The following is a 118599-nucleotide window of genomic DNA, read 5'->3' as shown; positions in this document are numbered from 1 at the left end:
GAGGGATAAGCCTTCCCACCCGAGTCCGTCCGTCGTCGCGGGAAGACGCGTTCTTCTCCGCGGCCGCAATGGCAAAAGCGCAGACCATTTCCTCCCTTGGAGGGACGTGGAGAGCCGGAGCTCGGCTGGATAACCGCTCCTCGGTTTATGGCTTCAACCACGGCCTGTGATTCTACACCCCAAACGCGGTTTTCTCCACCGGTGTGCATCCCCTAGGAGGGAATCTGCACCTTCACCCCTGCATCGAGGGAACGAAGTCGTCCTAGGTAGCTTAGCACTTAGGTAAACACGTCCCTTTGGCTTTTGTTATGTGTTTGTTTGAAGCAGGGTCCTGGCTGCCTAGCCCGGGCTGGCCTTGGACTCACCCCCCGATCGCAGGTAGGCACGCCACACCAGGCGATGTCACTGGAGTTTTGTACTGTCCCTCTCCCCATATATTTGTGAGCAAGTTTTGCTTCTTCCTCTCTCCATTAGCTACTCATGACCAGCTCTCTCTTTTGATATGCCTGTTCTGTGTTCTGCGTTTAGGGCTGCCGAGTCCTTCCTTTTCATGCGTGCTGTCCTTGTTCCCATTTCTCTTCCTGGGGGCTCCACTATGCCCAGACAGCGTCTGGCTCTCGTGAATGTCTTGTGATCATCTCTGTACCCATCTTTATATAAACACCTTGATTCCACACTTTAAGTATTAGTGTCCTTCATTTACACTTCAGTCTCCTCAATCAGATTATGTGTGTCTGGTGGGCAGGAATTCTGCCTTATTCACCAGCCACGTTAGCATTGAGCACAAAATGCAACACGGTGTCCCAATAAATGTTTATGTAATTGAATCAAGCAAACACAAAGGTTTTCATTCTTTCTACTGTGTCACACTTCAGTCAACATTTTCCTTATTGCCTATTACTTTCCTTATTGCTATTACTATTATACTGCTTCCATACTCTTAGTTCTTGATCTTAATGCCAAAACTCTATTCACCTATTGATCAAAGCTCTAGAGTTCTCTGTGGCATGAATCCTGACTTCTTGATATCCTTCTTCCTAACTAGCCCAAGTATTTCCACAGAGGTAGATTTCCTGACTTCTGTCAACCTTTATATCATTGTATGCTCTCCATCTATTCCTGTTATATAGACTTATAACCTACCTCTGCACAAACACTTTAGCTAAATACCACTGGGTTCTGCTGGCTTGTTGGTATGCCAGAGATACTACATTCTCTTCTAGTGACTCAAAAGCATAGTCTAGCATTCTCCTCCAAATCTCCCGCTCTAGCTCCCACAGACTTCATGCTGGACTACTGATGTCAAAGCACCACAATGGAGTCTGTATTCTCAGGGGAAAAAGGAGAAAGCAGATTACAAATAGAATAAGAAAAGTAAGGGACAGGACACACACTGAACAAACACCCTTTTCTTCCATCTAAAACAACTCTTGGGAGAAGGTGGTTAACAATAATTCCCAAGACAAATCAATACATAGGAGAATGAAACCTATAGGTCACTGAGTGCTATAATGAGTCAATTTATTTTACTTCCTTTCCCTTTCTGAGGTTCCTGCTCAGTTCATGTTTGCAGGCATGGGACTGGTGTAGACTGCTCTGACCAATCCTGAGAAGAGACTTTAACCTTTGTATCTCCTCACTTTTATGACACAGAAGGATGAGGATTATTCTGTCATACATTCCGATATGCCCTTTACCCCAATTCTCTACCTGCTAACATTTTAAGTTATCTATTTCTACAGAAGGAATCCCTCCAGGTTAGTAGTGTAAAACAACTATTTCATATCTTCACATCTGTGGGATGGGCATTTAGGAGGAGCTCAGTTAGGCTGTGCTGGCTTAGGGTGCCATATCCTATTAGTTGAAAATTTTCACAAGGACCTACCAGTGTCAAGGGAAAGTACATAGACCCTCATCTCTTCAGGGAAGATGCATCAAGTCCACCTAAAAGGTATGCGAATGAGAATTATTATCAAAGTCAACATTTTGGAAAATAGAATTTGCCACACTCTGCCCTCTGATCACAATTTACAACTCACTCAGCGCAAAATACACTCAGATCCTCTAAGACCCTCAAGGCTCATTCCACGACAGCCTGAAGTGGGGAGACAAGACCTTGTCATCTGAATCAGGACCCCATGCATATATGGCTCCTCAGATCCAGCACCTTGGGGCAACTTCTTAGTAGCAATCCTCTGAGTTCAAGGACTTTGAAAATTCAAAGACATGTCACCTACCTCTCCTATATTGAACATACAACAGTGGTCCAGGCCTAGGATAATTGTTCTGGACATTTTCACTTCAAAAAAGGAGAGAAATAAGGGCTGGGAAGGTGGCTCAGTGGTAGAGTGCTTACCTTGTATGCATGAAGCCTGGGTTCAATTCCTCAGCAGAACATAAGCAGAAAAAGCCAGAAATGGTGGTGTGGTTGAAGTGGTAGAGTGCTAGCTTTGAGCTGAAAAGCTGAGGGACAGTGCCCAGGCCCGGAGTTCAGGCCACACAACCGACAAAAAAAAAGGGTAGGGGGAGGAAAATAGAAGGTACACACTGCAATACAGTTCGTAATGACTGAAATCTAGCCAGGCACATATTATTACCTGTACCATGATCAGGAACTGGTAGTCAATGAGAATAGTAAGTACTGTGACTGTTCTTATTAATCTATATCAATGTAGATACAGATTTTTTTTCTCAATAGACTATAGTTCTTACCTAGGATTGTTCTGAGGCTCAGTATGCTATAGATTTGGCCAGTGGAAGGAATATTGATCTGTTCCTGATGTCCTTTGGACTTGTCCCCATTATTTGAGCACTTCTCTTCTTGCTAATGCAAAATGCCCTGGGCTCATCGTGAGCCTTCCCTGCCTCCATCCTGGAGCCAGATACTGTCCCGAGGAGCCATGGATCCTCCTGACTTTATTTTTCCAGTTTATGGAGGTAAAATATCCACAACATAAAATTTGCCATGTTAACCATTGGAGAGCCTACAGTTCAGTGGTATTAAACAGAGTCATCCTGTTGTGCATTCATCACCCCCATACATTTCCAGGATTCTTTTCATCTTATATAACTGAAACTCTGTCTTAATGAAACAATAATTTCCCATTCCCTGCTCACTAGACTCTGGCAAACACCACTCTACCTGATTTTCACCACTTTAAGTATCTCATATATACAGTTACAAGTGTGACTGGCTTATTTCACTTCACATAATGTCCGCAAGCTTCATCCATGTTATAGCATATATCAGAATTTCCTTCCATAAGGCTGAATAATGTTCCACTGTGTTTGTACCACATTTCCCTTCTCCAGCCATTTCATCAGGGGTCTTTGAGGTGCTTCTACTGCTATTTGCTATATACTGCTATGTACCTAGGGATGCAAACATCTCTCTTTGATAGTTTTGAGTTCTTTAGAGGTATATAATCAGAAGTGAAATTGCTAGGTCATATGGTAATTCTATTGTGTGTGTGTGTGTGTGTGTGTGTGTAAAAGAGAAGAATACTGGGGGCAGGGGAGGGGGTGGTGGGAGATAGGAAGGGATGGGAAGGGGAAACAAAGGAGGAGGGAACAATGCTTGATAAGAAATGTACTCATTATCTTGCCCATGTCATTGTAACTCCTCTGTACGGTATTTTCACAATAAAAAATAAATAAAAGAGAGAATACTGAGCCTTGGTAGAATCTTACCCTCTCACTTGACTTTTTAGCTCACTGGTGCTATACCTCTTGAGCCATGCCTCCAGGCCTACATTGTACTGCTTGTTTTGGAGACAGGATCATGAGGACTTTTCTGCCTGCTCTGGCTTCAGACCATAATTCTCCAGGTTTCATCCTACAGCTAGGGTCACAGGTGTGAGCCACCAGCACTCAGGTTGATATTGTCTTTTGATGTATTTATGTTTTAAAAATCATGAAGTACAACTTGTCAATCTTGTTTTTCTTCTGTGGCCTGTGTCTGTGGTATCATATTCTTGATATATATATTTTTTGGGGGGGGGGTGGGGTCCGGTCGTGGGGCCTGAACTCTGGGCCTGGGCGCTGTCCCTCAGCTCTTCAGCTCAAGGCTAGCGCTCTACCACTTGAGCCACAGCGCCACTTCCGGCTTTTTTCTTTTTTCTTATGTGGTGCTGAGGAATCGAACCCAGGGCCTCATGCATGCAAGGCAAGCACTCTATCACTGAGCCACCTTCCCAGCCCATATTCCTGATATTTTGACATTTTAAGGAAACTTGTCTCCTAAATCTATCCTTGAATGTCACTATTTCCCAGTATTCTCTCTATCCATGTTCCCAGAGTGGCCTCATCAGTTCCCATTCCTTCTGAATCCTTATCTCCATCTAATCAGTTCTCTCAGGCCTGTATGTTATTGCCTTCTAAACAGCACTAACCCCATCTTCAGAGATACCACGGCCTGTGTATATCACAGGCTTATGTAACTTAAGTTCAGTATATTCACCCACCTTTCCCCTTCCTGAATCCTCTGTTGTTGTTAATGACATCACTCTGAAAAAGACAACCCAGTGGGGACCCTAGCCCACTTCTTCTCCTCAATTTCCTAGACAATTTTTTTTTTGTTTGTTATGGGGCCTGAACTCTGGGCCTGGGCGCTGTCCCTGAGCTCTTTAGCTCAAGGATAGCACTCTAGCACTTGAGCCACAGCACCACTTCTGGATTTTTCCGCTTATGTGGTGCTGAGGAATGGAACCCAGGGCCTCATGCATGCAAGGCAAGCACTCTACCACTGAGCCACCTTCCCAGCCCCCTAGACAATTTTCTATTGCTATCCATTCTACTTCTGAAATGTCTCTCAGGTCTCTTCCTTCCTTCATCTTCCCCTTCTTGAGCACAAAATTTAGTTCCATGGCCACTTATTCTCTGTTTTCTCCATTTCTTCTTCTCCTTCTCCACCTTCTTTTCCTTTCTTCTTTTCCTTTCTGTCTCTTTTCTCCATTTCTTCTTCTTGTTGTTGTCTAGCCCTCTACCACTTGAACCATAGTGCCAGTTCTGCTTTTTTCTGTTTTGTGGTGCTGAGAAATCGAACCCAGGGCTTCATGCATGCTAGGCAAGCACTCTACCACCAAGCCACATTCCTAGCCCTCTTTTCTCCACTTCTGATCCACCCTTAAGACTACTGGTTGAAGGTTCTTTCTAGAAGATAAAGTTTTCCATGCAACTCTTAGACTTTATATCCCCATAGCTGTTCCTAGTAAAGTGGTTTTTGCAACTGATTCAACAACATATGCAGGGTAGAAGAGCTAAAATAGGTAAATAGGTATATATTCTCCAAGTTTAAATTTTGTTTAGAGATTCAGTAAGTGAGATTGTGGGGTGTGTGTGTATGGTAGGTACGTGTGTTTTTCTGGTACTGGGGTGGTTTGAACTCAGGGCCTCGTGTTTGCTATAGGTGCTCCATGACAGAATCATGCCTCCAGTTCTTTTTTGCACTTTTTTGTCAGTCATGGGGCTTGAACTGTGGGCCCGAACACTGTCCCTTAGCTCTTCAGCTCAAGGCGAGCACTCTACCACTTGAGCCACAGTGCCACGTCCAGCTTTTTCTGTTTATGTGGTGCTGAGGAATTGAACCCAGGGCCTCATGCATGCAAGGCAAGCACTTTACCACTGAGCCACCTTCCCAGCCCTACTGGTTATTTTTGAGATAGGATCTCACTTCCTGCCAAGACTTGTGCGTGATATAATCTATTTATACTTCCTACTGTAAGTAGGCTGGCAGTTAGGCACCTCCAGGCCGTTTCTTCCATTGATGTGGAATCGAGTAGACTTTTCTGCCTCGACTGGCCTCAAACTGTGATTCTCCTGTTCTCAGCCTCTAAAATAGCTAGGATTATAAGAATAAGCCAGGCATTCAGCTAACATTTTTTATATTAAAAATAAATATACATATGAAGTAGAATACAAAACCACATTTTTTGTGTGATGGTACAAGGATTTGAACTCTGGGCTTTACAGTTCTAGGCAGGACTCTACCACTTGAGCCATGCCTCCTTTTTTATTGTAGTTATTGTTGAGATAGGGTCTCACTTTTTGCTCTGGTTGACCTAGACCACACTCTCCTTTTCATGCTTTCCATGTAGCTGGAATGACAGACATCCACTATGGCACTCAGATTTTTTCAATAGAGATAGGGTCTTCCAAACTTTGTGCATGTGTGCCAGTACCACTGCTTGAACTCAGGAATTTGCTTTTATTTTTTTGGTCGGTCATGGGGCTTGAACTCTGGGCTAGGGCACTATCCGTCAGCTCTTCAGCTCAAGGCAAGCACTCTACCACTTGAGCCACAGTGCCATTTCCAGATTTCTGAGTGGTCTATTGGAGACAAGAGTTTCATGGACTTTTCTGCCTGTATTGGCTTTGAACTACGATCCTCAGATTTCAGCGTCCTGAGTAGCTAGGCATGAGCCACCGATGCCTGGCTAGGACTTTGCATTCTTGCTGGGCTTGTTTGCTCACAGCTGGCACTCTATCACATCAACCATGGCTTCAATTGGCATTTTTTTTTGCTGGTGAATTGGAGAGGAAGTCTTGTGGACTTTTCTGCATGGGCTGGCTTCTGACTGCAATCCTCTGGGTTTCAGCCTCCTGTGTAACTAGGATTACAGGCATGAGCCACCAGCATATGGCTTCAACCACTTGATTTTAAAGATAAGATATTTGAGAAGAGCTGGGCCTGAAGCCAGAATGCTCTTAACCCTCTTGCCTACTGCCTTTGGGATACTTCAAGAAACAGGCTTTTCAGAATAAAGTTCAGTCTATCTCACATGGTGAGCACACAATCTGATTCCAGCCAAGCATGTTTGCTTCATCTTCCTCTTCTTCTACATCCTATCCCACCTCATTTCTTACTAGGTATCAGCCACGAAGGTGACTGTTTGCAATTGCCTAGGCAAGCAGTTCTGCTTGAGGCTGAGCCTGCCTTATGGGGTCATCCCTTCTTTCCTGCATCAGGCAAACTTACTTTGCCCATTGCCAATTTTACTGTGGGGTCGAGGCACAAAGGCACTGCCTTGCCCATCATGGTTACCAGCCCTGCTCACTATTCATAGGAAACTAGCTAAGAGTGGAACAGGGCACTAAAATAGGACAGATGCCCTCATAGAGGGAGCCCTCAACATGGTTTGCAGCATTTACATGTGGGCAGTATGTAATTTTGCTGAGGAGAGATTTTAATTACATGCCTGGAAGTGAATGAGTCTTTACTTAGAGACTTCATGAACCCTCTGCCTAGTTCCCTCCGTAGTTCCATAAGCAGCAGGCCTCATGCTTCCTGGGCATGTGACTTTGACATTAGTTTTCCTCATGTGGTTGTGATGGTTAAGTGAGATAATGTATGGGCGTGCCTGGCAGTGCCTGATGCACCATAATACTCCAAACATGGCAATGACTGGTAATATCCAAAATCTCCCATAGAGTTGAGAAGCTACTTGACTCTCCCTCCCCACGAATACCTTATTACATGGGAGCAAATATCCACATTGAGAATTTGAAACTCTCTTAAGACAAACCCCCTAGGGCATCCAGCCCAGTTGCTTCCATTAGAATGCTACTCAGATTTCTGTGGAAAACACCACCATGATTAAAGAGGTGGGTGATAAAGATGTGGATTAACCTGTGTGAGTTGGAGTTGGGGTGGGGGCAGGACTATTCGCTTTCCTCTTCTCAGCTGACTGCTGCTGCAGCTTAGCAGGCACCATCTGTGCCTCTCTCTTAGTGATCACACACTGAAAACTTCCAGGGCTAAGATGGAGGAACGGAGTATGAGTTGGGAGTTATACAAATCTGAGTGGAAATGCTAATGCTTCCACTTGCTGGTTCTATAGCAAACCACTTACCTAGTCTTCGCATTCGTCCAGTGGGGATGGTCAGAGTAAACACCTAAGAGTTCATAAAATGATGAAACGAGATGATGTTTATCCGGTGTTTAGGATGCAGGTTTAGGCAGGTTGTGAACATTAAAAAAAAAAAGTGGTAGTGGCTATTGCATTTTTATTGATATTTATTTATTTTTGTCGGTTGTAAGGCCTGAAGTCTGGGCCTGGGAGCTGTCCCTCAGCTCTTCAGCTCAAGGCTAGCTCTCTACACTTAAGCCACAGCACCACTTCCAGCTTTTTTCTTCTTATGTGGTGCTGAGGAATCGAAACCAGGGTCTCATGCATGCAAGGCAAGCACTCTACCACTGAGCCACCTTCCCAGCCCCTGCAGTTATTTTTAAATGAAGAATTACCTCTCTTGTAGAGATCTTCCCAAAGCCAGTAAAATTCACTGCTACTATGACATTTTTATCAGTCCTTCTCTGATCTAGCATTTCATATTTGTAAAGAGGAAGCTAACGTTAAGTACCTACTAAAGTCAAGCATAAGATACATTTCACTAGCCGGGTGCCGGTGCTCACGCCTGTAATCCTAGCTACTCAGGAGGCTGAGATCTTAGGATTGCAGTTCAAAGCCAGCCTGGGTAGGAAAGTCCATGAGACTCTTATCTCCAATTAATCACTAGAAAACTGGAAGTGGCTCTGTGGCTCAAGCTGTAGGGTGCTCGCCTTGAGGTGAAGAGCACAGGGACAGCGCCCAGGCCCAGAGTTCAAGCCCCACGACTGACCAAAAAATATATATATATATATATACATTTCACTTCTTCTAACCTCCTCAGCTACCCTGCGAAGGTGGTATTATTCCTACTTCCATCACAGAGGCCCAGAGAGGTTGACAACATGTGTAAGATCACAGTCAGCACTAGAAGTGGAATTTGAAGCTGGATACCGGGGCTCACTCCTATAATCCTAGCCACTCAGGACACTGAGACTAGGAGGACTGAATTTTGAAGCCAATCAGGGCAGACTGGTCGGTGAGACTCCATTTCCAAAACAACCAGCAAAATGCCTGGCTGGAGACAAAGCTCAAGTGTTAGAGTCCCTCTCATTAACAAGGAAACAATCAAGAGAATGATGCCCTGTGTTCAAGTCTTGGAACACACATACATATGTATACACACACACACACACACACACACACACACACACACACACACACACACACACACACACACACACACACACACACACACACACACACACAAAGCAGGATTTGAACTTAGAGCTAGCACCCAAATCCAACTCCTTCCAATCTTCCAATGTCCTATACTTCATATGCCTTCATAACTTCCATCCATCCTTTTCTTTTCCTTCTTTCTTTCTTTCTTTCTTTCTTTCTTTCTTTCTTTCTTTCTTTCTTTCTTTCTTTCTTTCTTTCTTTCTTTATTTCTTTCTGCTTTCTTTCTGCTGTTAGGGGGGGCTTGAACCTTTAAATGCAAGAGCTACACTTGATTTTTTTTAATTTTAATACTTTTTATTGTAAAAATACTGTACAGAGGGGTTACAGTTACAAGAGCAAGGTAATGAGTACATTTCCTATCAAGCATTGTTGCCTCTGCCTTTATTTTTCCCCTCCCATCCCTTCCCTCCCATCCCTTCCCTCCCACCTCCACAACTACGCTTCCCCCCCCCATTTTTTTTGGTAGTATCTAATACAAACCTATAGATGTTTGAAAATTCATGTAAGTTAACCCAAACTAAAATTATCATATAAACATATGACACCTTAACTATGAATTTCATCAGACAGCATTTTCAAAGTATTAGTATGCTACACACACTATTTGGGACTTACTTACCCAAACAAAATATTTTTATATAAATTCAAATGCAAGCGGATATTCTGTATTTTTTCTTTCTAAGTCTGGGAACTTTATCTTGTACTGGAGATTGGCTTGGAAAAACAGCTTAACCAAGGGAGTTCCAGGTAAGAGAAAGGCTGTCGTGGTCCTGCGTGCAAGGGCTGGCCTGAGGTCCTCAGAGCTATCCTGGGGTCCTCAGGCTGAGGATAGTGACCTGGTTGTCTCCCTTTTCTTGAATTTTCCGTATTTACCTAGGCCAGCCTTTGCATCCCAAAGCCAAAGCAGCAGCCATTGGTGAGCTTAAAGCGCCACCTGGAGGTCTTTCTGGGTAGTACTGTGGCCAAGGACATGGGCACAGAGGCCCTCCCAAGCAGGCGAAGACTAGGTGAAAGGAATCTTGAGTGGAATAGCAGCAGGTTTAAGTAGGCACACCTTCCTGGCCTTCTCCATTTGCGGCTGTGGGTCTAGATGCCTGGGAGCTGAAGACACTTTCCAGAGGAGGTCACTTCCAAGACCTCCCCTTTCCCAGACTCCCCAAGCTGTTCCCGGCTTCTTTTCCCTAGCCAAGAAGTGCTAACTGGAAGACAGGAATCATGACCTGGTTTGACTGGTCCTATTGGACATCAGGCATAAGAGTGGTTTAAATATTTTTATTCTGTCTTCTCAGAGGCTTGTCAGATATCATTACCTCCCAGGAGGACAAAGTCTTTGGTGATGGGAATGTGTTGTGTTCTCATAACTCAGTGCTGTTCCCATGGCTGGGCCCATTGACTACCCTCCCCAGCTAGGATCTTCCCGAAATTCTCCAGGCAGAATCTTTTTTGTTGGGGTGGGGGTCCGGTCGTGGGGCCTGAACTCTGGACCTGGGCGCTGTCCCTCAGCTCTTCAGCTCAAGGCTAGCACTCTATCACTTGAGTCACAGTGCCACTTCCAGCTTTTTTCTTTTTTCTTATGTGGTGCTGAGGAATCGAGCCCAGGGCCTCATGCATGCAAGGCAAGCGTTCTACCACTGAGCCACCTTCCCAGCCCTCCAGCCCAGAATCTTAATCTAAATGTGGGTTCCGGAACCAGGTCTGCACCATAAACTCTCAAAACTCTTTCGAAACTCTTTGAACCCTCCAGCTATCTGCATCCCTACCCTCACCCATGAACCTACTCAAAGTCCCTCTATCCCTGCCTCCATTATGGATCACCTCTCCTGACTCTCCTCAGGACACCATGACCATCCCTCTTCAACTTTCACTAAAGTTTGTTCTGGTCTGTTGAGGTTGATTTCTTTGTGTGCTTTCCCCCCAACCCCCACCCCGCCCAGTCATGGGGCTTGGACTCCTGGCCTAGGTGCTGTCCCTGAGCTCTTCAGCTCAAGGCTAGTACTTTACCACTTGAACCATAGCACCACTACCAGTTTTCTGATGGTTTATTGGAGATAAGAGTCTCACAGACTTTCCTGCCTGGGCTGGCTTTGAACTGCAATCCTCAGATCTCAGCCTCCTAAGTATCTAGGATTACAGGCGTGAGCCACCAGTGCCTGGCTTTCTTGTCTTTTAAAATCTGTTCCCCTCTCCCCAACATTTGAGACAGATGATAAATTCCAGCTTCATTTTAATCTTGAACTTAGAACTCAAATTTTTTTTTTTTTTTTTTGCCAGTCCTGGGGCCTGAACTCTGGGCCTTGGCACTATCCCTTAGCTCTTCAGCTCAAGACTAGTGCTCTACCACTTGAGCCACAGCGCCACTTCGGCTTTTTCTGCTTATGTGGTGCTGAGGAATTGAACCCAGGGCCTCATGCTTGCAAGGCAAGCACTCTACCACTGAGCCACCTTCCCAGCCCCTAGAACTCAAATGTTTTAGTGACGTTCTTACTTAAGAAGTGTAACCTCTCTTTTACCTGTGGGGGGCAAGACCCAGGTGCTAGTGGGATTCCCTATGGCTAGAAGACCACCTCCTGCCAACCTATCTTCAAGCAGGTGTGGCTGCTTTTCTCTAAAGAGGCCCCTTGGAGTTGTGGAAGGCCAGATTCCCATCATCTTTGTCAACTCAGGGTTCAAGATCCTGAGTTGGCCATGGAAATAAGTAGAAAGGCTGTGGTGAATAATTCAGAAAAACAAAAACATGCAAGAAATGCAAGAGAATCAGGAGGAAAGGTTAGAAAAAAAGATGGAAAGACTGCAAAGTAGACATCGTGGAGGAAAATAAGTCTAAAGATAGTTTGTTTGCAATGCTGCCACTCCCACTGAGTCCTGACAAGTTCACAGTGGAAGAGAACCCCAGCAAAGGGCAACATGCTATCAACTGCTCAGGGAGGGCCTGGCTGGGTCACTGAACAGGCAGCCTAGATGTTGCTAGAGGCTCTGTGGTGGCGGTGGAGGCGGGGTATTGGCTGTTCTGGGGGTGTCCATAGGCACTTTCTATACATACTCTAGGCTATCTCATGCTCTGGGGGTTAAGGGTTGTGGGCCTGCTGGTGCTACCCCTCATTAGTAGGAACATTCTCAGCACATCTTTGGTCATAAAACTGTATTCTGGAGGCTCCAATGCCACACTTTAAGGTGATAATAAGTAGCATGAAAACAATGCTATGGGCTGGCATTGGAGTTGTTTGCCTAGAGCAGGCTTTTCAAAGCATGGTTCTTGGCACACACTTGGTTCTTTAGCTCACTGAGTTGGAAACTGGAGGTTGGGCCCAGCAAACTGTGTTTACAGTCCATCAGGTTATTTTTTCTTCTTTTTTTTTTTTTTGCCAGTCCTGGGGCTTAAACTCAGGGCCTGGGCACTGTTCCTGAGCTACTATTGCTCAAGGCTAGCACTCTACCACTTGAGCCACAGCACCATTTCTGGCTTTAGCTGTTTATGTGGTGCTAGAAATCAAACCCAGGGCTTCATGCATGCTAGGCAAGCATTCAGCCACTAAGCCACATTCGCAGCCCTCCAGGTGATTCTTATGCATGCTTAAATTTGAGAGTTTAGGGAAACCTGAATGGGTAGGGAGTTGAAGCCCACGATTGCCATCACCAAGAATAGAGATCAGGTGATGGGAACGCACCAACTTTTTTTTTTCCTTCAAGATTTTGTTTACTCTTCTGAGTCCCTAGCAATTCCAAATGAATTTGAAGAGTAGGTTGTCAATTTTAACAAAGAAGCCATCTGGGAAAATAGGGATTATATTGAATCAAAAGGGAGAATTGTCATTTTAATGATATTATCTTAATGAACATGTAGATTTTTTTCATTTAAGTCTCTTAAAATTCAAGTTTTATAGTTGTATGTTTTTTCAAATTTATGGCCAACACTTTATTCTTTTGATGCTATTGTAAATGTTATTTTCTTAATTTTACTTTGAGTGGTTCATTGCTAGTTGGTAGGAATGCAACTGAGTGTGGTATGTCATAGTGTCCTACAACTTTGCTGAATCTTTTTTTTTTTTTTTGGTCATGGGGCTTGAACTCTGGACCTGGGCGCTGTCCCTCAGCTCTTCAGCTCAAGGTGAGCTCTCTATCACTTGAGTCACAGCACCACTTCTGGTTTTCTGGTGGTTCATTGGAGATAAGAATCTCATGGACTTTCCTGCCAGGACTGGCTTTGAACCGGGATCCTCAGATCTCAGCCTCCTGAGTAGCTAGGATTACAGGCATGAGCCACTGGCACCCAGTGAATCTGTTTAATTTGAATAGCTTTTTAGTGGATTCCTTTTGATTTTTCTATATAGCTCCGGTTCTGGTGGTTATATGTCATCAATAAATAGCATTTGTATGGGGGCTGGGAAGGTGGCTCAGTGGTAGAGTGCTTGCCTTGCATGCATGAGGCCCTGGGTTCGATTCCTCAGCACCACATAAGAAAAAAGAAAAAAGCCGGAAGTGGCACTGTGGCTTAAATTGTAGAGCGCTAGCCTTAAGCTGAAGAGTTGAGGGACAGCGCCCAGGCCCAGAGTTCAGGCCTTACGACCAGACCCAAAAAATAAAATAAAATAAAATAAAAAGAAATAAACAAATAGAATTTTGTGTGTGTGTGTGTGTGTGTGTGTGTGTGTGTGTGTGTGTGTGTGTGTGTGTGTGTGTGTGTGTGTGTGTGTGTGTGTGTGTGTGTGTGTGTGTGTGTGCTGATACTAGGGCTTGAACTCGGAGTCTGATGCTGTCCCTTAGGTTTTTTGTCCTCTACCACTTGAATCACAGCTCCACTTCCATGCCCCTTTTAGTGGCTAATTGGGGATAAGGGTTTTGTGGATTTTCCTGCACAGGGTGAACTGTATGTAACCTTTACATTTCAGCCTCCTGAGTAGCCAAGATTACAGGGGTGAGCCACCAGCACCTGGCAGCCCCTCCCCAGCTAGTTGCAACTAGAGGGAAACAATGGATAGCAAGTTCTATGTCCTTTACATTTTACAAACTTCACATTGAGCAAATAAAAAGCCAGAAGAGTATAAGTTGAAGAATTCCACTTAAGAGTTCAACACCAGGCAATGAGAATATCAGAAGTATTATTAGAAGTATTGGAAGTCAGAGCAGTTTGGTGTAAAGTGATGTTCATGGGAAAGCTTCCAAAGTGGCCTCTGCCTCCATCTGGCTGATCACTTTGTACATGTTTATCTAGCCACACACTTAGATTTTAAAGCTTTTTTTGTCTACCTGTTATATTCAAAGCAAACTATTTGAAATGAGAAAAAAGGTAAATCCTTAGTGTCTTAATGAACAGGTTTTTTTTTTTTTTCCTGCTGTATAGCATGCCAACCCTTCGAATAGCCTTCATAAGGCTGGTCGCCCAGTGTCTACCACCTTCCCCAGCTGGGAACCCTGCAGCTTCCCACATGTGACCCCACCTCCCCAGGCACCCTCCAGAGCTCACAGAGTCTATGGACACAGGGGTTGACAGCTGCGGGGAAAGGGAGACACTGAACTGAAATCTCTCTGCAGGGCTCAAGACACACGGTCCTCCCGAAGTCAACTCCAGCGGTTTCTGCGCCCTCAGCCATAAAGAAAAGAAAGAATATATTACTGAAACGAACCCTGCCAGGGCCTTGAAAGAAACGTGGCATTGTGGGGTTGCTGGTATTGCTGGGACCAATCAAGAGGCAGGAACTCCCATCCCGACTGCCAGACCTCCAAGGTCACCTCAGTGCAGAATTCCACAAAACACAACAGGCACTAAGGAGCTGACGAAATCGAAGGAAATTGAATAGTAAGCAACCATTTTCAATGTGAGGTAATCTTGGATTTATAGGGAAAGAATGGTTCCCCACAAAGGAATTTGGGAGGCTATGACTTATTCTACCAGGCTATTGGTTTGTCCAGTGAAAAGTATTCCTTCCAGTTCCCTATACCATACCTTAGCACTGGGGCTTGAACTCAGGACCCTGCACTTGTTAGATAAATTTTCTTAACTGGAGCCACATATCCACAGCCAGAAACCTGTCTTAAAATGGTTTGCTTTCTTTTAGGTACCATATGAAGAATGTGCATTTCAGGGAAAATACTCAAAGTATTTGTGTGATATAAGCTCTAAGTATTATTGGAAATATTGCCAAAAGTCCTATTTTTCCCCCTCCCTTCCTTCCTTCCTTCTTGCTTTATAGTCCTGACTAGCCTGCTCATTTCCTCTTGCATCCATTTCCTGCATGCTGAAATTATGGTACTACCATCCATGCCTGGCTCAAAAGACATTATATATATTAGGACTATAATATATACTGCTCCCTTTGTCACAGGGTTTCTTCTTTGTACCTTGGGTGCCTTTTTTCTTCACTCACAAGTTGGTCTCCACGGTACAAGGTACCTGCAATGTTAAGTCAACATATAACTCCAAGTCAAGGCTGCTTAGGTGCTGACCAGTTTTCACGTGTCCAAATGCAGATTCTTTTAAGTAACTAAGCCTGAACTGCATGTGGACTGAAATATCTAGTGTCTTCCTGGGTTCCTTGTCTCCGCAGACTGCCTGATGCATACCCATGGACCCTCAAATGTGTGGCCATGCTGTTTTTCCATCCAAACTTACTGTGGATTTTTGGTGTTGATCTAATTCTGGTCTCTTCCCCATCAACTCAAATTTTTACATTTGAGTTTTTGTCTTTGGAGCTTAAAAAATACAAGTGAACCAAAGAACTAAAACCAGCAGTTTCACTCCTTCTGCCCCGCCCCCCACTCATTCTGGGGCTTGAATTCTGGGCTTGGGCACTGTCCCCGAGTTCCTTTTGCTCAAGAATAGCACTATACCACTTGAGCCGCAGCACCACTTCTGGCTTTTTCTGTGATTAATTGGAGATAAAAGTCTCATGAACTTTCCTGCCCAGTCTGGCTTTAAACAGCAGTCCTCCGATCTCAGCCTCCTGAGTAGCTAGGATTACAGGCGTGAGGCACACTGCCCAGGCACCTTCTGCCTGTCTTTTCAGGCAAGATTTTGTTATGTAGCTCAGGCGGCTTCAAATTTGTGATCCTCCTGTTTTAGCCTCCCAAAGTGCTGAGACAATAGGTGTGAGCTATCACGTTCTTCATTTTTGTGTGAGCAATCAGATAATTCCTTCCAACATCCAGCAGAAATCTAAAGAGAAGGTAGAGCGTGGGCAGGATGGGTTTGAGCATGGAGAGGCCAACACCAAAGGTGGGGTTCTGGAAGGCCAGAAAGCAGCTAGATGATCTTTGAAAACTCACACTGACCTTGGGACAGCACTTTGCTAGACGACCTTTATAAGGCTGCAGTCCCAGCAGCCAAGGTTCTTCAGAATGGACAGAGGCAATGGGCTTCCAAAACGAGAGCCAAGAGCACAGGTGCCAAAGGATAGGTGGGAGAAGCCCAGTGTTTCCCCCTTTTTTCTTCTAATCCTTCCCATTTGCTTTTAATCATTTCCATTTCTGATAACTTGTCAACTATGTCTCAGGAAATCTGGCAACAAAAACTTTGGTTTTGTTCCCATTAGAAATTCTGGACTCCAATCATTAAAAAGGGCAGTTTTAGTTATTGGATTCAAGGCTGCTTCACTTGATACACACATTCCTAGTCCTTTTGCTAATTTCAGACAGGGTCTCATGCTTTTGCCCAGGCTGGCTAATGCCACGTAACTTGGATTACAAGTGAGTCACTTCCCAGCACACACACACACACACACACACACACACACACACACACACACACACACACACACACAAACACAGAGTTATACAGTTTTATATATGTATAGTTATATAGCTGTAACTATGTAACTATATACAAAACTATATATATTGACATTGTTTAAAATCTCCACATCTTGGACTGGGAATGTGGCTTAGTAGTAGAGTGCTTGCCTAGCAAGCATGAAGCCCTGGGTTCAATTCCTCAGTACCACATAAACAGAAAAGGCCAGAAGTGGCGCTGTGGCTCAAGTGATAGAGCACTAGCCTTGAGCACAGAGAGGCTCAGGGACAGTGCCCAGGCCCTGAGTTCAAGCTCCAGGACTGGCAAAAACAAACAAGCAAGCAGAAAACAAAACAAAACAAAACAAAAAACTCTAACACCTTGCTGAAGCCATCAAATAAGAAGCGATTGATCAAAACTGAGTTTTCTAAGCAACGAAGCCATATCCCAGCCATTGTATAAGAGGCTCCCTTTTTGAATAAACACAACAGAGACCAAGTGAGAAGTAGCTACAGTTTAATACAAACCTGCACCACAACACGTGTCGGGCTGTTTTGTTTTTGCCTCAAATGGTGGCCAAAGCACAGGACTGTGTGTCACCTTGGGAGTGACACAATCGTAGCACCATGACATTTACAGAGGAGTGAGAAAGTCACTTGGGTGCTGGGTGCTGGAGGCTGCATCCCGACCCCAGGCTGCCTCGGCAGCTGGAAGGGGAGCGGCTTCTGTGTGGTTCTGTGATTTCTGGGTCAATATGGGAAAAGCCCTCATCACGGCATCGGCTTGACAAGAGACCTACTGTGGACTCCTAGCACTACATACACGCACACACACATACACACACACATACGCGCACACACACGCACAGTAGCACAAATTTCTGGTAACTTAACCCCACAAACCTAGAGAGCAGCTAAGGCAAGAACAACAGTATTTATTCAGCAAGTACAAGACCAGTTTGAGAGCTGCATTCGTGGCAACCATAGCCCCTGTCCTTCCAGCCAGGAGCCACTGGGGCTGGTGATGGCGTGGGCTGGAGCTCTGCATGAGGCAAAGTGGGTGGTAGGGGATGAGGATGACTGGCTTCTTGGACCTCCTTCTGATTTCCATCTAGAAGCTCCTGGGCAAGCACAGGGTCTATGTAAGGGTTGGGGTGGATGAAGTGGAAGACCTACAATGGCCTCCCCAGCATGTGATCTCCCAGCACCCGGGGTCACCCATCGCTCAGGGAGAGGCACTCAGAGAAGGTAAAGCTTTCCTAGGTCAACCAGGTCACCTGCCTAGCTGGCCCTACCACCACTTGACTCTTTGGCATCTGCCCAAGGCCCATGACCCAGCTAGGCCTGAAAGGGATAAAGATGGTGTGCATTGTTCCAGGAGTTTCACCATTTCTGTGGCCCCTGGAGGCTTTTCCAGGATCCCTACCTATTATCTCCACAGCTGCCTCTGCTCCCTGCGTTACCGTCTCTGTCCTCTCAGCCCCCAGGTGAAGGGAAGGGGAGGGAATGGATGCTGCACAAACCACATGGTAAGTAAGCCTGCAACATTTGCTAGTCATGGTTCAAAGTGAAATAAGCAGTAGTTTTGTTTCTAATGAAGATGAGAAAAAAAATCTACCTACTTGTGTAAAACAAAGCAGAATATCTATGAGGGAATAAAGTCTTCTAGTTGGCTAAACGGATGCAATTAACCACAGACATCACCCCACACCTATTCTCCACAGCTAGGTTAGACAGTCAAGGTCATGAGAAGCGGGCATAGATAGTTATGGGGTAAAAGGGACTGAGCTTTCAGAGTCTCAGTTACCTCATCTGTGAACTGGGGAGAGAACATGTACTGTACTGTAGGGAGAGCTTCTATATGGAAGTGTGTAACTACACAAGCAGCACTATAAAAGTCTGTAGGCGATGGCCATTCTACAAGAGTCCAGACACCTCCTGCAAGGCTGGGGTGCTCAAGCCAAAGGTTCAAGCTCATTTCCCTTAGCAAGGGCAAGCAGTGGGCTCCTTCGCAGATCCAGCACCCACCCAGGACACTCTGCAGAGCTTCTGAGGCAGGGAGGGCCCCACTGGACATCGACATAGATGAAGCTACCAGCTCAGCCAGTGAAGGTGTGGTGCCTACTGCAGGATGCCACAGCACCTTGCAGTGAGGTGAGCTCCGCAGCCAGGCCCTGTGAGTGGTGGGCAGGAGTCATCTTCCCTCGCACCGGGCAGTCCCTCTCCCACTCCCCCTCTCTCAGCAGGCATGAGGCCTTCTGCCAGTCACACAGGAGGAGTGGCCAGGCCTCTGACCAGCAGGAAGAAGTGACAGGAAGCTGTGTGGGGCTGTGGGTTAGTGTTGGGACTGATGGGCAAAGATGGGAGGGCCACTCTGCCTGCTTGAAGGTCCCCAGGGCCAGCATCCAAGCTCCCTCTTAGAATGCAGGAAACCAGACTATGAGGGGAAGAGGGCCTGGCCCAGGGTGTCTTGGCAGCCTGAGGGCCCCAAGTAGGGGGGAGATGGGCCCTGTGTTGTCTGGTTGTAGCGAGTGCAGCGTCTCCTAAGGACCACGTCTATTCCTGTTTCTATGCTATGCTAGTGACACGAAGCACCGTTATTTTTCCACAGGATGCACAAACAAGTCAAACCAAACCACTGCGCAAACCAAACGTGCAAAACAAAACCATTTACACGCGCCTGGCACCAGGCACAGGGGGTCCCAACCACCCCACCCCCAGGGTGTCTGGCCTGCACCCACACGGGGCCAGAGGTGAGTCAGGAGAGATGAGACGTCCTGGGCATGGCTGGGAAGCTGACACCTGTCTGACTTGGGAAGTATCACCACGGGCTTAAGGGGTGGGGAGGGAGGCCTTTTCATTATAAAACACATCTGCTAAAGTGCTCTAGACACCCAGCTGGGCAGCTGGGGCAGGGCACTAAAGCCTGGGCCTTCCCAGGGCCAGCACTGGAGGCAGCGGTGAGAGGAGGGGCTGGGCCAGGCTATGCATGGGCTCTGTGCATAGTGAGTAGCCCCCACTGAGGCAGATAGCACCCAGCAGGAAGGGCAGCTCAAAGTGCCTGTTAGGGATGGCTCGAAGCCCTGGGAAACATGTTCAGACATGGGGTGGGATCCCCTGGGTCCTGGGACCCTCCCACTGGTGGCAAACTGCCCATCCCAGCCTCTCCTGCCCCCTGTAGCCGTGGGCTGAAGGTGCGTGGGCAGGTGGTGGTGCGATGCATCCTCACTTGGTGGGGGCTGGTCAGTGCCTTTACCAAATGCCGCTCGACCTGCCGCCAGGGGGCGCGAGGATCCGCGCCGAGGCCCGCTTTGGAACGTGGTCATCAATCTGAGAACCTGGGGGAAGAAAGCAGAGGGTTAAGCAGGCTGCCCTGCCTGGGTGGCCAGCTGCAGCTGCCAAAGACCAGAGGCTCAATACGTGCAGGGCTGGAGTGAAACTGTCTGTGGGTATAATCTCACTGAACCCACGTGACTCCATCCTTTTTTTCCTGTGGAGAAATTGAGGCTCAGGGGTGTGATATAACTTGCCCCAGTTACAAGTGTGTACGGGATAGAGACTAGATTTGAACTCAGGTCATTCTGATGTTGAGTCTACTTACTTAAAGGGACCAGCCCATTCTGCCCATCTCGCTGCATCTAGCTTCAGGGAGTATAGGGGGAGAGGGAAAAGGGAGGGAACGCCTCTGCTTTGGAGAAGGAAAGAACCATGCCCTCCCCTAAAGGCTCCATAGCTTGAAATCCCACCTAAACAGATGAGCCTGCAGGGACCGTGACAGGCTGCCTGAACGCTGCTGGGTCACGGAGATGCTCTGCTCATCATGGTAGTTGGAGATGAGGGGCACAAGAGGCCACTGGTCAGGGGGGTCCCTACCTCCTGGGGGTTCTTGTCACTTCTCACGTGGCTGGTTACACTGGCCCTACGATTGGATTGGCCAGGCAAGGCCTAAGTGTATCTGATGTCCTCCAAACACATGCCCCTTTCTGACTCCTGGCACTGATGTCCCTTCGTCAGTGAAAGTAGTAAGAGTCTGCAGGGTGGGGGTGAGGGCCCCTCCTTATGGGTCACCAGCACCCTCCATGGCAAGTATTTGCTTCTGCCACAGCGGCTCCGGCACAAGGCTGGGCATGGAAGGGTCTCAGCAGGCAGGGCCCTTTACTTCCCCAGTGCCTTTTGGTGTAGCCTCTGCCTCTCCTACTAAGATGGTTTGTGTTTGGGTCTTGCTCCTCAGTGATCTGGGTCTTGTTCCTCTTGTTTGTCCCCCCACTCCCCCACCCCAGCACAGCATAGCCCTTGCAGAGTAAGTTCTCTGATTAGTCCCGAGGGCTGCTCAGCTGTGGTCAGGGAGACTTGAGCCCTGGCCTTTCCAAGTGGTGACGAGAATTTCCACCAAAGTGTCTTGAAGGACCACGGCATCTCGCAGCCTCTTCCTCCTCTTCCTGAGGGTAGGGAGCAGCAGCCCCTCCCAAACTGCATAGCTCCTGACGTCTGTGGCTACACAGACAGCAGCGGCTACCTAGAGGAGCTGCAGGTGTCAGCGGGAGATTCTGACTGAGAATAAAAGGGGACATGTTCAAGAAACTCAGAGATTAAGTCAGACTGGGACCAGGACATGGCCCTAGGGGCAGAATGAGGAGGAAAGAAACTGGGAGTCAGAAACTAAATGAAGGGGCTGGGAAGGTGGCTCAGTGGTAGAGCACTTGCCTTGCATGCATGAGACCCTGGGTTCGATTCCTCAGCACCACATAAGCAGGAAAAAAAAAAGCCGGAAGTGGTGCTATGGCTCAAGTGGTAGAGTGCTAGCCTTGAGCTGAAGAGCTGAGGGACAGCGCCCAGGCCCAGAGTTCAGGCCCCACGACCGGACCCAAAAAAAAAAAAACCTAAATGAAGAAGTTAATGAAACATACACAATTCCTGATTGCGAAAACAAAACAAACAAACAAAAGCAGTGACAGCAAGGCCAGAGGGAGGAAAGAGCATCACAGAAGTGCCAGGCCAGCAGCCCTGGTACAGGAAGAGACAACTGGGTGCAGTTTCATGAACAGAGATGTTCTTATGTCCTTGAGAGTTTCAGGGGACAGAAATGTAAGAACTGAACACCTCAGGGAGAGCCCCTAATTGGGTCATGGCCTGTTAGAGGGGATGGTGAGCCCCCCTGTCCCTCTCCCTCATCCCCTAATACATGTGTGTCGCTAAGAGGACAACCAGCCCTCATCACACAGCACGGGGGAGGGAGGGAAGAGGACCCAGGACGCACAAGCCACAGCCACTGGCTGGCTCTCCACACCCTTTGCCCTTACCAGAGAGGCTGAAGCTGGACTCATGAAGATCCCGCATGCCCCCATGTCGTGTGACCGGCCGAGTGGGAGTATCCGCCAGCGGCGTTCCCATCTCCTTTTTCCCAGGATGCACCACCACGGCAACGTCCCCCAGGTAGGGAGTGCGGTCCACTGCCCTTACCTTCAAGGTCTGGAGAGGGGAAAAGATTAACATCAGTGGTTAGCAACATGGGCTACTTGTCACTCCACTAGAGACTCAAGTCATGCAGAGGACCAGGCTTCTTTTGAGCCTTTGGCATGGAAATTCTTCACATTGCTCCTAAATAGTGCGTGTGTGAGCATGTATCTACAAGTAGGCATATGTACAAGTGAGCACGTGTGCGCATGTGCAGAGGGGGCCTTGCTGGCTGCCCTCAACATATCTATACAGCATATCTATAGCAGGGTGGCTTCAAAGGTACTCAGCCTTAAGAGAGCACCCTGTTTCTGGGTAAAGGTATCTCCTCAATACCAGGCCCCAAGAGGCCAGCACTTTTCATTGTGGTCTGACATCTTTGTGGAGATTAAAGCTCGGTATAGCTGTTGTGGACACAAGAGACCCCAGGTAGCAATACTCTATTCACAAAGGCATTGAAATGAACCCCAAGATAAGTATTCAAATGTTTTTTTCTTTCTTGCGATTGTTTCTAACATATTTATAAGATGATTTCTTTTTTTGCTTTGTATGTCCCTCCCCCATGGTATAACCCCTGCTTTCATTGTATTTGTTGTTGGTATAATTTGTGGAGGGGAAGGGCAAAAACAAACCATTTAAACAGGGATACAGGAGGACCCATTGCAACAAGGAGATGTACAAGTCCTTATGTGGAAAAACGAACTTTACAACTTTGGCAGGGCCGGGGTGGGGGGTGGGGGGGAGATATGGGAAGGGATGGGAAGTGGAAACAAAGGAAGAGTCTACAATGCTTGATAAGAAATGTACTCATTACCTTGCTCATGTAATTGTAACCCCTCTGTATGGTATTTTCACAATAAAAAATTAAAAAAAAAAAAAAAGAACAACTGGTCATGAAGAGCACGTCACTGCTAGTGCTTCTGTGAGGAGCAGGAGGAGGAAGTGTAATCAGATGTATGTGTCTGGTCTAAGGGAGCAGCAATGACAAGCTACGCCTGGTACCACCCAGGAAAGTAACTTCACTGTGTTTATCAGCAATTGAATTAAGAAAAACAACAGACACAGGATTTCCTGAGGGTCATTCCTCTTCTGCCCATTCCTTCACGTTCTCTGATAATAAATCTGTAGTTAGGCTCTGCCTGGCTTCTTCCATTTGGAATAATGGTTTCAAGATTACCATGGTGTGTGTGTGTGTGTGTGTGTGTGTGTGTGTGTGTGTGTGTGTGTGTGTGTGTGTGTGTGTGTGTGTGTGTGTGTGTGTGTGTGTGTGTGTGTGTGTGTGTGTGTGTGTGTGTGTGTGTGTGTGTGTGTGTGTGTGTGTGTGTGTGTGTGTGTGTGTGTGTGTGTGTGTGTGTGTGTGTGTGTGTTGTTTAGTGTTTTTCAGTACTTTACTCCCTTTTACGACTGAATGATATTCCACTGGATGGATATACTGTGATGAATGTGTGTGTGTGTGTGTGTATGTGTGTGTGTGTGTTGTTTAGTGTTTTTCAGTACTTTACTCCCTTTTACGACTGAATGATATTCCACTGGATGGATATACTGTGATGAATGTGTGTGTGTGTGTGTGTGTGTGTGTGTGTGTTGTTTAGTGTTTTTCAGTACTTTACTCCCTTTTACGACTGAATGATATTCCACTGGATGGATATACTGTGATGAATTTATCCACTCAACAGTTGATGGACATGTGGGTTGTTTCTACTTTTTGGCCTTTATGGACAGAGGTACTATAAACAATCATATACTTGTTTTTGTGTAGGCCTGATTTCATTTCTTCTAGATATATCCCAGACTCTGGAACTTCTGGGTACGACTCTGGTATATAAGAAAAAACAGAGAAGTCACCTGCCAATTCACTGACTTCTGGAGAAGTTGCTCCATTTTCCCAACACCACATCTCTACCCCTATTTTCTTTTTTCTTTCTTTCTTTTTTTCTTTTTTGTTGGTTCTGGGCCTGGGCACTGTCCCTGAGTTCTTCAGCTCAAGGCGAGCATTCTACCACTTGAACCACAGCACCACTTCTGGTTTTCAGATGGTTAATTGGAGATGAGAGTGTCACCGACTTTCCTGCCCCAGCTAGCTTTGAACCATGATTCTCAGATTTCAGCCTCCTGAGTAGCTAGGATTACAGGTGTGAGCCACTGGCACCCCCTGCTTGTTTTCTATGAGTTTGATATCCCCCTTTTGTCAGATAATCTTGGTGTGAAAGGGTTGCTCTTCCGGCTCTTTTTGGAATCTTGTCCTGAGGGCCCTTGCCCACGCCCTATCCCCATCTGAGGAACATTTCAGAGATGGGGTCATTCACCTGTTTCAGTAAGTCACTTTGAGATTATGTTTGGCGTCATTGCTGTGGCAACCAAGTCCTGTTTTTTCCCTAGCACCCCAAGCCTGTTCCCATCAGCAGACTTAGCTTTGGATTTCTTGGCTGCTTGGCCTCAGGAAAGTAGGGCCTCAGTGGCTGTGAAAGTGTGGGGCCCTTACAGGTGCAATGACTTCATCTGTGGTCTCAATGCACCTGGCCTGTTCACAGGCTTGGCATGATGGCCTTCAGAACAGACCCCTCAAGCATGTGTATGAGGAGGAACTCATGGGTTACAGACATGATCAATTCTTGGGTCTTCAGGAACTCAGGGCTCTATTTGCTCTCTCGTTTAAAAGTCTATCTGCTAATCAAAGATGGAGAATGGAAAAGCATTTTCCACTCTAGCATTCACCTTCCCATACCACACACTTGGCCTTCAATTGTACAGGCGGCAGTAGGGTTCCCTGGGAAAAAGTGAGTATAGCCTTAAAAGAGGAAGGGAAAGAAGTCCCCCAATAGGAACTTCACATTCTTCCCACACCTCTTCTTGCCTCCCCACCTTACCTTCTCTCTCTGCACCAGCTTCTTGTAGACAGTGTCTGGGAAGGATCGCAAGGGACAGAACTTGCCAGTCCCCTCAGCACACATGAAGACACCATTCTCGTACACCACACGCCCCCGGCTGATAGTGACCAGAGGCACTCCATGGCAACGCATGTTTTCATAGAGATTGAAGTCTCCTCCTTGCACCTGGGTGCTGGCTGAGATGGTTCTGGTGGGAGGTGAGGGTGGGAGAGCAAGTTCTGAGCAGAGGTCAAGATGGCACCACTTTACAGAGAAGGGTGATGTCCAATGGGCAGGGATGGTCCCCAAGGGCTTATTATGGCTTGACTTTATCCCCCTCAAAATTCCTATGGCCTAACCCCTAGCACCTCAGAATACATCCACCTTTGGGCACAGGGCTTTTAGAGAGCTAATTAAGGTGAAATTAGATCACATGGATGTATCCTAGACCAATCTGACTGGTATCTTTATAAGAAGTGGTGACAGAAACACCAGCCGTGCTGTAGAGAGTAAGAACAGAGAAGATGGCTCTCAGCAAACCAGGATCACAAGTCCATGTTGCAAACAGTGCAAAGATTATATGCCTTTGGAATTCTGTAATACAAACTCTTAAAAATCTCAAGTCCTGCTGGGTGCTGGCGACACGCCTGTAAGCCTAGCAACGCAGGAGACTGATCTGAGGATCATGGTTTGAAGCCAGCCCAGGCAGGAAAGTCTTTTAAGAGTCTTACTTTCAATTAACCACCAAAAAGTCAGAAGTAGAGCTGTAGTAGACTGTTAGCCTTGAGTGCAAAACCTTAGGGACAGTGGCCTAGGCCCTGAGTTCAAGCCCCAGGACTGGCACAAAATAAACACACACACACACACACACACACACACACACACACACACACACACACACACACACACACACACACACACACACACACACACACACACACACACACACACACACACACACACACACACACACACACACACACACACCTCCAAGTTCTTGCTAGGTACCACTGGCTTATGCTTCTAAATCCTAGCTACTCAGGAGGCTGAGATCTGAGGATTGTAGTTTGAAGGCAGCCTGGACAGGAAAGAATCTGAGACTATTTCCAACTAACCATCAAAAAACCAGCAAAAAGCTCAAGTGGTAGAGCACCAGTATTGAGTGGACAAAGCTAAGGGACATCACCCAGGCCCTGAGTTCAAGTCCTAGTTTCAGCGAGCACGCATACACCAGACACACACACACACACACACACACACACACACACACACACACACACACACACACACACACACACACACACACACACACACACACACACACACACACACACACACACACACACACACACACACACACACACACACACACACACACACACACACACACACAATCCCAAGTCCCTCTAGCTCTGAAGACTTGAAACAAACTTTACTTTGTGGCCTCTGGGTCCCACACCACCACATCAGCATCCGCTCCAGGAATGATACGGCCCTTGCGGGGATACAGGTTGAGAATCTTGGCTGCATTGGAACTGGTAACAGCCACAAAACGGTTCTCATCCATCTTTCCTCCAACCTGAAACATTGCAAAAATGTCAAGTCAACGAGGCTGTGTGTGTGAGAGAGCCCTGGGAACCTTCAATCCTAGCTGTTAACCTTCTAGCTCAGGGTCAGAAATATGGTCCTAAGGAGAATGATTCTATGGGCTCTGTTTCAGGTAAGCCAACCTTCGAGGCTTGGTTCCATAACCCCCTTCCTCTTCTCCCCAGTTACATCATACTGAGGTCTTGTGTCAAAAGGCTTCCCATTGGTGTATATGTACCTCTAACCCTAGAGGATCTCTGAAACCAGATAGAAACTAAACCCCAGGTAGTACTGGACTGGGCATTTTCTTACACCTGGATAGCTACGGATAAATAAATTTCTAAATTAGGCTTAGTAGGAGAATAACAATAACTAATAGAATGAATTTAACAATATACTGTAATGAAAGTTACTTATTTTTGGTTGGTCATGGGGCTTGAACTAGGGCCTGGGCACTGTCCCTGAGCTCTTTTGCTAGTGCTCTACCACTTTCAGCCACAGCGCCACTTCTAGTTTTCTGGTGGTTAACTGAAGATAAAAGTCTCATGGACTTTCCTAACCCAGCTGGCATCAAACTGCAATCCTCAGATCTCAGCCTCCTGAGTAGCTAGGATTACAGGTGTGAAGCACCAGCACCTGGCCAGAATTGATGAATTATTTTTGAGGCTGTTACTTTCTATTTTTGGACTGGGAACTGAAATCATAGTAAATGAAATTGTGCGTTATGTGGAGGCAGCTTCCCTATGTGCTATGGGCTGGAAAAGCATCTTATCACCCCCACCCTTCCTAAGGGCCAAGCAGCCTCTCTTCAAGGGGCATTTCTTGAGCTTATTGTCCTACCCAGAGTAGCTGTCTTAGTCTGAAGGACTTCATATTTCTTTGGGCTCATAGTCTGTTGAATTTAAGCCATGACAGATCAAGACCAAAAATACGTACTCTTCATGGGGAGAACAGGTGGTATTCAAATGAAGTTCCAGACCCTATCTGTTTTGAAATGCAATCAGACAAAATATTCCAAGAGCCTTAGAAATGCTCATATCCCTTGGCCCAGAAATCTACTCCTAGGACTCTATCCCAATGAATTAATTAGAAATCCTGACATCTATTCACCACCAAAAGAAGGTATCTACAGACTAATTTGTTAAGTAAAAATTTGAGACAGACAAAAGTTCCAAGAAAAGGATTAATAAAGCGTAGTACTTCCGTTGGCAAGAATATTGTTCAGCTATCAAAAAAGATGTTTTGTGACTAGGGATGTAGCTTGGCAGGGGAGCACTTGCCTACCATATCTGAATAACAAGACTCAATCCTCAGCACCAACCAACCTAAGGGCACTCAACATTTATTATAATGAAGAAAAAGAAGACTAATCTAGTAATTAAAACAACATATAGTACATAACATTCAACAAGGAAAAACCCACACTCAAGGCAGGTGCACTACCACTTGAGCCACGCTCCACTTCCTTAACATTTTTATATAAGATTAACAAATATTAAGTTCCATAAATCCCTTTTCTTTGTAGTATCATAAGCTCATCAGGATCATAATTACTTCTCACATTTCTATAATATGTTGGGGTATGGATCAAGTACCTGCTTAGCACTGCAAAAAAACCATTTTTTTTTCTACAGTAGATCTTACCACTCTTCTCATAGGGTGAGGTGGTGGTAGTAGCAGTTTAGAGGAGGCCTTTTTTTATTTTGGAGGGGTTTTCTTGGTGCTTGGGATGGAACCCAGGGCCTTGTGTGTTACTCATGAGCTCTCCCACTGAGCTCTACCCTAGCCTCCTGCTTTTGAGTGAGCCAGGAGCTGTGTTTGAGCCAGACTCTAAGAATAGTCTGGCAGGATCCTTAGAGTAAAAACTTTCCCTGGGGCCCTAGCGCGCAGGGCTCCAGGACACCTACCACTCCTCTCTCCCAGATGACACTCATGCGGTCCTGCACACCGCTCACTCCATGTGGGATCTTGGTGAAGTCCTCCTTGCCCATAGCTTTCTGCTTCGTGGTGAATGGCCGGTGATCTGATGCCACAATGTTCAGAGTGTCACTGGGGAGAGAGAAAGAAATGAGCAGTGAGGGCCACGGGATGCACACGCTGCCTCCATTCCAATCCAGCTGGCCACAAGCTGGTGTTTGGTAAAGCATTTTCAAATAACTTGGAGCCATTGCTCCAGAAGGGATGGAAGGATAAGACAGAAGTCTGACTTAATAAACACATGGATTCTAAGTCTATAAGTTCATTACCAATGCCATCCATGACCAAGAATTCAGATGGCTATTAAGGCACCAACAGGTCCTCAGTGGGAGAGTACCTATGGTAACCTATCCTCTGCCAAAGACGGGGAGGGGGGGCGGGGGGCAGCATATGCAGAGATCTCTGTGGACTAAGGGCTCAGAGACAAAAGACAGAAGAGAGAATAGCCATGTGACCAGGACCAGAGCTACCTTAGGAGAAAATGCCCTGGGAAGGTAGCAAGGGACCTGGCTGGAGCAAGGGGATCATGAAGAACTAGGGACCCAGTAAGTTCCCTGAGGGTCAGCTGCAGGGGGGTCATATTACCCTGTAAGGGAGCACATGTGTGCCACTCTGCTGCTTACTCCAAAAGGGAACTAAGAGCAGAAGCTGTTGTCTCATGGGGTCAGGAGACACCCCCCCTCCCAGGCACATAGAGGGCCTGCTAGGCTCTTCAGTCACAGCTCTTGCCAAGTGACTAATGTCTTGGCCAAATCCACAGTATGATGACTTAGCTCTTCTTGTGGCATAGGCTGACATCATCGTGGACTGCAGAGACAGTGGAAGAGATTCTTCCATCGAGTAGGTTGTTCTAGAAACGCTGCAACCCCCACGTTCTCCATCCACACCACCCACCAGAGGCAACAGGATCTCCAGGATGGGAAAGGTGCCCGTTACTATATCGTGGACTACAGGTCAGGAACCTCACAGCTTGTATTCAACTCCCTTCCTTTAACTGAACACCCAGTTTCCTCAGAAGAACCCCACACAAGCAGAGGCTGCTAAACAGGTGTAAATGAATGTGATTCCTTTCTAGAAGGCTCTGAAACATTCAGGTGCTGCCCTGAATCTGGGAACTGAACAGATACTTTTCAAATGAGGCCAAGAAACACAGTAAAAATATGTTCAACATCCTTAGCCATTAGAGAAATGGAGATCAAACCACACTGAGATTCCATCTCACCCAGTTCAGAATCGCTATCATCAAGAAAATCAGTATTGACAACACAGGGAGAAAGGTACTCTTTCTCACTGCTAGAAGGAATACAAATTAGCCCAACATGGAGATTCCTCAAGAAATTAAAAATAGATCTTCCATATGATCAAGCCTTACCACTTCTGGGCACATATCCAAAAGAATCAAAGTCAGCTTACTAGAGAGATGCCATGTTTACCATGGCACTATTCACAAAAGCTGAATTATGGAATCAGCCTGCATGCCCATCAATGGATGAATGGATTAAGAAAATGTGGCATATATACACAATGGAGTTTTACTCAGCAATTAAGAAGAATGAATGATGTTATTAGCTGAGAACTAGAGATAATCATGTTAAGTGAAATAAGCTATTTACACAAAGACAAGAATTGCGTTTTTTTTCTCATGTATAGAACTTAGGAGGAAAAACAAAGAAAGAGGTCTTGAAAATAGAGGGGGGAACTTAACTAGGGAAGTAGAGAGGAAAGGGAAAGAAGGGAGGGAAGGGTAAGAGATTAGTGGAGGTGTGAATATGTTCAAAGTACCTTATATGCAGGTATGGAACTGTCATAATGAAATCCTTTACTGTGATTTTTAAAAATTTTGTGCTGGTACTGAGGCCTTGTGCTCTCTCCCTTGGCTTTTTCTGCTTTTTCTACTTGAGCTATACCTCAAGTCCAGCATTTTGATTGTTAATTTAAGAATAACAACTCCCAATTAGATCAAGTCTTGCAAACTTGCTACCTGGGCTGGTTTGAAACCATGGTCCTCAGATCTCAGCCTCCTTAGTAGCTAGGATTACAGGCAGGAGCCACTGGTACCTGGCAAAATCCCATACTACATATAATTAATAATACCATTAAAAAATTTAAAAGTACCTATAAAACCCTTTAAAATTCAAACTATAGCTGGCTTTGTCAAGCATGATACATTGTACAGATAAAATGAAAAAAAATTCTGGTCCCTTTAAAAAGTCAGGGCCTGCACTTTTGTGCTCAATGCTAACACTCCACCATTTCTGGCTTTTTGCTGGTTTATCAGAGATAAGTCTCACAGAGGGCTGGGAATGTGGCTTAGTGGTAGAGTGCTTGCCTAGCATGCATGAAGCCCTAGGTTCAATTCCTCAGTACCACATACACAGAACAAGCTAGAAGTGGTGATCAAGTTATAGAGTGCTAGCCTAGAGCAAAAGAAGGTCAGGTATCAATAAATTCTAGTTTAAAAAAAAAAAAAAAAAAAAAAAAAAAAAGAAGGTCAGGGACAGTGCCTAGGCCCTGAGTTCAAGGCGCAGGACTGGCAAAAACAAATAACAACAACAAAACAAAAACAAAAAAAAGTCTTGGACTGGGAAGTTGGCTCAGTGGTAGAGTGTTTGCCTCTCATGCATGAGGCCCTAGGTTCAAATCCTCAGCACCATATAAGCAGAAAAAAGCCAGAAGTGGTGCTGTGGCTCAAATGGTAGGGTGTTATCCTTGGGCTAAACAATTGAGGGACAAGCCGGGTGCTGGTGGCTCACGCCTGTAATCCTAGCTACCCAGGAGGCTGAGATCTGAGGATCATGGTTCAAAGCCAGCCCGGGCAGGAAAGTCTGTGAGACTCTTATCTCCAATTAAAACCACTAGAAAACCAGAAATGGCGCTGTGGCTACAGTGGTAAAGCTCTCATTTTGAGAGTTCAAGCCCCAAGACTGCCCCCCCCCCAAAAAAAGAGCTTAGTGACAATGCCCAGGCTCACAGTTCAGCCCCCATGACCTCAGATCTCAGACTCCTGAGTAGCTAGGATTACAGGTGTGAGCCACTGGTGCAACAAAAATCAGATTTTTTTTAAACAAAGGAGAAATGTAGAGATTGTATTTTTTTTATTGCAATTCAGACTAAGAATTCACATACTAATATAAATAATGATAGAGCAGTTCATATTCTCTTACAGGAATGATAATGGGTGTCTGGGTTTTCTATTAAGCACTTTATGTCATATAAATTATACAAACAAAATGTTATAAAAGTGAAGTTATAGTAATCATAAAATCCTTTAAATAATTAAAATTAAACTCCAAATTCTATAAAATAGTACATATTTATAATATGTTCTGATTAAAAAGGGATTCGAGCTATTGTTCTAATAACCCAAACCACAATTCTACTTAAATGAATTGAATTTAAGTAATTTTTAAAGTGGGACAAAATAGGCTGGATATAAAAACCTAAGTTAAAAGAAACATAAGGCCCCATGTTTTCCCTTATTTTCAATAACTAGTATATGTCTGAGACAAGCAGAAAAGGTCAGATAAGTTGCTGTTAGGTGAAATGAACTCCAAGATAAGTATTCAAATGTTTTATCTTTCATGTAACTGTTTCTAACATATTTATAAGATGATTTCTTTGTTGTTTTGTATGTCCCTCCCCCATGGTATAACCCCTGCTTTCACTGTATTTGATGTTGGTATAATTTGTGGAGGGGAAGGGAAAAAAAACAAATCATTTAAATAGGGATACAGGTGGACCCACTGCAACAATGAGATGTATAGGTCGTTATGTCAAAAAACGAACTTTACAGCTTTGGTGGGAGGGCGGGGATGGGAAGGGATAGGAAGGGGAAACAAAGGCGGAGGCAACAATGCTTGATAAGAAATGTACTCATTATCTTGCCCATGTAATTGAAACTCCTCTGTACAGTATTTTCATAATAAAAAAATAAAAAATAAACCTAAGGTATTCACTTAATAATACTTTCTTTCCCTGTCTATTTGAATTTGTATGGGTTTGAGCCCTGTAATTTGGGTGAGTTGATAACAATGAAAAAGGAGCTTGTTTTTTCTGAGAACATTAACAGCCACAAAGGAAGAGACAGCAATGTCTTCTCCCTAAAATGTCACGAGTGGGGAGAAAGATGCTGCAAACCCCTAGTGGGACAGAGCCAAATATGTTTATCATTATGCCACACTGATTTCAGACAGTTCCTTGAACTATTTTCTTTAGGCTGGGGTTGAATGGATAAAAGCAACATGGACAGAAAGGAGCTGGAGAAAAGGGGGTCTGGAGGGAGTGTATAAGAGGAAGAAAAAAAGAGAACCATACAGAAGGAGGGAGGGACACAGGAGAGAGAAGCCTGGGCGATGGGAGGCAATGAGAAGCCTCTCAGAGGTGGAGCAGAGAGAAGGACCACAGGACAAGAGGCTGCCAGGTCACATTCCTCCTGCTCCCCAGCGTTCTCTACAATGCTGATTAACCACTGCTTACTGCCTTGTGCACTTCTCCCATTCACTTCAAGTGTCAGAGGTGATGGTGGTGATGGTCTGATGGGCTGTGGAGAAAGAGGCACACGCAAAAGCATCCTATGGGCACAACCAAGTCAAATTTAAGTCATCTTTGCTCCTGGGACCTCTACGATGTCATTAAAGAACTATGAAGTCCCTTTGTGGCATGCACCATGTGCCAATGGCTATGTCGTTCCACTGAAATGCCTTACTTGGCCAGCAGGCTCATGAGGTAGGTGGAGGTGTTGGTGTCGAGTCTCAGGGGAGGCACCGTCACATAGGCTGCCGCGTGGGACCAGTCCTGGTGGTAGTAGTGTAAGCCTGTCAGTGTGGCATGTGCCGTGGTGGTCTCAGCCAACACCACCTTCCCTGGAAGGAGAAGGGTCAAGTCATAATTAGGAAGCCACTGGCTCTAAGGGCTCATTAGGTGAGTGAAGGAGTGAAGGTAGAGAGAGAAAGGAGCCTAACAGGCTTGCTAAGGCATCTGAGTAGGGTTCAAGCCCCTACTTGGCAGGGGGAGCAGAGGCTGTGTGGGCACTAAGTGGTGCTTCAGGGAGTCTGTTTTGACTGTGGGTGGGGTATGGGCAGTGTGCTGTGCTGGGGGAAGGAGACTAGTAGTATGCAGAGTGTGAGGCTAGAGGTTGTCTAGCTTGTTTTCTGAGTAGGCCGGTGCTATGAGGCTGCTTTAAGAGAACTAATGGAGTGGGATCTGGAATAGGAATGGAGGGGAGGGAGCTAGGAAGGAGTCTCTCCAGTAGGCTGGGGCTGCAGTCCAGCTGGGATCCCACAAGGAGCTTCAGTGAGGCCACACGCAGTACAAGTGGTCCATAGGGCAAAAGGCCTCGGGTTGGGGTGTCCTTGCTTCTGACTTACATACCCAGGAGAGTGACATTATGACTTTGTTTCTCCTGTTACCAGACCTTACCAGCACCCTATCCTGGGCAAGGCTATGGACGACTGTAACGCCTTTCAGGCATTGCCAGATGCTCAGCACTGGAGTCAGATAAGGTGCCCCTCAGGGCTCAGCTATGGTTCTAGGTGGCTAAAAAGGGAAGCGGGGCCCACACACACACTGTTCACTCTCCAGGGATTCTCACAGCTCTCCCTGAAATGCCCATGGGAACTGGTCCCAGGTTTTAAGTTAGTTGCTAAGGCAACGTTAGTAAAACCTAACAGGCCAAAAAGACACCAATTAGAGTCCATTTAAAACTTGGATAATTTTACCAGACCCAGGGTGAGGTGACAGACATTGCTTTAAACGCTGCTGAGCATACAAATGTGTGGAGGAAAGAATTCTGGTTTTCATGGACCAAGCTCAGCCTAAGAGGGAATGCCCTGAAGCAGAAAGTAGAAGGAAAGATGGTCTCAGCTGCTGCCCTCAGGAGTCTGGACCAGCGAGTGTGCTGAGCTGGGAGACTCCATCTTTGAACCTGAGGACTCACCTTGCATCTTAGCAGCTGCAATAACATCACCAGCTGAGATACTGGACACGTTGACCAGGTAGATGGGGCAGTGAGTCTAAGCACAAGATAGTAGGAAGTAAGAGCATCAATCCATAAACCTAACCGACACCCAAACAACCCTGGCATGGGCAGTTCTTGCATCAGCATCTCCCCCTGCATCACTCAACCCCCCAGGAGACAATCACTCTGGTAACATAGGGGTGGTGGCCTAAGCACAAGCCAGGCTTGCGCCTGGAAGAAGGCAGTGAAAAGTAGGAGCCAGCACCAGATCCTGCCAACCAAGGAGGCAACCTAAGGCAAGACTGTTGAGTCTGAATTTCAATGTTTTCTCCCACCTGATAACCATGACTGTTTTTCTTCTATTTTTAATTTCCTGTCCATAAACGTGACATCCTAGAGAGAGTGTGTATTATATCCTCTATCTAAAATTCTGATGCCTGCCATCTGAAAGTTGCCTTATTGATAGATGACCTATACCCTGGAAAATGGGCTTAATATCTAGGCCAATCAAGACTCATCTTGTGCCAGGCGCTGGTGGCTCACACCTGTAATCCTAGCTACTCAGGAGGCTGAGATCTGAGGATTGAGGTTCAAAGCCAGCCCGGGCAGGAAACTCCATGAGATTCTTATCTCCAAATAACTACCAGAAAACCGGAGGTGGCACTGTGGCTCAAGTGGTAGAGCGCTTGCCTTGAGCTGAAGAGCTGAGGGCAGCGCCCAAGCCCAGAGTTCAAGCCTCACGACTGACAAAAAAAAAAAAAAGACTCATCTGTGAACAGACATCTGGATTGTTGTATGATTAGCTCTTCTTCTACTAAGCTGTGCAAACAGTCATGCCTTAACTTCTCTGGGCATATGTTTGAGCTAAAAAACAAAGAATGCCTTTTGGTTGTTCAGCTATTTTCTTTTGTTGTTGTCTATGTTTTGAATATTTTTATTATCTATAAGTAGTTGTACAAAGGAGCTGCCATTCAACAAAGCAGTTTATGAACACAGTGCATCTTGATCAATGCACTCCTTTCAACACTCTCACTCTCAGCTCTTTTCTTATTGTGTGTTAACTTTTCATCTGGAAGTAACTGGTAAAGTAATTGTTGCTGTGACACAAAACAAGGGCCTTCCTGTCTGCCTATCAGATCTGTAAAAAACAAAGGGGAAATGGTTTCCTTTGATGTTGAGTCTGAACTTCATTCTGATGGCTTCTTTGGGAGGACATAACTAGTCTGAGGTTTTGATATGCTTGGCTTGAATGAAATGATGAATTCTGGCACTGGCTGAACCTCCTTCCTTGTCCCCTATTCCTAAAATAATACTTCTCTGCTTATATCTTTCTGCACAGAGCTGGCCATTCCAGAAGGGAGACTCCCGAGGAGTCATTCCATTAGAATAAAGACTGCTGGGCAAACCCCCCAACCCTACACCCCCAGTTTCTCCCTGGGGCCTGAGAGTTCATATTTGCAAGTCCCTGATTCTGCTGGTCCAGGGATCACACTTTGAAAACTTTTGTTCAGATTAGATTATCTCAGCAAACTGAATGCTTTAGTGATGGTTTAGGAGAAAAGACCTTCCCAATGGTTTAGAAAGTGCCTTTTCTCTTCCTTGGCTCTTTTGATCCTCAACAGTCATCCTGTGCAAAGCAAGTAATGCTATCATCCTGATCTTATATAATGAGACAGGGGATCAGAGAGGAGGCCTGTGGTTGACAGCTTGTCTTAGATAAAGGCCAAAGCTGTAACTTCTGGCACTCTCTTGCTGGTTTCCGGCACTACACTCCACCAGGCTTTGTTAAGAGCTCTACTCTTAACCATACCAACATAAAATGGTTGAAAACAAAGGTCTAGCAGCAAAGATTTAAATGTATGGCTGTCTAAATCACAGTCTGCCTTTTCCTCCAAAAGAAACACATTCCAATTGTAGTGAGGTTCCTGGTCCTCGCCCCTTCCTTGCCTCCCTCACTTAAACAATGAATCTCAGCTTCAGCTAGCTCCAAAGGGATGGAAAAGAGAAGCTAGGGGCCAGTGGAATCCATGCCAAAACTTTGAGAATAACAAGTCCATTCAGCAATCCTGTGAGCCAAACGTGGTGCTGCTCCCTAACGCCCTAGGATAACTAGGATAACAGGACCACACAATGCACTCAGCATGCAGATTAGGTGACTTACCCTGTTTGCAATGGTGATGACACGATGAGTGGCTTCAGCTTCCAGCTGTTAGAAATAAGAGACAGGAAGGAACCAGATTCACACTCTCCTTCAAGCCAGATGCACCTTCCTGAGAGCTCTCCACAGAGAAAGTGCTGAAGGATGTGACGCAGAGCAGGAGGGGCTGGCTGGACCCTCAGGGACTGGAAGAAGGGGTAGAAGCCTGGGCAGGGGCACCAAGCTCTAGCCACCTTGGTTCTCATGGGAGAAAGAATTTGAGAACTGAGAATACCAGCACATCTTTGCTAGGTGTGACTCAGGATTCCAGCAACAAAAACAAGAGATACAAAGACATGGAGTTTTATCTCTCCTGTCTTCTGACACATTCTCTCCACAACCACCTCAAACATGCAGTCAAAGGACTGATAACAAGCTGGAGAGCAGCTCAGATGGGGTTTTCTGTGTCTTGGCTCTCCTGATATTCCGAGTGGGCAAGTCTTTGTGGTTGGGGCTTTCTGTGCATTGTGGGATACTTGTGGGGGCCACACCTCTATCCAGAATGCCAGTATCATTCTGCCTTTGGGACAACCAAAGACTACTTCTAGACCCAGGCTTCTCCCTTTAACCAGCAGATGCTCATGGTGATTACTACTGTCACCAACCCTCAGGAAAGAACATTGATTCTTTCTAGTGCTGGCTGACAAAGAAATCCCAGAATGGGTCTACCCAAACTTGGCTTTGTTCTTATGGGTATGCCCTCAGTGGGTTTATTTTGTTGAATCTGGTGCATTTTTCTCTACCAATTCTGAGTTGCCAAAACAGAACCTATATGCAAGTCAGTGGAGGATAGGGGGAAGATCCAGGGCTAGGAGATGGGCTGACTTGGCTCCTAGGTGATAGTGGGACCAAATGTCAGATCTCCTGAACATCTAACTACCACCCTAAAATTTTATTCACTTTACGAAAGAAGGTCTTTCTATGGCCTCAAACTTGACATTTACCTGCCTTAGCATAGCAGGTACTGGGATTACTGAATGGGATTATAGGTGTGCATTACCATGTCCTGCTCTGAATTTTAAGCTTTGAAGAAAAGACCACCCCACAAATTGTGGAGAATGTCTGAACAGGGCACAGAGCAAGGTGGCATCATTTATCTAATGTGGTTTCTCCAGAGATAAATTAGTAATATTGGGCAAAATAATTTCCAGGGTGCAGACATTTTTTCTCTCTCTCTCAGGGTCTTGAAATCAATCAGATGGGGTAGGATATGATTTGTCCCAACTATCTCTTCCAAGGAATCACTTGGCCTCAGCACAAGGGAGAAGCTGTTCATTGGGAAGCTTCAAAATGGGAATGATCTAACATATATAAAATGGATGTCTCTTCTGTCCTAAAAGATTCTGAGGGTCTGTATGAAAGAAGCTGAAACAGAGACAGGATGTTTTCTCACCTCCTCTGGACGGCTGATCTCGATGCCTTCTGGGCCTGTGATACCCAAATCTAGTGCCTCTTTAGCACCCTGCATAATAGCAAGACAAAGAGAGCTGAATCTCAGACAGATGAGAAAGTACTGAAGAAAAGGGACAATAAAGCTAGACATAGCCCATTCTCAACAGGCTTGCCTCATGTGTCACTTTTGAAAGATAAACCCAGGAGGAACCCATGCAGTAAGGTTTTCCTTGTTCTCATTTCTTAATGACATATCTTTTTTTCTTAAAAATAAAGTTCAATAATTAGCCTATAGGCCTGTTAAAATAAGCATTGTTAGTTAGCTTCAAAGCCAGGGTTTTCTCACTGGAAATCTAGACAAATCTCTAAGTTCAACATCTCCTAGATTAGTTCTTGTAGGTTTACCTAAGAGAATAAGAGGTCCATCCTCCTTGATACAGGAGATTAGATGTCTAAAATAGACTCAGACTAGCTCTTTTGAAAGGTACAGCAAGGTGGAAAGCTGATTCTTACTTATTTCACTACCAATGGAATTCTGCTATCATGGCATTCAAACTAAACATTACCATCTATGATTTAGAAATCTTTTTGGAGCTTTGTTCTTTATATACAGTAGGAACATTTGGATTTTCTGACCATGATTTGATCCCCAAAGTTTCACATCTTATTTTTTTCTGAATCTAGTAGGATCAGTAATAGGGGGTCAGGACTCCCATGCAAATGTTTTCCATTGGTGCCACTCCTCCCCCTAACCAGTAACCTCTATTAAAGACTTGCCTCAGCCACAAGCTCCCCGTTTTCAGCATGGACCCGGGCGATTGCCCCAATGTCCTTGCAAGCATACAACACTTGGTACAACTCATTGTCTCGAAGCATGTACAAGTCCTTGTAAGTCATGAACATCTGGAATGAGTTGACCCCCTTCTCCCTCACCAGTGTCTCCATCTCGGCTTTCACCTGGAGAGCAAAATGCAAAGGCAATGGCAGTTTAGTACTGATATCCTAGAGGCTGACTAGCAAGTGCAGGTGAGCAAGGAGGAGATGTGGGACCTGCCCCAGCTCTGTATGGCTCCCAGCAACCTCTTAGGGTTTCACTTTCCTTCACCATCTCCCCCCCCCCACCTCCCCGGCTCCTGCCCCGCCCCGCAAGGCTGTTGTAAAGTTGCCTGAGCAGAAGTATTTCAAAATTGTCAAGTTCAACACAATAATGGGAACTATATTCTGACTATAGGTTTCTGCCTCTGAGGCAGCCTTCTCTCTCTCTCTCTCTCTCTCTCTCTCTCTCTCTCTCTCTCTCTCCCTCCCTTATTTTTTGCTTTTGTTTTGTTTTGTTTTTTTGGTACTGGGGCTTGAACTCAGGTCCTCATTCTCACTTGGCTTTTTCACTCAAAGCTGGTGTCCTACCATTTGAGCCATACTGTCCCTCCTGGCATTTTGCTGGCAAGTTGAGATAAGAGCTTCTCAAGATTTATCTGCCCGGTCTACTTTTGAACCATGATCCTCAGATCTCAGCCTCCTGAGTAGCCAAAGTTACAGGTTTGTGCTTACCAGCACCCAGCTAAGTCAGGCTTCTTGGCAGAAGTGATATTACAAAGAAAGCATACTTAGGCTAAAAAATCTAGATACTAGGAAAGCCAAGTTAGGAAAAAGTGAAACATGAACAAAGTTATGCAAATAAGGATATTTATTCCAACATAATTTATTCTAGGAAAAAAAGGGAAGCAACGTTGGTCTGATAGTAGAAAACAACAGGAGGTTCTACTTCCTACAACATCAGGTGGCCTTTATATTAAAGGTCAAAAAGAACCTGCAGCCACATAGAAAATGCCAGAAGATTACTAGGAAAAAAGCATGTCCAAAAAGACTTGGAAAGAAACAACAGGGATGAATTATGTGCTTCCTTTCTTTCCTGTTTTTTTAAGATCTGTAATTAGAAAATATTTGCTAAAGAAAGGAATTTTAATTCTAGATGCATGGAAGTCTTCATAACTTCTGACAGCTTAGGGATGGCTGGCCTGGCCTGAGTGCTACCAGGAGTCTGAGTTGATCCTCTATTGCAGGACAACTCCAGGGGGAATGCAGAGGGGATCAGGACAGGGGTCTCCACCCAGAAGGGTCTCCAGAAAGGAGATGCCCATCTGAGAAAAGGGACAGCTGACATTAAGCATGGTTTGCATTGCTGGCCTGAAACAAGGAGGAGGGGCCTTCATGCCCTGAGTTTCAGGACTACAAAGATTTCCATAAAAACCAGGCCAGAAGAGCCTAAAGGAGTCCTTAACTCAAGGCTAAGGCCAGAGAGTAGAAGCAGACTGAGGTTTTGAATGATTGTCTCATAAGGGACTTGGTCTCTTTTAGACCAAAACTCACAACTGCACAACTTTGTAAAACTTCTTATGCTTTAAGTCTTCTTCTCTCTAGGAGGATTTATGCTCTGGGTGCAAAGAAACATCTGGAGAGCTGTCAGTACCAGGCAACGTTGACACAGGATCTGGTGGACCTTCAGCTTAGAGAATAGCTCAGTGCTGTCAGTTTCCAGAACAACCAGGACACAAGCAACCCTCTGTGCCTTTCAGGCCACCACTCACTAGCACTCTTCCTGAGAGGGGGAGCAGGCTGCAGACACACCAGGATGTGCTAAGCATCTGCAGCCAGAGCAGGGAGCCAGTACTTCCCAGGCTGTCTTCTGGCTTTGGACTCTAGTGTACCTTGGGGCTCTCTATATCGGTGGGAAACCAGTGGGGCATGCCCACCCCCTGCTCTTATGGAAGCTAAATGTTTTTCCTCTTGGCACAGGGCCCTGGGCTGGTGGTGGGACTAGGTGCGGTGCCCACTGATGCAGGACAGCAGCAGGCCCCAGTTTGCTCAGCCCACGTGGTTCCTCTGCCCACTTGACTCTCTTTGAGGACTCTACCAGCACTGTTACCTTGGGTGCCCACCAGGTGATTCCCATGTGAAGGGCATAGTCACAGCAGACCTTGGGGTCAGCCAGACCCCGGCACTTCTCATATGCCTCCACGAGGGACATTTCCTTGTCAGGCAGGACGTGGCCGATGATCATGGTGGTACCTCCAACAAGTGCAGCCTGAGGGAGAGGGGAGAAGACAAACCTATCACAGCTCTGCGGGCACCAAAAGCACAGTCCTCAGCGAGCACTCGGGGCAACCACAAAGTCTTCCTCACGGAAGGCAGGGGGAACCAAACGCAAGGTTTGGAAAGCTGTAAAGGTTGGTAGGGAAATGAGTCAGTGTGACCTTTATTACTGTGGGTCCAGCACACAACTTGGAAAACAACTTGGTATGTTTCTGAGCCTAAGGCCAACCCCTATGGCTCCAATAAGATCACCCCAAAATGTTGTTTGGCCAACTTAAGTGTATAGATAATATGTTCAAATGTCTTTGCATAATACAAAATGGGACATAATAAAATATACACACATATATTTAAACCATAATGTATAAAACGTTACTTTGGATGTGTTGTTCTGTTTCATTCTCTCACATTTTGTGAAGGAATCTTTTTTTTTCCTTCCAGTCTGAGGTTCAATCTCTGGTCTTGGGCACTGTTCCTGAGATCCTTTTTGCACAGGGCTAGTGCTCTACCACTTGAGCAACAATGCCACTTCCAACTTTTTCAGTGATTAATTGGAGATAAGAGTCTCACAGACTTTCCTGCCCCGGATGGTTCTGAACTGTAATCTCAGATCTCAGTCTCCTGAGTAGCTATGATTACAAGTGTGAGACACTGGCACCTGGCAGAATTTTTCTTTTTTAATGGATTTCATTATGACATTTTCATACATGTATGTAATATACCTTGATTATTACCCTTATAAAGTATTTTCCTCTAACTTTTCACATGGTTAACATCAGAATCTTTGTCTTCAGTTTTCTCAAACACATTATCCTTTTTTCTTTTTCTTTGTGTGTGCCAGTACTGGACTTGAACTCAAGGCTGGACAGTTTCACTTGGCCTTCTCACGCAAGACTGATGTTTTACCACTTGGTCACACTTAGATTTTTTTTTTCTAGTTAATTGGGGATAAGCATTCACAAATTTTTCTGCCCCAGCTAGTTTCAAACCACAACCCTCTGATCTCAGCCTTTTGAGTAGCTAGGATTACAAGCATCAGCCACTAGCACCTGGTTGCTTCTTTTCTAACTTGTCTGAGACTTTTTAGATGAATGACTGATTTATTACTGAAAATGAATACAATTCATAATCTCTACAAGATACTACTTTAAAAAGAAATCTTTAAGAAGTCCCACACCAGCCAGGTGCTGGTGGCTCACGCCTGTAATCCTAGCTATTCAGGAGGCTGAGATCTGAGGATTGCTGTTCAAAGCCAGCCTGGGAGGAAAAACTGTGAGACTCTTATCTTCAATAAAGCACTAGAAAACTGGAAGTGGCACTGTGGCTCAAGCGGTAGAGCACTCGCCTTGAGCTGAAGAGCACAAGGAAGTGCCCAAGCTCAGAGTTCAAACGGTAACCCCTCTGTATAACACCTTAATAAAAACAATGAAATCAAATCACATAATATAAAAAAGAAGTTCCATTCAATCACAAAGCACTCCTTGATAATAAATTATTAAACCTGCATTATATTTCCTTCAACTAAAACAAAAAACTAATTTGGCCAGGTGATTTCCAAGAACTTTCAAAACTAGCATTGTCTCAAAGCTATTTTAGGTGAATGTATTACTCTCAAACAAAATCAGTAGTAAAATAACAGAGGGCCTGGACTGTGACAGCTTTTGCGGGAGCTCCCCAGTGAGTTGACTTTGTAAAACATGCCTTGCTGTTTGACTCAGAGTTGTCTGAGTCAGAGGTTTGGGTTCAAGTTCCTGCCCTGCTGACTGGGGGTAACTTCCCTGAGGTGCTGATTCTTTATGCATTCAAACTAAGTCAAATAAGACATCACTCTGGAATAAGTTTGGTAAATTGTTGTCCTGACAAGTATGTTCAATTATACAAATTAGATTCTGTTTTTTATAGGAAATGAAAAAGCACAATAAAATCATTTTAATGATTTTATGTTTCTCTACTCAACTAAATCCTTTATCACAACTCAGCAATGTTGACGGGAAATAAGGCATGTAAAAAAAACCAACAAAACCTAGTTTACTGAATAAACAACAATTAAGATGCAAATAGTCAGAGCCTGATGTGGGTTGAGGCAGTGAGAATATTTTCCCTGCTCTCCCTTGGGGCCAAAATGATCTGGCTTCTTGCATTTCTTAAAGCAACCACCAACAGAGGGCGGTAGTTCTGTGACCCATATAGTAACAGGATGGGGGCGGCAGAGACCCAGAGAAGGGAAAGTGCTAGGCAGATTGCTGCTTACAAGCTGCCTTCTATTTTGGATTCTGCTGGATCCCGCCAGGCTGATTCATCCTCGTAGCAGGTGGTTGTACTCTATTTTGTCCTGCAAGGCATTTCTTGCTTTTACACATGCATATGGGGGTGTCTGATATTCTGGGTTTTACACACTGAATTGTTTCATTTTTCTGTGGTTCTAGATTGCTTTTCTTTATACTCTCCTCAGAACAGCTGCAGTCTTAAGTGGAAAAAAAGAGACCCTATAAACAGCACAGTGTGATAAAAGAGCCAGGACTCTAGAGATCCTCGGGCAAGAGGTTCGTGTGGTAAATCTCTAAATATTTAAAAGTACAGATCAAGTTAATAAATCATTACACCAAATACACTCTATCCTGCGACTCTGACAAGTACATTCTTTATAATGACCAAGAAGATTAAGTTTACATTTAGAAGGTTTTTTTTTTTTTGTTTTGTTTATCGGGGTGGGGGGGTAGGGGCTGTCCTTGATTTTGAGCCTATGTGCCTGCCCCAATGCATACCTCCCACTGGGGTTCATGTTATGGCCTACACATATAAGTTTTGTTTACCCCCTTGCAAAGTTGCTAACAAGTGTCTACTGTGCAGAAAATCATAGTCTCTGACCCCGCCCCACCCCCATACCCACATAAAAGATTTGAGTTTGTGTAGGCCCAGGAGGGGCTCTGGCCCTTTGGTAATTCCAAGGACTCAGAGCAGTTGAGTAGTGGGCTAGGAATCTCTGGGCAGACACATGGCATCTGGGCCTCGTGGTGAAGGCATACAGTTGTCAGAAGGTCTAAGTAATATCCTATAGATTCCAGTGCCCAGAGCAGAGGCCCTTCCTGCCTGGGTCTGAGTTCTGGAAGAAGTCTGGAGCACTGAAGAGTGCCCTTAACTTCTTCACTTACTGGCTGTAATGCAGGAGCTGTCATGTGCTTCCTCTATAGAGAAGTCCGGGGTCAACAGACATGAGAGCATTTGGAAGGAACACATTGGTCTCTGGAATAATAATAGTAATAATAACAACCATAGTAGTAATAATATTTAATATGATTATGATTATGAGTACTGCTGTTCCCTCAGGTCTCCAAGCAAGAGTTCACAGGCTCAGCAAATCCCCCTACAGGCCAGAGTACCCACCTGATGCTGGAAATACAAGCACTCACCTCCTCTCAGCAAGACACACATGAAGCTAGCTTTTTAAATATGTGTGGTCCCTACGCAGGCTGACTGCCACAAGTGTTCACAGGAATGTGATCCCATGGATGTGACAAGCCCTGTTAACATCATCCCCCAGAAGAGCCCTGCAGAGATCTCAGCAGAGCACTGTGCCATCCTGCTCCTGACACTTCAAGAAGGACTGCATTTAAGAAGATGTGACTGAAGCTGTCACGTGATCAAGTCTGTTTGCACAAATCAGTGTTGCTGAGGTGAACCCTAGAAGATTCTAAATGAAAGTCAGTAAGATGATGTTCACAGAGGCTAATTCATACCATGGAAAGATTTTGCTCTAATGAACAAAGAAGGCAGAATTCAGTATCTGCACACTTAGATGCTTAGCACTATGATTCAACACACACAACCCCATACACGGGGGAAAAGTGGGAGGAAACAGACCAAAATATTAACAATGGCTGTTGTATGGTGATGAGTTTCTGAGTAAGTTAGTTTTCCTTTTCTAAAATTTATTTAATAGAATATATTATCTTCATAATATGCACTAAAAATGTTTGTTTTTACAATAAACACTATACAAATAAATGTGGAAGAAACAAAAACAATTTACAATTTAGTCATGCTTATACAATTAAAATGCTTTTGAAAATAATAAAACATATATCATACACATGAACCCACTGCTTAAATTTTAACAGATGTGAATATTTTTGTCATATTTACCAAAAGTTACTAATTTGGGGGTAGTACTAGGCTCTATGTATGCAAAATATATATTTTACCACTGACATTTACTTTTATTGGTGGTACTGGTGTTTGAACTTAGTGGCTCGCTCTCACTTGCTTTTCTTGCTTGCTTGCTCAGCTTGCTTTGCTCTGCTGTTGCTCTACCACTTGAGCCATGCTTCCAGTCCAGCTTGTTATTTTGAAGATGGAGTCTCAAAGACTCTTTTCTTTGGGATGGCATAGAACTATTGTCCTCCAGGACCCAGCCTCCTGAGGAGCTCAAGTTGATGGACATTTCTTCCTTCTTTGTTTTTACATGGTTTGCTATGTTTAAGTGCTTTTAAATGACACCAATAAGCATCAAATTGCCCATATTCTGTAGCCTGGTTTTTTGTTTTTTTTTTCTTCACAACCACTTCCCATTTTCCCTGGTGCTTGAACACCTGAGCCCAGGTGTGCCTTGGTCAGAAGGGGAATCACAGCTTTGTAAGACGTGCTTCCCAGATCAGGGAAGGGCTGGCCTCACTGGCACCTACTAAACTTGGTGGCTGACTGAAATTGCTCATCGACCCACCCAAGCCCTTGTATTTTCAAATATAAATGTCCATCCAGATAAGTCTTCCTCATTGTGCACGTGAACATTATTATTTATTTATTTATTTTTGTCAGTTGTGGGGCTTGAACTCTGGGCCTGGGCGTTGTCCTTCAGCTCCTCAGCTCAATGCTAACACTCTACTACTTGAGCCACAGTGCCACTTCCAGTTTTCTGGTTGTTTATTGGAGATAAGAGTCTCATGGATTTTGCTTTGAACCGCAGTCCTCAGATCTCAGCCTCCTAAGTAGCTAGGATTACAGGCTTGAGCCACTGGCACCTGGCAATGAACTTAGTATTTATCCTACTCTGTTCACACCTCTATTAAATTAATGTGGACATTAGTATTACTCATCTAACCAACACTCATAGTCATTATTCACAGAACCTAATTTTACTATTTCAAAGGGCTATTGTCATTTTATTTTTGACATTTATGACACAGTACTGGATAAATCTGGATTTATTTGATGCCCAGTAATTGCACCTCCATTTGTTCCCTAAATTCACCCAATGTACTTAATAACAGTCTACTTTATGACACAGGCTCCAGGCATACTCTTAGCAAAGAGGAAGGCCTCATGCTAGAACCAACCTAAGACTTTTCTACATGTCTTCTTTATGCTTTTGAACATCATCAGAACACTGTGGACACGTGAAGGTCCCCATGTTGGAAATTTCACTTACGCCTAGCCCCTTAAAACTGACTTGTTGGAGGAAATAAATCCTCCCTGGCTTTATCAGGACAAAGGTCTCTTTTGTCTCATTCTCTTTTGTCTTCCATGTTGCTGTCCATCTGATCACAGTTCACTGAGGTTCCTTCCCTCCCAGTCTCAAGACCCAGAGGTCAAAGCACACTGTGCTCTGCTGTTGATTGGCACTTTTGCCTGAGCCAATCCCAGGGCTTTTCACTGGGAAGGGGAAGGACTTCATACAGTGTATTTTCATACAGATGTATGAGGAAGGTAGTAAGTGTGAGAAGTGCTTGTGATCAGAAAAGCATATCTGCCTTTGAAGGAAATTCAGTGTTTCAAGAGGGATATTGCACTGAGAAACAAATGGTAAGTATTTTAGATTGCTTTGGTGTGGATATAGCTTGAGTGTGTCCCAAGGGTTCATACGTTGAAATTTAAGCCTAGTAGTGAGATGTTAAGAGGCTGGAAACTTAATCCCACAATACAGTACTGTACTTAGAGATGAGACCTCTGGGAGGTGTTTATGATTAGATAAGGTCATCTGGATAAAGCTCTCAAGACTGAATCCTAGCAGCTGTGTGTGTGTGTGTGTGTGTGTGTGTGTGTGTGTGTGTGTGAGAGAGAGAGAGAGAGAGAGAGAGAGAGAGAGAGAGAGAGAGAGAGAGAGAGATGGGGAGAGGGGTGAGAGAGAGCAGAAAAAATACAGACATTCATGTCATGTCATGCTTTGTGCCATCTCAGGGTTCTGCCAGCAAGAGGCCATCACCAAACTTGGCCCATCAGCTTTGGACTTCCAGAACTGTGAAGCAGTTCAATTCTCTGATGGTGCCTGCAGACAAGGATGATGATGGGGATGCCAGCACTGTGGAGGCAGGACTTATAGCCGTACCACTGAGGTGCCCTTTGGTTTGGATGAGCAAGTCCTGGTAGATGGAAGGAGGTATCCTGGAAGAGCAGCTGTAGCGGAAGTGAGGATCCCAGTGGGGAGGTGCACAGACATGTTAGGTTGCAGCAAAGCCTAAGAGTCATTGGTCAGATTCTCTGGAATGAGAGGGCAGCTAAGAGAAGAAAGTCTGTGGCAGGGCCTTGAGAGGTAGCCACATAGAGGAGAATCAAGATGAAGAGGGAGATTAGGAAGTGATCTCCAAAAGGATGACCGGAATATCTTGGGACCCATGGAATCTAAGCTATCCTCCTGCCCAAGAATGTTCCTGGGGCTCACTGGCTTCCAAGTGAGGAGAGTTTAAAGGCAAAGATGTGGTGCCTTCCCCCCGCCCCCCCCCCCCCCCCCCGCAGACAAGCAGACCAGGGCCCCTTCTGCATCTCAGGGACAGTGAGCACATTTGCTTAGGAAGCCCTGGCTTCTGCCTAACCAGGCTTCTGCTCAGGTGCTCATCACACCCCCTGCAGCAGTGGCTGCTGAGAGGAACTCTGAGACATTTCTAAGATTCTTGGGAAAATTTCTACCTCTCTCCCTTGTTAATAAGGACCTATGACCAAGTAGTCAGGTCATATGTAGTAAAGAGGAGGCCAGCCAGGCAAGGGCTTCTAGCACCTTCCCTTGCTCAAATTCCTCTATGAAAAAGTTGTTAGCTCTCACCTAGTTGTGCAGACAGCAGGGCTAGAGCAGCAAAAATCATCTGCAAAAATCTGGAAAGGCTGGGTCATGCCTCCAATGGCTCATGTTTGTAATCCTAGCTGCTTGGGAGGCTGAGATCTGAGGAATGAGGTTTGAAGCCAGCCTGGGCAAAAAGCCCATGAGACTCATCTCCACTCAATCATCATAATGCTGGAAGTAGTGCTGTGGCTCAAATGGTAGAGCACCAGCCTTGGGCGAAAAAGCTGACACAAAGAAAGAAGGAAAGGGAGGAAGGAAGGAAAGGAAGGAAGGAAGGAAGGAAGGAAGGAAGGAAGGAAGGAAGGAAGGAAGGAAGGAAGGAAGGAAGGAAGGGGAAAGAAAGAAAAGAAAGAAAGAAAGAGAGAGAGGGAGGGAGGGAGAGAGAGAAAGAGAAAGAAAGAAAGAGAGGGAGGGAGGGAGAGAGAAAGAAAGAAAGAGAGAGAGAGAGAGAGAGAGGGAGGGAGGGAGGGAGGGAGGGGAAGGGAAGGGAAGGGAAGGGAAGGAAAGGGAAGGGAAGGGAAGGGAAGGGAAGGGAAGGGAAGGGAAGGGAAGGGAAGGGAAGGAAGGAAGGAAGGAAGGAAGGAAGGAAGGAAGGAAGGAAGGAAGGAAGGAAGGAAGGAAGGAAGAAAGGAAGGAAGGAAGGAAGGGAGGGAGGTAGGGAGGGAGGGAGAGAGAGAAAAAAACTGGAAAGGTTCATTGCAGAGGACCCAGTGGGGAAAGATGGTTCCAAAGTCTGGAGGACTTTGAAGGACTCCAGGGCAGCAAGGGTTATATTCTCCATGGAAAATTTTGGATGAAATCAGCCCAAGGGAGAATTTGCCTGGAATTGCAAATCAACCCAAGGCCCTATAACCCTTTGTATTGCATACACAGAACACTCAGAATGGTAATGCAGGAAAGTACCCCCTTCTTGGATTTCCACCACCACTGTGTGTGGCAGACATTGCCATCTTCCCACATTTTTAGGGACCATCAAGGGCTGCCAACCAAGTATATGTATACACCCAACCCCACACCCTCCAGAGATCTGAGAACAGGTATGTTTGCAGCTGCTCTGTCAGTCAAAGTACCAAGCCTCTAGCCTGGGGCATCTCCATCTCCAGCTTCTGGGCTTCCCGGAGGGGGAGTGCTTAAAATAGACCATTGACAAGAAAGAATATACAACAGCCCTGACAGTTTTCATTTTGAAACTAGGAATCCATGAATATCAATTGGTAGTAGGAATACGAGAGCATCCTTGGTTTTTAGAGTGAGACATGGTACAAGTTTCTATGGTTCAGACATTTTCTTTAAACTCTATGATGAATTAATTTCCCAGACATGGCAGATCAGACAACCCGGGGGCTAGCATAAAGTGATATTACTCTCACTGAAGTCATCAGGCCACAGGGGCAGAAGTTCCTGGGTTTATGAATGTTTATTGGTGGCTTATTGGTGGCTTACTATGTGTAGTGTTCTTAAGGCATTGTCTTATTTGATCCTCCATATGGCTTTGTGATTAAAAGCACAGACTCAGTTACAGGTGCGCTCATGTTCATAGCAGTGATAATAGCTAAAGGTGGAAGTAACCAACTGTCCATCTGTGGATGAATGGGTAAGTAAAATGTAGCCGATACATAAAGGGAATATTATTCTGCCTGAAAAAGGAAGAAAATTCTGGCACTTGCTCCAACATGATCCTTGAAGACATTATACTAAGTGAAACAAGCCAGTTAAAAGAACAAATACTGTAGGATTCCACTTGAGTAATCAGATTCAAAGAGACAGAATGTGGAATGGTAGTTATGGGGAGGGAAGGGGGTACCAAAAGTTAGTATCTAGTGGGAACTAAGCTTCATTTGGAAAGATGAAAATCTCAGAAGATGGTTATACAACAAAGTGCATGTGCTTAATCCCATATAAATGCATACTAAGACTGGAAAAGTGTGAAACATTTTTAAAACGACTCTGTAGGAAAGGGGTTACTCTTCTCCTTTTACACATAAGAAAACAAGTTCAGAGGATGTCAGACACAGACAGCTGAATGATGGTCCATCTGACTACAGCTCAGGCTTCTTTACAATAGCTGCTCCTTCCTGAGCTTGGGGTAGCCTGGCCTGATCGAGGGGGTCCCCAGCTCCAGACTCCTCAAAGGATAGAGAAGAGTTCAGGAGAAGAGGGACTTAGCTGCAGTTCAGTCACAGAAGGGTAGGGTGTGGCTGAGGCTTGAATTACAGGGCTAAGAATGAGAATTGTGCCAACATTTAAAATTATGAAATAAGGAGCCAAGGCTTCTCTCTGATCCAGAATGATTATCTTCACTGCCGAGCATACAATTTAAATTCATTGTGTTTAATACAAAGCCCCAGCGCTGCGCAGACGGTCTCCCGACTTGCAGTTGCCATGGCAACTGGAGACGATCCTCAAAGGGAGCCGTGTGGCAGAGGGAGCTGGGCTGCCAGCATCTGAGAAGCCAGGGAGCCTGGGGAAACCATTCTAAAATAAAGCTGCACAGAGAGGCCCTTTGTCACCCACCTCCTTAGCAAAGCTCCTTCCAGCCCCAAAGTGGGAATGTTTACGGGCCAGTAGGCTGCCACATGATGTTTAATAGGAGTCCAGGCTGACCACAGATGCTAAAGAGGAGGCACTGATGAATAATCCAAAATGAACACATGTAACCCCACTTGCTCTCCATCCCTCATCTGTTTCAATATTGTTGAGATCTTCATTTTAATCTTAAAGCCCAGCAGTGACGGTGTGTGAAGCTGCCAGGGGGCCTTCTTAAAATGGAGTTGGAGAACAGGAGTTGAGGCAGACCTGAAGGTTATTTCGCGTCTGAGACCCAGCCCCTCACCTACGAAGGAAGGGTGATCAGTCCTGCCTGACTCATGGGGCTGCAAAGACAGAACTGGTATAAAGCAGTTATCAAGGTGCTCTCATCAGTGGGCCCAAGGACCAGGCCTGGCATCTCAGATGCACCCCTATGCAGAAGCAGGCAGCATGGGGAACAGAAGGGAAACTTCAGGTCCTGGGGGAGATGCAGGTGTCAGGTGGCAGCAGGGGTCTGGAATCCTGAGCCTGTCAGGATAACCATGCTCCTTCTGAACACTGTCTTTCCCACATGGCTGGGAAATACTCTTCGAGGGCCACTAAGTCTGGAAATTCAATTTAGACCCACAGGGATCTCCCAAACACAAAATCCTAGGGCAAGTTATGCCTGGCAAAGTGAGAGTTAAAAGAGAAGCCAGCCCAGGCCCGGTGAACAGAAAGGGTACCGAAAAGACTAGAAAACCAATGGAAGGAGAGAAGGGAGAGAGTGACAATGACTCTGTGGTGAGAATTTCAGTCCAGTTAAAAGTTTGATCCCAATCTCGTCTGCTTAGGCTCTCCCTGCCCACGCATCCTCACTCTCCACTGACCCTAATGTAAGGCAAAGAGGATGCAGAATGGACTCTCCCACATGGCATCACGCGTTCACATGGGACTAAGCTTTTCCAAGCACTCAGTTAGCACTTGGTTCCCAGTTCTCAAAACTTGTGCTTTACAGCTGACCTAAATATGGTGGCTTGTGAGGACAACTTGTGATAGATAACTTAGAAAAGGGAGAACAAAGTTGGAAAACTTACATTACTTGCTTTCAAGACTTAAAGCTTCAATCACCAAGAGAGTATAAGCTGGTATAGATGGCTCACATCTATAATCCTAGCTAACAGGAGACTGACATCCAGAGAATTGTGGCTTGAAGACAACCTGGACATAAAAGTCCATTAGAAGCCGGGCACCGGTGGCTCATGCCTGTAATCTAAGCTTCTCAGGAGGCTGAGATCTGAGGATCACGGTTCAAAGCCAGCCCGGGCAGGAAAGTCCATGAGATTCTTATCTCCAATAAACCACTAGAAAACGGGAAGTGGCACTGTGGCTCAAGCGGTAGAGCACTCATCTTGAGCTAAAGAGCGCAGGGACAGTGCCCAAGCCTAGAGTTCAAGCCCACAACCGACCAAAAAAAAAAAAAAAGTCCATCAGACTCCAACTCCAAAATAACCAGCAAAGAGCCTGGCTGAAGGCATGATTCAAGTGACAGAACAGCAGCCAAGTAAGCAAGCTGAGCAGGTACAAGGCCATAAGTTCAAACTCTGGCACTAGGCAGAAGGGTGGGGATGGGGGGCAGGGTAGGAGAAGACGAGACAGAAAAGATAGTCCAGAAATAGGCCTACACTCATATAGTCAATTGACTTTGACAAAGGATAAACTTTTTCTTTTGCCAGTCTGGATGCTGTCTCTGACCTTCTTTTGTTCAAGGCTAGTGCTCTACCACTTGAGCCACAGCTCTGCTTCCAGCTTTTTCTGAGTAATTTGTTGGAGATAAGTCTCATGGACTTTCCTGCCAGGGCTGGCTTTGAACTGTAATCCTCAGATCTCAGCCTTCTGAGTAGCTGGGATTAGAAGCATGAGCCACTGGCACCTGACTGGTAGGATAAACTTTTTAACAAGTATTGAAACAATTGGATAACCATATGCAATTGAACATTAATCATAGGCTATATAAAAAAAACACATCATAGATCTATTGTAAGAGCTAAAACTGTAAATCTTCTAGAAGAAAACTGTAATGGTTTGAATGTTTTAAGGGAAAACATTATGTTTTGTGGAATGCTCCTATGATCCCAGCATCCCAGCATTTGGGAGGTAGAACCAGAAGGATAGTAAATTTGAGATCAGCCTGTGCTATATAGCAAGACTGTATCTCAAAAATGAACAAATGAATCCATATGCTGGAAGTTTAATCCTTAAATTCATATGGTGTTGTTTTAGAGGAAGGAGAAAATAGTTGGGACTAAATGAAACCATGGGGATGAAACCCCCCATGATGGCATAGTAGCTTTAAAAGAAGAGCAAGAGAAACTACAGCTAGCACAATTGCTCTGTCTTGCCATGTGATGCCTTGTGCAATGTTGTGATACAAGAAGTCCCTCACCAGATGCTGGCACCATGCCCTTGGACTCCAAAACTATGGGCCAGACAAGCCTGTATTCTTTCTAAATTACCCAGTTTGTGCATTTAGCTCTAGCAACAGAATATAGATTAAAGCAGAATATATCTTAGTGACTTTGGATTGCATGAAACTTCTTGTGTATACCACAAAAAGAATGAAAAATAAATCGGCCAAAAAAAATGCAGGAACTGAACTTCAAAAAATGTCACTGTTGAAAAAAAGGCTAGCCAGCACAGTGGCTCGAACCTAGTTACATTGGAGGTGAAGACTGAGGGATCTCTGTTTGAGGCTTTCCCAGATGTGAAAGTTTGAGAGGCTCCATCCCAATCAATGGCTGGGTATGGTGGAACATGCCTGTCATCCCTAGTGACAAAGGAATGCATGAGTAGGAGGATTGCAGCCCAGGCTGGCCTAGGTATAGAAAAACAAGACCCTACCTCAGAAATAACCAAGGCAAAAGGAGGCATGGCTCAGTGGCAGAATGCCTGCTTACAAAGCATAAGGCCCTCAGCTTAATCTCCAGAACTTTCAAAAAAAAGAAAAAGAAAAAAGAAAAGGTTAAGTAACAGACTGGAAGAAAATATTTGCAAAACATATCCGACAAAGGTCTTGTAATTAGGGTATATAAATAACATTTGTATTCTGACACAAACCAGGTCAACAAATGAATTAAAAAATGGGCAAAAAAGTATCAATAGTCACCTCACCAAAATGTAGAGTCAAATAGGCATGTAAAGGTATTCAGGTGGATGTTAAGAGGCCAGTGAGATGCCATTTCAGGGTAGAATGGCAAAAACTATCTAGACTGACCAAAGAGGTCTTACAGTGTGTAGCATCTGCTGGGTGCGCTATGGTCTGTTGCAATCACATTGGAAACCAGTCTGGGAAGTCGCTGGGTTTTTTGGTTGTTTTTAGTTTTTAGTTTATTTTTTGGTGGTACTAGGATTTGAACTCAGGGTCTCATACTTGCTAAGCTAGTGCTCTATTATTTGAGCCACTCCTCCAGCCCTTTTTACTCTGGTTATTTTTGAGATAGGATCTTGCTTTTTGCCCAGGCTAGTCTTTACCATGAACCTCTTATTTGTTCTTCCTGAATAAATGGTATGACAGGTGCATGCTAAAATACACAGCTATTGGTTGAGATGGTATAGTGCTAACTTTCTGCTTCAGCTGGCCTTGGACTTTGATCCTCCCAATCTCTGAATCCTATGTAGATAGGATTACAGGTGTGAATCATCATCATTTGACCCAATTTGACAATTTCTTAAACTCTAAACATACAGGTGTAGCCCCACTGAACAACTAATGTATTCTTTATCAAAATGGACACCAGGAAGTGAAAACATATTCTAGGGGGAGGACAAAAAAGGGACACATGAATGGAGGGAGAAAGAATGAACAAATTCAGTCATTATATTCAATGAACATTATGTTAAAAGAGTTGAACTCAGGGCCTGAGCACTGTCCCTGAGCTTTTGTGTTCAGGCTAGCACTCTACACGTGGGCCACAGCTCCACTTCCAGCTTTTCTGGTAGTTAATTGTAGATGAGTCTCACAGACTTTCCCATCTGGGCTGACTTTGAACTGTGTTTCTTAGCTCTCAGCTTCCTTAATGGCTAGGATTGCAGGCATGAAGCATCACTGTGGCCCAGCTTTTTCCTTCCTTTAAACTAATGGAGAGGAGCAAAATGCAGAGCTTCTTGTACTGTGTATCAAGGCCCCCATAGTGCACACAGGATATGTCTAGTTCTGTTCTGAACCTGAGATTTCAACATGCAATGATCTCTCTGCACTGACAGATTCTTTGCAAATATTCTATTCTGGGAGCTGAGGGAAGGATCCGCATAGGAAGTTATTTCCGATACTAGATTAAAATTTTATAAAAAATGATACATCTTCCCTTCACTTTTGTTCTATGAAGGATTACAGACCTGGCCTACATTTTGGACTGTCAGTTAAATGGGAGGTAGAATGAAAGTTGCCAGTAAGGTTTTGTTAAGCAAGATAACTGGTTTGAAGCAGGACATCTTTAAATAACCAGATGCCTGCAAAGTGTGTAACACTGACTGCTTTTGAAAAAAGAGAGAAAACACTATCTGAAATTGATTACAACTGAAATATAAAATGCACAACCAACCCTAACAGAAATTAAATCCAATAAGAAATGTACTCATTATCTTGCCCATGTAATTGTAACCCCTCTGTACAGTATTTTCACAATAAAAAATAAATAAAAATTAAAAAAAGAAATTAAATCCATTTTTCTCAGTTCCAATCTAATGCTTAAGAGTTTAATATGTATGCTCATGACAGAACTGCAAAATGGGTTTTCAATGGGTTTTTCTTTTTTTTTTTTTTTTGGTCAGTCGTGGGGCTTGAACTCTGGGCCTGGGCGCTGTCCCTCAGCTCTTCAGCTCAAGGTGAGCGCTCTACCACTTGAGCTACAGCGCCACTTCCGGTTTTCTGGTGGTTTATTGGAGATAGGAGTCTCACGGTCTCTCCTGCCCGGGGTGGCTTTGAACCGCGATCCTCAGATCTCAGCCTCCTGAGTAGCTAGGATTACAGGCGTGAGCCACCAGCGCCCGGCCTCAATGGGTTTTTCTTTAATCAACACGATCTACCTCAGATTATAGGCGTGAGCCACCGACATTCGAAAATCTGCCTATATATTTAATAAGGTTCTTTACAAATACTAACTGAATGCACACATGTAATGCACCACTATAATCCTGATTTTCCAGAAGGAAATTGAATCACACAAAGACATTAACTTGCTCAAATCATACAGCTAGTGACAATGGGGCTGAAGTTAAACTTGGGCAACCTGCTTCAACCAGCATGGCACCAAAGCAACCATAGCTCACACCTATAATCCTCCTAGTTGGGAGGCTGAGATCAGGAGGATTCTCATTTAGGGCCAGCCATGAAGAAAAATTCTTGAGACCCTTGTCAACCTATAGCTAGTGGTATGCAGTGGTATGTGCCTATCATCCCAAGCTATATGGGTGGGGGGCTAAGATTGGGGGATCATGGCTCAGAGCAGTCAGGAAGCAAACTCAGAGACTCTATCTTCATGGGGGGAAGGGAGAGGAAGAGTTGGACTCAGTGGCACAAACCTGTAATCCCAGCTAAGGTGAGAAGCCTAAAGTGGGCAGATCTTGGCTCAAGTGCATGCCTAGAAAGGAAGCAAGACTCTATCCTAAAAATAACCAGTAAAAATCAGGGCTGGAAGAGGAATTCAGTGGTAGAGTTTCAGCCTAGCAAGTGTTAAGATCCTAAGTTCAAATACCTTCAAAACAAAGAACTTCCACACTAAGCTGACAGCCAGCCCTTACAGGGATGTCTACTCTAAATTCGTGGGGAGTCACAGGTTACATCCCTAAATATAAATCACAGCCTCTGACTCTTAGAATCTTCAACCTGGATGAAAAACAAACAACATGGGAAATAACATGGAAGCTCCAATGACAAATGACAGCTGAGCAGAAAAAGTAGGATGCTGGAGTTGAATCTGGTGGAGGAAGTGTGGCAAAGGTGGCTGGGTATTGAAGGAGGGGTTCTATGGATGGGATAGGAGGATGGCAGCAAGAAGTAGCCAGCCATGGAGTGGACAGTGAGGGTAAGGCCAGATCTGGAACTGCCCAGTGTGAAGATTCAGAAATCCAAACTTGACATCTTAGAACACAGGGAGCTCAAGCTGCAGCTTGATGGATGAGACAGAGAGAGCTATGATGAAGGTGGCCAAGAGCACTAATTTAAAAATGTAAATGTAGTTGGGTGCTGGTGGTTCACACCTTAATCCTAGCTACTCAGGAGGCTGAGATCTGAGGATCGAGGTTCAAAGCCAGCCCTGGAAGTAAAGTCTATGAGACTCTTATCTCCAATTAACCACCAGAAAACCAAAAGTGGCACTGTGGCTCAAGTGGTAGAGCACTTACATTGAGCAAAAGAAGCTTAAGGAGGGGCTGGAGAGGTGGCTCAGTGGTAGAGCGCTTGCCTTACATGCATGAGGCCCTAGGTTCAATTCCCCAGCACCACATAAGCAAAAAGAAAAAAGCCAGAAGTGGTGCTGTGGCTCAAGTGGTAAAGTGCTAGCCTTGAGCTAAAAGAGCTGAGGGACAGTGCCCAGGCGCAGAGTTCAGGCCCCACAACTGGACCCAAAAAAAAAAAAAAGAGAAGCTCAGAGACAGCACCCAGGCCACAACCAACAACAACAACAACAAAAAATGTAAATGTAAAGTCTAAAACAGTTTTAAGTAGCTAAAGCAAAATTGGTGACTGGAGATGTACTAGGCAAAATGTCTACAGGATGGCCGCACGCTCGCGTGTGTGTGTGTGTGTGTGTGTGTGTGTGTGTGTGTGTGTGTGTGTGTGTGTGTGTGTGTGTGTGTGTGTGTGTGTGTGTGTGTGTGTGTGTGTGTGTGTGTGTGTGTGTGTGTGTGTGTGTTCCTGTGGCAAGAAAAATTCTGAAAAGATTCCTAGTGACCCACATCCTCGTATGATCACCTTCTGCTGAGTAGGGGAAGGGCTCAATGAATAAGATAGAAACATTACCCAACACCAGATCGTACTCCACGGCACAATAACTTCCAGACAAGTGCAGACCCTCAGTGGCCTCAGCTAATAGGTTAGCTCATCCAGAGAAGGGCTCTTACTGCTAGGAGAGATTGCTGCCAGGATTTGAGAGGGATTTGTGAAGACAGCCTCTGTTGCTGGCTTTGTAGATGGAGAAGGTTGTGCAGCAAGGCGTGCTGGCAACTTCAAAGAATTGAGATTAGCACCGAGCTGAGAGCAGTAAAGATACAGGGAGCTCTGCCTCTGAACTGTTAGAAACTGAGTTACAGGCCACATGCAACAGCTCACACCTATAATCCTACTTGGGAGGCTGAGGTCGAGAGAATCAGAGTTGGAGGCTAGCCTGAGGAAAAATTCTGAGAGACAGTCCCAACAAATAAAAAGCTGAGCATGGTGTCACATACCTATTGATCATAGCTATGCAGGAAGTATTAATAGGAAGCTAGAGGTCCAGGCCAGATGTGACATAAATGTGGGACTTTATCTCAAAAACAAGCAAACAAAACAAAAAAAAAGCAAAGAGCCAAGGGTGTGATTCAAGTGGTAGAGCACCTAAGTTCAAATCCTAGTATCACAAAACAAAAACAAAAGCCCTTAATTTTGCCATAACCATACAAGTTTGGCAGGAGACCTTGAATTCCAGCTGAAAATACAGCCCAGTGACATTTTGGTGGTGGTAATAAATGCTAATAAATGGGTGTTTCAAGTTGTTATGGTTGCAGTAATTAGTGACACAAAGGAAAACAAGTCCCTTGCAAGTGGACTAGACATGACTGGGAAGGTAGAGAGTTGTCTCCAGGTGGCTGTGTGAGGGTTCACATCATGAAGCATTTTTAGTGTTCTTGATCATAACTGTTAGTATCCTAGAGAGGAAAGTGGACAGCAAAGCCCACTATGCTGACCCCAGCCAGTACAGCTAAGCCAGAGAGAAGCCAGCTGGGGTTATCAGGATGGCAGAACAGGAACATAGGTAATAGAGGACAATGGAGTAATCTCATTGTGAAACACCAAGTAGGTGGATCCTTTCTCAGGAAGGCAGATGGGCTGGAGTGGAAGTAGGCTGACCCTATTAGGGGGTTAACATTTATCATCTGTGTATTCTGTACTAACCTCTGGGAGAAGTACTTGTCATGCCCCACCTCATTAACCCTTATAAGCATCGTTTATAATAGTATGAACTGTTTAGCCCCAAGGCACTAACATCTTCGTTAACCCTATGGGGGGACCAGTGCTTCATCAAGAAGCTGCCATCTTGGATGTGCTTATGCTTTGATGTGTGTCAGTTCATAAAGCCTTCATCCAGCAAGCTGACTGACAGCCACAGAGTGCCAAGTATTTGCATGCAGCTATAAGGTCACACGCTGTCTGAAGGGATAACTATTCAGTCCTAGTGTTTAAGGAGACCCTGAAGGGGCTGGTAAAGACATCAGTTGGCTCCAGTACTGGGGGCAACTCGTTCATCTTCTCTGGGTCTCCTAGCAATGGGAGGGTGGGATTCTGTGATTTCAAAAGTTCCTGCCAGCTTTTAGCAGGAATGAAGAACTTTCTAGACTTAGGAATGTCAACTAACAAGCAGGACTACATGAGTCTAGACTTTTGTAAGCAAAAGTGTTAGTGAAGTGCTTAAAGACAGGAATGATTATTTTGGCCAGAATTAACAGAAGTAGACAGAAACTGGAGTCAAGAGAAGAAAGAGAGGCTGGGAAGATGACTCAGTGGTAGAGTGCTTGCCTTGTATGCATGAGGCCCTGCGTTCCATTCCTTAGCACCACATAAGCAAAAAAAAAAAAAAAAAAAAAACCGGAAGTGGGTCAAGTGGTAGAGAGCTAGTCTCTCTCTCTCTCTCTCTCTTTTTTTTTTTTGGGGGGGGGGGAGTCTGGTCGTGGGGCCTGAACTCTGGGCCTGGGCACTGTCCTTTAGCTCTTCAGCTCCAGACTAGCAATCTACCACTTGAGCCACAGCGCCACTTCTGGCTTTTTTCTTTTTACTTATGTGGTGCTGAGGAATAGAACCCAGGGCCTCAGGCATGCAAGGCAAGCGATCTACCACTGAGCCACCTTCCTAGCCCCTGAGAGCTAGTCTTGAGCTGAAGAGCTGAGGGACAGCTCCCAGGCCCAGAGTTCAGGCCTCACGACTGACCAAAGAGAGAGGGGGTGGGGAGAAAGTGAGCAACACTTAAAGATTTAATCCAAAGACAGCCCATTTTAGAGGCAAATACACTGTGCCTAGAGGAAAATAGAATCCTTGGTAGGACTGGGCACCACAGGGAGTTCATATGTTAGCCTGGCATGGACCCTTCCAGATAAGATCCTCTGGAAAGGAAAAGGGGGGGAATCATGGCCCTCTATCAGGGATTGGATGTGACAGGCCATCCTAGTCTATGCCACTGAGTGTCCCCTAGGCTGATCCCATGCTGAACAACATTCTTCTGGTTAGGATTTAGCTTCTTGCAGGCTGACTGTAAGATCCTCTGTGCTGATTTTGAGTTCCTGGGGGGCTATCTCTGTGACTGGGTCTCCAAGAAATAGGTAAGCCCCAGCCAGTCCTCTGATGACAGCTGTACACTGCCAACTTCTCTCTCCATCATCACTTCCATGGGTATTGTGTCAGGAATGCTTAGCAAGCACAGGGTCTGGAGGCCCAGGCTGGGGTTGGGGGCCTGGAGTGTAAATTAAAAGAAAGAAGCAAGTATGACTGGCAAGGGTAAGGCGAAGCAGGCCCACACTTTCAAAGAGGATTCAGATGTCAGCCCAGGCAAATAGGCTACAGTCAGATGGGTACCAGTGCACAACCAGGGCCCTGGGCCACTCCAAACAGGCAAGAAAGTGCCCGAACAATCTTCCCACTTGTGGTTAGAATCACCAGAAATGCTTTAAGAAACACTGATGGGGGAGGAGGCTGCCTAGAGACACGGATTTAATTGGTCTGGCTAGGGCCTGACACTGGCATCTGTTAGAAATTCCCCAAATGGTTCTAATGTAATTTGCTTCCAAGGGTTGAAAACCATTGGCCTAGACTGCAGTTCTTAAAATATTTTTGAAGGGAAGGGGGGCAGCAAAGACACATTGGGAGATTTTTTTTTTTTCATTTATACATTTGTGTCCCTTCTGTCAATAGAAAAGGTCTGGCACCTATACATGTGTGTGTGTGTGTGTGTGTGTGTGTGTGTGTGTGTGTGTGTGTGTGTGTGTGTGTGTGTCAGTTCTGGGGCTTGAACTCCAGGCCTGGGTGCTGTCCCTGAGCGTGTGTGTGTGTGTGTGTGTGTGTGTGTGTGTGTGTGTGTGTGTGTGTGTCAGTTCTGGGGCTTGAATTCCAGGCCTGGGTGCTGTCCCTGAGCGTGTGTGTGTGTGTGTGTGTGTGTGTGTGTGTGTGTGTGTGTGTGTTTGTGTGTGTGTGTGTGTGTGTGTGTGTGTGTGTGTGTGTGTCAGTTCTGGGGCTTGAACTCCAGGCCTGGGTGCTGTCCCTGAGCTTCTTGCTCAAGAATAACACTCTACCACTTGAGCCACAGCTCTACTTCCAGCTTTTTCTGTAGTTAATTGGAGATAAATCTCATGGCTTTTCCTGCCTGGGTTGGCTTTGAACTGCGACCCTCAGATCTCAGACTCCTGAGTGGCTAGAATTATAGGCGTGAGCCACCAACACCTAGTTGGCACCTATCATTTAAAATAAAGTGATTCTGCTATTTTTCATTTGGCAATGAGAGCACTTTAGTTAATGGCAGTCTTGTTATAACAAATGCAAGTTCTATATACAGTTAGCTGAGTCCTGGCACAAGGCCCCACAACTGGACTGAAATCTCACATATTTGCCAATGCAGTTGGGTCCCTAGATTTCATTCTCCCTCCTCCCCTTTGTACGCTGCAGAGAATGGCTGTCTTCTAGAATGAGGTCTGTGTTATTAGAAAATAAGTAGTCCTGCTTCTGGCCGGCAGGCTGCAGGGTATGGGGGAAGTGGTGCTGGGGTAGGATGATCAAGTGGATCTGGCTGAATCAAGTGACCAGACTGTGACAGGGGCGCCAGGCAGAGCCTGACACTAAAGTGCTCAAGAAACATCCCTTCAGACCTAACACAATGGAGACCTACATGGAGACCAGCAAAGACAGGCTTTCAACTGTTATATTTTTTTTCCAAATCAACAAGCAGCAAAAGCTGAGATGGCATGCAGGGTTCAAGACCTGCTGGATCTGCCTGACAAGCACAAAGAGATGCAACTTGATCCCTCCTTCTCTCCTGGCTAATCACTTAGTGAGCTTTTCCTCCGGATTATTGTTCTATTATAAACCCAGCTGCTTAACATGAATCAGCCTTTTTGGCATGAGCTAAGCAAGCTGGTCACAGTCTCTCAGGATGCAGAGCCCCTCCACAAGTGCTAAGGTGCTGAGACTAATTAAACCCACACATCCCCATCAGCCAGCACCTCAACATGGGGGCATTTTCTCTCCTGAGATTTTATACCTGGGGAGTAACTAGTGGAAGTCCAAAGTCGGGAGCCAAAGTATTTAATGTAGGAACAGTAAGGTGGAAAAGAAATGCAGGAATTGAGGGAGGAACAACGGGAAGTTCCTTGTTGGGGTGGAGGCCTGAGCAAAACTGTATTGGGTCTACTGAGAGAAGAGTAAAAGGGCTGGGTAGGAGGACAAGAAATAGTTACTCAGAGGATGGAGATAACTAAGAGTCTCTTTAGGTGACACTAACAACCAGGATGGCTGTTTAGACTGCGATCTAAATTCCTCACAACTAGTTCCTGACATGGGATGGGGGTGCCTGAGGCAACTCAAACCTACAGAAACTGAGAGATCTGGGTCTTTAATCCCATGAAGGCCTTTGGATGTTTTCTGGAGGCGTCTGCTCCTGTGGATGAGAAGCCTAGAAAATATCGAGTTACCCACCACCTTTCACAAGGATTTGTGTGCAGAGTGCTTCATTTGCTCTGAAGACCTGAAAGCTGTGAGGGGAAAACCTGTCAGTCCTAGCTAATGAGGCCCCTGCAGAAGACAATGTGGAATGGAAGACAGAAAAGGCCAGCCTGCCCTCTGTGAGGCTGGTAAATAGCGCCGTGACAGTGAGATGTGGCCCTGGACTAAACATGTCCCACAAGCAAGGACAGCAACCAGCAAACTATAATTTTTGGTACAAGGCCTGAGCATAAAGAAGGAACCTCAGGACAGAATAATGCGATTATTAGAATCACAGTGATATTAAACACTGTGGGCTCTCTTATGCTTTTGCTGGGAGTATAAATTGTCACAACTAGCTTGGAAAACTATTTGGCAGAATCTACTAAACCTCAACACACTTGGACTATATAATAACCCAGCAATTGCATGCGCACAAAATGTGTATGCAACATAATAAATTATATAGGACTCTAGGCATTCACACACAATGAGACCAACGAAGTATATTCTTAGGGAACACAAAGGCACAATGCACAATGCCTATGTGCCTCTGATCACATAAAATAATATTTATTGAAATGAACTCCAAGCTGGGTGCCAGTGGCTCACACCTGTAATCCTAGCTACTCAGGAGGCTGAGATCTAAGGATTGCAGTTCAAAGCCAGCCCGGGCAGGAAAGACCGGTGAGACTCCTATCTCCAATAAACCACTAGAAAACCAGAAGTGGCGCTGTAGCTCAAGTGGTAGAGCGCTCGCCTTGAGCTGAAGAGCTGAGGGACAGCGCCCAAGCCCAGAGTTCAAGCCTCATGACTGACAAAAAAAAAAAAAAAAAAATGAACTCCAGGAAATGGAAACAAGATTTATTCCTTCATTGTTTTTTTTTTTCTTTTTGTCTTGTTTGTTCATTTCTTTGTCTTTGGGAGGGTGGGGGCACAGAGATGGAGGAACCAAGGGTAAACAAATGCAGCAATGGTACTCAAAATGAACTATATAGCTTGTGGGTGGAGATAGGAGGAGAAAACTGGGAGATAGCAAGGGAAGGGGTAACATTGTCCATAAAGAAATGTACTCATTACCTGACTTATGTAACTGTAACCCCTCTGTACATCACCTTTATAATAACAATACAAAAGTTTTTTAAATGCATACATACATGTTTGCCAAGACATGTACAAAAAAAATTCATAGAGCCGGGTGCCAGTGGCTCACGCCTGTGATCCTAGCTACTCAGGAGGCCGAGATCTGAGGATCGCGGTTCAAAGCCAGCTCGGGAAGGAAAGTCCGTGAGACTCTTATCTCCAATAAAACCACTAGGAAACCGGAAGTGGCGCTGTGGCTCAAGCGGTAGAGTGCTCACCTTGATCTGAAGAGCTGAGGGACAGCGCCCAGGCCCAGAGTTCAAGCCCCACAACCGACCAAAAAAAAAAAAATTCATAGCAATAGTGTATGTGAACCCCAAACTGGCAAGGCCCAATTGCCCACTGGTATTTACACAACAATATGGACAGCTGGGAAGGTGGCTCAGTGGTAGAGTGCTTGCCTTGCATGTATGAGGCCCTGGGTTCAATTCTTCAGCACCACATAAACAGAAAAAGCTGGAATTGGCACTGTGGCTCAAGTGGTAGAGCACTAGCCTTGAGCTGAAGAGCTGAGGGACAGTGCATAGGCTCAGAGCTCAGGCCCCGCAACTGACTCCCTCCCACCCCCCAGAAAACAAAAAACAAAACAATATGGACAAATACTTCAACCTAAGGGAATATACTGCTTGGTTTCAATTACATAAATAATCAAAACCAATCTATGGCCAAGAACCAGTGGTTCATGCTTGTAATTCTAGCAACTCAGGAGGCTAAGTTAGAAGTTAGCTTAGACAAGAAAGTCCATGAGACGCTTATCTCCAATTAACCACCCAAAAAGCCAGAGGTGGAACTGTGGTTCAAGTGGTAGAATGTAAGACACAGAGCTCAGGCTCTGAGTTTAATACTATTTAATACTGTGCCAATACGACCACACTCATACACAAAATCTATGATAAAGATTCTAAAAACTACTGACTCACATTTTAAATAGGTAAAATGTGTATGTGAAGTATATATCAACCTACTACATAAAAAATGTTAATTTTGGGGCTGGGAAGGTGGCTCAGTGGTAGAGCACTTGCCTTGCATGCATGAGGCCCTGGGTTTGATTCCTCAGCACCACATAAGCAAAAAGAAAAAAGCCAGAAGTGGCGCTGTGGCTCAAGTGGTATAGTGCTAGCCTTGAGCTGAAGAGCTGAGGGACAGCGCCCAGGCCCAGAATTCAGGCCCCACAACTGGGCCCCCCAAAAAAATGTTAATTTTTTTGAGGGGGACAGGCAGGACAGGAGTTTGAACTCAGGGCCCTGTGCCTGTTCCAGGTGCTATACCATGAGCCACTCTGCTAGTTCCTTTCTGTGTTGGTTCTGTGATCCTGTTTGTGCTTCCCTTTGTCTTTGGGATGATAGGTGAGCACCTTGAACCACGATCCCCCAATCTCTACCTCTCAAGGAGCTAGGCTTGAGCCATTACACTCAGCAAATTTTATAATACTGTAGGTCAGAATGATGGGTACTCTTGGTGGGAAGCAGTATCTGGGAGGGGTTTGTTGGTGATAATGTTTGGTTAATTGACAGGGAGCATTCAAGCTACATTCAGTTGTAACAATTCAGTATGCTTATTGTTTGTAAACTGCATATTATTACTTATTATTTGTACTTATTATTTGTATATCTTTGTCTGCTAGTGACAATAACCACTGGGTTAGTTCAGTGTATGGAATGGTGATCTGACTATACTTAGCTGCTTCAGGAAGGTCTTGATGCCATAAGGGTTAACTTGCAAGAGGACAGAAGTTTGTAAGGATGGGATTTCCCATTTCATTAGCAAAGCATAAGCTGCAGGGTTCAGGGGAGCTCTCAGAGTCCAATTTGGGAGTGTCTGACTACATTTTCTTTCTAGGGCTCAGCTAGAGTGGGCAGGTATGATCCCACACACAGGCCAGGGAGCATCCGTACATCTGGTCTTGGCTATTGTGAGCCCTACCAGTGCAGTCTTCCAAGGGTCTACTTTGCAGCCTGTGGATTAGGAGTGGATGTGTCAACCCCTCAGGGAGATCTGCAGGCCACCTGCTTCAGTGGATAGGCTCATAGGACTGTGTCCCCAAGGCCAACCTCCTCTCCTGCAACCCCAGCCAGGCTTCTTAAGGTGGGTTTAGGAGTCCTCATCCATCATTACTTAACAGCAGAAACACCTGAGTCCCCAAAAAATGAATCTCTGGGGGAGAGGTCTGTGCAGAGGAGAGGTTCCCTGAAAATGCCAGAGAGAATGGAGAAGGGATTTCATGGAGGATTTGAGGCTGAGGGGGTAAGCAGAAGTTGGATTGCAGCCATAGGACTAGGACCTGTGAATCCTTTTCTTTTTTGGGGGGGGGTCCGGTCGTGGTGCCTGAACTCTGGGCCTGGGCGCTGTCCCTCAGCTCTTCAGCTCAAGGCTAAAGCTCTACCACTTGAGCCACAGCGCCACTTCCAGCTTTTTTCTTTTTTTTTTTCTTTCTTTCTTTTTTTTTTTTTTTTTGGGTCCGGTCGTGGGGCCTGAACTCTGGGCCTGGGTGCTGTCCCTCAGCTCTTCAGCTCAAGGCTAGTGCTCTACCACTTGAGCCATAGCATCACTTCCGGCTTTTTTTTTCTGCTTATGTGGTTCTGAGGAATCGAACCCAGGGCCTCATGCATGCAAGGCAAGTGCTCTACCACTGAGCCACCTTTCCAGCCCCAGCTTTTTTCTTTTTTGTTTATGTGGTGCTGAGGAATCGAACCCAGGGCCTTATGCATGCAAGGCAAGCACTCTACCACTGAGCCACCTTCCCAGCCCTGTGAATCCTTTTCAATCAGAGGAGAGTCCTTCATAAATCAGGCACTACAAGGGGCTGCTGCCAGGGTGGGGACTTGTCTCCTTTTCTGATTCAACTCTATTGTAAAGCACCCCTTCTGACATCCACTGAGTATAGAGCCCCACAAACAGTAGTGACACTTATTCCTTCACTCAACAAAGACTTTATGGGGCAGCTGCTCTCTCTAGGTGAGTGCAGGGTCTGGGAAAGCAAAGGATTATGTCCAGGTCTTGGCCTCGGTAAAGTCAAGGAAAGGCTAGCAATGACAGGTTTCTAGAGCACAGATAAAGAACAAAAGAACCTTTTGCAGCTCTTTGCACAGGGTAATTTCCTCCTGATTTGTATGTTTCACAGATTTAAACCTCTGTATTTTGTATTCAGGGACCTATAGACCTGGCTCTATAAGTGTTAAATATTGTCCGTGATAACTCTCACTGAAAGCTGAGTGCTGGTTGGCTTATGCTCAGGGACTTGAGATCCAGAGGATCATGCTTTGAGGCCAACCCTGGCAGAAAAAAAGTCCATGAGACTCCATCTCCAAAATAACTAGAACAAAGCAGGGCTAGAGTCACAGTTCAAAATGGTAGAGTACAGTTGAACAAATGTAAGGCTTTGAGTTGGAACTCTAGTACTAAAAAGAAAAAAAAGAGGAAACAAGGTAACTTGAACTTAATAGAAAACCCACTAGTTCATCCCAAGTTATTTTTTAAAAAATAATAGACAAGCCTCATGCTGGTAGCTCATATATGTTATCCTAGCTATTCAGGAGGCTGAGATGAGTATCACAGTTCAAAATCAGCTGGGGTAGGAGGTCTCTGAGAGTCTTATCTCCAATTAATCACCAAAAAGATGGGAAAGAGAGCTCAAGTGGTAGAGGGCTAGCCTTAAGCAAAAAATTCAGGGACAGAACCCTGAGTTTGAGCCCTAGGACTAGTACATGTACACACACACATACACACACACACACACACACACACACACACACACGTACACACAATAAATAAAAGAATAAGATAGGAGAGATCATAGAAGCTAGGTATGTCTCTCTTAAAATTTTTACTATTAAAACCAGCTAAATAGGTGACTTTATAATCTCACAGACTTTAGGAACCAAATTTATCTTATGTATAAATGAGTCCACCAAACCAATCCTTCCCCCTACAAAAACAAGCTATTCCACAATAATAAACACCACTCTCTAGTCAATATTACATAACACAGAAATACACAGATATATAGTTAAGTGGTGCCATCAAACAGGCCTAAATCTCCTTTTGGTGCCATCTATACTTGGGCAGAAATCTTTCTCCGAGTCGTCTCAGTGGCCTCTAGCCACACTCGTGGTAGCAATACAGCAAAAGCACCTATTCACCCAGGTCTCACCTGGGGCAGAATAAAGAAGCAAGGAGGAAGCCACACCTCCAGTAAACAAGAGCTTTACCTTGGTCCCATGGTAGAAGTCGTCTACACATGTGGCGTTCATGAAGGTCTGGTGGAAGTGGGTGCTGGTATCGATTCCGCCAGGGATCACCAGTTTCCCAGTGGCATCGATCACCTTGGCCCCGCCGGGGATCATGAGCTCACGGCCCACCTGCTGGATGATGCCATTCTCAATGTAGACATCAGCCTCATGGGTGCAGTCATCGTTCACCACTTTCCCTCCTTTGATGAGAATTCTCACGCTGGCTGAATTGGCAAGCATGTTCCTACAGAGGGAGAGAAGGGAACCAGTTCAAGGTCAAAGTCTCTGTCACTGCCCATAAGGCTCCTTGCTCAGAGTAAGCAGGGACAGGAAGTCCCTGTTGCTTCATCGTTGGAGAAAATTAGCTCTAGAGCCAGCTGGGGTCACCGGCCTCCCCGTAACATCATAGTGTGGCCAAGAGTAGGGGAAGCTGGACCCACAGAAACATCACCTTTTACCTTCCCAAACTGCTGGGAGTTTATAAAGAATTTTCATATTTATGACCTTGTTTTATTCCAAAAATAACTCTAAGAGTTGCTTTTATACATAAGAATGCTGAAATTGTGAAAGAATGTGTGGCTACCAAGTAGTTGAGTCAAACGACATGTCTTCTAGGATCAGTGTCTCTCTCGTACCCGATGGTGTCCCAGAGATACCAGAGGCTCTAGACCTCACAGCTGTCTAACTGGGAACATTCTTCACATCAGATGCCGTTTATTTGGGCCTCTAGGAGGCAAGGCCAACACAGAGGACCCTCCCATAGAGGCTTGCTTCCCTGTTTGTGGGCTGCAAGAGCACTGAAGAGCTGTTTAAAAGCCCCCATTTCCAGAGATTTGGGGGGTCAAATGAGGTCTTCCTTCATCTAGAGCAAACTTCATTTTTTGGGATCCAATTCAACTGGCCCCTTACCCCTTCTAAGAAGCTGTTCCTGCCTCTACCAAGTGTCTTTGCAGGATCAAATGCTTCACATCACTGGTTTTGTTCCCATCCATAGCTTGAGGCCCTCAAAACAGAATCCCACCAGTCATCTCTGTCCTGGCTCCTCCTCTCTGGCCTCAGGTGCAGGATTCTCAAAACTGGCAAGTAAACAAGTGACTAACCTCACTGACTTCCCAAACTCTGACAACAACCAAACTGGTCTCAGGCCTGAGTAGTAGACTAATATCCTATTTGTTTCTGGGATATCTGGCAAGTCTATGTCCAGGAGAATGCTTGACTTCTCTAGGAAATTACTATGAAGAGAGTGGAGGAAGCAGCATGTTTTCTCTTGTCCTCATCATTTCATTTCACCTGCTATCAGGCAAGTTCTTGCAAGGACATGTCTCAAGGACAGGCCTCTGGATCCGTGGAAGGCATAGCTCTTGAAAGCAGATAAGTCAGTTGTCCAGAGTTTGGCTTGCTCTTCTCGATGGATTTGGTTTGAATAGTGGGTTTGGGGATTTTGTTGCCAAGCCTGTCAGGGTGGCATGCATGGAATCTTAACACTAAGAGACCTTTCAGTATCCTCTGAGTCTGAGCACCAGGTGCTGGTGTTGCTGTTAGGAGAGGCGGATACTTGGGGACTGCAACTCAGGGAGTGCTGGCAAACAAGACAGGTGGCTGGAGTGACAACTGGGCTCTGTGGATATCTGCTTGCTCCCTGCAAGGCATCCCTCTGACCTCAAAGGAGAAGACATCTCTTCCCTAGCATGGAAGGCACTAGCATAGAGGCTGTGGGAGAGATGAGATAGAGAGACTAGGGAAGATGGAAACAGGGACAGCCTTAGCTATAGCCACAAGCTGTGTCTGAGGCTGGACACATTCCAGTTTTCCACTGTCTGAAAACTGGAGTCTTATATTCCTAAGCAATAACCTGGAACTGGATTTAGTTTTTAGGTGACATAAATAGCTACTCTGGCCAAATTCATTAATATTTGCATTCTCTCTCACTCCCCCACCCTCTTTCCTCTCCCTGCCCCTCCCCCTCCCCGCCAACACACTCTCCAAGCCAAGTCCAGGTCTGACTGGTAAAGGAGAGGTCCAAGTTTGTATGGCAAGAGGGGAATGGTGGCCTTGGGGGTTGCTGAACACATATGAACACCTAATCCTCTGCATGAGCGTATAATCCTCATCTTTTCAAGCCACTTTAATGTAAGAGGAAAAACAGGCAATAGAACACTGCTGCACAGACTTTTACATCCATGTTGCAAATGACAACATTGGTTTGCAGCATTCACCAAACACTGTGGATGGAGAACCTGGAGAGTGGTATAGGAATAAATAGGGGATTCTGATCTGAGCTTTGCTGCTGCAATCAAAAGCCAAAGGCACTGCCTTTAGTAGAAATAAGAGTAATGGCTCTCAGTAAATTAATACCAATCTTGGGCACCTTGCATACATTTCATCCACGTAGCAACCCTGCAAAGCAGAAGGATGTGATGATCCCATTTGAACACAACTTTTGAAAATAGCAGGTAAAGGGAACCTGTTAAGGGTCTCACATTCCAAGGGGAAGGACTAGCTTTCGACACTGGTCCCTTTGGCTACAAAGGAAGGTTAGCAGATAGCACTCTGAGCAGAATAGGCACGGGTGATCCTATGTTTTTCATAGATTGCTGCAATTTCAAAAAGGTAGACAATAAACTTGTGCTGCCTTTTGTTACCTAATCGTTTATGCAAAATCTTTTTTCCTTAAAGATAAAAAGAAGCCAAAGGAATCCAGTGTGACCTTCACATGATGGGGCTGCTCCCGCCAACTGGCTCTAGTGCGTATTTCCCTCCTCTCAAACCCTCAACCAGTCCTTCCGTCCTTGTTAGAATCCCTCAAGGCTAACCTGACCCTGAAGATGACACTGGCTTCTGGAACATTCCTGGCCTGGGGATTCCATTCTCATGAATGAATTCCATTCTCAGAAATGGAAATCCAGGATGGACTGTAACCCTAGGTCACCATAGAAGGACATCGTTTTCAGAGCCAAGAGGATTCTATGCATAATGTCAACCTATGGTTGCTGTATACAGGGAGGGCCCTTCTCTAGTCCAATATGTAGCTTCTTTTATATAATCTTTATAATGCCCCCAGACAGGCACTAGGACTGCCTGCAGTTTTGCCAAGGGGAAGCTGTGGCTTAAACAAGTTAACGGAATGTCTTCAAGTTTGTAAGTAGAGATCAAAAGCCAGACAGTTTACTTTTGGAGTGCTGATGAACTGAATATGTCTCCTCATCACCAAATTTACATGCTGAACTCATATCTGGAGATAGTTATTTCTTGGACTTCAAAGAAATTTATTTTTATTGTAAAGGTGATGTCAGAGGGGTTATGGTTACATAGGTCAGGTAAGGAGTGCATTCCTTTTTGAGCAGGGCCACCTCTTTCTGGACATTTTTCAATGGGTTCCTTAGGACATTTTCATATATACGGTATTTTGAGCACATTCATGTCCATTACCCTCTGTCCCGTCCCTTTTTCCCTTCCACTGGTCCCCTTCCTTTTCCAAAACTGTCTCCTTTTATGTTCAGGTCTTGTTATAAAAATCTTCAACTGGCATATAAAACATGCAATACTGGTCTTTCTGAGTCTCATTTACCCTCCTACTGGTCCCCTCCTTTCCCAAAATAGTCCCCTTCTATATTCATGTCTTTTTATAAAATCTAGATTTGGCATATAAGAGAAAATATGCAACATTTGTCCAAATCTGGTTTATTTTGCTTTACATGATAGTCTTTAATTCCATTCACATTCCTGCAAGTAACATAATTTCCTTCTTCATAGCTGAATATAACTCAATTGAACATATATACCATGTTTTCTTTTTTTTCAATATATATGTTATTTATTTATTTACTTTGTCTGTCATGGAGCCTGAACTCTAGGCCTGGACACTGTCCTTCAGCTCTTTAGCTCAAGGCTAGTGCTCCACCACTTGAGCCACAGCACTACTTCTGGCTTTTTCTGCTTATGTGGTGCTGAGGAATGGAACCCAGGGCCTCATGCATGCAAGGCAAGCACTCTGCCACTCTGCCACCTTCCCAGCCCCATACCACGTTTTCTTAATCAACACATTCATGTGTTGATGTGTACTCAGCTGATTCCAAAACTTGGCTATGGTAAACAGTGCTGCAGAAAATAAGGTGTGGAGTTGTCTCTATTGTATTCTGACTTACTTTGGATATATGCCCAGGAGTAGGATTCTCAGATCATATGGCAATTCTATTTTTGGTTGTTTTTTGTTTATTTTTTTTTTGTGCCAGTCTTAGGGCTTGAACTCGGGGCCTAGGCATTGTCCCTGAGCTTCCTTTTGCTTAAAGCTGGGGCTCTACCATGAGAGTCTCAGTACTATTTCTGGCTTTTGGGGCAATTTTAGTGGAGATAATGAGTCTCACAGGCCGGGTGCTGGTGGCTCACGCCTGTAATCCTAGCTACTTAGGAGGCTGAGATCTGAGGACCATGATTCAAAGCCAGCCTGGGCAGGAAAGTCTATGAGACTTATCTCCAATTAACCACCAAAACCAGAAGTGGTACTGTGGCTCAAAGTGGTAGAGTGCTAGCCTTGAGCACAAAAACTCAGGGACAGAAGGACAGCACTCAGGCTCTGAGTTCGAGCCCCATGACACACACACACACACACACACACACACACACACACACACACACACACACACACACACACACACACACACACACACACACACACACACACACACACACAGAGGCTCACATACTTTTCCTGCCTAAGCTGGCTTCAAACCATGATCCTCATATCTCAACCTCCTGTGTACTAGGATTATAGATGTGAGCCACCAGGTCAGCTTCTGTTTTTAGTTTTTAAAAGAACCTCTGTATTGATTTCTACCAAACATGTATAAGGATTTACCATCCTTGCCAGCATTTGATACTGCTTGCTTGTTTTGTTTTCAGGCAATATTGGGGATTTTCATCCATGGCCTCATTTTTTTTTTTTTGGGTCCGGTCATGGGGCCTGAACTCTGGGTCTGGGCACTGTCCCTCAGCTCTTCAGCTCAAGGCTAGTGCTCTACCACTTGAGCCACAGTGCTACTCTGGCTTTTTTCTTTTTGTTTATGTTGTGCTAAGGAACTGAACCCAGGGCCTCATGCATGCAAGGCAAGCGCTCTACCACTGAGCCACCTTCCCAGCCCCCGGGGCCTCATTCTTGCTAGGTTAGCACAATACTATTATTGAGTCCCATGTCCAGTCCTGTTTTTCACTCGTTATTTTTAGGACAGGATCTCAGTTCCCTTGAACGTGATTAGGATCTACCTACTTCCTGTTGTAGCCAGGATCATAGATGTGTACCACAGTGCCCAGCTTCCCTTCCCTGGAGATGGAATCTTGAAGATTTTTCTGCCTAGAATGGCCTGGCATCGTGCTCCTCCCACTCTGTCTCTCATGTAGTATGGAATGACAGGAACACATCACTGTACCCAGCTATGGATTAAGAAAGAATCTTGCAAAAAGCCGGGCACTGGCGGCTCACGCTTGTAATCCTAGCTACTCAGGAGGCTGAGATCTGAGGATTGTGATTCAAAGCCAGCCTGGGCAGGAAAGTCTGTGAGACTCTTATCTCCAATAAACCACTATAAAACTGGAAGTAGCGCTGTGGCTCAAGCAGTAGAGTGCTCGCCTTGAGCTAAAGAGCTCAAGGACAGCGCCCAAGCCCAGAGTTCAAGCCCCATGACAGGAGGAAAAAAAAAAAAAAGAAGGAATCTTGCAAAGTTTTATGCCTAAACTGGCCACAAATTGTCATCCTCTCATTCTTGAGCCACCAGTGCTGCTCTTGCTTTGTTTTGTTTAATCTTTAAGTAGTTGTTCGAAGGGGTTTTAAATCAACATGTCAGTTTATGAGGACAATACATCATTCTCTCCATTTTTTTCTTGATAGCCATTCTGACTGGGCAAGATGGAATGTCAGTGTAGTTTTAAATTGCATTTCCCTGATGACCAGAGATGTTGAATATTTCTCTCATGTAGTTATTAACCGTTATACTTCTTTTTTCTATAAGTTTTTTATTGTGAAAATACTGTACAGAGGGGTTACAATTACATGAGCAAGGTGATGAGTACATTTCTTATTAAGCATTGTTGTCTCCTCTTTTGTTTTTCCCCTACAATCCCTTCCCAGTTATCCTTCTTTTGAAAATGATCAATTTATTTGTCCATTTACTGATTAAATTATTTATTCTTTGATGTTTAATTTTTTGGAACTCTATATATTCTGAATATTCTGGATAGCTGGGAAAGATATTCTATCATTCTGTAGGCTATCATTTGGAGATACCATTTAAGAAGTTTCTGAGGTTGGGCTGGGAAGCTGGTTCAGTGGTAAAGCGCTTGCCTTGCATGCATGAGGCCCTGGGTTCGATTCCTCAGCACCACATAAGCAAAAAGAAAAAAGCCGGAGCTGGCGCTGTGGCTCAAGTGGTAGAGCACTAGCCTTGAGCTGAAAAGCTGAGGGACAGCGCCCAGGCCCAGAGTTCAGGTCCCACGACCGGACCCCCAAAAAAAGAAGTTTCTGAGGTTAAATGAGGTCATCAAGGTAGGGCCCTAATAATATTATAAGGTGCCAAAATACCTTTTCCTTCCTTCCTTCCTTCTTTCCTTCCTTCCTTTCTTCATAAACTTTGAAGAACATGAACATAATAAAGCCTCAAATCCATAAGAAAATAAATTCCTGTTGTTTAAGCCACCTATTCTGTTAGCATTTTGTTGCCAGCCCTAACAAGTGCCCACACTCTTAACCTTGAATCACAATGCCAATATGGAAATGGTCCTCAGATCTGCAGCTGCCCAAGTAGAGCAGCTTCAGCATACATGTAAATCAATCCAGCCCCACTGCAAGGCTTCCAGTGCCATCCTAGTTTCCTGGCACTCTTCTACCTGCAGGTGGCGCTGCAAGCTGCTGTCATCAGAACTACCCACTGGGTTGAGCCTTTCAGAGTGAGCACACTCTGTATGGAGTAGATATTTCTGAAAAAATATGGTGTGTATTGGATGTCTGTGGAGACTCCAGTAACTGCTTCACTGGGGGACTGAAAGGTAAAGTGGATGTCTCTTGCCTAAGCACCTAAACACTAACTTGACAGACATTGGTTGAAACAGGGTGTCTTTCCCAGTGTACTGAGAGAAGAGCTGGCATGGGTGAGAGCAGCTGTTCAGAGATGGGAGGAAGGCTTTGTGACGTCATTATCCTCCCACACATTTCTACATTTTCAGGTTGTGTCAATCACCAAGCTTCCCAACCCCTTTTAATCCCCCCTCAGTGTTGACTGTTGACATTCATTATGCTTTCACCTCCCCCATAACCTCATTAGCACCTGTTCCTAAAGCTTTCCAAGATAGTCTTTGCTAAACGAAACAAAAGAAGTATGTTCTGGTATCTCTGTGCAGCCTGCCTGCTGTCTGTGTGTGTAGGAGTGAGCACATAGAATGGAATTGGGGTGAGTGGGTAAGGAAGGTATTTCAGACCTCTCAGGAGAGACCTCAAAATTGAAAGATTTGAGAGCAATTGTAATTTAGGCTCCTAAGCACTACAAATGCCCCTAGCTATGTCTGTCTGTCTGTCTGATCTGATGGAAGCAGTAGATCCAGAAAGAATTATCCTTAGAGGTATGGTCAGAAGGAAACAAAACTGTACAGCAGGTCAAGTCATCCAGCTTACTCAAAACACAGCAGCCATAGCACCTATAGACAGAGCCCATACTGGTTCACCAGATGCTGTGAAATGCATATTTGTGATCCCACTCCCATCTACCGAAGCCTGAATCTCTTGAAGATGGAAAGGGGGGGGGGTGGTCTGTGGATGGTAACTAGGTCATGAGAATGAAGGCTTCCTAAATGTGATTTGCACCCTTATTTGAAGAGACAGGACAGAGAAATCTCTATATCATGTGAAGATACAGCAAGAAAGCATTTATCCAAAGCCAGGAAGAGAACTTTCATCAGGAATTCAGTTAGTGAGTGCCTTGATCTTACAACTCTCAGGCTTCAGAACTGTGAGGAATAAATTTAGGTTGCTTAAGTTCCCTATGCTTTTTTTGTTATACCAGCCTGAACAGACAAATACATTGTATTAGACAGAAATGAACACTACAGCCAAATCATCATTGAAGAACAACGGGGCCTTAAAATAAATGTCATTTCATTTAAAGATTTTTGGCTATAATACACATCCCATATGTTTAACAACAACAAAAAAAAGCTTTGATCATTCAGCCATTTTGTCTATGCAAGTTAAAGAATTCAGAGCACACTCCTGTCTTGTCAAGCAGAAATGATAAAAATGCCAGACAGTTAAAGCCACTAGAAAGAAAAAAAAAATTCAGAAGTATGGAATTCTACAGCTACAGATTCGACCAATCTATCCTAACTTTCCCTCCAGACTCTGCTTTTGTTGTTGGTGGTGGTGGTTGTAGGGCTTGAACTCTGGGCCTAGACGCTGTCCCTCAGCTCTTTAGCTTAAGGCTAGCACTCTACCACTTGACTCACAGCACCACCTCCAGCTTTTTTTTTTTCTGTTTATGTGCGCTGAGAAATCGAACCCAGGGCCTCATGCATGCAAGGCAAGCACTCTATCACTGAGCCGCCTTCCCAGCCCCCAGACTCTGCTTTTTGTGTGTATGTATGTGCTATTATTGGATCTTGAACTCAGTGCCCGGATGCTGTTGTCCCTTACCTTTTACATTCAAGGTTAGCATTCTCCACTTCTGGTTTTCAGTGGTTAATTGGAGATAAGAGTCTCACAGACTTTCCTGCCTAGGCTGGATTCAAATGAGATCCTGAGATTTCTCCCTCCAGAGTAGCTAGGATTACCAGGCTCTGCATGTTTATCAACAATGACCTTGAACTGAAGGGAACTAATCCAGATCTAACAGGGTGTACCTCAAACATAGGAATCTTAAGAATTTTATAGCTCATACAAGGAAGCAACCATGCTTTCCACAGCAAGATGGTAAAATTTTTGCTATGCCAACATTTCTCCAACTGTACACAGACTGAATTCTCCTGATTTCCTGACTCTGTGACACAGTGTCCTTATGTTCCTGAGCCAGTGTTAAGGTGATATGTGATGCTGGGAACAGGGGCTTCTGGGTGTAGGAAAAGTAAGGGGCTCTCCATGCTTAAAGTAGCAATAGTTATTGCTATCTGACAACAGACCTGTTGAATGACAGAACCTCTGCATATTTTCCCCAATCCTGGAGCTTAAACTCAATACCTAGGCACTGCCCTTAGCTTTTGTACTCAAGGGCAGTGGCTCTACCACTTGAGCCACAGCTTTTGGTGGTCAATCAGAGAGAGTCTCACAGACTTTCCTGCCCAGACTGGCTTCAAACTGAAATCCTCAGGTCACAGTCTCCTGGGTAGCTAGGATTACTGGGTAGCTAGGATTATAGGCATGAGCCACCGATACCCTGCTAGAACCCTTGCCTTTTAAAATTCTGCCATTGATCTGTTCTGATACAAAAGCACACAGGGAACATCTTGCTGAGCGGACAGTCAAGGTTATGGCAGCTGCTGAAATACACACACGTGACACTCCTCGAAGGCACAAGTGTTCATTCTGCCAAGGAAATGCCAACCCCAACCCTGCCATTTGGAATTGTCTGCTTCTGTCATCGCCTTCCCAGGCTCGGTGAGCACGCAGAGAGGCGAGAGACAAGGGAAGCCTGCACAGTCTGTCCCCCACAGCTGCCCCACCAGCAGCTCAGCTGGAAGCCACACATGCACAGAGGGTCAGAAAGGTACAAAAAGACCCTTCTTGCATAAATACTTTAAGTGAGCATGACAGGAGCTAGCTTAAGATGAGCATTTCCTCATTTTAACAGGCACTGGTTGGCTCACGTCCTCTTTTGAAAGAATCCACAGAAAAGCATGTGATTTTCCTCCCATATAACATGTCACTGTGGAAATCAAAGAACCTAATAAGAGTTGCCCAAGTGCCCTGTGATATGAAAGACCTGTGGCATTTAGGCCAAGCTTAATGGCAACCTAAGTGGCAACTTCAGGGGCAGGTGAAGCCAGCCTAGGACACAGGCTGGCTGGCTCCAATCACTTAATACTTGCTAAAGGAACAAAGGTAACACAAGACAGTTCTCTGGGAAGAAAACTAAAAGGAAAACTGCAGCTATTTCCCTTCTGATCAGCACAAAGGAAAACAGTGAGATGTCATTTAGCAGCCTTCCCCATGGCACAGCATTCTGAAAGTTGTGGCAGATGCTGAGGGTGTAGTTCAGTGGTATAGCACTTGCCTAGCATGTGTGAGACCCTGAGTTTGATCCTCAACACTGAAAAATGGGGAGATGTGGAGGGAAAGCTGACACAGCTCCCTGGGATCACTGGGAAAGGGATTCTTTTTTAAATGAAACAAGCCAACAAGTAAAATGTCCAACAGTTCACAAAAAAAAAAAAAAAAAGGAAATTTGCGGTGAGTGGGAAATGCCCAGAGTTTGAGTTAACAAATTCAATTTTCTAGAAAAGTATATTGCTTTCTAAATCTGGAAAGCACTAAACAATACTTAAAAATACCAAGCACAGCTGGGCGCCGGTGGCTCATGCCTATAATACTAGCCACTCAGGAGGCTGAGATCTGAGGATTGCTGTTCAAAGCCAGCCCGGGCAGGAAAGTCTGTGAGACTCTTATCTCCAACAAACCACTAGAAAATCGGAAGTGGCTCTGTGGCTCAAGCAGTAGAGCCTTGAGCTGAAGAGCACAGGGACAGCATCCAAGCCCAGAGTTCAAGCCCCATAACCTACCAAAAAAAAAAAAAAGACTAGTGAGGGATGTGATACCAGGGTCTGGACAGGAAGAAGGACCAGACAGGTAAAGAGTAGCACATGGATGGCACAGGCTACAGAGAGAGGCTGTAGTCGATGTTGCAACCACCATGTGACATCATGACACTGGCTAGAGCAAGGAGACTCAGAAAGTGCCGCTAAGCACTTCATTAACCAGACGCTGGGCAGCACCAGGCTTATGGATGGCCCAGAAGCATCTGCATCTGGAATACCACCCCACCTTTGTCAATGTACTACATTGTACTGCTGGATTACAACAGAGCCAGCAGCCAGAACAAGCTTCTTCAGAATGATGGGAGGAAAGGGAAGGGAAACATGACCCTGAACATAGCTACATGATGGCTGTGAATGAGGGCTTGTACTTGACAAAGTTCAAAACCACGCTCAGAAGAAAGGAGCTGCTATAACCCAAACCCAAGGGATGCCTCTGGTGCTCAGACCAGGCAGGAATTAAGGAAAGAACTAACTCTGGGCAGATGAATAGGAGCCTAAGGAGCTGAGTCCTTAACAGGTTAAGATCAAGAAAGAGGTTTTTAATCCCATGGGTTCATCTGGATTGGCCTGGCTCATATGTGGACTTAACAGACAAGCACCATCAGTGTGCCAAGGACAAAAGCCAAATTCCCAAGGATTAGTCATGAGAGGGTGGAAAGAAATGGAGCTGCAGAGCACTTGTTCAACAAGATTAGCACCAAAGAGAAGTGGGCATCTAGTTAGAAGCAAAAGCTGAGTGATGCTAGGGGGAGGGAGGTTGTTGGGACAGGATAACATAGGTCAGGCTCAGCTCTGCCACGCTTTGAGCATCCCAGCCCAAGGACGCACAGCCCAGCCTTGACACTTGGGCAGAAACTTGGCTCCTGTGAACACTCACTCCCTTGAGGCTCAGGAGCTGTCTCTGGAGTCTCAGGAGACCAAGTACCAGGAAGTATAAATGTAAATAAAACCTGTGTCCATCCACAAGCCCAGTCCCCCATGTCTGAGAAGGGCAGGGGGAGAAAGGACTCCTGGCCCTGAACTGAGGCTTAAACCAGGGAACTCTCAGCACTGGTGATAAGTAGAATCAGAGACTCACCGCCCCCTCTCCACAACCCCGCTCTGCCCCTGCTTCTTTTCCCCCCACTCCCTAAAAGATTCCTCAGTCCTGCTGAGCTTTCCAGGCCCCCACCAGCTGTCCCCAGGCCCCAGCAAGAATTCCACCAGCTCCTTTTGAAAGAAGTCAGCTGCAGCTCAAAGGCCTCCAATGGCCTGAGTGGCAGCTTCCCAGAATGCCAGCCAAAGAGTGGCAGGAATGGTATTCTCCTTCCACAGCTCTTCTTGATTTGAGACGGGGAGGGGGGATACCCATTCCTATCTACAAAAGCACCTCAAGCTTGGGCAACCAGATCACTCTAGATTTAGATTTAACTGGAACATGAAAAAAAAACTAATTTTTTCTCTTTTTAACTGAAAATTAACACTAACAACCATTTGCAACACTTAAAAATATGGGGAAAACAATAAACATAAATAAGTAAAAATGGTATGATTCCATTCAACACAATGAAGAAAACTAGACACAAGTGAGTTACAGAGTTTAAGCATCTAGTGGTAGGTAAAGCCATGAAGCAAAACTGAAGTCACAGTGGCTAGAGCAGACAGGGCAGTGGTTTGTCTCATAAAGAGGGCAGGGCCCATGGCAGCAGGGGACCTTGAGAGCTGAAAAGACTGTCTGAAATAAGTCTTTAAATTATATAGGTATTTTCTGTACCCTTGTGCATGTAATTAATTCATCAAACCTTTAAACATCCCGCAATGAGGGGGCCTTTACAGAGAAATGAACAGGAGCAGGTGGGAATGCATAGGATGTGCAGAGGATGAGAGGAAGGACTAGAGAGGGCAGTGGGGTAGAGCAGAGCCAGGAAGTTGAACTTTGCCCTCTGAATGTGCAGCCGTTGTCTGTCACATGGCATCAACACCATCAGCACCATCACTGCTCTTGAGTTCTTATGTGCTAGGCTCAAATACAACTTCTTACGATTCATAGATATATAAACATATATAAACAGAAGAACCCTAAAAGACAAAAATTAGTACATGAGTTATAGAAACAGCCCAGAAGCCTTACAACAGATGAAAGGATCTAAAAAAAATGGTACCTATATACAATGGAATTTTACATAGCCATTAGGAAGACTAATATGTCATTTGCAGGGTAATAGATGTACCTAGAACAAATCATGTTAATCGAGGTACTCCAAGCTCAGAGAAATAAATGGTTTCCTCTTATGTGGAAGTAGGTCTAAAATACAATAAATTGTATAGGTTTCTAGGCATTCACACACGTGAGGCCAAGAGAGGATACTCTTAGGAGAAGAACAGAAAGGCAATGCCTATGTGCATCTGACATACAAAATATTTATTGAAATGAACTCCAGGAAATGAAAACAGGTTTTTTCCTTTTTGCCATTTTCATTTTCTTTCCTTTTTGTCTTATTTGTTCATTTATATGTCTTTGGGAGTGTAAAGGGAGGCACAAAAGAGGGACAAAAGGTGAGCAATTGCAGCAATGGAACTCACTGGACTCCATGTTGAAAATAAACTATACAGCTGGGTGCCAGTGGCTCACACCTGTAATCCTAGATACTCAGGAGTCTGAGATCTGAGGATCATGGTTCAATGTCAACTCAGGCAGAAAGGTCTCCATGAGACTCTTATCTTCAATTAACCACTCAAAAGCTGGAAGTGGCAGAGTACTAGCCTTGAGCACAAAAGGGCTCAGGGACTCAGGCCCTGAAGTTCAAGCTCCACAACTGGGGGGGGGGGGGAGGAAGAAAGCAAGAAAGAAAATGAACTATACAATTTATGGGTATGGATGGGGGGGGGGGAACTGGAGGAACACGAGGAAAGAGGTGACACTGTTAAAAAAGAAACATACTCTTTGCCTGACTTATGTAACTGTAACCCCTCTGAACATCACCTTTACAATAACAACTAAAATAAATAAATAAATAAATATGTTCAAGGCCTGGCTAACCTCCACTACTTGAGAGGCGATGTTTAGGAGCATCTGGGAAGGAGGGTAGCAAGGGCAAAAGTTTACATGACCCCATCTCAAGCTGGGTGTGGTGGCTGTGCCTGTCATCCAGTTACTCAGGAAGAATAAGCAGGAGGATCATGGTCCAAACTAGGCTGGGCAAAACCCAAGATCTTCTCCCCAAAAGAACTAAAGTAAAAAAAACATTAAAATACACATCTAAGGGTTCATTTTCCTGACATCACATTATCTGACCTTTTCCGCTTGACTCATACATATACTAGATATTACAAATAAGGGAAACCATGGGACCTATGTTTCTTTGGGCCTGGCTTACTTCACTTAATATAATTTTTTCCAAGTTTTTCCATTTCCTAACACTTTCACTATATTTGATGTCAGTATAACTTGTGGAGAAGATGGGGAAAAACCAGTTATTTAAGGATACAGGTGGACCTGTTGCAACAATGAGAAGTACAAGTTGTCATGTCCAAAACTAGCTTTACAACGTCGGTGCTGGGGGGGGGGGAAGAGGGGGAAGGAGAAGGATTGGGATTGGGGGGGAGGGGGGAGGCCGGGAAGGGATGTGAAGGGTAAACAAAGGAGGAGGCTGCAATGCTTGGTAAGAAATGTACGCATTATCCTGCCCACGTAATTGTAACTCCTCTGTACAGTATGTTCACAAATAAAATTAAATTAAATTAAAAAAAAAAAAGAACTAAAGTAAAAAGGGTGAGGAGCTGTAGCTCAAGTGGTAGAGTGCCTGCCTAAGAAAGGAATTCCCAGTACCAAAAAGAAAGAATAAAAAAGGAGGCTCTAGTTTAGCACTCAGGAATGTCAGCAAAAAGTTTCAGTCAGAACATTTTTTTTTTTTTTTTTTTTTGGTCATGGGGCTTGAACTCTGGGCTTGGGCACTGTCCCTGTGCTCTTCAGCTCAAGCCGAATGCTCTACCATTTGAGCTACAGCACCACTTCCGCAGTCAGAACATTTTAAAGAAAGCAAATCTGCTCTGCATGTCAAACAGAAATTCAACAAGAAATCTTACTGGATTTCCCCTTAAGGAAAATGAACACATACAGTTCAGCAGAAGATGCAGCTTACCTATAAATGGAAGATCAATTAAAGCTAAGGAAATATCGCTGAATTTTAACTTAGCCATGATACTTCTGCACTGTCAAAATGATGTGGTCCAATACTTAATATACATTGGTGCTCTAGCCAGTACAACCAAGAGAGTGCCAATATATCTTCTACATATTTAACAGGTACTGATAATGGTCATGGTCATGGCCTTCTCCTCCCATCTTGGCCATCCCTAGGCTAAGCTTATATTCCTCACTCTCTCTACTTTCAGTCCAAGGTACCAAAACAGAGAAACATGTACAGGAGGTTTGGGGAGGTAAACACGTCAGAACTTAAATGGCACTGCATCCTGAGTGAGAAGGCAGGACCCTTGTCAGTCTTCTTTCTTTATTTCTAGAAAGCACACGTGACAATGGTGTGTATCTCCTCATATCTAGCATTGCTCATCTCCCGTCTTCAGATCAGAAAAAGGAAGGTTTCATTTATAAGTAGAAACTATGCTCCCAGGGGCTGGGAAGGTGGCTCAGTGGTAGAGTGCTTGCCTTGCATGCATGAGGCCCTGGGTTCGATTCCTCAGCACCACATACACAGAAAAAGCTGGAAGTGGCGCTGTGGTTCAAGTGGTAGAGTGCTAGCCTTGAGCCGAAGAGCTGAGGGACAGCGCCCAGGCCCAGAGTTGAGGCCCTGGGTTCAATTCCTCAGTACCACATATCAGAAAAAGCCAGAAGTGGCTGAGATCTGAGGATCACAGTTCAAAGCCAGTCCAGGAGGAAAGACTCTTATCTCCAATTAACCACCAGAAAACTGGAAGTGGCTCAAGTGGTAGAGTGCTTGCCTTGAGTTGAAATCTCAGGGACAGCGCCCAGGCCCACAGTTTAAGCCCTATGACTGACCAAAAACAACAACAACAACAACAAAAAAAAACAAGTGCCAGGCACCAGTGGCTCACATCTGTAATGCCAGCTACTCAAGAGACTGAGATCTAAGGATCCAGGGTCAAAGCTGGCCTGGGCAGGATAGTTAACTGAAGACTCTTATTGCCAATTAACCACTAAAAAGTCAAAAGTGGAACTATGGGTCAGGTTGGTAGAGCACCAGCCTTGAGTGGAAAAAGCTAGGGGATAGTGCTCAGGTCTAGAGTTCAAGCCCCAGTACTGAACACACACAAAAAAAGGTAAAAATGGTAATTCTGTTTAAATAAAAATATTAATGCAACAATATTGATGGTATATTATAAAAATTGGCAAAGAATGTATGGTACACGCAAATCATTCAAGCTGAGAAACAATGTCCTAGACCAGGGGTCACCAAACTGTCTGCCAAAGGTCGAAAAGAAAACACCTCAGGCTTTGTGGACCACAGTTGGGTTTGGTCACACTTTTTTTCTCTGTGACAGAATTACTTCACAGAGAAAAGCCACATCAATTGGTATAGGACTTCTGCCCCTCCACCCTAGGGTGCCACCCTCCTGCACTGGGCACTTCCCTATCCCATGAGACAGCTCCAGCCACACTGAGCACTTTAATAAAGGATGAGATGGCTGAAAAGCTGAGATTTATTAAGTTTAAATAACCACAGTAGCTATACAACTCAGTGCAGCCGCTGACAAAGGAAACATATGAACAATGACACCCCATGCTTGACAGACAAGCAAGAGTAGAAAAGTAACACCTCTCAGGCTTGACTCCCTGCCTCACCCAGTTATTAAGTTACCAATAAATGACATTTTGATGGCAAGCTGCTCACCATGCATAATCAACCAGCATAATCTTAATACCAAAGCCTAGCAAAATCAGTATTAGTGATAATAAGCATTTGGATAAATCTCATGACCATAGATACAAAGATATAAAATATAGTACTAGCAAATAGAATGAAAGTGTCTCAAAGGGATGCTACATTTTTTATATCAATAAGTCAACAGAGAAAAGCCAAGCAATCAAAATAAATAAATGTGGAAAAGGTATTTGATGCAATGCCATTCCTCATAAAAATTCTAACAGTGCAATGGAGCAAAACTGCTCAAGTGTAAATGTCATGTTTCAAAAAAGAAAAAGAAATATCAAGTCAGGTGCTGGTGGCTCACACCTATAATCCTAGCCACTCAGGAGGCTGAAATCTGAGGATCTCAGTTTGAAGTCAGCCCATGTAGGAAAGTTCATGAGACTCTTATCTATAATTAACCATCAAAAAAAAAAAAAAGTGGAAGTGGAACTGTGGGAGAGCACTAGCCTTGAGCAAAAAAAGCTCAGGGACTGCATTCTAGGCCCTGAGTTGAAGCCTCAGGATTAGCCAAAAATAAATAAATGAAATAAATTTAGGATTTCCCCCCCCTCTAGCAAATAGCAAGAAAAATGTTCAAAATTTGCAATAGTGAAAAACATTTTAAAAGAACTAAGCATAAAGAATAAAACACTAGGAATGAACCAGAAAAGCCTAATCTACATATATAATCTCTATATCTTGATTATCTCTATCCTGATTAATGGTTAGTTAGGACTGGGAATAGGAATGGAAGCTGGAAATGATGGTGAATGGACTCTAGGACTCTTTTTGGAGCAGTGAAAAATTTTCTAAAATTAGACTGTAGGATGGCTAAATAATTCTGTAAACAATCCTCAGCAATTTATACATTTAAAATGTACAAATAAAAAGTAAATAATAAAATGCTATAGGAAATCACTGTAGTTAGAACTATAAGGTATCAGCACATGATTAGACAAAGAAAGGAGTGGGGCAGATTTCAATTAAATCTAACAAAAGTGATCTTCTGATTCAGTGGGGAAAATGATTTATGAAGTAATGATGCTGACACGACTAGCTATTCATCAGGAAGAAAATTAAATTTGCTTCCTACCCTAAAGCACATACTAAAGTCTGTAATTCACCTGGAACTTATTTAAATGTATAATATAAAATAAAAATACTAGACAATGAAACTACATGAAGCATGGAGACATTTTAACTTGTGGAAATCCAGAAGCTATAAAAGACAGACTTCTGATTATATACACTTATATACATATACATATAATTTGGTGTATACACACACACACACACACACACACACACACACACACACACACACACACACACACACACACACATAAAATTCGGTAAAACAAAAGATGCCACTGAAATAAAATCTATAGATAAACAATAAGCATGCTGGGCACTGGTGGCTTGCGCTTATATCCTAGTTACCCAGGAGACTGAGACCTAAGGATCGTGGTTCAAAGCCAGTCCATGGCAGGAAAAGTCTGTGAGACTTTATCTCCAATTTAACTACCAGAAAACTGGAAGTGGTGCTGTGGCTCAAAGTGGTAGAGCCTTAGCCTTGAGCAAAAGAGAGCTCAGGGACAGTTACGCAGGCCTAGAATTCAAGCCCCAGGTCTGCCAAACAAACGAAGAACAGTAAGTATCCTGGGAATGTAGATGCCAAAAGTCTTTATATATTGATTGGAAAAGCACCAGCAAGAGAGGAGAAAGAGGCTACCGGGACATCAAGAAGTGGTATATAGCTGAGCGCTGGTGGCTCAAACCTATAATCCTAGCTACTCAAGAGGCTGAAATCTGAGGATTGAGGTTCAAAGGCAGTCCAGGCAGGAAAGTCGATGAGACTCTTATCTCCAATTAGCTGCCAGAAAACTGGAAGTGGTACTGTGGCTCAAAGTGATAGAATACTAGCCTTGAGCTGAAACGCTGAAGGACAACACCTAGGCCCAGAGTTCAAACCCCAGGACTGACAAAAAATTAAAAAGTGGTATACAGCAGAGCCCATCTAAATGACCAGCTCAAGGCCTTTGTAGTATCAGGGAGATATCACTTTACACTACCAGATGGCAAAATTCACCAGTGACTTGGGTGTGTGATTGGGAGTGGCTATGAAGACTATCTCAGATATAGTTAATGGAAATGTGAAGTGTTATACCCTCTGAAAAATGTCTGAAAGACCTTCATTAAAATATTGGAGGGCTGGGAAGGTAGCTCAGTGGTAGAGTGCTTGCCTTGCATGCATGAGGCCCTGGGTTCAATTCCTCAGCACCATATAAACAGAAAAAGGCTGGAAATGGTGCTGTGGCTCAAATGGTAGAGTGCTAGCCTTGAGCTGAAGAGCTGAGGGACAGAACTCAGGCCCAGAGTTCAGGTGCCATAGACGACAAAAAAATAAAAAATAAAAAAAATAAAATATTGGAAAAAGCCGGGTGCCGGTGGCTACACCTGTCATCTTAGCTACTCAGGACGCTGAGATCTGAGGATCATGGTTCAAAGCCAGTCCAGGCAGGAAAGTCTGTGAGACTCTAATCTCCAATAAACCACCAGAAAACTGGAAGTGGCGCTGTGGCTCAAGTGGTAGGACACTAGCCTTGAGCTGAAGAGCTAAAGGACAGCACCCAGGCCCAGAGTTCAAGCCCATGATGGACAAAAATAAATAAATAAATAAGAAAGTCCTATGTTCAGCCCATATGAATAGAAGTAAAAGCAACAGAACAGAAAAAACAGCCACAGAGATAGAGCCCCAGCAGCACTGTGGTGAGGCTGTGGAAGCAGACTGCTCATCCATGGGCAGATGTAAAATGACTGCAATAATATCCATGCCTTGGAATGTTATGCATTTCAAGTAGCTAGATCTCTATCCTGTGACAAGGCAAATTGCAAAATGGAAGCCCATGCATGTATCTGTGACATCCACACACAAACCTAACAAGATCCCATTTGGGTGAAATAAACAAGGACAAAAATATCTACCTATGTACACATATGTGTATACCTTAATATATATACATGAAGTAAAAGAGGACCAGAGATGACCCAGCTTCCATTGGTTACCTGAGGGTGAGAAAGTGGTTTTTAGCTGGAGACAGTAAGAGCCTCCAATCTCTACCAGTGGGGTTTCAGGTATCTTTCATTTTCTTCCTTATATGTTTTCATATACTATGTTTCAATTGCTCAGTGAATATGTATTGCTAATAAAGACAGAGGAAAAAAATCATTCTCAAAGAGGCAAAAGCTACTACTCTTCCTTTAAGGCTTGTGGAATTCCTAGGTGCTATATGTTCTTTATGTAAAATGGTAAAACTAAGGCAGGTGCTGGTAGCTCATGTCTGTAATCCTAGCTACTCAGGAGGCAGAGATCTAAAGATCATAGTTCAAAGCCAGCCCAGACAGAAAAGTCCCCAGGAGACTTATCTCCAATTAATCACTCAAAAACCAGAAGTGGTGCTGTGGCTCAAGTGCACTAGCCTTGAACACAAGGAAGCTCAGGGACAGCACCCAGGCCCTGAGTCCAAAGCTCCACAATCAACAAAAAAGAAAAAAGAAAAGTATACATATTCTTCTAGATACTTTAAATCATCTCTAGATTACTTATAATACTTCATTTAAATGCTTTGTAATGGTAGTTTAAGGATGAATAGTGAAAAAGTCTGTACAAACCCCGTTCAGATGCAAATTATTTTCATTAATTTCCCATGCAGTTGTTTAAATCTAAGGATGCAGTGCGTGGATATGTAACGTAGACTGTTCTTCACTTCTAATCCTCATGGCAACATGGTAATTGTGAATAAGACCCATGGGGTTCAGGTAACCAACTGGCCTGATATCACAAAGATTACAGTAAACAGAGTAAAAGCAAGGCAAGGTTTAAGTCACAGCTTAACTCCTCGGCACTTCTGTCTGTCTTTGCACTGTTTTCTCATGTTAGGGGCTATCCTGGGCAAGAGCATTTCTCCTTCACCGGCACATAGACATTCATGCCATGCATCTCGCTGTCCTTGATGGTAGGGTTCAAAATGAGTTCTACAAGATTGCTGCCTGCAAGTATCTCATGAGCATTAGTATTTCAGTCCTCGTTGGCAGGATGGGCAAGACTATTACAGATGTCTCGGTGGTAACGTGGGTGGTAACTCTTGGCACACATTTCTGTAAGTGTTCAGTTCACTGACTGCCATTTACGAGCTCTGAACACTGGAAACCCTCAGCTATGTTTCCAAGTTCTTCTTGACTCTCTCTTTACACATGAGGCCCTTCTCGTGGGTCACATGCATTCTCTGATTACTCTAAGCTCAGCTTGACCTTAAAAATGAACACAAAACCCTATCTCCATGGTCTTAACTGGGAAGAGGATTCTACAGTTGAGGGAAGACTGTGTTTTCTATATTTATTGGCTATTTGCAGCATGAAGGATCTGAACAAAGATTCCCCAAGGAAAGAGGAACAAGAGATGTTAATTTATTTTTTATTTATTTTTATTTATTTTTTGCCAGTCCTGCGGCTTGAACTCAGGGCCTAGGCACTGTCCCTGAGCTTTTGCTCAAGGCGAGTGCTCTACCAGTTGAGCCACAGCGCCACTTCTGGCTTTTTCTGTTTAAGTGGTACTGAGGAATCGAACCCAGGGCTTCACACATGCTAGCTAGGCCAGCGCTCCCAGACCAAAATGTTATTTTAATACGAATCCAAAGGAGAAAAAACATGTCTCATCAACACACAAAATTTTCTTAAACACACACACAACTAAATATAGTTTCTAAACTTATCATTGTATTTTAATTCATTCATCACTTCAATTCACACATAGGAAAAAAATGTTGAGAGTAGACTGGAGGCTTCAGGTAAAGATCAGGATAGTGTAAACAAATTCAGATGAAGCCACAGTTAGTTCCTACCTCATCATCTGGAGCCCCCCTCCTTGGGCCCCACTCCCCTTCCCACACAGTTCCCCAACAAACATCCAAGAACAAATGGAAAGAGTGGCAGCGTGGTGTGTTCAACCACATCTAGCCATGCTGGGTCGTTTATCTCCCTTTCCCAGCTAGTCAAGCTTCCTAGCCCAACACATCAGCCAAGCTGATCCCACCAGAATCCTCAGACTTGTCTAAAGAGAGGTCACTCACATTCCCAAATCCCACCACAACTCCTGGTCAGTGAAGCCCCTGTCTGGATTCCAGCAACAAGGTGTCCTCTGGCCTGTACTCCTGAAGCCCTCAAACTGCTCCACACCAGTTATCTCTCTGCTTCTCTGCCAGCTCCACACAGGTGTCTGCAACTCCATCTACCTTGCTATGGTTTGCAAAGGAACTGTTCCCCCAAAAGGATCATCTGTTGAAGCTTTAGATCCCCAATGTAATGCTCAGAGGTAAAGCTCTGGAGACGTGATTGGATCCTAAGGCCTCTGACTTCAATAATAGATTAATCCACTAATAGACTCATAATCTGATGCCACTTTTGGGGGGGGAGTCAGTTGTGGGCTTGAACTCTGGGCCTGGGTGCTGTCCCTGAGCTCTTCAGCTCAAGGCAAACACTCTACCACTTGAGCCACAGCTCCACTTCTGGTTTTCTGGTGGTTTATTGGAGATAAGAGTCTCACAGACTTTCCTGCCTGGGCTGGCTTTGAACCGAGATCCTCAGATCTCAGCCTCCTGAGTAGCTAGAATTACAGGCGTTAGCCACTGACACCCAGCAATCTAATGCCATTACTAGGAGGTGGTGGCAAGTTGGAGGAAGCAGGTCAATGAGGGTGTACCTCTGCAAGATACTTTCTTATACCTGCCTCTGCTGGTTTCCTGACTGCCACACGTGTGGGTGTGAGTGGCTTCCTCTGTCTGCCACACATTCCTGCTTCCAGGATGTTCTGCTCAGGCCCAGAGCAATGGAGTCCACTGACCATGAACTGAAACCTCTAAAGGGTAAGCCAAAACAAATCCTTGCTTTCTTTGTCACTGTGATACAAACCTAACACACTTTTTCCAAGTTACTTAGATGATGTTTAGCTAGTGGCAGACATCACCTGCTCAATAATTCTGCTGTGGGAACTGTACCTGATCTGACGGAATGGAGTCTAGAAGTCAGAACTCTATGCCAGCAATTTGAGTGCGGCATGGGTGAGGTCTAGGAGCCAACAAGGCACTTTTCCCAAAGCACACTAGCGGGGCTAACATTGAACTACATGTGATTTCCAAAATGCCTTAAAACAAAAAGGGTGCATTATACTAGATTGAAACCACTGCATTACTTTTTTAAAGTAATATGAGCTGAGCGCTGGTGGTTCAGTCCTAGCTACTCAGGATGCTGAGGTTTGAAGCCAGCCAAGCAAGAAAGTCTATGAGATTCTTATCTCCAATTAGCCAGCAAAAAGCCAGAAGTAAAGATATGGCTCAAGTAATGCATCATCCTTGAATGAAAAGGCTAAAGAACAGTTCCCAGGTCCTGAGGTCAAGCTCCAGTACAAGCCCAAAAAGAAAAAAAGAAAAAGAAAATGAGTAAACACCACAGTATAAGGAAGCTCACAAAAGCAAAAGAAGCTACTTGGCAAGAGTGCCAACTTAAGGTTCCAACATGTAAAAGTGCAGAAAGAAGCAGAGCTGGTCTGGCACTGTGAGAAGTCAGGATAGTGGCCAGTTAGCTTGGAGGAGATGCTAGCAACTAATTGACAGAGGCTGCACAGGGCACATGTATATGGGGACTGAGAAACTTGTATTCCTTGATGTGATGTCTATCGCATGGTTACCTTTAGTTTGCAAACCTTCATCAAGATATATACACTTGCCAGGCACTTGTGGCTCATGCCTGTAATCCTAGTCACTCAGGAGGCTAAGATCCAAGAATCCCACTTCAAAGCTAGCTGAGGCTAGAAAGTCTGTGAGACTCTTATCTCCAATTAACCACTAGAAAACCAGAAGTGGAGCTTTAGCTAGCCTTGAGCAAAGAAGCTCAGTGTCCAGCCCTGAAATCAAAGCCCCATGACCAACAGGAAGGAAGGAAGAAAGGAAGGAATGAAGGAAGGGAGAGAGGAAGGTAAGGAAGGAGGAAGGGAAGGAAGAGGAGGGAGGAGGGAAGGGAGGGAAGGAGGGAGAGGAGAGAAGGGAGGGAAGGGAGGGAGGGAGGAAGAGGTGAGGAGGGAGGGAGGAAGGGGAGGGAGAGAGGAAGGGGAGGGACGGAAGGAAAAGATATATACACTTAAGAGTTTGCTGGCAAGGGGCTGGGAAGGTGGCTCAGTGGTAGAGTGCTTGCCTTGCATGCATGAGACCCTGGGTTCAATTACTCAGCATCACATAAGCAGAAAAAGCTGGAAGTGGTGCTTTGGCTCAAGTGGTGTGGCGCTAGCCTTGAGCTGAAGAGCTGAGGGACAGCACCCAGGCCCAGAGTTCAGGACCCATGACCGACAAAAAAAAAAAAAAAAAAAAAAAGAGTTTGTTGGCTTTACTAACATATATGTTATGTTTCACTAAAAAAAAGTAAATGTATATGTATGCATGTGTGTATACGTGCACATGTGTGTATATATACACACACACATATGACTGAAAATGCTGTTGTGGTACAGCCCTTGCATAGTAGCATGTTCAAAGCCTTGGGTACTATCCCCAGCATATATATGTATGCACATACAAGCATATATATGTGTATATATACACACACACACACACACACACACACACAAGTATATTTTTTTTCTGTGTGTGTGTATGTTTATATAACATTCCTGGGGCTTGAACTCAGGGCCAGGTGCTGTCCCTGAGCTTTTTTTTTTACTCAAGGCTAGCTTTGTACCAGTTGAGCCATAGCTCCATTTCCAGCTTTTTTGGTAGCTATTTGGAGATAAAAAGTCTCATGGACTTTCCTGCCTGAGCTGGCTCAGCCTCCTGAGTAGCTACGATTACAGGCATGAGTTACAAGCACCTGGCTCTGTGTGCATGTGTGTGTATTTTTAATATGCCCTTAGCCACTCTACTTCAGATTTCACTATTTTATATATTTGCATTGCTTCTTGACAATTTGACAAACTTAAAATTATCCAAGAACTTCACCCAGATTGAAAGGATTCCATTTGTATTGGAAAAAGGCGCAGAGGCGTTAAATTTTATGATCAGGGTAGTATTTCAGTTTTGTACAGAATAAATATGTCCATATACAGGACAGAAATCTGAAGAAGTAGAAAAGAAGAAAGGAGGCGGCTTCTGCAGTAACGGCAGATCCTGATCTGCAGAAGGACAAAGGGTAGGGCAGCACCAGACAAAAGAAGGGAGAATAAAGGCCCAGGCCTGAGAAATTCCAGCGAGCCAATGGAAGATTTGAAATTAACAAAGGGCAGCCTGGAAGTGGACACTGGAATGGCACTGAGATGGTGTGATCCAGTGTGGAGCTCGACACACAATCACACACAGTCCAGGCAGTGACAGACCCTAAAACATTTTGCCAAGCCAATGAAAAGGGACAGATGTCAGGGGGTGGGAAGTGACAACACTCGATTGAAAATGCAGAAATGCTCCTTCTTTCCAGGAAAAGCCTGTCATTCATAAAAGCTCCACTTCACTTTGGCCAAATAATTTCAAATTTAAATGGTGGCCCAGAGGTCTCTATGGCTATCAAAAATCATACAGTCATTTCATTTCTTCAGTATTAGTTACTGTTTACTCTGAACAATATTTTGTATTTGTAAAAAGATACTTGGATAAGAAAAGATGCACCATTGCATCCTCCCTCCCCCCCCCTTTTTTTTTCCAGTCATGGGGCTTGGAACTCTGGTCCTATGCACTGTCCCTGAGCTTCTTTTGCTCAAGGTACGCACTTTACCATTTGAGCCACAGCACTACTTCTGGCTTTTTTTGAGTAGTTTATTGTAGATAAGAGTCTCACAGAGTTTCCCAAGTAGGCTGGCTTTGAACCACGATCTTCAGAGTAGCTAGGATTACAGGCATGAGCCACCAGCACCGGGCTCCATCTCACAGCAAGTGTATAGTAGTACACAGCGAGTGTACTATTTCATAATCTGATAGCTTGCTACTACTATGTTTAGTCAACTAGCCCAACTAGCAAGATTCTCAGCTTGGGGTGGTGATAACAAGCATGAACCTGTAGTGGTTAGCGTTTTGTGACAGCCGGGCTAAGCCCAGCAGGCTTTAAGTGAAAAATACTATCCTTAATAATGTGGGTGGGCCACATTTAATCAGTTGAATAAAAGAAAATGAGGTGTCACGAGAATAAGCTGTAGTCTAAGTCTAAGAATAAGCTGTAGTCTAAGTCTACCACATAACCTAGTAACCAAGTTTCCAGCTAGCTCCTGCAATTACACAAACTAATCTTACAAGCACTGTTTTTCTGGAGGACATGGACTGACACAGACTGTAAGCAGACAGACTCCTGGGGTTTGAGTTCTGGCTTTGCCACTGCCTTCTAGGGAGCTTTGTGCCTTTGTTCCTCATTTATAAAATGGGGATCTTGATGTTATTTTTCATTTAATCACTCATGGGAATTAGAAACCTTCACCCCACACAAAGAAAGCCCTATGAACATGTTTGGGAAATAAGTAATTCTGTAGTGCCTACTTGTAGGGTCTCCAACTCTTAGCTGGAAAACTAGAGATAAATTTTTCCCAACAATTTGCCATCAACCAAATACTGGCACTCTTTCTTTAGGAACAGAGCATCCTTGGAACAATACCCCTTACCAGTTGTGTGTGTTTTGATTGTTCCTTTGAATGGAGTAGGGGGTAGGGTAAGATAGCAGGCTAACCACACACATAGGAGCCATTCAATTCTGGAGCATTCTCAACTGCTCAAAGCAGCTGTGCTTAAAAGAGGCCACAGAAGAAGAAGTCAGGCACAGAGCTGTTCCTACTATATGCAAGGGTGGAGATTCAGAAAAGGATCCTAATCATTCATTCTTGTCCCACTGTGGACAGTGTGCAGCAGCAACCTGTCAGGTCCCTGGAGATAAGATCAAGATGGGAATCAAAAATGTTACTTTTGTGGGCACTAATTCTGGGGAATGGTAATTATGATGATGATGTGGGGGTGATGGTGACTAGATATTTACTGAATACTTAGTAGGTGCTCTCAGGATTATGTGCATATTGAATCATAATCCTCCCAAGCTGATAACGTGCCATTACTGTGCTCATTGTTCATAGGAACAAATGTGGTCCCTGGGAGATGATGAGCTCATCTAAGGCCAGACAGATAGGAAGTGGCAGAGGTGGATCAAGGTCAGGTTCTCCCTTGATTATACAATGTCCTTGAGCCTAGATGTGAGTGCACATGAGAGAAGGCAAAGCAACAAGTTCAAAACTGTGGTGTGACCGATGGTTACCCTTGACAGACTCAGAATGCCAAGGTTAATACAACTGATTTTAAATGAAACAAGATTAAATAGAAGAAATTGTAAACAATGTTCCTTCACACATTTCATGAATATCAAAGTTTATGAAAGATTCCTACCAAAGCATTCCAATCTTCTGTCTTCCTATAAAAATTCAAAACAAGGTGCTCTTGAAGCCATTTCTCATTTATTCACTAGCAGTGCAACAAAATCAAACATTTGCCTTCTTGAAAAGTAACTAAGCACATTTTATTTGCTCTCCTATTACACCAATTTCTTCCTACAGGATTTCACATTGACAAAGACATTCTGTATTACTGTCCTCCTACAGGATTCTGTCAAGTAACTCTTAGGTAACTTTTCTGAAATATTTCTATAAGCTCAGGAAGCAAAAAGGACACATAGGACCAGATTCTATCAGAAACTGGTAAATGTTAACGTCAGGAAGATAAACTGGGTCTGCAACTCCTTGTTTAACAACTGTGATTTCTTTGGCTCTCAATATTTCTACACTCTAATTTGAAAGAAAAAGGTCTATAAAAATAGTTTATGGGCTGGGAAGGTGGCTCAGTGGTAGAGTGCTTGCTTTGCATGCATGAGGCCCTGGGTTCAATTCCTCAGCACCACATAAGCAAAAAAGAAAAAAAGCCAGAAGTGGCGCTGTGGCTCAAGTGGTAGAGCACTAGCCTTGAGCTGAAGAGCTGAGGGACAGCGCCCAGGCCCAGAGTTCAGGCCCCACGACCGACCAAAAAAAAAAAGTTTATGCTGATGGCTCATGCCTGCAATTCTCCGGAGGCTAAGGTCTGATGATCACTGTTTGAAGCCAGCCCAGACAGGAAAGTTGATGAGACTCATCTCCAATTACTCACGACAACCAGAAATGGAGCTGTAGCTCAAAGTGGCAAAGCGCTACCCCACAACAGAATCCCCCTCTCCCCCCAAAAAAAGTTTACTTGTGCTGGCAAAGTGAAGCTGTGGCTCCAGTGATACAGCACTAGCCCTGAGCTAAGACACAAGCCCCAGTACCAACTCCCACACTGTACACACACATGCACACTTGACTTTTGCCTGAGGCTTGCCCATGGTCATGATGTACTTTGCCCCGAAGTTCCAAGGAACTAATGTAGGATCAAGCCATTTCCTGAGCCAAAAGAGCTACGAAAAGAGGATATATCCTCAGATAACCATGGAAAGTAAGAAAAAAAGAAGGACAAAGAGGTGGAGGTCTGTACATGAAGGCTACCTGGGGTCTTCAAAGCTAATTTTGGTCAACTGTGCAAGTTTGCCTTGCTGTGTAACTGTTTCCGGAAGCATGCAGCACACTGAGAATCCTCCAACTGTCCTGGTTCATTTCACAGAGGCTAGGTTGAAAACAGCTTATGCTTCCCAGCCCAAGAACACACTTTTTTTTTTTTTTTTTTTTTTTGTCGGTCGTGGGGCTTGAACTCTGGGCCTAGGCGCTGTCCCTGAGCTCTTCAATTCAAGGCGAGCGCTCTATCACTTGAGCCACAGCACCACTTCAGGTTTCCTAGTGGTTTACTGGAGATAAGAGTCTCACGGATGTTCCTGCCCAGGCTGGCTTTGAACCTTAATCTTCACATCTCAGCCTCCTGAGTAACTAGGATTAGAGGAGTGAGGCACCGGCTCCCGCCTTAAGAACATACTTTTGTACCTGAGGTCCTCAGGCTTTCAGGGCTGCTCAGGCAGCCCATAATTTTGAGAACATAAAGTTCACTGGGATTTCTTCCTGGGATCTGTGTTCCAGCGGTTTTCACAAGAGAAGCCTTAGCAAAAGTTCGGGAGGAAATGGGTGCTGCTTCGTCTCTTATAAAAGCAAGCTGGGTATCTATGGACTCCCTGGGTTAGGGACAGATTGCACTGAGGGTTCACAGAATATATAGATAATACCCCTTAAATCCATAGAACTAATACAAAAAGAAGAAAAACCAACGAAAGTAGTCCCTCTTGAAACTTTTGTTTGGGTGGTGACATGAAAACATTTCTTTCACAAGAAAACAAAAATTCAACATTGTCACATATTTTTATTTCCAGTGTTTCCTAGTTTATGTATACTCTAGCTACACACATGTGTGTAACTTTAAGATTTAAATAAAATATAGTTAATAACATCCACTGAGATGGTACCTCCTCAAAGAACCATCTTTCAAAACCAGAAAGATCTAGCCTACTGCATACTTCCTGTGGCCAGTCAGGACCTTGGACAAGAGACCTTCACATAAGTAACTGAAGTCTGTCCTGTCCTGGGCAACAGCCAACGGTCACCTCACAGTTCCTTTATGCATCAACCTTATTTAAAAAAGAAAATTCTGGGCTGGGAAGGTAGCTCAGTGGTTGAGTGTTTGCCTTGCATGCATGAGGCACCACATAAGCAGAAAAAGCCAGAAGTGGGGCTGTGGCTCAAGTAGTAGAGCGCTAGCCTTGAGCTGAAGAGCTGAGGGATAGTGCTCAGGCCCAGCGTTTAGGCCACCAACAAAAAAAAAAGGAAGAGGGAGAGGGAGAGGAAGAGGGGGGAGGGAGAGAGAGAGAAAGGAGGGAGAGAGAGGGAGAGAGGGAGAGAGAGAGAGAACGTGCAAATTCTGAGGTTTCAAGGCCAGGTTAGGAGGGCCAAATGGCTCAGCAGTGAACATAATGGCAAACATCGATTAGTTCATTCTGTGACATTTTGCCAAGTGTCTTCCACTCCTGGAGCAAAAGTACATCTGTGCTTGTTTGTTTTTTTAATCAATGAAAATCTAACTTTATGCTAAAGATTCACCTTTAATTCATCAGTGAAATAATTATTCCACTAAACTGGTCAAACAGACTTCTAGCCTTGGGCTGTCACCTCACAAGACAAGGGAGCTAGCCTGATGCTCAGACTGAGCAGAAGCTCTGCTAGTTATTGACCTCATCCGCTTTCCATGGGTAAGCAGCCACCACCTTAGGTCAGCAGACAATACCGGAGAAATCTGCAAAGGATGCACTGACTTGGGTGTGGTCAAAGGAAAAGAGAAAAACTCCGTCCCCAGCTTGCAAGCTCTAAAACCAAGAGCCGCACCGTTGGCATGTAATCGCCATCATTGGCTCTCCCTAATTTTATCCCAGATTTCACCAGGCTGATGGCTTCCCCCATCCCCAAGGAAAGCACAGCAGCCCTAGACAAAGCATGCTGCTCCCTGGAACCACTCGTACCGACGGAGGCGACCTCTAGCCTCTGGGACCCGCTCACCCGCGCAGCTAACCACCCCACGTCTCCACCGCCCGCCAACAACGCCGGACGCCGCAGCTGGAAGACACTAGAGCGCGGGGGGGGGGGGGGATGGGGGGGTGGAGGGGGACGGCGGCTGACCCCGGCCGCACAGCCGGGGAGACGCGCGCCTCGCCCTCGGAATTCCCAGCGGAGCAAACCCGGAAAGACCGCACGTGCCCTGAGCTTTCTCCACCAGCGTTTTCTGCACCAGAACACCGACCGCACACTTGAATTCGGGGTGTGGGGGGGCGGTATTTGGACATCGGTGTATGCCATTGTTCTCAGGGTCTCTCGGGTGGGGGGCGCCCCCCCCATTCCGCCTCCCCTGGCAGCATCGGCCACTGGGCGAAGCCTTTCGGCTCCGCCAGAACAGGGCGTGCCCGGGGCCCTGCAGATGATCACAAAACCCTAAGCGAGACCCTCGCCGTAAGCTGGGAAACAAAGCTCCTCCCGGGACCGGCCCAGCCCGGCCTCGATCGGCCATCCAGGGGTCCCTCGCCCGGTTCAAGGACCACGCCCAGCCAGCCACTAGGGCCGCCGGGCCCCACGCCCAGCGCTGAGGGTCTGCAGGCTGAAACCTGCCTCTTAGCTGCCCGCCCCTCCCCAGAGAGACCCCCCTCCCCTTGCCGCCCCCGGCCCCTCCCCTCCGGACCCCCGCCCCGCCCCGCCCCCCGGGCCTTCTGGGCTCTAACGCTCGCGGTCTCCCCCCTCCCGCGTCCCCCCTTCCCTCCTCATTCTTCACCCCACCCGCCTCGCCTCCGCCACCTGCTCCGCGCTCCGGCCGCCCGTCCTCAGACCTGCGCCCGCCCCCTTCTCATAACCCCGGCCCTCGCGGTCCCCACCCCCAGCCTGGGTCACCGGTCCCCACCCAGGCTTCCAGCCTTCCCCATCTTGGCTCCCCACCGCCGCCTCCAGCTCCGATTTTTTAGCCCCCTCCCCGGGCTCGGGGCGTCGCCTTCCAACGCCCGCCACCAGCAGCCCGACGCTTCGGGGCGGGCTCCCGAGAGGCTGAAGCCCAGGGACCCCGTTCGGCGCCAGCGAGGGGCTGAGCGGCTGCGGGCGCCTTTGTGGTTTCGGCAGGTGCCTGGAAGGCGGCTGCAGAGTCCGCCCAAGGCCTGCGCTCCGCGAACCGGACGCGGGCCGGTGCGGAATGGGCAGATCCCACCCTCCAGGCGAGAGGGAGCGAGGGTGTGTACGTGGGTGGCGGGCGGGAACGCGGGACACCGCACGACGGCCGGGCGACCAGAGAAGCCCCCGCCCCCTGCCGCCTCCCAGCTACAGACCGCACGTCGGCGGGCGAAGGCCGGGGAGGCGCGAACCCCGCTCAACGCGCCACCTCTGCAAGCCCCACGAGCACTCATCACCGCCAGGCGCGGCGCGGCACTCCGTGGGCGTACAAAGAGGACCTGACCAGAGCCCCAGCTTAGCCCTAACGGCCGCCCCCAATCCCAGACCACATCTCCGCCGGTGCCCGCCCGGCAGCCGGGTCCCCAGGCGCCCTCCAATGCCCTCCCTTTTGTGCGCCTCAGCGAGCCACAGAAGAGGACGCAATGGATGTCCCACCACCACCACCCCGTGCCATCACCCACTCCTCCTGGATGCTGCGGCTGCAAGGGTCCGAGGGTCGGTCCGTCTTCCCGTACTCGCGGCGGCGCGGGAGCTGCGGGTTCGCGGGGCGGCGGCGGCGGCTGCAGGCGCGCTCGCTCCGTGGCCGCCTCGGCGCGCCGGAGCCCAAGTCCGAAGTGGCGGGCGGGGAGGGGGAGGGGCGGCGCGTGGGGGCTGGGCGCGGCCTCAGCCAATCAGCGGCTCGCCGGCTCCTCCCCGGCGCGCCCCACCTCGCGCTCGCAGGTTAAGGGGAGGCGGGGACTGGCGGCGTCCCGCATCCGTCGAGCGGAGCACGGCCGCTGCCTTGGGACTACAACTCCCGACAGTCCTTTCTGTGGGGCTAGGGTCCGAGAAGGGACAGAGGGCGCAGGCCCCAAAATTGCAACTCCACCAACCCCCCCACCCTGGCAGTCTTTGCTGCATTCCTCGAGGGTTCCATGGTGACTCGCGAGTCTTCACAAAGCCGGGAGGCTGGGACGCGGTGATGCACGGGTCCCCAGGGAGGGTAGGGGGCGGGCCTGGAGGACACCCCGCTTCCCCTCCCCCTGCGGGATCCCACCGTGGGGCTGAGACAATGCGGCGGCCTCCGCCCCGGGGCTGCCGCGGGCCTGCTCATCTCTGCCAGGCCCCACAGGGGCCTTCTGGTTGGTGTCAGAACCGGATCCGACGCCGGCGGGATTACAGGCTAGAGGGGACGAGGGAAACTGTTTTCGTGGGCCGAGGGGCTGGCCACTGTCGACCGCACCTGCTCCCCGCAGGTCTCCAACCCAGAGTTCAAGCCCTGGGCCGTGACGATCGCGCGGCTGCTGCGCCTGGAGCGTGCTCCAGGCCGGCTGTCCTATTTCTTGGCGTCTCCTTTCCAGCGACGGTGAAGCCCCTGGGAATTTTTGTAACCCAGTTCACACGAGCGTCACCTTTTTCCTTCGCGTTTTAAACACACGCGATTCAACAAAAACAAATCTACAGAGAGCAAGAGGGCGACCCCCGCTTTATCCACCTTCTTAGCTATCTTCTCCTGGTTGGAAGGATAGCTAGATAGGGTTTAGTAATGTCCTTCACTTCATACATGGACAACTCGCTCCGTTCTCCCCCCCCCAAAAAAAAAGGTGTTGCAAAACACACAGCATCAAGTCCCCACTTCTAGCTCCACGCTGGGTCCCCCGGGATCCCCCACCCTTCCTGGGCTCCCCTGGGCTGCCAGGATATTTTTAAAGAAAGTGATACTTTCAGACTCTGGAGGACCGGATCCCCTCTTCCTGTCGCAAGGAAATCTACACCGCTGGGTGCACAGACCACAGAGCCCACCAAAGCCGGGGCTCCCTGGAGCCACTTTCTCTGCAGTCCCTTCTGTGTGGCTTCAGAGCCACGACTAGGTCTGGCTGGCATGGCGGGGTGGTGAGTTCTGGAGGAATTATCCCCATCGGTGTCCACTTCTGAGAAAAAGATGAGCTGCTTTGCCTCCTCCACCCCGCGTAGTGGGCTTGTGCAAGGGCCCCCCAGAGGAGCCTCGGGCCAAGCCCACCACACCCCCCAATCCCAGAAAGCCAAGAAATGTGGCGGAGGAAATTATTCCAGCGTGAGGCACCGCCCATTGTTACCCCAGACCTGCCAAGCTCTGCGTGATTGAGCCTGCGGGCTGTGGAGGGGAGCGCCCGGCTGGCGCTGAGCAGCAGGTCGGCCGCCTGCCACGCGCGGGCCTCGCTACACTTTTTGCCTAAGGCGGAGGGAGCCCTCTAGTGGCAGTCACGCTTTCTGCAGGGTTTGGTGGACCTCAAACCAGAACTCGTTTGCTTTCTCCAGCCTACCTACCTCTCTGAGTCAAAGAAAGGGCTGCCTGAGGTCATCCATTGGACTGGGATGTAGATAAAGGTTATACCGAAACCTGTAGTTTCAAATGTCTTCAGTACTGTGAAAGTAGAGCACTACTTAAGAGCCACTTATCTTTGGATTGGTGATCTTGTTCTTCACATTTTCTGGCTATTTGACCTTGAGGAAGTGGCTCATTTTATCTGAGCCTTAGCTTCACTACCAAACAGGACAGTCAGGATATATACTTTTAACCTTGCTGTGATCCATTTCATGAGGATATATATATATATATATATATATATATATATATATATGTATATAGTGCAGACCGATACTTAGCTGTACACATGTAGCTATGCTTCATTTATTCAACAAGAAAAGGGTATTGAGTTTCACAAAAGGCAGCATGTTGTAGTTTATTCTAAAGCTCCTATAACAAGGTTGGATAAAGCAGATTAGGAATTCAGATTAGAGAGAAACCAATTTTGGACAGACCATCAAGGATTGAGGAGCAGATTTAAATTTCACCTGCATACTGATTTGACAGGCAGTCCTAAGCAGAGGTCTGAGATTCCCAGATGAAGGAGTAAAAACTGAAGATGGGGAAATCAGAGGTGTTCACAAGACAGTTGAGGAACTCGCCATAGCTGGCAAAGGTGTTGGTAAGAGAAAGGGATAGCAAAGTAGACAGGTGTTGAGGAAAGGCCTTACAAAGCCCACAGTTACTGGCTTTTATGTTCTGAATTCTTTTTTTCCTTTTTTCTTTTTCTTTTTTTGGCTGGGGCTTGAACTCAGGGCCTGGGAGTTGTCCCTGATTTTTGTGTTCAAGGCTAGTTCTCTGCCACTTGAGCCACAGTCCCACTTCTGACTTTTTTGATGTTTAACTGGGGATAAGAATTGAAGAACTTTCCTGCCTGAGCTGGCTTCAAACCACAGTCTTCAGTTCTCAGCCTCCTGAGTAGCTAGGATTACAGTCGTGAGCAATCAGCACCTGGCTTGTTCTGGATTCTTTACAACACACTTCAGAATAAGCATCAAACTAAGTGCTGTCATGATAGTAAGAGAAGTGAATCATACTTTATAAACTACTATGAACAAGGGCTAATAGGTGTTTTATAATGCATCCTTCAATTCTTACAACTCCAACAAGTAGCATCATTTGTGTGTGTGTGTGTGTGTGTGTGTGTGTGCCAGTAACATGGCTTGATCTCAGAGGGCCTAGTGTCCACTTAGCTGGCTTACTCATAGCTAGTGCTCTAGCACTTGAACTATATACCAGATTGGCATTTTGCTGCTTAATTTAAAGAGTTTCTCAGACTTTTCTGCCCAGGCTGGCTTTGAGCCAAATTCTCCAGATCTCAGCCTCCTAATTAGCTAGAATTTCAAGTATGAGTCACAGGCATCTGGCCAATACTATTTTGTTGGTGATGGTGATTGGCTGGTTGTGGGTCTTGAACTCTGGGCCTGGGTGCAGTCCCTGCGCTCTTCAGCTCAAAGCAAGCACTCTACCACTTGAGGCACAGTGCCATTTCCTGTTTTCTGGCGGTTAATTGGAGGTAAGAGTCTCATGAGTTTTCCTGCCTGAGCTGGCTTTGAACTGCAATCCTCAGACCTCAGCCTCCTGGGTAGCTAGGATTACAGGCATGAGCCACCAGCGCCTGGCTCAATACTCACTTCTTATAGATGAGGAGACATAAACTTTCCCACAAAGTAACTTTCTCAGAAAGTCAAAGTGCTCTATATCAGGACCAGAATTCCGAAAGACATCTGCCTGCTCCAAAGCCGAGCCCTTCTGCTCCATCTTGCCCCTCTGCTCTGAAGGATTGACCCCCACCCCATTATCCCAGGCCCATATGGATGTCAGACAAAACCCCAGGTATGCATGGACTTGCAGGCAGGGCAATCTGACCTAAGCTTGGCCCTAAACATTCCATTGTGGGCCTAACCAAAAGTATCCACCTCCCCAGCCCTAACAGCCTTTTTGATAACCTCTAATAGCCTTTCAATATCCTCTGTCTCCTTGCTTAGACCCCATAAAAGCCTAATTCCAACTTCACTGCCTTGCACAATCTTCATCCTGCCGTGGGAAGGTTGCTTGTCCCTCTCTGTAATGCTCACCTGTTGAGATGGAGTCTGGCCTGTTCCTTTCTCAGGTTTCCTGACATGCCCCATCCTCTAGAGACTGGCTGTCTGGAGCAGAGAAAGACTGTCCTAATGGTGAATGGTTCCCAAAAAGCCTATTGCCAAGCCATCTGCTCCAGATGGTTCAACCAGATCCTCCTTGGGGTGTCTTCTGGAACGGAGGAGTTCGCCAATATTTTGAAAGGCTCTGTGTTGTGTCTCCTTCAGTCTTCTTTTCATTCTTGCTCCCTCATACTTCTCAATGACAACCCTATCTTGGGGAAGACAGTAACCTCAACTTATATCCAGGTCTGTGTTACAGACCAGGAGCCAAAAAAGGCTAGGGAAGACAAGTGGATATTGGGAGAGGAAGACAGATACAGACAGAGGAACCATGAAGCTCATATAGAGGGGGGGGGGGGGGGGAGTGGCTTGGTGGTAGAATGCTTGCCTGGCATGCCAGAGTCTCTGGGTTTAGCCCCAGCACTAATAACAATAATAAAGACAACAACAATAACCAGATATACAAACAGTGAGAACTGAGACCACCGAGTTCCAGACCCCAAGGCTGTGGCCACCCAGAAGGACACAGGAGTCATAGGGAAGGGACCGGCAGAGCAAGAGGTGGACCTACAGCTGAAAATATCCAAGTCAATTCCAATGGTTAACCACAGCCCTGAAAAGACCCAGCAGCTCTCCAAGCATTCCTTTGGCCTTGTTGTTTTCCTTATCCTTTTTCTGCTCTTATTTGTACATAGCAAAGTTTAATTTTGAAATAAAAGTCTTTCTTCTCTGAGGCAGGCTGCAAATCAGTATAATGGATGATTCCAGCTGATGAGTCTCCAACTTGAAACTTGCATTGATTTCATACACATATAGATTCTTTTTGGGGGGGGGTCTGGTTGTGGGGCCTGAACTCTGGGCCTGGGCGCTGTCCCTCAGCTCTTCAGCTCAAGGCTAGCACTCTACCACTTAAAGCCACAGCGCCACGTCCAGCTTTTTTCTTATTTGGTGCTGAGGAATCAAACCCAGGGCCTGGAGCATGCAAGGCAAGTGCTCTACCACTGAGCCACCTTCCCAGCCCCCACATATAGATTCTTTAAGCCAAAAGGGGCCTAGAAATTGCATAATGTCCCAATGTCAACAGTATACCAATGAAGAGAATGAGGCTTTGTTTCCCGCTCTTTGTCCCTTAACAAATTTATTTGAGCATTAGCAAGAATAACAATGAGGGTAAGAACCCAACTCTCATAATCACCTCCAGAGAACAAAAGGGATACTTTAAGAGCCGGTCTTTAATCATCTTTCCATTTCCTACTAGTCATACTCTACAATATATTGCTAGATTAAACCCCTATGGTGTGAAAAGTGGGACATTGGAAAGAACACCCCACATCCCTACCCTCAAGGTGACTAAAAAACAAGCAAAAAAGTAAAACTGTGATAAATACACATTATTACCTTTACACAGTATTGTTTTGATACTTTTTCACAAAGCTAGTCCTCCTATTGAGCTTATTTTTCTTCTCTTTAATTGCATTAATCAGAATGTATCTTGTTATTGTGTAGTCTCAGTTACTAGGGAGACTGAAGCAGAAAAATCTCTAGAGTCCAGAAGTTTCAGGTCAGCCTGAGAAAGCCCATCTACAAAGAAGGAAGGAAGGAAAGGAGTGAGGGAGGGAGGGAGGAGAAGGAGGAGAGGGAGGGAGGAGAGGGAAAAGGAGGGAAGGAGGGAGGGGGAAGGAGGAAGGGGAAAGGGAAGGGAAGAGGAAAGGGGAAGGAAAGGGGGAAAAGTAAGGAGGGAATGGGGAAAGGAAATACCTGAATATGTTTTTTGGTTTTGTTTTTTTTTTTTGGGTCCAGTTGTGGGGCCTGAACGCTGTCCCTCAGCTCCTCAGCTCAAGACTAGAGCTCTACCACTTGAGCCACAGTGCCACTTCCGGCTTTTTCTTTTTGCTTATGTGGTGCTGGGGAATCGAACCCAGGGCCTCATGCATGCAAGCCAAGAGCTCTACCACTGAGCCATCTTCCCAGCCCCTGAGTATGTTTTATGTATATTATTCATTTTTTCCCAGGTCATACCTGTAAGGAGGATATCCACTTTATAGAGGAGGAAACAGGATTTTGAAGATCAAATAACTCAAAGCACAGAACAAAGTCAGATTCCCCAGTGTGACTCTAGATTCCATGTTTGTTCCACACTTGTTATGGAACATAATTTCATTTATATTTGCCTTTTTCTCAAAACTACTATGATATTTTGCCTTCATGGAATTTCCAGGGCAGTGGGCCCCCTATTTGGCTTGGCAATTATGTCCAATTTGATTTATTTGCTTCCCACTTCTGGTTAAAACTCCCTTTAAGATGGAAGTCCTTTCTCCTGAGTTTGCAGGGTTGTTTATGGCCTGAGAAATCTTTAGAGAGAACTTGTTACGTCATTCCCAAAGTGATAAGCAGTGGCTGGAGGGTCAGGTGGCAGTGAGCCAAAGATTTTAGATGCAACTTTGTCAGTGTGGGTAAGACATCTTTTTGCATTAACTCATTTAGAGATGGATGCTCTAGAGCCGCTGACTTTATCTTCTCAAAGCCTTTGTGAAGCCAGGTGCTAGGGGTACGTGCATAAAATCCTAGCTACTCAGAGGGCTGGGAAGGTGGCTCAGTGGTAGAGTGTTTGCCTTGCATGCATGAGGCCCTGGGTTCGATTCCTCAGCATCACATAAGCTGAAAAAGCCAAAAGTGGCACTGTGGCTCAAGTGGTAGAGTGCTAGTCTTGAGCTGAAGAGCTGAGGGACAGTGCCCAGGCCTAGAGTTCAGGCCCCATGACCAAGAAAAAAAAAAATCCTAGCTACTCAGGAGGCATTAATCTTAGGATTGAGGTTTGAAGCCATCCTGTTAGATGCTAAGGCACTGTTAGTAAAATCTACAGTCCAAAAAGATATCAGTTAATGAGGATACTAGTGATACAGGATGCTGAGATCTAAGAATCAAGGTTCAAAGCCAGCCCAGGCAAGAAAGTCCATGAGACTCTTCATCTCCAATTACCCACCCAAAGCCAGAAGTGGAACAGTGGTTCAAGTGGTGGAACATCAGCCCCAAGCAAAAAATGCTAAGAGACAGTGATCAACTCCATTATCAGCACAAACAATAACAAAAGAATAAATCTAAGTATTGTTCCAGATACAAAGAAGTCATGGGAACATTTGGCTTGATGGATATTGCACCAAAGTCTGCTCTCAGGATATAGAATCTATATTAGCAGCTCGTACATTGTTTTTTCAAAATTAATGTTATTGGGCTTGAATATGGCTTAGAGGTAGACTGCTTGCCTAGCATGCATGAAGCTCTGTGTTTGATTCCACAGTACCACATAAATAAAGATTCTCACGAACAGTGCCCAGGTGCTGAATTCAAGCCCCAGGACTGGCAGATAGATAGCTAGATAGACAGACAGACAGAGAGACAGACAGATAGATAGATAGATAGATAGATAGATAGATAGATAGATTTCTTATGGACAATCAAGGATTGAAGGATATCTTTTATCTCCTTCCTTCCTTCCTTTCTTTTCTTTTTTTTTTTTTTTTTTTTTTTGTCGGTCATGGGGCTTGAACTCTGGGCCTGGGGGCTGTCCCTCAGCTCTTCAGCTCAAGGTGAGCGCTCTACCACTTGAGCTACAGCGCCACTTCCGGTTTTCTGGTGGTTTATTGGAGATAGGAGTCTCACGGTCTCTCCTGCCCGGGCTGGCTTTTGAACCGTGATCCTCAGATCTCAGCCTCCTGAGTAGCTAGGATTACAGGCGTGAGCCACCAGCGCCCGGCACCCTTCCTTTCTTTTCTTTGCTTTCTTTCTCAATTGTGGAGCTTGAACTCAGTGCCTGGGCACTATCCTGGCCTCTTTGTGCTCAAGGCTGGCACTCTACCACTTGAGCCACAGCACCACTTCTGACTTTTGAGTGATTACTTGGAGAAAAGAGTCTCAGTCTCAAGGGGACTTTTCTGGCTTTGAATTGTGATCTTCAGATCTCAGCCTCCTGTGCACATTTTCTTTTTTTTTTTATCGGTCGTGAGGCTTGAACTCTGGGCCTGGGCGCTGTCCCTCAGTTCTTCAGCTCAAGTCGAGCACTTTACCACTTGAGCCACTGCTCGACTTCCAATTTTCTGATGGTTTATTGGAGATAGTCTCACGACACTGGGTGCCGGTGGCTCATGCCTGTAATCCTGGCTATTCAGGAGGCTGAGATCTAAGGATCACAGTTCAAAGCCAGCCCGGGCAGGAAAGTCTGTGAGACTCTTATTTCCAATAAACCACTAGAAAACTGGAAGTAGCGCCGTGGCTCAAGCAGTAGAGCTCTCGCCTTGAGCTGAAGGATAGCGCCCAAGCCCAGAGTTCAAGCCTCATGACTGATCAAAAAAAAAAGTATTGTGAACTTTTCCCGCCTGAGCTGGCTCTGAACTATGATCCTCAGATCTCAGCCACCTGAGTAGCTAGGACTATAGGTGTGAGCAACCTGCACCCAGCTTCCTATTTTGAGGATAAGAAAAAAAAGAGGGAGGGAGAGGGGGGAGGAATGGGTGGGGAAGTGGGGGGGCAGCTGGGAAGGGATGTGAAGGGTAAACAAAGGAGGACGCTGCAATGCTTGATAAGAAATGTAAGCCGGGCGCCGGTGGCTCACGCCTGTAATCCTAGCTACTCAGGAGGCTGAGATCTGAGGATCGCGGTTCAAAGCCAGCCCGGGCAGGAGAGACCGTGAGACTCCTATCTCCAATAAACCACCAGAAAACCGGAAGTGGCGCTGTAGCTCAAGTGGTAGAGCGCTCACCTTGAGCTGAAGAGCTGAGGGACAGCGTCCAGGCCCAGAGTTCAATCCCCACGACCGACAAAAAAAAAAAAAGAAATGTACGCATTATCCTGCCCATGTAATTGTAACCCCTCTGTACAGTATGTTCACAAAAAATAAATAAATAAAATAAAAAAGAAAAAAAAAGAATGCAAACAAAATTATCCACAAAACCATTGACTAGAGAGTCACAGTAATATTTTAACATTAAATCTCTCCAAGTTTCTTAGCACAATTTTTTAATCCTAGCTACCCAGGACGCTGAGGTAAAAGGATCACAGTTTGAAGCCACCTAGGGAAGAAAGTTCTTTAGACCCTTATCTCCAATATAAATCCTGAAGTGGAGCTGTAGCTCAAGTGGCAGAGTGCTAATCTTGAGCAAAAGAGCTCAGAGAGTATGTAGGCCCTTAGTTCAAGCCCCAGGGCCAACATATACATACACATAAATTATATTTAAAATGGTAATTATTGCCAGGCGCTGGTGGCTCACGCCTGTAATCCTAGCTACTCAGGAGGCTGAAATCTGAGGATTGTGGTTCAAAGCCAGCCCTGGCAGGAGAGACCGTGAGACTCCTATCTCCAATAAACCACCAGAAAACCGGAAGTGGCGGTGTAGCTCAAGTGGTAGAGCGCTTGCCTTGAGCTGAAGAGCTGAGGGACAGCGCCCAGGCCCAGAGTTCAAGCCCCACGGCTGACCAAAAAAAAAAAAAAAAAGGTAATTATTGGGCTGGGAAGGTGGTTCAGGAGTAAAGTGCTTGCCTTGCATGCATGAGGCCCTTGGTTCAATTCCTCAGCACCACATAAGCAGAAAAAACCGGAAGTGGCTCTGTGGCTCAAGTGGTAGAGCGCTAGCCTTGAGCTGAAGAGCTGAGGGACAGTACCCAAGTCCAGAGTTCAAGCCTCATGACCAACAACAACAATAACAAAAAAGGTACTTATTTATTCTGAAACAACTTTCTGTGTCATCATTTTTATCAGAAAAAAGGAAAGGACTTTTAAGTGGGCAAAGTGATCACTGAATCTTCTGTTTTGGGGGTGCTAGCCATTATCTAGCAGCGCCTGCTCAGTAAGGACCCCCAGGTCACAGCTTATCACACTGACCACTGGAAATATGACTGCTCTGAATCCCAAAACACAGTTATAAGATTTCAAGATATAGCTGAGGTGTGGGGGGAGGGGAAGATATCCGGGTACTGATGGCTCATGCCTGTAATCCTAGCTACTTGGGAGGCTGAGATTTAAGGATTACCATTTGAAGCCATCCTGGGCAGGAAAGTCCATGATGCTGTTATCTCCAATTAATTATATATAGAAAAAAAAAAAACAAACAAAAATCCAAACAAACCTGGAAGTCGGGTGGACACCGGTGGCTCATGCTGTAATCTTAGTTTCTCAGGAGGCTGAGATCTGAGAATCTGGGTTTGAAGTCAGCCAGGGCAAAAAAGTCCTTGAGCCTCTCTCTGTGCTCAAGGCTAGCACTGTACCACTTGAACCACAGTGCCTCTTCTGTCTTTTTCTGTTTATGTAGTACTGAGGAATAGAACCCAGGGCTTCATGCATGCTAGGCAAGCACTCTACCACTAAGCCACCTTCCTAGCCCCCCTGAGACTCTTATCTCCAATGACTCACAGAAAAAGCTGTAAGTGGCACTGTGGCTCAAGTGGTAGAATGCTAGCCTTGAACACAGAAGCTCAGGAACAGAGCCAGGTCCTGAGTTCAAGCCATAGGACCACCTTAAAAAAAAGTAAAAGAGAATACAGACATAAAATAAATCATTTTTATATTGGTTCTATGTTGAAATAATAGTATTTTGGATATAGTGGGCCAAATAAAAATGTCTTGGTATCATTAGTATATTGTTATGCCAGGATGCCTCTTACTGAAGTGTATTTCTATGCACATGAGTGTGAGTGCATGTATGTACATGTATGTGTATGTAGGCACTGGACCCAGACCAGCTGGTATACTAACTCCCCTCCTGCTATCATTGTGGATTCAGGTGCCACTGGAACCATAATGATGGCTCCTGCAGACCCACCCTAACTGTACTAAAGTAAAATCGTTTTTATTATGTCATTTTTTAAAGTTTTTCATTTTGGTGGTACTGGGATTTGAACTCTGGGCTTTGTACTTGCTATGCAAGTACTCTGTGACCTGAGCCATGCCCAAGTCCCCTTATATTTTAATTACTTTTCAGATAGGGTCTTGTGTTTTTGTCTGGAGCTGGCCTTAGACCATTATCCTTCTATCCCTGCCTCCCCAAGTAGCTGGGATTATAGGCAAATACCACCATATCCAGCTTTACATCCTTTAGTGCTACAAGGATCTCAAATCCACTAAGAGAACAGAGACTGGAGTATAAAATGGACAAAAGAAACAGCCGGATGCCAGTGGCTCAAGCCTGTAATTCTAGCTCCTCAGGAGGCTAAGATCTGAGGATCATGGTTCAAAGCCAGCCAGGGCAAGGAAAGTCCATGAGACTCTTATCTCCAATAAACCACTAGAAAACCGGAAGTGGTGCTGTGGCTCAAGGGGTAGAGAGCTCTCCTTGAGCTGAAGAGCTGAGAGATAGTGCCCAGGCCCAGAGTTCAAGCCCCACAACCAACCAAAAGAAAAGAAGAAGAAAGAAAGACACAGTCAAGAAGAAAACCTCTGTAAGGCTCTAGCCAAGGGGGAATCCTAGCCTGGCCTCCTGTCCAGGGTCACAGTAGTAAATAATGAAATCAGAGAAGCCCCTGTTCGTTCTTATTTGTGGTAACTCCTAATTCTTCATCACATAGGAAACACCATCTTGTGAAACATTATTCTCTATAAGAGAATATAGGTTTAGGCAGGATGGGTAGATAAGGGGATTGAGAAATTTAAAAGTTAGGGGCTGGGAAGGTGGCTCAGTGGTAGAGTGCTTGCCTTGCATGCATGAGGTCCTGGGTTTGTTTCTTCAGCACCACACAAGCAGGAAAAAGCTGGAAGTGGTGTTGTGGCTCAGGTGGTAGAGCACTACCTAGAGCTGAAGAGCTCAGAGATAGCACCCAGGCCCAGACTTCATTCTCCACGACCGGCATATATATATACAAAATTAAGCCAGATTCAGTAAATATTTTTCCATTACTCCCCACCTCTCATTTTCATTCATTCATTCATTTAGTGCCCATACTAGGACTTGAACTCAGGGCCTCTTGCTCTTGCTTGGCATTTCTGGCTCAAAGCTGGGAGCTCTACCCTTTGAACCATATCTCTATTTCCAACCCTCTCTTGTTTTAGATGTTCAGTGAGTTACAATCTCCTTGAAGGAGTAAGAGAATGCCTTAAGTTTTACAACTACTGTCTCCATGTTTTAACTACAAAGATCCATCCTAGACCCCTTGCTCTGTTTTGTGTGACAGATCCATGCTAAGCCCCTTGTCTCCATGCTTGTGAATTTAGCAAAATGACAAAACCATTAGGAGGTACCCTGATGGCTCTTTCTTTCTTTCTGTCTGCCTTTCTTTCTTTCTTTTCTTTCTCTCTCTCTTTTGTTGTTGTTGTTGTTGTTGTTATTGTTGCGCATGGCTCTTGAATTCTGGGCCTGGGCACTGTCCCTGAGCCCTTCAGTTCAAGGCAAGCACTCTACTACCTGAGTCACAGTGCCACTTGTGGTTTTCTGGTGGTTAGAGATAAGAATCTCATGGATTTACCTGCCCGGGATGGCTTTGAACTGTGATACTCAAATCTCAGCCTCCTAAATAGCTAGGATTTTAGGTGCGAGCTAACCTGATGTTTTGGTAAGGGTTCAAACTGGAACCTCTTCCCCAGCTCTAATATATAAATATGCCTGGAATGAGGGCCACCATTTTGGGCCTCTCAGCTCCCATCTCATCCTCTATGTTAAGTGGGAGGTGTCCCGTTCTCATTTTCTATCTTTTCCTACTCTATCCTACTTTGCCAAATAAATCCTTGCTAAAATCTGTTTGTGAGCTGGGAAGTTGGCTCAATGGTAGAGTGCTTGCCTCATATGCATGAGCCCCTGGTTTCTATTCCTCAGCACCACATAAGCAGAAAAAAGCCAGAAGTGGTTCTGTGGCTCAAGTGGTAGGGCACTAGCCTTGAGCTGAAGAGCTGAGGGACATCACCCAGGCCTAGAGTTCAGCCCCCATGACCCACAAATCAATCAATCAATCAATCAATCAATCAATCTCAGTTTGTGATTTTCCTTTTTTGGTGAACCCCCTTGATCTGTTTGTTGTTGTGAATTTCAAACTCCCATGATTCCCATGGAAAGTGAGAAGCTGAGTTGCAGATATCTCCCCACTTTTACAGGAGTCCTCTTCCCTTTCTTTTTTTTTTTTTTTCTGGTGACAAGGTGACCTGGGACAAGGGTTAGAGCCCTGGGAAGCCACATTGCATTTAAGGAGAGCTGCAGAGCCCCAGAACTGCAGCTCAGTCCTGAAGCCAGAGAGTTATGAGATGTCAGGAAGGAGCTGGATGGGCTGAACCCCAAAGGGCACCTGGTGGCTGGAACACCAGCTCCTCCCAAAGGAGTTCAGCCTGTGCCCAGACTGCTCCAGACTCTTCTATGCTCCCAGGACTAAGGATGTGTGGATGATGCCAAGGCTGCTTTCCAGCCTAGGGCTTGTTGGAGTCCTGGGCTTTGGGGAACCAAGGCCTTCACTCAGAGAAGTACTGACCTTGGATACAGAATTTTGGGGTTCACAGTGGGGGCATTTATGGTATGAGCTGCATGGTTCAAAGGCTAGCATCTTTCTGGTCCTGGCCATGCTTGAGACCTACCTGGTCTGTGACACTGGGCTGTGGGCAGGCTGGGATGGGCAATTCCTCACCTGAGAGCAACACTCAAGCCACCTGGGCTCTGCTTTACCCAAAATGAGGCCAACCCCCCCTGCCTGCTCCCCAGGGTACCACCGAGGACACAGGCCAGAGCCTCCTGGACACCAGAAAGAATTTTGTTTTCAGCAATTATGATTGCTTTCATGGCTAGTTCATAGATGAAATGAGATTTTTTTTCTCATTGGCTACTGCTACTTGGCCGGAAAATTTAGGGAAAGTTATTTTAAGGTGCTTTGATCTGCTTGGCAGTCAGGCACTGAATAAATTCAAGATGTCATGACACATTAGTCCTCCTGCTTGGGAACCAAGGGTGACTGATTTTGTTCTATAGCTCACAGCAACCTTTGGGAAGAGCTGAAAGCCTGGAGCTCCACTGAGTCTCGGCCTGGAGACTGGGCCCTTTTCTTGTTCCTGTTTGTTACTGGGCCTCCTCAAGGGAGATCCTTAAATAGGGCCCAGGTTTCTGGAGACACTGATGGAAGGCTCATAGCCAATTTTGTTTGTTTTTAGTTGGTTGTAAGGCTTGAACTCTAGGCCTGGGCACTGTCCCTGACTCTTCAGCTCAAGGCTAGTGCTCTACCACTTGAGCCACAGTGCCACTTCTGGCTTTTTCTGTGTATGGTACTGAGGAATCAAACCCAGGGCTTCATGAATGCTAGGCAAGCACCCTCCCAATAGGCCACATTCCCCCCTCACAGCCAATCTTGGTCCCATACTCTTTGCTGAGTACCATGGTAGCCATTCCCAGTAGTTCTGGCACTGACTTGGTCTGCTGGCTGTGAAGTCTTGGCTCTGAGCATGGTCAGAAGGCCTTCTCAAGTGGCACGGCCACAGAGCAGCAATTCTAACAGCAGCTGTGGTTTGTTGGGGGGCCAGGAACTTTCCCACACTCACCAAGCCCTTCAAGCTTCAGCCCCGGGAAGGAGGGTCTGGCATCAGTGGCTGAGGCTAAGGGAGTGCTAGTGTGGCCCGGGCTGAGCTATGGGCTAGAGTTGGCTGTCCCAGGCTGTCCTCACCAGGCTTCAGTCTTTTTGCTCTAGTGCTTTCTTACCTCATGTGGAAGTGAGGGGTCCTATGACTCCCCTCACAGAGCTGACTTCAGAAAGAGGCAAGTGGAAGCCCTCACATTTAAATGCCTGCTGTCAGTTTAGGAGTCTAAAAAGCTTAGGAGTCTAAAAAGCCTGCTGCTGTTCTTAACACCTGGGAATTGGGGGGAGTGAACAGTGGGGTTTGGGGTATCATCTCCTACTTCAAGTTCCACAACTCTTCATTCTACTTTTTTTTTTTTTTGCTTATGTGGTGCTGAGGAATTGAACCCAGGGCCTCATGCATGCAAGGCAAGCGCTCTACCACTGAGCCACCTTCCCAGCCCCTCTTCATTCTACTTGACACAGAATCTTCTCAGAGGACTCAGCACAACCTCCCCTCTATCCCCTGCCCCCCCAGTCTACTCCCATGAGAGAGTCTGGGCCTCCCTCCCCGGCTGACAGAGGGTGCAGGGCCTAGCACTGTTGGGCGTTTTTATTGCATGGATCCCCGTTGCTGCTCCCTGTCTGCTGGGGTGCTGCTTCATCTCCTCAGCTTCCTCTACATATGTTCTCTGGGACAGACCCAGAACCCATTTCTTTTGTCGGTTGTGGGGCTTGAACTTGGAGTCTGGGCACTGTCCCTCAGCTCCTTCTCTCAAGGATAGTGCTCTACCACTTGGAGCCACAGCACCACTTCCTGTCAAGTCTCATGTACTTTCCTGCCTGGGCTGGCTTTGAACAGTGATCCTCAGATATTAGCTTCCTAAGTAGCTAAGATTATAAGCATGAGCCACTAGCGCCCAGCTGAGGGTGCATTTCTGCTGTCATACCTCAGTGGGCTTCTATGGGTACCACTATAGCAGTAAGACTCAGTAGTGGGAAAGTCTTACATTCATCTGTGCTACCATAATGAAGCACCATAGGCTGAGCAGCAGGGACAACAGAAATGTTATTTCCTACCATGAGTGCTGGAGGCTGGATGTCCAAGGTCACAGTGTTGCTAGAATTGATTTCTTCTGAGGCCATTTCCCTTGGTTGTGGATGGTCATCTTCTTCCTGTGTGTCCACTGTCTTCCTTTGTGTAGCTAAATCTCCTCTCCTTCCCAGGACACCAGTGCCATTGGGTTTAGAACTCTCTCTGGAGACCTCGTTTAACCTCAATTGCTGTCAAGATCTTATCTTCAAATACAATCTGGGCTGCATTCTGGGCTACTGGGCATCAGGCCTTAATCAAATGGATCCTTAGGGGGCACATGCAATTCATAAAGAGGGACAACTGGATATTTTAGAGAGTTCTCCAAAGTTGTAATCCTGCAAAGAGAGGGGTTGGGAGGCAGAGAGGGAGCCACACGAATTTAGACTATTGAGTACACAGTATTTACCTACCTTTTTTTTTTTTGTGGCCAGTCCTGGGGCTTGAACTCAGGGCCTGGGCACTGTCTCTGAGCCTCCCGTGCTCAAGGCTAGCACTCTACCACTTGAGCCACAGCACCACTTCTGGCTTTTTGTTTATGTGGTACTGAGGAATCGAACCCAGGGATTCATGCATGCTAGGCAAGCACTCTACCACTAAGCCCAACTCTACCTACCCTTTTTGTGGGAAGAATGGCATATGTGGTCCCTTTATCAGGCAGCTGTGTCTCCCTTTAGGATCATGACTATGGCAGGGTGCTTAGAGACTTCCCCCAGCCATGATTCCATAGCTGCAGACAGATGATAATGATGTATGCCCTGTGAAGCCACAGCCACAGCCCATCTGGGACCCTTGGGACTCAGCCAGGTTCAGTCTCTACATTTCCTGAGGTGTATGGTACCCTCTGTTGACTGCCCTTTGAGCTGCTTGGCTCATGGTTGATTTTTCTCATGCATCAACTACTAAGTCAAAGGAAATGTGAAAATCAGGCTTCATTTACTTTTGAAAATATTGAACCTCGTGTTCTTACTGGATCTGAGCTCTTCATGTGCTCTGTGTGTATGTGTGTGTGTGTTGGTACTGGAGCTTGGAACTTAGGGCCTCACACTATTCCTGAGCTTTTTTACGTAAGCCTGGTGTTCTACCACTTGAGCCATAGCTCCACTTCCAGTTCCTTGGTGGTTAATTGGGAATAAGCGTCTCTCAGACCTTCCTGCCCAGGCTGGCTTTGAACTGCAATCCTTAGATCTCAACCTTCTAAGTAGCTAGGATTAGAGGTGTGAGCCACTGGCCCCTCGCTTCCCTTTTATTCTCTTCATTCAACATTAACATTTCATTTATCCTGTGTGTGTGTACACATGCTGGTACTGGGTCTTGAACTTGGGTCTTTGCACTCTAGCCCCTCTCCCCCATTTTACTGGCTAAGTGGAAATGGAGTCTTTTTTTTTTTTTTTTGCTGGTCATGGGGCCTTAACTCAGGGCCTGGGCACGGTCCCTCAGCTCTTCAGCTCAAGGCTAGCACTCTACCACTTGAGCCATAGCGCCACTTTCTGCTTTTTCTGCTTGTGTGGTGCTGAGGAATCGAACCCAGGGCCTCATGCATGCAAGTTGCCTTGCATGCTCTACCATCTTCCCAGCCCCTGACAATGGAATCTTTATTTATTCTTTTGGTACGTCATAGGGCTTGAGCTCAGGGCATGGGCACTGTCCCTGAGAGCTTTTGCTCAAGGCTAGAGATTTATTGCTTTGAGCTACAGCTCCACTTCCTGTTTTCTGGTGGTTAATTGGAGGTAAGTGTCTCACAGATTTTCCTGTCCTAGTTGGCTTTGAACCACGATCCTTAGATTTCAGTCTCCTGAGTAGCTAGAATTACAAGTGTGAGCCACTGGTGCTGGGCTGGAAATGGAGTCTTGAAGACTTTTTTTTGTCAGTCGTGGGGCTTGAACTCTGGGCTTAGGCACTGTCCCTGCACTCTTCAGCTCAAGGAGAGCACTCTGCTGCAGGCGCCACAGTGTCACTTCCTGTTTTCTGGTGGTTTATTGGAGATAAGAGTCTCAAGGACTTTCATGCTTGGGCTGGCTTTCAATAGTGATCCTCAGATCTCAGCCTCCAGAGTAGCTAGGATTACAGGCATGAGCCACCGGTGCCCGGCTTGAAGACTTTTCTTCCAGTGTTGGCTTCAAACCTCAAGACCCCAGGGATTAAGCCCAGCCAAGGATCCTGTGGAGATTAATGATGGACAAGCCAAGATTGAAAAAAAAAAAAATCAATGAAGTTTAAGTAGCTAAAGCCCCCATAGTATTTTAAGCATGCTAGCTGGAGCTGGAGGAAGGAAGGGTACTTGAGAAGAGAAAGTGGAGTAATTTAGGCCAGTTGGATTTGGTGAGTCAGGCCAAACAGAAAGGAGTCACGCAGTACTACTGGTAGATGCTGGGTGGACCAGTCTGCTTGTCTAAATCAGATGGTAGGGGACACAGATTTAAAGGTTTGAAATGACGGAAGCTGCAGGAAAGAATGCAAACAATCCTAGAAACTATTAGGAATCTACTTCTCTTGGGGCATTAATGCCTAAGATATAAACAGATCCACGGGGCTTCAAAAAATATTAGAAACATCATAGTCCAGAAAGCAACTCTGTTTATTCTACTAAAGGAGCAAAAGGGCCAATCTTGAAATTTTCAGAAGGGAATTGGTAATGTAAAAAAATCAGAAATGAATCACTAATTTTAGAACTAAAATAGTAAAATAATTGAAATAAACAGATTTAAAAGGAAGTTAGAAGTAGCTGAAGAGAAAAATCAATGAGGAAGGAGGGTAGATGGTAGGAGGGTAGATAGTGAGCATAGATGGTATAAAGATGGAAAAGGAAAGAAGCAGAAGGCCCGTGAAAAGGCTTAGCAATCAGATAACTGGAGATGCAGGAGAGGAGAAAATGGGGAGGGGCAATACTTGAAAAGATAGCACTAAAGAACTAATGAAAAGATATCAGTCCATATTCAAGAAGCCTAATGGAAGCTAAGCCAAACAAAAGAAGAAATCCACACTTAGAAAC

General features: G+C 45.6%; 1 protein-coding gene across 1 annotated transcript; it reads right to left on the bottom strand.

Moving 5' to 3' along the window:
- Positions 1–17306: 17306 nt before the first annotated feature.
- Dpysl5 (dihydropyrimidinase like 5) lies at positions 17307–100138 on the bottom strand. Its single transcript, XM_070025192.1, has 13 exons — positions 100000–100138; positions 68156–68420; positions 41144–41302; positions 38998–39177; positions 38222–38290; positions 36793–36837; positions 34611–34686; positions 33381–33537; positions 28606–28747; positions 26548–26690; positions 25112–25319; positions 22091–22259; positions 17307–20128 (listed from the first exon to the last, which is right to left on the bottom strand). Exons 2-13 carry the CDS (start codon positions 68414–68416, stop codon positions 20043–20045), a joined length of 1695 nt encoding a protein of 564 aa, XP_069881293.1. The 5' UTR covers positions 68417–68420; positions 100000–100138; the 3' UTR covers positions 17307–20042.
- Between the last annotated feature and the right edge of the window lie 18461 nt (positions 100139–118599).

Source organism: Dipodomys merriami, unplaced genomic scaffold (assembly GCF_024711535.1).
Source record: "Dipodomys merriami isolate MVZ:Mamm:240054 unplaced genomic scaffold, mDipMer1.0.p SCAF_17, whole genome shotgun sequence".
In the NCBI taxonomy this organism is placed as follows: Eukaryota; Metazoa; Chordata; class Mammalia; order Rodentia; family Heteromyidae; genus Dipodomys; species Dipodomys merriami.
The sequence above is the reverse complement of the archived record's forward strand: the minus strand, read 5'-3'. Positions and strand labels throughout refer to the sequence as shown.

Excerpts from the sequence above, each read along its gene's own strand:
- Dpysl5 (XM_070025192.1), bottom strand. The coding sequence starts at position 68,416 with ATGCTTGCCAATTCAGCCAGCGTGAGAATTCTCATCAAAGGAGGGAAA. Across the intron at positions 36,838-38,221 it reads AGATCAGCCGTCCAGAGGAG|CTGGAAGCTGAAGCCACTCA; the intron begins GTGAGAAAACAT and ends TATTTCTAACAG. Across the intron at positions 28,748-33,380 it reads CTCATGAGCCTGCTGGCCAA|TGACACTCTGAACATTGTGG; the intron begins GTAAGGCATTTC and ends CTCTCTCCCCAG.